The sequence below is a fragment of the Echiichthys vipera genome, assembly GCF_963691815.1.
Source record: "Echiichthys vipera genome assembly, chromosome: 5".
NCBI lineage: Eukaryota > Metazoa > Chordata > Actinopteri > Perciformes > Trachinidae > Echiichthys > Echiichthys vipera.
Genome location: NC_139830.1, coordinates 5,661,626 through 5,805,804, shown reverse-complemented (window position 1 = coordinate 5,805,804; position 144,179 = coordinate 5,661,626). Strand labels below are relative to the sequence as shown.

At 43.5% G+C, this 144,179-nt stretch overlaps 4 protein-coding genes across 4 annotated transcripts in view; 2 read left to right on the top strand and 2 right to left on the bottom strand.

The window, feature by feature from the left end:
* The window catches only part of LOC310947466 (calsyntenin-2-like), a gene marked incomplete at its 5' end in the record, with an annotated part of 259,328 nt that extends 255,116 nt beyond the window's left edge, over positions 1-4,212 (top strand). The window contains 2 exons of the mRNA XM_083914254.1: positions 3,529-3,713; positions 3,913-4,212. Coding sequence (XP_083770380.1) covers positions 3,529-3,713; positions 3,913-4,119 — 392 coding nt within the window. The 3' untranslated portion in view covers positions 4,120-4,212. The remainder of the gene's footprint in view (positions 1-3,528; positions 3,714-3,912) is intronic.
* Positions 4,213-25,775: 21,563 nt separating this feature from the next.
* Positions 25,776-71,221, bottom strand: LOC310946730 (SPRY domain-containing SOCS box protein 4-like). Its single transcript, XM_083913280.1, has 4 exons — positions 71,050-71,221; positions 58,724-58,816; positions 44,224-45,112; positions 25,776-26,920 (listed from the first exon to the last, which is right to left on the bottom strand). Exons 3-4 carry the CDS (start codon positions 44,930-44,932, stop codon positions 26,793-26,795), a joined length of 837 nt encoding a protein of 278 aa, XP_083769406.1. The 5' UTR covers positions 44,933-45,112; positions 58,724-58,816; positions 71,050-71,221; the 3' UTR covers positions 25,776-26,792.
* Positions 71,222-80,176: 8,955 nt separating this feature from the next.
* Positions 80,177-97,057, bottom strand: LOC310946984 (solute carrier family 25 member 36-A-like). Its single transcript, XM_083913597.1, has 7 exons — positions 96,633-97,057; positions 94,361-94,528; positions 90,514-90,591; positions 87,265-87,365; positions 85,148-85,214; positions 83,259-83,548; positions 80,177-83,168 (listed from the first exon to the last, which is right to left on the bottom strand). The coding sequence occupies exons 1-7, from the start codon at positions 96,671-96,673 to the stop codon at positions 82,975-82,977; spliced, it is 939 nt and encodes a 312-aa protein (XP_083769723.1). The 5' UTR covers positions 96,674-97,057; the 3' UTR covers positions 80,177-82,974.
* Positions 97,058-111,409: 14,352 nt separating this feature from the next.
* pxylp1 (2-phosphoxylose phosphatase 1) lies at positions 111,410-133,328 on the top strand. The gene is made up of 6 exons (XM_083913355.1): positions 111,410-111,462; positions 114,264-114,410; positions 123,098-123,286; positions 125,017-125,143; positions 131,456-131,595; positions 131,832-133,328. Exons 2-6 carry the CDS (start codon positions 114,329-114,331, stop codon positions 132,848-132,850), a joined length of 1,557 nt encoding a protein of 518 aa, XP_083769481.1. The 5' UTR covers positions 111,410-111,462; positions 114,264-114,328; the 3' UTR covers positions 132,851-133,328.
* Positions 133,329-144,179: the final 10,851 nt, after the last annotated feature.

The following is a 144,179-nucleotide window of genomic DNA, read 5'->3' as shown; positions in this document are numbered from 1 at the left end:
TTCACTGCAAAGAAGATCAAAGGCCATGGATTTAGTGTGAAAATCTGGGGAACTAGAGTGAATCAAATGATCATCTGAGGAGTCCTCTGTGAGTCTCACTCTTGTTAAACACTCACACACACACACACACACACACACACACACACACACACACACACACATACACACACACACACACACACAAACACACCAGCAGGGACCAGTGGGGAGAGAGAGGGCAGGCAAAGAGAAGTCGTGTTATTTCAGTAGATCAGAGCAGAAGAGAGAAACATTTTAGATCAAGAGAAATCCCTCAATGTGTGTTGTGGTTATGCTACTAAATAGGGCTTATGATACATCTTTGCGGCCGTGTACTGCACTGGGACCTTAATTAAATGTGTTAAACTTTATATTTATATATATATATATATATATATATATATATATAACCACTCTCTAGCTTCTACACGTCTGTCAGTTACATTTCTTTCATGTTTCAGGCCGATGATTAAATAAGTAAAAACTTTAGGATAAGAGATTAATTGTGTCAAGCATCCTTTTTGGATTCACGGCATGTTCGAGGGAAGGTTCTCATTGCCACTGTGTACTCATGGGTGAATTGTTGAGTCTATGTAAATCATAAATAAGCCATAGAGTGTGGTCTTTACCAACTCTGTAAAGTGTCTTGAGATAACTGTTGTTATGATTTGGCCCTGAAAGTAAAAGTGAATTGAATTGAATTGAAATGAATGTTACAAATATTTGAGGTAAAGCTGAGGTTGAAAGAACTACATTTAGTTGTGCAGGTGTCTCTCTCTCGCTCTCTCTCTCTCACACACACACACACACACACACACACACACACACACACACACACACACACACACACACACACACACACACACTTCTGTATCTTATAACAATGAGCGTAAGTTTTAGGCCTAGATACAGCTATAATTTGACAGTTACTATGATGAGACCTAGTTAAAAGAGGAAAATCAAAGAATTTGGTTGTCTTTAAACTCCTGAAAACAACAAGGGAATGCGTTAGAAGGAAACTCGGATGTATGCTTGAAAACACCTCAGCGAAGTTCACACGGTCTGTGCAACTCATAAAAGACCTGCCTAATGAAAACACATAATCCAACCAAAATGTCCAAAAAACAAAAATGGAACATATATATATATATATATATTTTAAAATGCAACAATACAAATCAGGAAAAAAAGCAGAGGATGCCAAAGGAAAAAACCCAAACGAATCAAACTCACCAGATGCACTGTAGTATTGTGAATTGGCCATGTCTTGATTTCTATCCGCGGATGTCCTTGTTCACTTTAGATTGATGTGGTTCAATTGTAAAAATGAGCTTAATGCTTTTTCCCCATTTTACTGAAGGCGGCACAGCTCCTATTACTCCTCCGTCTACCTCAAAAACACTTCCTATCTCCCCACCCCAAACATTTGTCTTCTCTGTGTTCCCCAGGCTATGCCCCCTCACACCTGGGTGAAATGGATATAGTGCAACCGAGGTCAACCATGTAAAGGGTTTTTAGTATCAAACCATCTCTGGTAGTGTCGCAGTCTTGCCCAAGGACACTTGGACATGTGGACAGGGAGCCGTGCAGATAGAAGCGCCAATCCTTAGATCAGTAGATGAAGAAGAAGAATAATTATTAATCCCGCAAGGGAAATTACTTTTTTTTTTACTCTGTTATTATTATTCATGTTACACACTCACAGGCCCGAAATACACACACATGCACAAACAGGACCTATATACATGCGAGGGAGCTGCCAATAGCTCATCGCCCAAGCAGTTGGGGGTTCTACAGCACCTCGGCAGTGCACATGAGATGAACTGGCACCTCTCCAGCCACCAGTCCACGCTCCAATCATGGTTCACACAGACTAAAACCGGCGACCCTCCGGTTCCAAGCCGAGTCACCTATAGACTGAGCTATTGCCGCCTCAAACTGACTCTCAAGTCAAAGTTTTGACCTGATAACAGTGAAACATAGAAAAGTTGGGGGGACACAGATGTCTGAACATTTCATGTCAATCACTAAGTTGTTGGAACCAAAGTGATGGACAGTCAGTCAGACTGACACTGTAATCCCTGTAACCACGGGACTATCCTGGCTAAAAAAGAAACAAAGCATAGCGTAAGCATAAAACACAGTGAAAACAGGCAATTATGTAACATTACAGTGTACTGTATATATATATGATAATAATTAAAGTTCACGAGGAAAAAGAGAAAATAATAAATAGGCTATCACAAAAGGAAATCAATATCTAAGCAGGCCAAACCGCTGAAAAGAGGCCCCGGGTCTAAGATGGAAAATTATACTGAGTTGCATTATGGGATGTGTAGGATCCAGTGATTTTGAGCTTGCTCCTTTTCAGGGGCTATATTTCAGGATAAAGCCTATCAGTTTAATGTTGTCTGTGTTGTGAAAGTTGAAGTTTTCTCGCCGGACTCCATTGTGCCATGACCCGAGATTCACGAGGAGACGAGTTGAAACTTGCAACTACTTGCGATGTGCAGGTCTGCAGCGTTCTGAAACCTGCCAGTTCACACCCATGTGACTATAGACATGACGATGTATCATCTGCATAGCAGCGACTCTCTGTCCTTCCCTTCTAACTGACTTTTCAGGGTTTTTTGTAGCTGGATTTCATTTGTAGCATCGTTAAATGAAGAATGAGGACAGAGACAGTGAGATACTTGTTGCAGCTGCATCTAGTAGCGATGAAACGGCGGAAATAACGTTTTATATCGCTGCTTTGTTCTCGATAGGTGCTCCCTCTCCTAGCTTGCTTTACCCTCTCTCTCTCTTTTTCTCTCTCTTGAACCTCTGTCCAAATCTGCCGTGTCAACAAGCTGACAGTTTGTAAGTGCCTTGACCAGTGGACTTTGCTCCGAGCTAATTGGCCGTGAAACAGGGGGCGTGCCTCAGTTCTAAAATCCGCTGCTGGCGACTTGACAAGCTGAGGCGCCGGTGACACCATCAGGCGGTCTTTAGTTGAGATGAGACTGCCGCAACTTTTATCTGCATCGTTCTAAAACGGTTTTGTGTCGAATCATGGGGTTGATCTTACCTCCAACTTCAGCTGGTCTCTACTTGATTCTATCTATTCCTACGTCATAGCAAATAACTGCACCTCCGTATAAACTCTCTTGTTTTGGATTAAACCTTCAGGACATTTTGAACTGAGCTCTGCGTCACTTTGTTCTCCAGGCCTGTAACGGCTTTCAAAATAAACTCATTATAATATCAAGCCACTAGAATGATCACATTCAAACCACAGAATCTAAAGTATCCGCCCATGGTTCAATTGCAAATTGAGAAGTATGCTTCCGACAATAGTGCGTGAGATTTCTGGCTCTTTCTCGGTTAACTTAAAGAAAGAAAAGCGTATACATGTTAGCATCTGGTGTGACATTGAGGCAATAACTGAATTGTTTTTTCCTAACAACACTTTCCAAATATCCCATTTCCATTTCTCTCATCTCTTGCTCTTCTCTTTTCTCTTGTTCACAGCCATGCCAAGTGCCGCCACCGTGGTAATTGTGATGTGCATCGCTGCTCTGGTGGTGGTCGTGGTGTTGGGCATCTATCGCATCCACCTGACCCACCAGCAGGAGGTCAAGCTGGCAGAGACGGCTAAAGAGGCAGACGTGACCTGGGACGACTCGGCTCTGACGATCACGGTCAATCCGATGGAGGTAGGAGAGCGGGGGATTGGAGGCGGGGTGAAGGATGCTGTGGGGAGAGGTATTAGGGAAACTAAGGTGAATGAAAATGTATAAGTGACCAGAATATGTAGAGAAGAGAAAAACGGGTACACCCATGCTCTGTTTCACATTCGGAATAAAAGGAGAAATCACTGCAATTTCTTGTTTTTCTGACTATTTCTTGCCACAGAACCTGGAGGAGCCCCAGGCTGCAGAGGAGGAGGCCAGCGAGGAGGAGGAGGAAGAAGAAGAAGAAGAGGAAGATGAAGAGGAGGAGGATGACATCACCAGCGCTGAGTCAGACGACAGCGAGGAGGAGGTGGACGTCCAGCTACCCAGGATGCAACGCCTGAGCAAGAAGGGCCAAAACTGGGACAAAACAACGATATCTTATTGAAACACACATTCACTGTCACTCACACACACTCTCTCTCTCTCTCACACACACGCACACACACACACACACACACATACACACACATTATGCAACACGTCCATACTGAACCTCAAATCAGATGGTTGAGACAAAAAGACTTTACATGATGTTGACGCTCTAAAAATGAGGTAATATCTCCCCCTACTGGAAGACACTGACACTGACACACACACAAACACACACACACACACACACACACACACACACACACACACACACACACACACAGTGTAACGGATTAACTTTAGCCTTGTCAGAAAATGTCCCCTTTTATACAGCTGATAAGAAATAATATGACACTAAAACCGCTCATCAATCAAATGACTTTCATCCTTCTTAAAAGGGCCAGCTCTCCAAATTTAGGTCATCCCCTGAGAGCCACCATCTCTCTCCCATTACAGTCTGCGCCATAGCTACGATCTTTAGTGAGATAAAGTTGTTTGAACCTCATGCCGTCAATGAAACCCCCACGCCACGCGTTCAGTTTGATGTGTCACACGTGTTTCCACAGTGAGATTTCCGATGTCCCATGAAAATGCAAAACAGTCTTTATTTAAGAAAAACTGAGTTGCAAAAGCAAAGAAACTGACTATTTTTTGGTTTGTATACTTCATGTTATTTATCAGTCCTTATTCTAGCCTACGTGGCGAAGTCAGGTGATTTTACAGAAATAGCATATTTTCAATGGTACTCAAAAAAACGAACAAAAAAAAGACGATCTGTGTGTAATCATGGTGAAATAGCCGAAGGTTCTGAGTTCTGGGGTTTTGGGAAAGTCAGAGGAGTCTCCTTGTACATTTTTATACGCTCCTTTCTTGTAAATATTGAGTATAGTAGGTGACCCCTACCCCCACCCCCCACCCTCCAATACCACTTTGTCCACCCAGGAACCCTCCTCTCCACCTGTATACAGCACACATGTCACCTCCTCATATGTGTGTACATGCCCTTAGCCTGCAGGAGTCTTCACCCACCTGACCCCCTCAGTCCTCCGTGTGTGTTTCGACCTCAGTGTTCAGGTCATTCCAGGTGACTGCGAGTTGGGTTTTGGTTAGGATGGATGTGCCACTGCCTTTGTAGTGACCGGGTCAGTTAACGCTGCTCTAGGCGAGATGTTCATGGAAGGAGACGCCGGTGTTGTTGAATCCCACAGCAGGGATGAAGAGAAGATCATTTTAGTCTCAGGTGTTCACAACAGTGAGGTCCTAAACGACGGGCACTCAGTGAAGGACATCATCATCCCACGCCTACCGCTCATTAATGCTGCATTGCAGAGATGGGGACAGTTAGACGTTTATAAACTTTCTAAAGGAAAAGTGCAATAAAACTTTGCCTTGACGTTGAAATTTCAACAAGGAAAGTCTGTAAATGCAAAATATCAACAGCTGAGCCGAACTGGCCGATACAAATAGTGTTATTGGACTTTTAAAAATCTGATAATTCAACGCATTTGTTTTGTTTTAACAAGATTACTTTAAAAAAAAATATATATAAAACAATCCATTAAATTGATCAAAGATAATGTATAATATGATATATTATATATACCAAGTGGTTTTACTGTTGAAAAATAAACACAAAACATGCAAAAAACGGAGGTTAGGAAAAGTTGAAATATGTGAAAATGCTGCTTGTATTTATATTCATTATTTATTTAATAAGCACTATGATTAAAAAATAAATATATATATACATATATACAACTTAAACCTGCACTAATACATATTTTTTTATTAACAGTGGATCAAACGACCAAGTTTGTTACAGAGACGCAATTCTCTGATGTGTGACGAACTGAACTTATTTTGGTTAGTTTAAAAAAAAAAAAGTCAACGTTGACTTTTGGTTTTGCGTGGGACACGGCCTCCAACCTGACTCTGGTGCTCTCTCTACAACATCGCCCGACTGACCTAACAACAAACTTAAATATGGGTCTTAATGAGTTTCTGCACCATCAATGGCCGTTTTTTTGTGGCGATGGAAACACAACACCATAGCATGCACTTTAAAACCCACACAGCATCACTTTTCTGTCCATAAGCTCCTAAATTACTTGTATCATTTCCATGATATGTCTATTCTGTAAGTTGCGAGCCAGTGCTGTCAAATATAATGGACACAAAACTAACGCTCCCATGGGGCAAAGAAACCTTTACTGTTATTTCTGACAAGAACGCTCAGACTACTTGTCTCGCAAGACCATCCTGATCTCTGGAGCTCCATTGTATTTTACTTGCAGATCAGTCTGGTAACGTGCGGCGGGGTAAATTGCCGATGTTTGACCAGCAACCGAACCAATCAGCGTCGTTTTTGGGGCGGGTCGAAGTGTGACGCAACAAATAGGGACTGTTCAGTGTAAACAACATGGTGGCTTCCGCGGATGAGATGAGCGCAGCTATCGAGCAAGCCGCTTGCTAACTTTTTTTCCCCTAGCATCCTTCTGTTGGAATACGGATCGGGCACCTGTAATTGTAATATATCCGTAAATTCACGTTACACAAACGGCAAATATCCTTTACCGACACGTTTACTTTCTGTGCTTTGCCCCAACGCTGCTTCGTTGATCTGATTAGTTGATTCGGCCCGTATGCTGTTGATAGACAGATGGTTTATCCAATCAGGGACCAGTATTTTCGCCCCTTCCCAAAAGATCTCCAAGCAAGAGTTCCCAGATAGATACGCTGAGCAAATGGGAATCAATCCATCTGGCGGAGTCAGGTTGTCAGACTACACCTTACCATCAAGAAACCTTTCCCACCTCTAACTTTAAATGTGATGCAGCATTAATGAACGAACTGTAGGTTTGAGCCATCGTGTGACGATAAACCCCTCTTCATTCGCCAAAACCGTCACCAGAAGGAAATGTTGGCATTGTACATTTCTGCAAACAACAGATACATCAGGCAGTTCTCATTTCACAGTTTGTATGATGTCATATGAAAACTAGTCGTGAACTAATCAACTGAAATTTGTGTGTATTCGACGTATTCACATAGGGAGAAAGGTTCGGGTGGTGGTAGGTTCCAAAAGACAGGTAGTTCACCCGGGGTGTCGGGTTCCTTTCCGAGGCTGTTCATGTCCCGGACTTAACCAGCCAAACCTTTTTTCTAATCCTAACCAAGTGGTTGTCATGCCTAACCCTTATCCACATCTAGTCGCCATTTCCGTCAAATTTCGTAAGAGTATTGTGCATTAATTGCGAACCTGTTCATAAGAATACATTGGATACATTGAATCTCAACGTTTTGAACTGCTGTAACCCGTTCTCATTCCCCTCTCATCACATACACACACACGTTTCGACGCTCCACAGTCGCAGTTTTAAACACATGGTTAAGGTTGTGAACTCAAACAAAAATGGGTCACATTACTTTGGTTTAGGCATCAAAACTACATGGTTAGGTCGGGAAAAGATTGTGGTTTGCATTCAAATAAGTTCGTCTGTTATGTGTCACTCTTGGACCCATGGGATGGAACACGAACAGAAAACGAACCGCGGTCTCTGGGTTAAAATCCGGTATGTTTTGTGTGATACAGACACTAGAGGGTACCAAGAATGTTTACCAACATTTTCTTCCGGCGGCTAGGCTACATAAGTAGCACTTGATGCCACCGGGTTGCAAAGTTGCCTGGTGCGACTTTAAGATAAAAGGCGACAGAGAGGTGAATGCATTTGGCAGTGTCACATCTGATGTAATCTGAAAACCCAGTCCAAGGTGTCTTCACCTTGAAGTGAAAGGGCATTATTCTCTGGCTGTGGCCGTCCCGATACAGCCCTTCTGTAACGTTTGATAGCGAAGAATCGACAAACAACAGAACGTTTAGTCACGTGTGACTGGTGTAGCGGCTCGATTCTGCCGCGGATAAAGCAAGGTCACGAACACCGGAGAGTTCCCTCCTTTACCCTAGTGAGCTTCTGACAGCCGTCCTGTGAGTGTAGCTGGGAGAACCTACTGTGTATACTGTAGCTCTATGTTCATGTAAAGATCCCATATGTTGTTTAAGAGTTTTCCTCATTTACTGTGACACCCGTTCTCGTGACGTCACCCGTCTCCCTGCATCCCCTCCCCCGACCCTGCTGGAACCTTTGGTGGATTTTGCATCAGCCCGACGCCCTAATGTTGTCCTGACGTTTGTTTTAGAAGAGGAGGACTGTGAAATTAACATGAAAAACCTTGTATAATGTGTAAAAGTTTGGATTTTTTTTTATTTTATTTCTCTGGACTCTTTGGTCTGTTTTTCTTTGGGATGGTCACTACAGCACTTTCTGTAAATTGGCCAATAAAAAGTTGTTTTGGAATCTAGCTTCGGGTCTCGTATTTGTGTGACGGCGGAAGGTCGAGGTGTTTCGAGCATTTCACGCGCTGCTTTCAGCCAGCGTTGCATTAATCATATAACTATGACAATTTCTTTTTCTAGTCCATGTTCTGATAATTCATTCATTCAATCATCTTCAACCGCTTGTCCCTGTAGGGGTCGCGGGGGGCTGACGTGAGGCGGGGTACACCCTGGACAGGACACCAGTCTATCACAGGGCACATAGAGACGAACAGAGACAGACAACCATTCACACCTACGGGCAATTTTAGAGTCATCAATGAACCTAACACGTGCATGTCTTTGGACTGTGGGAGGAAACCGGAGAACCCGGAGAAAACCCACGCAGACACGGGGAGAACATGCAGACCCAACACAGAAAGGCCCCAGCCAGGATGCGAACCTGGGACCTTCTTGCTGTGAGGCGACAGTGCTAAGCACAACACCACCTTGTAGCCCTGTTCTGAAAATACAAGATTAAAATGTTATTATAAAAGTGGGAATATTAGATCAGTGTGGGATAATTAAGTGCGTTATGTACGCAGAAACTGCAAAGTTGAAAACCACTATGGTGAGAATATTATGTCAGAAATGTTGTCTTAAAACGAAAATGTCAGTGCTGATATTCTGTTTTTACGAAAGCTGATTTAACTGAAAGCCGGGGGGCATTTCTGCAAGACAACAATTCCACTGAATTCAATCATCCACCCGCTCCTTACACTACTTATCCTCCTCGGGGGGAAGGTGCAGGCGGCACTGATCCCCACTGGATTACTTTGTATTCTTTTATAAAAGACTGAGCACTGTATGAAATCGGCTGAACAAGCGTGCGGAAAGTTGTACAAATATCCTTAAAAAGAATACTTGTTTTTTCCTTCCGCACCGAGATCCTACAGTCTCCCCAGTTTCAATCATCCGCGGTTGTGTCTGCAGTTAAATGACTAGTTATAATTCTGCTCATATAAATTGGACGTTTCACTGGTTGAGTCTGCTCAGTACTATCTTCTATATATGTCACAGTATAATAAAGGCGGAGGTAAGTGTAAAAGTATGATAAGACATGTTTTAGCTTTGCTTTTTTCTGTTCTGTGTTGGAAGGAAATGAATAAAGACCAAGCCTGCACTGTCATTAATATTTTACAGTGTGCTCTCCGTGGAGCTGAAATGCTGCTCAGCACCACGGACACCAACACGCAACATTGACTTTAGTTTATTTTGAACGTGTAAAAATAAAAGTAACAAACAAACAACAACAAATAATACGCCTGGGGACCCGTTCCTTACAGGACGCTGAGAAAAGCAGGGCTTGAAGTTCAAAACCCGGCTTGAATGAGCGTAACAAATCAGTCGGGGCTAAATCAGTTCCATAAAGGTCAATTCAAGCTCAAGAGGTAGAGCCCGGATCACATCCATACAACATGGTAAGTTGGAGTGGTGAAGAGAGAGCAGCGATGTTCACGGCCATCGAGCAGCGCTCACGAGCCTCTAATGTTTGTGGGTAGGTCTCTGCTGATGGTGGTGGTGCCTGCTGCCGTGGTCCTGTGTGTAGGTCTCTGCTGATGGTGGTGGTGCCTGCTGCCCTGGTCCTGTGTGCTGGTCCCTGCTGATGGTGGTGGTGCCTGCTGCCGTGGTCCTGTGTGCAGGTCTCTGCTGATGGTGGTGGTGGTGCCTGCTGCCGTGGTCCTGTGTGCAGGTCTCTGCTGATGGTGGTGGTGCCTGCTGCCGTGGTCCTGTGTGCAGGTCTCTGCTGATGGTGGTGGTGCCTGCTGCCGCGGTCCTGCATGACGCTTCCTGCTACTTCTATAACTATTAGTCATTTATACTGTCACTGGTCTTATAAACTATAAAATTTGAAGCCATAAAAACACCATCAGTGGTATGTTTTGCTGTATCGTAGCTGCTATTGCCGCTACTCATCATTGATCGTGTTTGTAATAATTATTATCATTTTCATGTTCTATCACCTTAGATATGCTTGTTTCTACCATTCTGCTGTATTAACTACCATAACATATGAGTCATATTCACATTACTATGGATATTATTATAGTTACTGTTACTCTTTGGTTGCTTGCATCTCTGGAAGTGTGTCTGTCCCTCTGTCTTTGTCTTTTCTCTCTTTCTCTCTCCTTTTCTACCTCCCCAACCGGTGCAGACAGATGTCCGTCCTCCACAGAGCTGGGTCTGTCTGACGTTCCTGCCTGTTATAGGGAAGGTTTTCATTGCCACCGTAGGTAGGGTAACGGTTGAGGTTAGGCGTGTGTTGGTTAAAGTTAAGGTTAGTCTAAAATATGCCGTCAAAAAAACAAAAGAACAGTTATTTTGTGCGGATTAAACTGAATAAAAGTGTCTCTTATGTTGCCAAACTGTGAGCCATAGACATGGAAGCGTAAACAACTGGAACAGTGTGAGTTTAGCAGGTCTGTTACACGTCTTCCCCTGTAGCTGTATACGCTCTTGGCTGAGACTGTTCATTACTACAAACCTGAATTCTCGACTCGACTGCTTCTGATACCAGTTCTCGTAAACAGGCACTACCCTTGGCACTTCCTGTACTGCAGCTCTTACGCTGAATAATACCAGAGAGACCTCTCAGGGGCTTTAGGGCTCAGCACAGTTGTTCATGGACCAGAGTCAGACTGTAAACCATGCTTTGTGTTGTTTTTTTTCAATTCAATTCAATTCAATTCAATTCAATTCAATTAAATTTTATTTATAGTGTCAAATCATAACAAAAGTTATCTCAGGACACTTTACAGAGTAGGTAAAGACCACACTCAATGACTTATTTATGATTTACATAGACCCAACAATTCCTCTGTAGAGTACAGTGGCAACGAAAACCTTCCCTAAAGGTTTTTTCTTTTTTTTAGAGCATTAGAACAATTAAATACAAACAATATGGAACGTAATCACATGTTTTGTCAGGTAAGCACATTATAGAAAATGTAACCGATTATTAATAGTGCTACAACAAGATAATGTAGTTTTTTTTACATCATTTTTAATCCGGCTCTTACGCTAATCTTCTTCTTATACATTACCATACCATCACCTTTGCATACATATTATCATGGACTTATTTTGCACCTGTCAGCAGCTAACATTCATTCATTCATTCATCTTCAACCGCTTATCCCGGGGTCGCGGGGGGGCTGGAGCTGATCCCAGCTAACATCGGGCGTGAGGCGGGTTACACTCTGGACAGGACGGCAGTCTATCATTATTTAATACTCTGGAATTAATAATGCATTTATACAATTCATATTCTTATTTAGTATACCCTTTCAAACACACTTAATCTAAGATCCCATTTATCTTTTTGCATTATTATTTAAACTGTTGGTGGAGCCACATACTAAAGATTGCTGAGCTTATGAGTCCATGATCATTATAGATAGATGTCTCCATCTAGTGGATTATGACTATACTGCACAACCACATGTCATCATTGTTAAGTCAGTGGTAAAAACTTTACACCTCAGCTCCGAGTCCTGCTCCGTGCTTTTTCCCACTTTTTGTCGTCACATGCCGTTAACCATCTAATTCATGACTCCCACCCTGAGCCAGTTGGCATGTTTTCTGAGAACCTAGCGTCATTACTCTTGAAACCTGATCTAAAATCAGTGTAAATGATGACCCCAGAGGCTCACTGCTCGCATAAACCGGCGGCAACGCACCACCTTAATATAAAACACTTAAAATATTCAGAAAACATTTCGTTTTCCAGTGCAGAGAGTCGAGCGGGGGAAGCCCCAGGCACTGTCACCTTCACTCCTGACTCACAAACCAAAATAGACTTTAGATTCTGCAGATACAAACATCCGTCCTTCGATACTCCAGTGTGCAGACCGCAGCATTACTATAAATATACACTCATTTAATTATCATTCTAATCCCATGTGTATTTGACTTACTTTACTTTACGAAGACATTCATTCATTCATTCATCTTCAACGGCTTGTCCCTGTCGGGGTCACGGGGGGGGGGGGGGGGGCAATTTTGTAGAGTCATCAATGAACCGAACACCTGCACGTCTTTGGACTGTGGGAGGAAACCGGAGAACCCGGAGAAAACCCACGCAGACACAGGGACAACACGCAAACTCCACACAGAAGGGCCCCAGCCGGGATGCGAACCAGGAACTTTACGAAGACAGATAATTCCCTGCTAATGGCAGTCGGTGTCAAGGTTATGGTGATTTTTGAAGAGGAAGTTGAGGAAGCAGTGTATAAATAATGTTCAACTTGCCTGAAAACTGTAATAGAATACACGTATTGCCATATGCATTATTTACCGTGTTTTCTTATACTCCAATACTTTGATTGTGACGTTAAATCCTTAATAGTAGCCTTGAAAAGCAACTGAGGGCATGTGAGGATTTTTGCACTGTGTGAGTTCTACACACACACACACACACACACACGTACACAGGCAGATCTGCTCCCTGAGAAAGCCAAAGCTTGTGGTAATTGATTTGGAAAAAGGTGAGCGTGAGAGGTGAGCAAGGGAGTCCAAACAGAGGTAGCGAAGTAGAGACGGAAGTGGAACTGCTTCCTCCGCAAGAAAACACGACCTCTCGTGTGATATTTGAAAGTAATAGCAGATGGTCACACAGCGGTGGCTGTTGCGCAAAAGGATTTGAAAAGTTCAACAAACGAGAACACGCCCCACTGAGGAGTCCCAAGCCGATGCAGCAAACCCTGGCCTTAAAGCCTGCCCGCGCCCTGAAGCGTGAGGCCGAGCAGAGGAGACTCTTTGATTGGTTTAGAACTGCTTATTAACATTTAACTAGAAAATAAAGAGTTTGAGTTTCAGTCGAACTTATCTGTGTGCATGTCAAGCAGAATTGTATATGTGTTTTTATATACTCCACACAAAGACAGTTCACATATGGAAGAGACGGGGCGAGACGGGGCGAGACGGGGTGAGACTCACCTTCAGGCCGTGGACGAACTGCAGCAGTACGGGAGAAGTGAACAAAGTCGGGCCACGGAGCGGTTCACTTAACGCTCTCCGTACATGTACGGCATCACATTGCTGGGGTGTTTTGAAGTAAATTTAGTGGAAAAGAGAAAACAAAAATCCCTACTTTCCCTAACTCTCAGTCAGTTTTACTCATCTGCCTCCTCTCAACATTTCTGCTCGTGCTTAAAAATGTCCTCACTGTAATTTCATACTCATCACAGGACTCCCTGATAAAGTAATGAACAAACAGGCAGTGGTAGACGACTCAGATCCTTTATGTAAAAGTACTAATGGGTTTTCTCTGGAGAGGGGCTGGAGTCTCCCTTAGAGAGAGGGGGAGAAGTTCAGCCATCCGTGAGAAACGCCGCTGCTCCTTTGCGTTGAAAGGAGCCAGTTGAGGTGGTTCAGGATCATCTAGTAAGGATGAACCCTGGGCGCCTCCCTAGGGAGGTGTTCCAGGCACGTCCAGCTGGGAGGAGGCCTCGGGGAAGACCCAGGACCAGGTGGAGAGATTAGATCTCCACACTGGCCTGGGAACGCCTCGGGATCCCCCAGTTAGAGCTGGTTAATGTGGCCTGGGAAAGGGAAGTTTGGGGTCCCCTGCTAAAGCTGCTGCCCCCACGACCCGACCCCGGATAAGCGGATGAAGATGAGATGAGTTTTATCAGGGAAGACACAACTTTAACAAATAGCTAACACCATGAAACACCCCCAGTTCATTCTCACATTAAGATAAATGTGTATTACAAGTTTTCTGAAATGTTGTATTTAAATATGCAAGTGAGGCATTATCTAATTAAATATGCGCTCCTTTGCTGCATTTCCAGAACAGAAATGTGAACATTGGAAAAAGCCAGGCTCAAAGTTCTTGTCTCATTGTGTTGATATATTACACTGAATTTTTCTTTTCTATGAAAATGTATACAAATAAGAGGGGGTTGGACCGGAAAAGTTTAACGTCTTTTTACCCCCTTTTTTCTTTCCATCTATCTGTCCATCCATCCATCCATCCATCCATCTATCTATATGTCCATCCATCCATCTATCCATCTATCCGTCCATCCATCCATCCATCTATCTATCTGTCCATCCATCCATCTATCCATCTATCCGTCCATCCATCCATCCATCTATCTATCTGTCCATCCATCCATCTATCCATCTATCTGTCCATCCATCCATCCATCCATCTATCTATCTGTCCATCCATCCATCTATCCATCTATCCGTCCATCCATCCATCTATCTATCTGTCCATCCATCCATCTATCTGTCCATCCATCCATCCATCTATCTATCTATATGTCCATCCATCCATCTATCCATCTATCCGTCCATCCATCCATCCATCTATCTATCTATATGTCCATCCATCCATCTATCCATCTATCTGTCCATCCATCCATCCATCTATCTGTCCATCCATACATCCATCTATCTATCTATATGTCCATCCATCCATCTATCCATCTATCCGTCCATCCATCCATCCATCTATCTATCTATATGTCCATCCATCCATCTATCCATCTATCCGTCCATCCATCCATCCAACTATCTATCTATCTGTCCATCCATCCATCCATCAAGTTGTTGCCTTTAGTCACAGAAACACATGGGGAAATAGGTTCCAAGCTGAAAAATACAGAAATCCCCTTTTAACACATGTACATCCTGTATCTCTGTAATCAAATCTGTATAAACTAAAAAGTATGTGATGTATCTACTCACTCACTTGAGTCCGTTCAGTATGTTTGTCACTTCCCCCAGAAACCCAAACAGGCTGAAACACTGGCTGATAGAAACCCTCTGGCATGAAACCTGCAGGAGGCAGCAGTGTGTGGTAAGCACAAAAATCAACAAGTGGTAAGTAACGTAAGGCCCTTATCTCACTCACCAAATATGCTTTCTGAAAACACCAGTCCTGTCAGCTGTCCAGGAAAACAGGAGGAAATGGAAAACCACTTTGGAGCAACACCATCATAGTTGGCCTGAGACGGACACTTCACACAAAAGCCAAAGTTAAGACTCTTCCAAGCAAATGCCCCACAGCTGAGTATAAACCTCCTAAATAACACTATTTATTGCCAAAGTCGCTTGTACTGCTGACTTGTTTGCGAAACGTTTTGGGCAAGGAAACGTCTCGTGGTCAGTGTAATCTTAATAATAATCCCCCTGCAAACTACGTACAGCGCATTCAAACTGGCCAGTCATGGTCAAACCTACAACGTGTCTGTCACAGTCGCATGTTGCACATAAAGCCGTGGAGGGTGAAGGCAGGGCGAGAAAATCTCATCTGACAGCACGGCCTGTTATGATGGATCTTAAAAGCCGAAACCACGGCGGCTTGGCAGGTTGACACTGTCATCACAACGACAAAAACAACAACCACCACCCACTGTTTCAGTGCACGCTCTTAGTCCCCCAGTGCACAGAGCCAAAGACATTACAGGCTGGACGACGTTTATGTGGAAACTCCAACTGTGCACACTTCTGAGCTGCAGCCCTTCACTGCTGCAGTCTTTTGAAACCACTGTTGCGTAATCATGGTAACATTGAAAAATATAAAGATACTGATTGTCTTTCCCCCCAAAAAACAACCCCATGTTTGTAGAAGAAGCTTATTAATTAATAAAATTAAAGATTATAGTGGCAGCAACCTGCAGTGGCTGTAGCAATTATGACGGGAGCAAAAGAGGAAGTCAGGTGACGTAAGAGCAAAGTCGCATAGGGAGGAGGTTCATGTTCATTTGTCATATGAAACAAACAAAAAAAATTAACATATTGGCTTATTTTAACCTATTTGTAAGCTCAGTCACGTCATGTTCTATGCCACGTACACAGGTTGTGTAACAAACGTACTTAATGTTACCTAATTTCGTTGTTTCGTGGCCTAAACCTTACCAAACCTTGACCGTTACATTTAGGTATGAGGCGCTAATTTAGGAAACCCTCCTCTAGGTCGTATAAGTGAGGTTTAGTAATGGCCGGCTGGTGCGTGGGAAATGATGTCATCACGTTGTTTGTGTCCAGTACGAAGTGTGTTGCAGCAAAGTGTTGTAACTAGACATGCACTGTGCTTCCCTCACCCTGCACGGTGTGAGATTGTTTCAAAGCTATGATGAGGGGGATGGCTGTCTGGTCCATTAAACATCGAGAGGTGGACAGCTATTCCAACTTGAAGATAAGAAACAATAATGTTAATAAGGAGTGTTGCCTACACAATTGCACAAGTGTAATGTTTGCCGATTCGTCGACGTTAACTACCGTCGCCAGGCAGCCTACTGTCCTTTACTTCTGCTCTCTTCTACTTCTTGCTTATTCACAGATTATTGATTGAGCATAAACCGTCTCGGTGCATGCTCGTGACACGGCCGTTGTCTCGCGTGACCAAAAACAAAGCTTTACAGGGTGGGAACAAAAGGCATAGGTTGGAGGACTTGTCCAGAAAAGGCTGGAAAACCCCAAATAATGATCGAAAAACGTGCTAAAGTGCTGAGCTGAGGGAAACCGATGAGTCAGGTGGTTCATTTCAATATGAGCCTTCACATCAAACAAAGTCTTTTGATGAAAAGTTCACATATAAAACATTAATGTAAACATTATAGGTATTTTAATAACGAAGTGGTTGAATAGACATGGGAAAGACCACATCTCCATGGCGACAAAGAGTGACGGTCAAGTTCCACAACAAGAAGTGCTACTTTAGGTAACAACCTCTCGTCTTTTCATCCCCCGCAGCACAATGTACACGTAAATTCCCAGCTTTCAAACAAACTAAATCCCTGTCATAATCACCTCATAAACAAACCCCTCTTAACGACGGGATTACACGTCTGTCAAACAATTACAGCCCCTCACACTCCAGTGGCCTGTAGCACCGGACCACTTCACTGTCGAGGACAAACTTAATCCACTTTATTCTAACTGGGAGGCCGCCGTAAGAGCAGTGTCTGGAAAATGAGTCTGTCACACGAAGAAATGAAGCAAATAAAGCCACGAAATAGCCACAGTACGTTTGGATAAAGGTTTACAACGAGTCGGTTAAAGGACGACTTCACCACTTTTACACTTTCACAACACACCGATACAATATTCAAGAAAGCACAACAACGTCTTCATGTGCTCAGGAAACTCAGGACATTTCAGGTCAGCAAGGACGTGCTAACTTTGGTCTACCGCTCCCTCATTGAATCAGTTCTCACTTTTAATATATCTTCCTGGTACAACCAACTCACCATCAAGCACAAAACAGGACTCCCGGATAGTAAACCATGCTGCCAAAATAACTGGTTCCCCCCATACCCCCCTATCTGAGCTGTACACGCGCTCAGTGATCAGGAAAGCCAACCTGATCGCAGAGGACCACTCCTTCCTGCTACTACCATCAGGCAGGCGTTTCAATGTACCACTGGCCAGGAGGAACATTTACAAGAAATCTTTCATCCCTTCTGCAACAGCCATACTGAACAACACAAAATGACTACCACAGCTCATACCTCAACACCCCATGTCTTGTCCTTATATGTCTGTGTGAATGTTTCTTGTGATTGGAGCCTTGTCTAAGAACATTTTCTGTAACCCTTGTGTAACAGACAATAAAGTATTATCTTATCTAGTCTTAACGTCAGTTTGGTCACCATGTGGAGCACTGTACGATGATGTCATAGTGATGTCACTGGAGGTATGTGGGCTTGGGCTTGAAAAGTACACATTTATGATTGTTAATGTTATAAACTGGCGCGTGGAGTCAGGTAGGGAGGGTCTAATAAGGATACAATATTGGTTGCATGATGGGAAAAGTAGGATCCAGAGATTTTGAAGCGTAACAGGGAGGAATTGTTAGGATGTCTCGGCCTCCGCTGCATCAATTTCTACTTGAGTGGAAACGATTAGTAAACACATAATGAGACAACTGACATAAAATTAGATAAATAAAAATTGATGACTAAAATCACCCGTAGGTGTGAATGGTTGTCTGTCTCTGTTCATCTCTATGTGCCCTGTGATAGACTGGTGTCCTGTCCAGGGTGGACCCCGCCTCACACCCGATGTCAGCTGGGATCGGCTCCAGCCCCCCGCGATCCTGACAGGGACAAGCGATTGAAGATGTATAAATGAATGAATGAATTTTGATTATTTACACACTTAAGTCAATTTTATAGTAAAAGCCACCAAACGCTCCCTGGTTCCAGCTTCTTCGATGTGAGGATGTGCTGCTTCCCTTTGTTCCCTTCATCTAAAGATGTCATCTTGGACTCTGGGAACATGAAATGGACATTTTCTTACCAGCATTATTTCTGTCTGCGGACGGATTTTGTCACAGTGCTACTCATGGACAGATTATGAGACAGTGGGCCCCTGGGCACAGACACGTGAGAGGCCCCCACCCTGAATCATACACCCAAACCCAAAGTCTACTTTCAGTCATTGCGTGGTTCTTTTGCATCTGTTTTTAGTCATTTCGCACTTCCTTGCTGTTGTTTTTATAGTTGTTTTGCGTCTGTGATTGTTAAGTAATTAGCATTTATTTGTAATTGCTTTGTGTTGAAACATTTTGTGACTAAGGGCCCATGACACTATGCACCCATGGGCCTGTTTACTTTACAGGTGTGTGGTTGAGAATAAAATGAAGGCCCAGTCGCCATTGCTCCACCATATTATGCCCAATTTGGCGTCACGGCTGGTGTGTTCTCATTGCAAGAAAATCTTTAGATTTCATGGATTATACCCTTAATTAATCATAAAAGTAATTTAACAAGCAACCTTCATTGTCAACTGTCTTTTGTGATTCTCCCAACTTAATTAAAGTGCAGTACTAAATCACCAGAACACCCCTTTAAAAATTCCCCTTCCATAGCTTTTCCTTTTTTTTGTTGCTTCACACACTGTTGAATGAAGCCATGGTGTTGTAATGAGCACTGGAGACCAAAAGGTGGCAGCAGTAGCAAATACTGAATCCATCCAGATCAGTGGACCTGCCTTGAGTCAAGGCAACATGTGGGGTCAAATAGGGAACAGACTGATTATGTATTTTATGCATATGTAATGCATTCAAACGTGTCACCACAAATATCCACCAGGAGCCAGTGAACTAGGGGCTCAAGAGGCAAACATCATGGAATGATAACGTTGAAGTAAAGAGACGTATTGTTCTTTTTTTATTGCATTACATCTATCAAGACAAGGATGATGGTATAAGTGGTCATGAACCCCAAAACCTGCCCATAATTGGCTGCTTATATGTTTACACTGTGCAGTGGGCACAATGCGAAGGAAACAGTTCAGACCATGGGGCCCAGAAGACATTGTAAACTGCACACTGACGTCACACACACACTGTATGTGCGTACATACGAAGAATTGAAAAAAAAGAACTTTTGGCACAGTAAGAAAAATAACTGTGTGTTACTCTGAGTGGATTTTAAGTTTGATCATAAAAATAATGAGTGGTCTGATCATAAAAACTGCCACTGTGCACTTACACAACACCACAACATCTGAATACACGACGAGAGACACACTGATGAGTCAGTTGTCTTACCTGTAGGCTGTGGCCAGTGATTAACCTAGGTGTGTGTAAGAGCGTGTACAAAAATATATATATTGTGCGGTGTGTGCACGCTTCCTTCCATTGGTTTGTTTTTGCCTAATAAGCACAGGGTGACATTTGGAAAGGTTGAGATGGCAGGCAGGAGGTCCGACTGGATCCCTCTGACACTACTAACAAGCACCCTCGACTGGGAACTTCACACCGGCGTGTTCTACTTCTCGCTCGCGCTTTTTAGGTTTAAAAAAAAGGAGTCAAAAAAGTGACAGCTCTCTAGCAAATTCCCTACTTTTGTTCAACAGAATAAACAGAAATAAAAACAGTTGAAGCGAATGTACGGAGGGAGACGGTGACGGTACAGGGGAAATAGACGGAAAAAGATGAAGGAGGGATAAGAGAGGGCACCATACTGTTATTATTGGGCCTCACACTGAGCTCCCTGCTGCGCGTGCACTGAGATACGACCATGACTCACGCATACCTTCACATAAACTTGTGGTACCCGGGTTACACTCAAAACTGGGGCTGCTGAAATTAGAAAGTCAGTGTTATTCTGACCTTTTACATGCTCATTAAAACCTAAAAAGCCCTCAAAACCTCTTTTTGCCTCTGTGTATTTTAGTCTTACACCCCTGAAGCTTTTCTTCAGCAGGAGAAAGTGCCTGTGTTATAACGTTATCTCCACTCAGATGCTGAGAAAGTACACACCGCAGCTGAATATAGCCCTCACTTGTTCCCCCTTCACCCTCTTGTACTTCCCTCTCCACGTTTTATTTCATTCTCCCCCCCCCCCCCCCCCCCCCCCCCCCGCCCCCCACTCTCTGCACCTCACAGCACCAGCCCTTCAAACTGCTCGCTCTCTTTTAATTCCCTAATCCCCTCTCTTCCCACTTCCTACTTTGTCTAAGGTCCTTTGTTCGTTTTCTTTACACATTACCTTTCAGTTATCATCCCTTTGTTCCAGGCAGGGGAACAAAGCGTTCAGGGTGTCTTGAGCTGACTTGGGAGAGCTGTCACTGAGGCGGAGCTGCCGTCACACATGAAACGCATAGTCAAGTAATAGATTTGATTACGGTCCTGCCGCCAGTTAAGAGGAGAGATATTGATACAAATATTGACATCTAAGTCAATTACTGTGTTGTGGGACTTTTCTTTTGCCCTGGGTCATGACTCTCAGGCTACAAACGGGCTGTCCTACCTGACTGCTGGACGTTGTTGGGGCGGTACGCAGTTGAGAGGCACACCTGCACCGCAAAAGAAAGGAAAAGTTAATATTGTCCTAAAAAGAGGCTTGAACTAAACATCAGCCAAAGACAGGACAGTTAAGCAAACCATTTAGTAAAGATGCAAATACAACATCATCTATTGGGTTACAAGTCAGAGGTTAGCATTTCTAGTGTTGTTATACTAAAACTTACGACAAGGAATGCATATTTTAATATTGTGAAAATTAGGAACATGTCTCCGAAAGATGCAGAAAAACTAGTCCATGCATTTGTTACTTCTAGGCTGGACTACTGCAACTCCTTATTATCAGGCTGCTCCAATAAGTCTGTTAAGAGTCTCCAGTTGGTCCAAAATGCTGCAGCTCGAGTACTAACTAAAACAAACCAAAGAGAACATATATCTCCTGTATTAGCTTCTTTCCTTACCTACAAAGCTCTTATTGGTCAGGCTCATAGTACCGTATCACCCGACTAGACCGCAGCGCTTTGAGGATGCAGGGCTACTTGTCATTTCTAGAGTCTCAAGAAGTAGAATAGGAGGCAGAGCATTCAGCTACCAAGCTCCTCTCCTATGGAACCGACTCTCAGGTGTTATTCGGCAGGCAGACACTGTCCCCATATTTAAGAGTAAACATAAAACATTCCTCTTTGATAAAGCTTACAGCTAGGACTTACGAACCCTCAGCTATGTTGTTATTTTTAAGCTGATTTTTTTCATGCTTAATGATGCTGCTATAGGCCTAGTCTGCCGGGGGAAAATCCTGTGGCTGATACTCTGAGCTCTGATCCAGTCTGTATCATTCATGTCTCATCAATGCATGTAAGTAATTCAACTCCATGTTTGCCATCATAATTATTATTATCATTGCCATGTTCTGTCACTCTAGCTGTGCCTGTTTCTTGCTGTTCTGCTGCAACATCTGCCATGACCTGAAAGTCACATTTACATTGCTTTAGCTATCACTGTAGTCACTGTTACTTTGTGGTGGCTTGCATCTCTGGAAGTGTTTCTGACTGTCTTTGTGTCTGCTTTGTCTCTCTCTGTACATCTGTCCGTCTTTTCTCTCTTTCTCTCTTCTTTTCTTCCTCCCCAAGCGGTGCAGACAGATGGCCGTCCTCCACAGAGCTGGGTCTGTCCGACGTCCTGTCTGTTATAGGGAAGGTTTTCGTTGTTGGGTCTATGTAAATCATAAATAAGTCATAGAGTGTGGTCTTTACCTACTCTGTAGTGTCCTGAGATAACCTTTGTTATGATTTGGCACTATAAATAAAATTGAATTGAAATCGAACACTACCATTATCAATCATCCAAATGTCACGTTCAGTCTATTTCTGAAAAGATGAGTCACAAACTAAAACCCAAAAGTCAACAAAACCGGAAAATAGGCCCCTTTGATGTTGCTGCTGAACATGGATTGAACATAAATGCATTAAAGCTAAACCCTTATCTGTGACTGTGCACAAAGTCCTCAAGTGGGTCAAAGTAACACCCTTTACTTTGAGGAATTTTGCCCTCTGAAGATATCACCCCCCGTCATCTGGAGGGGAAAACTGAGGGTGAGGAAAAATATTAAATGTAAGCTTTTACATGACTTACCAAGCAAAGCAGGCGCGGGACTTTCCCTCCATAAATTATGGATCTCAGCCCATCTCTGAAGCAGACAAGCGGCCTCCAACCATCCATCTCTTCCTCAGCTCGCTCCGCCACTCTCCATATATGCATATGTATAACCTGTGTGCATTAAAGGACGAGCAAGGCTAGAGAGAGAAGAGCTGAGGTATGATGGACAATCATTTCATCCAACGTTCTCCTCGTAGCTGAAACCCCTGTTTACCTCCCGTCAAAGGAGCCGAGGTGGAAGTTAAAGCTCTGTGATGGAAAATATGCTTTTGAGAAATAAAAACAGAGATGGGAGGATTTAAATAGCCCGAGCAGAGCTGTGTAAAAAGGGGGACAAGAGAAAGCCGGCCAGCCTGGTCTCACCAAAAGGCATGTGAATGACACGCTATTTCTCTCAAGCCATCTCGCGTATAATTACAACGCATTTCATGCCATGTAGTCTCAATTGACTTGTATAGTGCAGAGATGGCGTTGTCATTTGACGCACAAATGTCATTGAGGGAAAACCCACGTGTTCGTATTTCTCCGCAAGGTGGCGGAGAAATACGAAGTGGTGGAGCTTTCTGTCAGAGGGTTGTTTTTAAATCAATATTTCATGTGAAGGATGGCTGAAATAACGACCGTGAAATGCCCTAACCCTAACCCTTACCCTAACCCTAACCCTAACCCAGACCCTAACCCTAACCCTGGGGAACTACGGGCGTTAAATGACACGCGAAAAGCTTAATATGCGTAGACATGCACGCGAAAAGTCATGAAAGTCATGAAAAGTGGCGTGCTATTTATACGCCCTCCCATGAGACCACGTAGAGTCGGCAGTGTGGTGGAGGAGAGCAGAAAGAGGGAATTGACAGCGAGATGAATTGAAATGAAGCCTCGCTGTTGAGAGGCAGCTAAATATGGATCTTGCAAAGCCAAGTCACTGTTAACCCGATAAAAAAGTCATCAGCTTTAACTTTCAGGCTTGTTCGATAATCCTTTAAGAGGGTGGCTCCCTGTATTATTGAACGGCACTATATGCTGAGGCAGACATGCTACAGTCGGAGATCGATAACAGACTGGAGCTTGGAGCACATCTCAACTCTCTGTCTCTCTCTCCAGTGACTTGTATTTCAGTATCTTCCATCTTTCCTGTTCATCTGGATGTTAAAGCGTTAACAAACACGCGTACCGGAGCAGTGTTCAGGCAGTTGTCGTCATTAAAGCGTATCTTGTTCAATAGACACATCTTTCTCATCATTATTAAAGCTTTAAATGCCGATGTCGGCCAATTCCCCCCGCATTAGTGCTGGTCATGTCCCTCCAGAAGCACAGGGAGAGATGCCTCTCAGAGCGATTAGAATATCTACTCTGCTCTCTGCTGCACCACACTAATGGATTTTCTGTGGGTGATGCCAGGGATAGCCACGCCGAGCTGAACTTTGATCACGCAAGAGGCTTTGTTGTGTGTTCAAAAGTCTGCCCTTGGACTGGGGAATCGGGTTTAGGACTGGCTCATCTTGACTCTTACACCCAAACCCAGCATTCGTGGCTCTGACAGCAGCAAAGGGTTAACTGTCACAGCAGACCTGTGTACACTTGTTCCAAAAGCTCTGATGTCATTTGTGTCACGGACATTGTCAGTGGTAAAGAAACCTCCCTGACGAATGTTTGCGTCACTAAAATAAGACGGGAGTAAACTGACAGTTTGCTTCTCTTTGATTACTGTTGCTACATCTGTCAAGCTCGGCACTGGTAAATGAAGTTAAGGGCCATTTATGAAACAACAGGAATTCTTGTTCACAGAAATAAACAAAGCAGCTTCTCGTGTTCGGACAGATTTGATCTGCAGTAGCTGGGGGGGGGGGCTACCTATGTTCCCCGGGTTCTATGTTCCCCAATTTGTATGTGCCCGGGGAACAATCAGTGCCCAATTCCACAGCAAATAGTCTTGTAGACCCCAATACTACCCCCTAACCCTGACCCTCAGAAAATACTGAATTAAATCAGCAGGGACAAAGGCTTATGAACCCAGGGAACATAGGGATGACACCGTAGATAGCTAGCTACTAAGCTATCTATTTACCCTAGTTAGCTAGCTAGCATAAATCTCTTTTTTATGAGGACTCCATTTTTAGCTAACTTTTCAAATGTTTGCATCTGATTCGTTTTAAAGTGAAAATGCTGTTAAGTGTGTTAAACTAAACACAAGATGTTATATACATGACATCATGCTAAAAGATGCAGATACTATAGTCTAACCCATTCCTTATGCTTTTGTTTTTTTAAAACAAACATTAATTTATTGCCCAGACAGAACAGGTACCTGGGAATTGAACCCAGGACCTCCTTACTGTGAGTAGACAGTACTAGCGACTGAGCTACCATGCTGTTGTGTGTTTTTGGAAAGGTAATAAAGAAAACTCTTTAGAAACTCTTCTGGAGCCCCATGTACTGTGCTTCAACATGTGGAGAGATCCAAGGCTTCAAAAGACATGCCATGCCTAGTTACTGTTGCTAAGCCATTATTGGACAACACATGCTCAGGGACAGGGGGTTTAGTGAATGATCAATAAAGCTAGCACAACTTTGGATCAAATCATCCACGGTCTTGGACTTGATGACACTCAGATGACAACAGGAGAGGCAGTGGGAGTTTAGCAGAGTTTATTCTTATTCACATTTAAAAGAGTCTCATGGCAGCACATTTTCTACCTATACCTGCGAGACAACCTGTCCCGCAGACAAATCTCAAAATCCACGGCTTGGAGAAAAAAAAAAGAAAAAGAAAAAAACATTTTTAAAAATCTCATCTTAAGACCATCACTTTCAAGAGTAAATCAGATAAAAACCCCACGAGGGGAAGAAAAAAAGATGGAAAAGCAGCATTTAAAACTTGTTTTGGGGGGGGGGGGGGGGGGGGGGGTTTCTGATATGACACAAGTGTCGTGTGCTTACTTTGTGTGCGTTTCTGTCTACGCGCACACACACACACACCCAGGTACATCTCTATGAGCGTTGCAGGACTTAGAGAGTTGACAAAACAGCGCCCACGGCCCTTTGACTTCACCAAACATGACGGAGGCTTAAATCAGACTTCAGCGAGTGATGAAGAGCCATAGCAAGAAAGAGAGAGAGAGAGAGAGAGAGAGAGAAGCTGGCAGGAGAGCGAAGGGGGATTGAGACTGGAGTCGTGTTTTTTAGCCTGTAGGTGGTAACTGCCTGCTTGTCAGTGAGTCGTCTTTGACAGTTGACGCTTTGTTTCTGTCTCTCATCGACCTCCCGCGTACACAGACACACACATAAACGGTGTATGCATGTAATCCATGTGTGCTGCACTGTGTACACACCAACAAAAATAGAACGTGCAAGTAGTGTGTGGACTTTCTCTCCCTCTCTCTTGCTTGCTCACTCCTTCTCTCCTGTGGCTTGGAGGGATTGTTGTGTCTCCACAGAGCCTGCTGTGTTGTTGGGAATATAAATATAAATACCAACAAGGTTTTTTTTTCCGAGAAGGCTTGCGCAGAGTCTGTGCAGCAAAGATGTCGAGGTAAACTGTCACCCGGAAACCACAGCGTTTAAGGCCTTACAAACTGAGGGCTGTACGCGCGATTAGCAGGAAACTGGATCGCAAAATCCTCTTAATTTCATTCATCAACTCCTGGAATTATCTGTCCGGGGGGAAGACGACAAAAAAAGAAAAAAAAAAGCTAAAAACCAGAAGGTAAAAACATGACAAAACATAACAAAATAGAAAAACCCCCACATCTTGTAAACAAAAGCCTTTGCAGCACCGTCTTTCGCCACCTGTTTGTAGTCAATGTCACCGTCCGCATCCTCTGCAGGTGTCTGATGGTTATGGTTAAGTTCATGTTTGGAGGCTGGTTACCATAAGAACAAATGGACCTTGGTTTCTTCCCACATGTCTGTGTGTGTGTATGAGTGTATGGAGGGGGGGGGGGGGGGGGGGGGGTCACTGGTACTGGAGGTAGTTCTTGAGCGTCTGCGGCAGTGGGAGTGTGTCGATGTGATGGATGCGCTCTCTGCCCAGAGCCAGTCGAGCTACTCGTCTGCACAGGTCCATTAGGGGGAGGGGCTCCGCTGTAAGGGACAACGAGAGGGGAGAGACATGGTTACGGAGGGAATAGTAGACCACCTGATTACAATTTAGTTTGTTTACACGTAAAGCTGATTCATACACAAGTATGTGTTGTGGTACAGAGTATGTCTTGTGTTCCTGCTCCTTGCGGTTTTATTCAGATGTGACAGGAACATTTATAGAAAGAGCATCAGGGCTTGTGTAAGATCTGGCACCTGGAGCGCCAGAGGGAGTTTGAACACTGCTAGAAAACACAGCCGAATTGAAAATTTAATGAGGTGAGGGAAGAAGAGTGTTTTCCCTTTTCTCTCATACAAGCTGATTTTAAACTGGCGATTTTAGAGGTTCAAGCCTTTTTTACGATTGCTGTTCATCATCAACTTCATCATTTATCGTTATTATAGTAAGAGAATGATGTTGCCTATAAAGTCTGATAGCGTACAGACAGGTGCTGAATGACAGGATGTTAAGTTAGTTCCTCTTTGCTCACATACTGCGTGTAGAGCGTTTCACTGGATATTCATTAATTCATCCATGCACTCGGCATGAGAGACAAGTCCAAATAATTAAAGGAAGGAGCAGGTCTGATTATTGTTGTGCTTGTATGTATTATTGAGTAATTGTCGTGAAGGAAAACATGTGTTGACTCTCCGTCTGTAGTGAACTTTGTGCTGCTGCAGCCGATGTGAATCTGACAGCATTTAACTCAGGAGGGATACAGAAATGTTACCAGGTCCAAGACTGAAGTTGTGACCAGAGCCTCGTCAACTGATATTGGGCCATCACAGACACATTGGTATCGACGTATATGTGTTGGTATAAAAATGTATTTTTAAAGAACGTACAATGCTGAAAAAGATGCTTGCCAGGATTTAGAAACTGAGTCATTATGTGATTTTATGTCTCCCACAGTGCGGTCAGCAATTGACTGATACTCAACATACAGTACTGATCTTTATTTAGCTATCTATTTGATGTGTTCTTCATTTTCTCCATGTTCAGTCCTAGAACTTGTTGACAATGTCATACATTATGCTTATTTTTTTATATATATATATCAATAAAAGTATAATAACACTATTTCATTCTTTAAATATATCAAAGTTATTTTAGGTTAGTTTAGGAGAGCAGCCTTCTGAGTACCTTTGCACAGTCATACCTGCACAATCCACATAAAAAAGGATTATTTTTATTCCATTCAAAAATTCACTTTATCAGGTAATCGGTGACATTTTCCCTCCAAATCAGTATCAGTGTCAAAACTCCCATATCTGCCAGGCCCTAGGTGTGACTTATACATTAAAGTTGTAAATGGACTTGTACTTCTATAGCTCCTTTCTAGTCTTCTGACTACTCAAGGCGCTTTCACATTCACCCATTCACAGTGATGGCAGTGGACATCTACATACCATCTAATCTAACCATTCACACCACATTCACACACTGATGCGCACCACGGGGAGCAATGTGGGGTTCAATGTCTTGCCCAAGGACACTTTGTCATGCGGAGGAGCCGGGGATCGAACCGCCGATCTCTCCAATGGAGGACGACCCGCTCATCCTCTGAGTCACAGTTGCCCCGTGGCTGATAAGCATATCGAAACATGAGATTGATGTGTTAAATTGCCATCATATTTATGTAACAAGGTCTCTGAAAAGGGCCTCAAATGCAGAGACGGCACTGAGAATGCACCACACTGCCATCTAGTGTTAAAGCAGTGATATGTTGGTCAATGTGTAACTCACTGAAGCTTTCATACATACATCAATTCATACACTGTAGGCAAAATCTTGCATCAGTCACAAGGACCAACGGAAAACTGTTTCCCATTTCCTCAACAAAAAGAATCGGAGCAGGTCGTCTCCAGCGTGTATGTCCTTGAAAGCGAGCACACTTGTTCCATATCCATGTTTTTATTTTCCGTCCTGGTTTGCTTTAACCTTGGTGTAAACTTATAATAAGCAGAAAGAGAAGCAACTGCAAACAATATTAAAAGATTCATTCACAGACATGTCATCACTATTGTTAAGATATGTCACATAGTGCCGTCAATCTTCCTATATATTCCTATTTGATTCTAAGTCCTCATTCATTCATCTTCAACCGCTTGTCTCTGTCAGGGTCGCGGGGGGCTGGAGCCGATCCCAGCTGACATCGGGCGTGAGGCGGGGTACACCCTGGACAGGACGCCAGTCTATCACAGGGCACATAGAGACGAACAGAGACAGACAAACATTCACACCTACGGGTGATTTTTTTTTAGAGTCATCAATGAACCGAACACCTGCACGTCTTTGGACTGTGGGAGGAAACCGGAGAACCCGGAGAAAACCCACGCAGACACGGGGAAAACATGCAAACTCCACACAGAAGGGCCCCGGGATGCGAACCTGGAACCTTCTCGCTTCTCGCAAAACAATACCAATAGGATGAAAAATATGATGAGGGAGGCGGCAAATAAGAGGCAACATTAACTCTAAAACATTAGCCTGACTGGATGAAGTGCTCTCGTCAGGTGTTCTCTCAGGTTTTATCCGTATCCTTGAATATTCTGCAGATTGCTATTATGTGCTTTTTTCCATTTGTTGACCTTTATCCAAAAACTATCCACACAATGCTGAGCGGTCGGGCCAGGCGATCTCCGTGAAGATGCGTGAACAGCCATCCAGCGTCTGCAGCGGCTGCGTTGCTTTCTGCCATATCTGACAGTGAAGTTGTACGTCGTCTGATGAATTGCAATAATACGTCAGACGTGACAAAAGCATTTGGTTTTTCCACGTGGGTAATGTGGTGAGAAGGGTGAAATTCGATTAACGTTACCCAACACATTAATAAAAATACACGTTCGTCCTGACGTTAGTTTTACCAGCCCTATTGCCAGCAGAGCATGGCAACAACCCCCCCCCCCCAACCCCCCCAGGAATTTTGGAGGCAAGTGATGTCTGCGTATGTCAGACGGAGAAAGACTCTTAACTGCTGTCCCTTTACGGATGTCAAGCTGCTCCACCTGGAAGCGCCATCTGGTAGGGCCGGACTCCTGCTGTTCAGAGTCCACTCGCACACTGTGTGAAGGACGCGAGCAGGGGCATTTAACGCATGCTTGCATACAATCATAATACACACATACACACACACACACACACACACTCACTGACAGGCAAGGGGATGGGAAAGTTTGTTGCCGTTTCCACGAATTAGCTTGACCTGCGTGATCTGCAGGACTGTTTGCACAGATATTTAAAAGACACCAACCGTCACACACTTGCTTGTAGCCTTGATGCTTTGATATCCGTGCCTTGGTGTGAATTTAAAATGTTTCAAAATACTGAATATATTGTTCCTGTTATTACTATTTTTGACATTTCCCTGTGTTTATATTGCTCATATTTTTTCTACAATTTATTGTTTCTTAGTTTCTTAGTAATTCTTGGGGGCGGCAGTAGCTCAGTCCTTAGGTGACTTGGCTGGGAACAGTAGGCTGGGAACCGTAGGGTCGCTGGTTCAAGTCTCTGTGAGGACCATGTATGGAGCGTGGACTGGTGGCTGGAGAGGTGCCAGTTCATCTCCTGGGCACTGCCGAGGTGCTGTTGAGCAAGGCACCGAACCCCCAACTGCTCAGAGCGCCGGTCACCGGCAGCCCCCTCACATCTCTCATTAATTGCATGTATAGGTCCTGTTTGTGCACGTGTGTATTTCGGGCCTGTGTGTGTGACATGAAGAGTGAAAAAATTCAATTTCCCCGTTGCAGGATAAATAAAGTAATTCTTCTTCTTCTTCTTCTTCTTCTTCATGTTTGCTATCCACTTTGCTACTGTGAAATTTTGCTGCTAAAGAAGGAATTTCTTATCTTATATATTGATGGAGCCATCAATCTAACAAAAAGCTCTTCTTTTGGTAAACCCGCAGTATCAATAAATTGTAGCATCAAGGCTATAGGAGTGATTGTGAGTCCGTGTTCAGTCTGCAGTCTAATCCTGCACGACTTGTGTTGATTCAGTCTACGGTTTGCTCAATAAAAAAATACATTTGCTACCGCAGATGAAGGCCTCGCTTGAGTTTCTCCCTCAGTCTATTAAAAGTGCACCGCATTACCACAAACCGAGGCCCCCCACCAAACAAATAAAGGACTGTCCCGGTGGCTTCGTGACCACCGGATGGTAAACAACACACAGCTAAAAAGAAAACAAGAGCTCGGCTGAAGCGAGGATTAGACAAAAATCAAATAAACATCGACTCGGCTTGCGTCAAGATCCTTAATGAAAGCACATCAGCGGCCCAGAGATCTTTAATTAACGCCCTCTCTTAGAATCAATGATGAAGAAACGGTAAATCCTGTTTAGAAAATCCTCCTATCGTCATTTGCGGGCTGACGGTGAACTTTTTGCGAGAACCCCTCGCTGCATTCCTCTCGCTGCGGTCTGGTAAGTGACCTTTGAAACAGCAGTTGAGGGGAAATAATGAAATACAACAGTGAGGAGTAGCTGACAGAGTGTAAAGAAATGGAGTACAGCTATCCTAATTTATCCGACTGCCATGTGCCTAATGAAAAGCCTTTGTACGAGCACCTTGGGCACAAACGCCAGAGTGTGTGTTCATTTATAGCCACATCAACACGGCAGGTGCACAAATCAGAAAGACGTGTTGAATTAACTCGGACTGAATATAGACAATGCGCGGTGATGTGTGCCGTGAGATTGTACAGCTGATGATTCTACGCGGCAGCTAGAGAAGCACTTGACATGACAATCACACCCCTCCAACACCTCATTACACTACGTATGCAAAGGCCAGTCCACGCTTTAGCACATCAGCTTACAAGATTAGGAACTAAGACTCATGCAAGCAGCAGTACAACCGCGTCTCCATTCATCTAGCACCTTGTGACCGCCTGAACTCTGTTCTCATAGATAAAGGCACTCTGCGCTCACACACTCTTGGTGCATGCGGAGCCTCTGTGGAATGCAGGACCCCTGAGAGATGGATTTACTTTCCGTTAGGCCTAACAGCACCTATCAATCAGTATTACCCTTACCAGCACAGCCCCCGCATATAGGTAGTTTCCATAGTAACCAGCTCCTCACACCACCGACTTGTGACGTCACTGTACTGTAGTATTGGGGTGTAGTCAAAGATTCAACATCTATTGTTTGTGGTTAGATTTCAAAGTGCTGCCTCTATTATTGCCAATTTAAATGTTGAAGCAAATGTTGCTGTTCAATATGAAGCAGATAATATAATAAAAATTTGAGAGTGTTAAAGCTAAAAGAAAATAATGCCACAGCGTAGCTTACTGGGCGCACTGTAGCACGTGGCTAACATAACCTTACCAGTAGCCTACACATAGCGTAGCTTACTGGACGTACTGTAGCACGCGGCTAACATAACCTTACCAGTAGCCTACACATGGACTTTTATACATATAGCATGGCCACTGCCGGGTTGTAGAGTACCCTTCTGGCATCTGTTGCAACAGTGTGCAGGTCGTTAGTTATTGTGTGCATATGACTTTTTCCCTTTTGCCATGGTATAGAACAAGGTATCAAGTATCATATTTTTATACTTGTATCGTACTTTAGAAGTCTGATATTGTGACAACCTTACTTCCTAATAGATTTTACTCCTCCCAACATGTCAATTATGAAGTGTGTAAGCATCTTGTGTAAAATAGCTTTCTCAGAAGACATATACTCTTTGTTTTCTCCTCCAGTGTTCCACGGTCACGTTAAAATGCAACACTTTCATTAGAAAGTCAAAAGTACACCGTGTCTGCACTAAAAGATTGATGCTACCACAACAGCAGTATCATTACTCTATGACAGCACTCTCCTGAGGGAGGTGATGACATGATGAGGCTACAAAGTTGATGAAAACCAGCCAATCCCTGCTGACACGGACTGGTCTCCATGGTAAGGGTTGCCTGGGGCGACAACAGGTCCTGTCGCAGTTGTGACGAGCACAAACTGTAAGTGCACACTGTCCATCAACTGGTAAAAAGACAACACAAGCTGTGATTAAAAAGAAGTTTTAGACTTGTTTTGCTTGACTGAGAACACTGTGTAGTTAATAATTGACTGGATCTGTGATTATTCTGCATATATAATTATTCATAAATTACATTACACACACTCAAAATACAATAACACTTGGTTTCTATTACACAGAAACATCTGTCCACTCTGTTTTGGTGTGAGATGAGGTTTAAAATGTTTGCTGTACGCAAACATGGAGCCCAACATCTGCCAGTTATGGATATTATTTAAAAAACGCAGGACGACACAGTTATTACTCTAACAGCTTAAATGGAACACACTGACTCATATCACCGTTATAAATAACAATGGCATGCCAGAGTGAAATGTCTCTGACAAGGCCTCGTTTATCAGGTTTGACAGATGTCAGGGTATTCTTCTTTTCAAAGGGAGCTCTTACACTAGCTTAACATTATCATTTCATAACATTTACATTTGGTGTTATTTCCAGTCCATATAATGATTAACCTTGAACCCAGTCTGTGTGTGCCTATTTAAAGAAGCCTGCATGTCATCTGAACAGGTGTGTTTAATAATGAATCCTTGTTAATTGGCTGCAGTTAACTAGACGTGAACAGTGGAGCTCTCTTGAACGTCATATGCCCTCTGATCAGTCGTGTAGCGGTCTCTCTCTGCACTTTCCCTTTCCTCTCAAGCACTCAATACTTTTTTGTAATAGCCAGAGACTAGTGTCTGACAGATTCATGGCACACTAAAGAGGAGATGGAGTGTGGGAAAGTGTGGTCAAGGACGACTGAGCGCCCGATGCACAGTTGGACTAGAGAGGCCCGCGGGCTGGCAGGCGCACACATCTACCTAACACTTTATTGAGAACAAAGTGGAAGAAGGGGTGATGCGGTGGCGCGTCAGTTAGTCTGCCCTCATCGAGGTGAGACGGCCAATATGCAACCGGTGATAGTTCCCCCCCCCAGTTTCCTCCACTGTTGCCTACAGCCTGCAGCCCATATATCAGCCCACCATGAGACAACACGACCCGATTATGTCCTACTTAGAACTAAGGGGTAAAACGGGTCCATCTTTTTTGGCATGTGTTACAAATTACTGTTCATTTAACTCCAACCCCTTCCTACTGCATTCCCTTCATTGTGAGAGATTTACACATATATCAGGCAAAGGTGCAGACTTCCAGCCATGCTTATCTGATAGATTAGCATAAAACTGTAGGGGCTGTCTGACCCAGTTTGAAAATGACAGGTGTATGTGTCTTACACCCACCTTAGAAAGGTACAGACACATCCCAGCCCCTCTCACCAATGGGTCAAGGGGAGGAATATATTTAGGGTTGGACAGAATTAGATCAATGATGTATGAGATAAAGAAAATTGGAGCAGTGAGGCGAGCAGCAGGGGGAAACGCAATAGAGCAAACCATCGCTCTATAGGTGAGTGGAAACACAGGTGTCCAAATTGAATCATCCAGTCAGAGTGGAAACCAATTGCTCACTGAACTACTGATTCCTGACGATACCTGACTTCCTATTACAACGCAAGCCCCGAGCTACTGAGTTCCAGACAGAAAAATGGACTTGCCGTCAGTTTTGTCAATGCTCATCCCGCTGCTCTCTTACTCAAATGGAGGCTGAGCAGACAGGATTATAAAGAGTGACACTGCATTTGCATGCACTGAAGCTACACACAAAGCATCCCTCAGCAACCATGTGTACACACAAACACACTAAGTGCAACAATGCCGAAACACTTTTTCATGGAACTAGCAATTAACTAACCAACTGTCAACATCTTTCAATTTGGACATGTTCGCATAAAAACAAAATATATTTTATAATGTTTTCCCAAAGTCGTATGCTTGTGCTCCCAAACCAAATAATACCCCGCTACTTTATTTTGTTTTTCTTGGATAGTTGACGCACACCAGTTGTAATTTGGCTACATTTGGTTTGTTGTAAGAAAAGAGAACTTTAGGATTTCTGCTTATGGAGAAGTTTTGAAACATGAAGTAAAGCGAAAACATGCCAGGAAAGCTTTGTTTGCAACACAACAGACAAGAGAGAGCAATGCTGATATCGTCATCACCTTGTGAGTCTGTAGCCTTGTTACCATGAGCAGATTTAAAAGTGCATTTTGAAGATTTGCATTAGAAACATTTGAAGGAAATGTCAAAATTTCATCAAAATGTGCATAAACGTTTTTAAGTTTCCTTTTCAAAACAGGGTTGATGTGCTTAGTTGGATATTGTTCACCTTCAGTGAATTAGTTCTGACAAAGCAAACATTAAGCACAGGACTGCTCAGCTGTTTCGGCTCAAAACTTGCTCAAAAAAGCCTAGTGCGTTTGACCAGTGTGAGTTCACCCGCCTGAGAGAGGTGGGCTTTTGTAGAGCGCGTTTGCACATGTACGAGCACGATGCCTACGGCGGTTCTGGCGTCATTTATGTGCGCCTGTTCGGACATAGTAAATAGGAGGACGGACCATGCGCGGACATTTAACAACAACAACAATGGCGGTGAAAGGTTCACATTGGTGTGATGCGGAGGTGGAGTGTTTACTGCAGATTTGGTCGATGAAAAGATTCAAGAACAGTCGACAAGACGCACAAAAACTCTGAGGTCTGTGGAAAGATTTGTAAACAAAGCCACACATCGCGATGACGTCATCAATGCGTGTGACGTGTTACGGCGTGATGACGTATAGGCAGCAAGAAGCATTTGCGCAAGGCCCAGGCAGTGTGAATACAAACGGGCCTGGGGCGCGGGGGGAGAGGGAGGGGGGACAAGTACCCTAAAGCCCAGGGCGCGGTGCCGAAGAACAGTGTGGGTGCGCCCTTATTCATCATCCTGCAGTCCTATTCTTCAAAAAGGTAGATGGATAGTTGACTTTGCCTCATTTGATTGGCCTATGATAATAAAAAAAAAAAGATATGTTGGCAGGGTTTCATATCATAGGTTGATATTGTGGTTGGCAAGAATTCCCAATTATGAAAAAACCAGGCAGAGAGCAAAGATGAGGTTATTACTTGCTGTAGGTTTACAGCTGCAGTAGGGAGAACCCCAGAAGCAATGCACACAACCATGCTTATAATCACCAAGAAGGATGAAAGACATTGCATTGCTCCGGTGCATGCTGGGAGGCTTTTCTACAAACCTTTTAATGTCACAAGTGCAATCCGCTCTCAACGTGGTGTCTTCTCTGTATTTGGCTTCATTTTAAAATCAAAAAGCTTAATTTCATTTCAAAGTTTGTAATGTCACTCAAGATAACGTCATATAAGAAGACTGAGAAGATATGTATCTTGGTGAAAGACAGAGGACAGGGAGAGAAAGAACTCTAGTAAGTTTTCTAAACATGATAGCAAGGAAGAAGAGCGTCCTTTTCTCTCACAGCGTGCATCACTGAAGGATTTTTGAAGCTATTTTGCTGATGAAACTGGACCGTTGTGAGCGTGATGGATGCCTGCCACCGCTTCTCACAGTGAATCCACTGTTACATTATCACATCGTTTATCATTTAACCTTAGAGGGTGAATTCTGCTGCCTGTTTTATAATATCTAACAGTGCACGGGCATTAAATGACAGGATGTTCATTTGGGACTCATTAAGTTCCTCATTGCTCATCAGATGTCCGTTAAGTTTGCCAGATATTTCATCCACGCAGTTGGCTTGAATGGAGATTGAGAATGTAGAGAGACTAGTCTGTTTCCAAACTTCTTTTGATCCACAGGGGGAGAGTAGTTTTTATATTGACCTGATCTAAGAAGATAGGTCTCCTCAACACGAGTCCCATATGAGATCACGATTGAGGCAATACATTACTTAGCTTGATCTTAGAAGGCAGCACAAGACGTATAATACTTCATGTTTGATCTAAAAGCATATACACGTCATTGCCATTGCTAAGAAATGGAATCATTGGTATCGGAAAAGTCATACATGCCATTAACCCTGAAATATGGTCATGATGAAGCCTGTGCTTATTCAGTAATTTTGCAAGTTTGGATCAAATCAGGCTAACTCACTTATCCACATACAAACAGGTTCCCTTGGGCAAAATGAAAGGGTTGCACTTTATTGACTGATGTTGAATAAAATGTTACCAACCACTGCATCATGCTGTTTATAACAACCCAAGCAGCACTGACTGGCTGATATTTGGTCCAAAGTAGCCTTATATAAGGCAGAGCACACGTTCAAAATTCATGCAAGGCTTAGCTCAAATTACAGCTTGAATCTGTTCTTTGAATATTGCAAACAGCTCTGAACCTGCAGACAGTGAGAAGGAAGACATCTAATTTGCATAGGGCAAGCCCTTAGACAACAAACTAGTGAGCAAGCTGCCGGTCAAACATTAACAACCCACTAGGGGTAGGCCGGAGTATTAAAATCCAAGATCAGGGATCACATCAGTTCCTCAATGGCCAATTGAGTACTTTGAGTACTTTTTCCAAATCTATTTTTTAGAACTCAATGCATCTTCCTGCAGGAATAATGAAGCACAGCAATACAGTCTACCTAACACCTCATGCTTAATCTCAATCTAACAGTCACAGGTACCCTTTAAGGATTTATTTTTCACAACCACAACTTCAACAACATTGTTTCCTTACAGAAACGTAATTGAATCTGTGTTTGCATTCTGTGAATAATCAGTCCCGCTGTGGAGAACAGGCGCTCCACTGGCACAGAGGTGGGAGGTATCAGCAGGTGCTGCTCTGCCAGAATACTGTTTTTTTGTCCCGGTACCTGTTGGACTTCCACCAATGGGTTTATCTGAGTGTGAATGCATGACTCACTGAAATAAGCTTCTAGCCTGTTGACACCTATAATTTAAGTCCTTCTTGAAGAGGGTGTCCAGTGCCTCTGTGCTTGCGATGTTGCGGCCCCAAGCGTCACGGCTTACCCCCTCCATGTCCTCTGGGCCTTGCACAGTAACCCCGTCATATAGGTCACACGACAACTCTCGGATGGTGAGGCGAAGCGTCGGTTCCAAATATCAAGATGCTCGTGTCTTGGGTCAAGTACAGAAGCAAGAGGTGCAGCGCGCGGGCGCAAAAACAAATGAGTAATCGATCACTCACGCCCATCCCTACCACCCATTTGCCAGAAAGTCAGTTTAACCGTTTCCGCAGCAACCTGCCACCACAATTGGGTGTGTAAACAGTGAAAGGAAGGATTAGTGTTGAATAGGATGAACAGGATGAACAGGAAAAAAAGGGGACACAGTAGAAAAGGAGAGCAGGAGGGAGGGGATGAAACACAATGGCAGTTGGAGTCAAATAAGATTCATTTGCAAAAAGGGAGCGCAGGTATGTCAGTAGCAGGCCTGCAGTCAACCAAATAAATGATTGGTCGACAGAAATTCTACCTACTCTTCAACCGATCGATTGATCAATGGTAACAAAATAACAATAAAAGAATCTGCATCATGTCTAGATTAGTGTATTTATGCACTGCAACAAACACCAGCAGTGACGAGATACTGGGTGCTCAGTTTCTTTTTCTGGTCGCCAACAGTTGAAAATGAACAACTGTGCGCACACAGTGCATCCTTACAGTGGAGGACGGGCGGGAGACAGACTACCACAAAGACAAACTGTCACTGTTTACATGCACAAGTGTTAAACAGCAATGGAGGAATTAATCCTACTGGGCTGTATATGTGTTTACTTTTCCGTCTCGTTCCTCATGTGATTCAGCCGCCGTCACCCAGAGCAGGAACTCTACTGTGTCAACATCCGTGGATGTTCCACAGCACAGCCGCGGGACGTAATCTGGTGAGATTTGCACGATCAAGGTATCTCAGCTGGAATAAAAAGCGCTAGGTCGCCTTTCCACGCGCTCTGGCAGTCTCTGCTGGCCGTTTTCAGAAGTGTGCCTGCCATTTTTAGCTAGGATAAAATGCTTTAGTGGACACACGGCCCTATGAAAGTAACACCAGCTATCGTCCGACTAATGAGAATGTGGTCGGACAAGAAAATATCGATCAGCTAACCAGAAGATGTCAGCCCTAGTCAGTAGCATGTGTGAATTGCTTCCTCTTCTCTTGCTGTAGTTGTATACAAGTTTGGACAAGTCTGTGGTGTCATGATACTTATTGTGTCGGAGAGAAAACTATTGCTTTCCAGGAATAGGAGAACAGAAAGATCCAGCACCCCTCTTGTTTTGTTTTTTTACCTTTGAGACACGAGCAAGTCGGAGGGATGAAAAATCGTGGCTTCCAAGTATCTCTGGGACTGAGAGCCAAAGGACTAAACTGTTCACTGAAATGCAGGATGGATACGAAAACTGCATTTATGCAGGTTATTAAGGGATGATACAGACAGGATGGAAAAGTATGAGGATACTTGTCTCTTCTCGCTTCCAGGGGAGTGTGTGATGGAGAATAAAAGTCTAAGCAGGAGCAAGACGGAGGAAAAAGAACGTGAATAGACTACAAGACAAGTGAAAGACCAAGAACCCAGAGAGTGAACAAAAAGTGAGTCCTCTGAGTTGCTATAGGAGAATGCAAAAAAGCAAGATCTGGGAATAGGGGAGCAGCGCCATCTCCAAACATACATATTGATGCTTCCATCATTCTCTATTACAACGTGGCGATGTGCCGTACGCCTTACATCATACACGCTCATGTGCTTTCTGTCAGAACACAAGCTCTTTGAACACTCGTGGCTTCCAAACTCAACTGCTCTCATCTACATTGTACAAGGCAGCCGTGAATGTACAGCGTAAAGAGAATAGTGAATATATCGTGTTGATTGATGCATCAGTAGCCCATCATCTCTGATGTCTATAATGAAGCAAAAGGAAAATAAACAAAAAGAGAAGTCAATGCTGGAAGTGATTGATGTGAGTTCGGGCTCATGAGTTGGCATCATTAGGCGTTTGAATTAGCAAACACTTTTCTGCCATCTCTGCACATCATGAGTCTGAAGAAAAACACTGATTTAAGTATTAATGCACTTCTCAGGCATCAACTGCCATATGAGAATCACTATCAATGCTCTGACTGCACAGAGACTCTACAGGAAGCTAAGTGGATAAAATGTATGGGACTTAACTTACGTTTGGCCTCTCTCCATATATTAATATAACATGTGGTGGTATCTAGTGGGACAGTCTTTCTCTTTGTCAAAACCTGTCACCTAAATTACCCACAATGCAGCTCTTTGGCAGTTTGGTCAAAAAATGTTGGCCTTAGAGTAATAGCTCCTAGTACCTTCAAAGATAAGGAGCAGGCATCAGACGACTGGCAAGCTCACGTCTTTCTAGCTTTACACCCAGAGATGGCAAGTGACATCACTCGAGGTCCCTGGCACCTACCTCCCGAGGAAGCAGTGGACGACGCTGAATAGATTCAGGACGGGCCATGGCCCCTGCTTGGCCAGCCTTCACAAAATGGGGCAGTAGCCCAACCCCACGGTGTGCTTGCGGAGAGCAGCAAACAATGTAACACATCATTGAAGTATGCCCTCTACAAAGACTCAAAGGAGGACTTGTCACCCTTCATACAGCAGATCAAGAGGCAACTGCTTTGATAGAGGACTTTGTATTCGCAAAGTAAATCAAATCACTTGGGGCAATACAGCTCCCTTTGGAAGCACAAAAGGCTTTACACAACTTTTCTTTGCTGACCAGCTGCTGTAAGACCAAGTAAACCCAGTATTCACTGACATTTAAGTATCTGTTGAGTCCAGCAACTCATGAGGAAAATGTGACATTTTCTTTTCTTCGCCAGCAACGCATCTTCTTTGACTCTCCCGGATTTTGCACTGGGCAGGTAGCATACAGCAGATTTGATTTAAATCCTCACTGGAGCCACGCAACCAAAACAATGAGCTAGATGCATAAAAAAAAAACGAAAGAAAGATGGTCTGGAGTTTCTCTTTAACAAATGCAGCACACAAAAGGGGATTCTCAGTATCGCATGCATTCTCACTTACTGGAAACACTTAGTTTGGTGAAGCGCCTGCAAAGCTTGAAGGGGGGAGGACATGACACGGATTACATGGCTCCCATGGAGCCAGTTCATAATTTGGTCATAAACATCAGAGTCTCTTGCCATTCACGGAATGAAAACTATTTCAGTGTTTGCCCTTAATGCCCCCAATCTCATGTCCTCAGACATTTTTATTGTCTCTGGGTAAACACCCTTCTTCCTCACTGTCACAGGTTTGTTTTCTTCCATTTCGGCCGCAGCGTCATAGAAACGTCAGAGATTAAAGGGCCTTTGTAATAGGAAGCTGGCCGGGTAAACCCCCTTTTGATGCCCGGTCCGATTGGTGAAGTCATGTGTATTAATTGCAGACGCCTCCTAAATGTTGGCGTTTCAAGAATATCATATTCGCTTCATTCTTCAACTATAACTTAATAAAACAATAAACCACCGGTGACAATGATGATCTTCCAAATGCAATATATTTTGTACTGAACCATATTTCCATCAAGTATGGGCCATCCTACAGTATGTGCACATAAGCTGCTTAACAGATATAACAGATATATATACACACACCTAACCGGACCTTTCCCACTATGCAAGGCCAGACTGAGCTCCGAGGCACACTGGGCCATCTTCCAGAATTCCTCCTTTACTGGCTGCTGTCCGCCCAGCACACAAACACACACACAGACATGGCACGCAGCCACGGACATGGTGTCCGTGCCTCACTGTCGGCAACGCCCCCGGCCTGGTTTGGCTCTTTGTGCAACATGCAGGATGGAGCTCTAGGGAGGACTGAGGTCTATTACATAATCTAAGGGACAGACTCGATTAAGATGACTACTAGTTTGAACACTGACCTTTAACAGAAAAGAGGGGCAGGGTACAGAGAAACAAGAGGTCAGTGGTAAACAGATATTCCCATTACATCAGAGAGATGGGTACAGTTTTCTGAGTCTGTTAAAGTTTGAGGAAGACTTTCAGAGGACTTGAGAGTGCTACAAAGCGATAGAGGGGGGCAGACTAGAAATAGTACCCACAGAGGATGTTTAAGCTGCTTCCTGTTGGTAAACAAAGCAGCAGTCTCTTTCATTGAGAGCTTTTTATAGAGCAGTGCATACAGTGTATCATCCAGCCTCTCTGAAGAAAAAAAGACAAATCTGCAAGTAAAGCCTTCCCAGTCTTGCCTTAGCCCCTAAATCCTTTTGATTTCTGGAGAGCCAAGACCAGGTGTAAGTACTCTGTGAGGATAGTTTTTAGAAAAACCTTCAAAATCGTACACAGCAAAGCTGCCATTCCAGTCACAGTGACTCCTCTAGAGGGTTATGCATCTAGTGAAGGCTGTCAAGATGACTCAGTCGCCTGACTCAGTCTCCTCTCTCTGTCCATCTTCAAAGCACTTTGTCTTGACTAGACCAAACATAACTGCCCATAGCCCATAACTGATGACTGAATAAATGTCTTTCCTAGAATCGTGTTTCTTGCAGCTCCTCCTCTCCCCTCTGTTCCTACCCTGGGTTTTATCGCTGCACTCCCAAGTTGTTATAGCACAAATCTCACCCTGAGCCTACAGCCTTGATGCGCAAATCTAAATATAAGCCTATCCAGAGTTTCATACATAAACAAAGTCTCTGCAGTGACCCACCGCATCCACCTCTCCAAATTCCCGCAGTGACACAAATGCAAACAGCAGTACTAAAACAGGCACTACTTTTCATACTTGGAAAGTGACTGGGCAAATAGAGTTACTGGCATTTGGTGCAATATGAGTTATTACATATAACGCTCAACCCTGAGTGTGCACATATACTGAAAACAAATTTGAATTAGGCATCTACACAGAGCAATGCATGAAAGTATCTTAAAAAAAGCTGCATCAAAGAGAACATATATTTCCTGTATTAGCTTCTTTGCACTGGCTACCTGTAAAATCTAGAATAAAATTTAAAGTCCTTCTCCTTACCTACAAAGCTCTTATTGGTCAGGTCTAGAGTCTCCAAAAGTAGAATAGGAGGCAGAGCCTTCAGCTACCAAGCTCCTCTCCTATGGAACCGACTCCCAAGTGTTACTCGGGAGGCAGACACTGTCCCCTTATTTAAGAGTAGACTTAAAACATTCCTCTTCGATAAAGCTTACAGCTAGGGCTTACACGCTTTGCTTAATGATGCTGCTATAGGCCTAGTCTGCCGGGGGATAATCCTGTTCCAGATACTCTGAGCTTTTATCCTGTCTGTCTGTATCATTCATGTCTCATCAATGCATGTAAGTAATTCAACTCCATGTTTGCTACCATAATTATTATCATCATTGTCATTTTCTGTCAGTCTAGCTGTGTCTGTTCTGCTGTATTATCTGCCATAACTTGTAAGTCACATTTACGTTGCTTTAGCTATCACTACAGTCACTGTTACGTTGAAGTGGATAAGGAGCGGGATTCAAAGTGTGTCAACCGGTGCAGACAGATATCCGTCCTCCACAGAGCTGGGTCTGTCCCATGTTCCTTCCTGTTATAGGGAAGGTTTTTGTTGCCACCGTACTCTATGGGGGAATTGTTGGGTCTATGTAAATCATAAATAAGTCAGAATTTGGTCTATACGTACTCTGTAAAGTGTCCTGAGATAACTTTTGTTATGATTTGGCACTCTAAATAAAATTAAGTGGAATTGAATTGTTCGACAGGTTCTAATGAATGAAGGAGTATGTTGAACTCAAACAGGGATTAAGCTGAAAAGCTTCATACGTTTTACGAACTGTACTAAATGTTGTCATTTAACAAGTTTTGAAAGTTAACTGGGAGAATGCTGGCAGCACCAGACTAATAACCAATCAGTCTGAGCCCTCTCAGTTCATTTTTTAATTTCCAACGGGCAATATTAACAGTGAAAGCCAAGTCAAGTTATTCACAGATTTAAAATTAATTAGTGAGAGCTCATATGACCTGCTACCACAGACGGTTGTCATTTAAACCCGTGAAAATTGTTCCATCTGAAAGTTAGGTGTTGAATGTTTTGTGCACTGTTCTTTGCTAATAAGGGAGAGGACGGACAGCAGATTCATTATCGTCTGAGGTATTTTCTCAACACACAGAGCCAATCACCGGTGCAACCAAATCATTTTTATATTCACAAGCCAATTTCCACTTGCATATATTGTAGAGTGAAACACTACACTGTAGAGCCCGCCTGTCATTATGGAGAGCAGCGCTGCAACACTATCAGGTTGAGGTGAACAAAACACAGTAGAGTACTGTAAAGGAAGGATCAGATTTGGATGTGCTTTAAATTAGCCAATGCCAATCCATTAAAACAATCCCTATTCCCTATTGACTTTTTCCAAGTGTGTGTGTCAGTGTAGTGCCACTTACGATCTAGTCCGTTGACGTAGCGAATAGATACTTCACAGTGCCCCCACACAGCACTGACGATTGGATACAGTCTCTTGCCTTTCAACCCTCTAAAAGCTACTCCCAGATACTGTCCGTCTACCATGAAGCTGAGTGTTCCTTCGTCCATATCTAGTATTACCGTCAGAGAGTCTGGAAGCACAAATGACTCATCTGGCTCCAGGAAACAGGGATATGTGGGTGCTGATGTGGAACCAGGCCGGTTCTTTCCATCATGGTAGAGTCTATTCCGACCCAGGTCCCAGCCCCAGGAGTCAGAGTCTGAGCCCACCAGGGCTGTGTAGCCCACCGAGTGTAAAGATGCTTCAGCAGTGGCCACGCCCACGACAGCGTGGGTGCCTCTCTGTCTGGCTGGCCAGTGAATCCTCCAAACATGGAGGCCCCTGGTGTAGCCCACCCTCCCACGTATACAGTCTGTGCTCTGTGCCACTGGATGCCGGTGAAACGTCAGTTTGTCATCCTCCTTAACAAAGACATTGAGTGACCGGTCATCAGGGTTCCAACCATGACGAAGCTGGGTCTCAGAGCTGGCCGCAGGCATGTCCAGCAATAAGTCCAGCCTGGGGGGACGGCAGAAATCTGGGCCTCGCAGTTCGCGGCGTACTGGCCGATACGAGGGCTCCCCGCGTACATCCACTGACTTGATACTGCCAGAAATCTTCTGGCCCATGGCTGGGTGGGTCCAAGGGAAGGAGGGACAGAGGGGAGGGAAATGGATGGACCAAGGGTGGTAATGAGGGGGCGCTAGGTCGTGACGTTACCTCATGGGCGCAATGGCAACACAGTGGGACCTGGATGAAAAGGTGCAGTCAGACACACACGCTGTCTTCAACCCGGGGGAACCACACTCCTGAAACAGACACAATGAACACATTAGGTATCTTAAGCACAGTCTTAAACAGACACAACAATCTTGAATGACAAATGTGATGGTACTCCTGTATAAGGAAACTTTATGATGCGAAAATTTGAAATTTATGCAGACTAAATATAATAGTCGAATAATAATATATATTTTTTCTTGTATTACAAAGACAATACTTATTACGTCTGTAGTCAACCAAAGAAAATCTTGGTCGACCGAAATTCGAATTAATCTTCAGTTCCATGGGGGAAAAAAATTCTGCATGTTTTTTACAACATTTTTACATCCGCGGATATTCCACAGCATGGCGGCGGGATTCTCACAAGATCAGGTGGGATCCAGGGATATCAGCCATCTCAGCTAGAGAAACACTGCGTCTCCTAAACTATCTAGTAGTCTCTGTTGGGACATTTTCAGCAGTACGCCTGGCATTTTCAGCTGGAAAAAAATGCTTTTATGGACACACAGCCTTATGAAAGTATCACCAGCGATTGATGAATAAGAATTTGGTTGGACAGGAGCACATCAACCAAATAATCGACCAACCAGCCAGAAGACCAGCACTATTACTCATGAAAGTCTAACAACTTTTGCCGATAACTGAACCTTTTCTACTGATAATACCAAACTTACTTTGACAAATTAAACAGAAAACCATTGGACTGTTGCTTGACCAAAACAGGACATTTGAAATTGTTACCTTGGACTTGGGGAAAGTGGTGATTATGTACTGTTTTCTGATGTTTTATGGGCAAAACCATTAATAAATAGAATTGTGAAAACATCTGAAAATATTCATGAGCTTCAGCCCTAGGTTTACAAAACTTGATAAACAAAAGACCCGTTTCTTATTTATGCGCATCAAACACAGGAGCTGACATCACCTGTTTTCAGTTACCAGTCTGAAGTGTGGTCACACATTTTAGTTTCTGTGTGCAAATATATCCGTTTTTCTAACTTGATACCATGACAGTTGTTTCACTGAACAAAGAGCTCGAAAGCTACGGGCATGCAAGTTGGCTCTCTACTGCACATTTACACGGGCTGAGAACCTACCAATAACAGCCACGGTAATTACTAAAATGTTGTCTCCTTCATAGACCACCACTTTAAACCCCCACCCTGTGTTTTCTTGCAGACATACCAACTACTAAGGTTATCACAATACCAGAATTTTACAATACTAGTATAAAAAGGTTACTCTTTCGATGCCACAGCAAAAAGAAACAAATTCCTTCGCACACCAAATAGGATCATTTTCCACCCATTCTTTTTAAATGAAAGACCTGCACATATTTCTAGTTCATAAGGAGACAAACCTACACAGAGTTGTTTCATGGTTTCATCCGTGCAGTGTTGGGTGGAAAATCTGCTTCTTTTTATAGCTTTGATCCCTTCGATGCTATCAAATTTGGACATTGTATCGTTTTGAAACACTTTTTGAATAGTACAGATACGTTGATACTTTTGACAACCTTACCAACTACATTCATTAATATCTCAAGATCTTGCAACTTGTATTGAACAAAACTTTTTAGGTCTCAGTGACTTTTGAGAGATGCAAATTCTATGAGCAACGCTCAAACAATAGAACGGGCACAGGGAAGATTTACAGGGACTTTGTGCTGACTCTCCGATTATAGTCATGCAGTTTGCACTAAGCCCTTCAACAAGCAAATAAATGTGATGCAATCCATAAGTTTTAAGTCCGTATAAGAAATTGTAACACGTACATGCTGAGCTTTCAAAGCAAGCTATAGAAAGCCCTAAGCTGCTTCCAAACATATTTCCATATGACCAAGTCAAGAGAAGCCGTTTTCCCAAATGCGTTGTACTGACATAACTCATTGTCCTCTAAAGCTCTCTCCTATGCACTCCCATCAAATGTTTTCCATACTCCCCTATAGTTTCTCAGGAAAGGACTCCACATGACTCTTCCAGGGAAAGTAGAGCACAGTGACTGGTAAAGGCCCACCAGGGGAGGCTTGAATCACACAGAGCTGCAGGTGTGTGTACTGTAGGATTCACTGGAAAGAATGAATGGACCTCTAAACAAGATATGGTTTATGTATTTAAACATCTACTCAAAGTAAAAGGCCACATATGGAAACAACTTTTTAACCTGCCGCAGCCATGATCAAAGCACACAGGAAAGTCTGCACAACATGAAACAATGTCGCCTGCATTTTAAAAAAAGCTGAGCGTTACATTATCGGTATCTCATCTGCCATATTTTCTTAACTGACCAAAAGGCATGCATTCATTATTTTGGCTTCTGATAACAGAGGAGAGCATCTTCTTCACACGTCACGGTTGTGTGTTTCCAGTGTGTGTTTTAATGCCACAAAGTGAATAGATCATGAATTGTAAAGGGGATGTGATAAACGGACAACAGCGCTCAACACACAAGACCGATGACTCAAAATGCACCATCTTGAGACCATGACTCATAAAAAGTGACACACTCTACACTTCCATAATCATTTATTTATACCAGCCATGACACAAAGTTATTTTGGGACAAATGGGGAGTATTCATCACACGGTAATTTTGTCAAAATATTGTAATCGCAGTGGTTATCGAGCCCTCAGTTACATTTGTGCGACATAATAAAAAAACCCTTATGCAATTCACGTCAATGGGGAAACACTGGGCCAAACAATTAGATGATTTACGAGAATCAGAGGGGGGAGAGGGAAAATGTGATGAGAAAAAAAGAGGATGAATCAGTTATGTTATAGATAGACTTCCAGATTCAGTGACCAATAAATCTCCAAAATGACATACTGAGATGTCTGCAATTTAACCACAGTAGCCAAGCCTGGACCACACACACACATTTCTGAATGTGTAGTCAATCTGTTATCGTTTATTCAATGTACATCGGGGCTCGACGGCAACAGTTGCCAGCTTGCCATTGGCAACCATTTTGAGAAATTGGCAACCAATTATTCACCCCAAAATAAATGATATATATCAAATGTGTCATTAGTGATATATAAATGTTCCTGTTACAGTCAGAACCTGAACCAGACAACTGCACATGACGGTGGTGAACATGCGTTTTCTCACGTGCATTTAAGCGTTAAGACCAAGTCCGTATCTATCATCTATAGTGTGCTCGTCGCTGTGTAAATCAGACGTTTCCCATCGTTCATATCAAGAATCCTGCAGAGTTAAAATATCACAACAGTGCCTTAACAGAAATAACTGGGTTTAACCAGGGAAGAAAGTTTTATCATTGTAATCTACTTGTCTGTCCTGCACAGCATATAAAAAAAATTCCTGCTGTATGCTGGCTGCATCAGCAATTAGGGATTCCAGCCAGAGGGTATTCTGGAGAGCAAGACAGAGAGGCAGAGAGGTGCTGCTGTCAACCTCTCTATAAAAAAAAAACCCTTTGGGAATATTTGATGCCATCCACATCGAGCTGCTGACATCAAAAACGCACCTCCAGCTGGTGAGGAAATTAAAGACACGGCTAGAGTTAGGAAGGATCGTTATATCAGGTAAGACTTTTTCATCCATTGAGCTCTTTAGCAGAAACTGTTGAATTGTGTCATTGTTACCTCGTGCACGCTAAATATAATTTAATTAATTTGTTCTTCTTCCGTCGTGTTGTTAATGTGTCAACTGTCTAACTAGTGTCTTGAGCCATCCTAACGGTCAACTGGTTTCCTTTTTTGAATGACGGATACCTGCTGGTATGGAGTTATTTCCACTCACGCAGGCGCAGAACATATGTGCTAGTTGGCCTTTGGCTGGAATCTCTGTGGTGAGTTTGAGTGCAACTTTTTTGGCAAGACCTACTGTAGGTGACACAAAAGTCGGCCTTTTTCACAATTAGTTCTTCGATGTCAGCTTGGTGTGTACCTGCCTTTAGACTACAGAGACTTGATTCATAAAGATCAATGGATCATGGGTTTTATGACCTGACGACTATCATTTACATTTTCAAATAGTTCCTTCAGAAGGTAGGCTGTGGTATCAAATGTGAAATACCTGGCATAATTGTATTTTAATGTACCACAATAAGGCCAAATGGTCAAACGGACAAATATAAATGAATGAATTCCTGCTTTTGATTTCTATATTGAAAGTGAAAGCTCATTTTGATAGCACGGGGATTTGGGGATTAGGAGATGCGTTAGAAGCTGGTTTAATACTAAGAAGGCTAGTGAAAGGACAGAATTGAATGCTGGCTGTAAAAAAAAAGGACGAGAGTTGATGGTAAAAGAGATTAGGTAACAGAGAAATACAAACGAGGGGAGAGATGAGGGAGAAGACAGCAGAGAATCACGGATAGGGCTAGGTGAGTGACGAGCGATGGTGGGGGGAAAAGAAGTGGAAGAAAGACAGAATGAGATGTGCCGTGCTGTCTAACCCGACCCCTCTTCAGATTAAGGGAGCTGAATTTAGAGGAAGGGATTATCCGGTTCCACATACATTGAGTACGAACCCATAAACATCTCTGCTGCTTCATCTCTTCCACTTATTTAAAAAAAAGTCCAGTGATTTTCTTCCACTCTCGAAGTCGGAGAGATGGGAAGCGAAGGAGGAGCCGGGACTGTTTAAGAAGCAATCTGCGACACAAACTTGTTATCTTGAGCAAGTGAGGCAGTGACCTGAAGAGGGCCGCTGGTAGTGCGACAGCCATTGTTAGCATATCAAACATGTGCAGCCAGTTTTAACACAAGCAACCTCCACACGCAGACACATGCATGGCTTTAAGGCACACAAATGCAAGGACTTTGAAGAATCACCCACTCAAATACACACCCACCAGCTCTGGAACATCGGGGCAGTGACGACTTGTGTATGCACGCAAACTGTCACGTGGTCAATGACAAACTGATTGCTAGGTTATTATCTGTTACAGGGATGACTGAATGGAAGCACAGTTGACAACTTGTGTGTATGCGAACCACACACACACACACACACACACACACACACACACACACACACACACACACACACACACACACACACACACACACACACACACACACACACACACACACACACACACACACACACACACACACACACACACACACACACACACACACACACACACACACACACACACACACACCCACACCCACACCCACACCCACACCCACACCCACACCCACACCCCCGAGTGGGAGGAATTGTAAAGGTCACGCTTACTGTCCAGAGTCCAGTTATATTTTCCTTAGTTTGAAGATGGCATTAAAAGATTAAACTTTTCTGCTGGGGGCATTACTTATCTGTGATATGTATTCATTAAGATAAAAAAAACACAACCAAGAGGCAGGAGGATAAGTATCGAGGGGTTGTTGGAAAGCAGACAGTTCAACAATGGTTGAACTCTACATTTAAATGTATTTATAGCTTAATGTCAAACTCTGGATTCTGCATGTTCCCTCTCTTTTCCTCTACGAGCAAAAAAACAACACCACACTGGAGGAAAGCGAAGCTAAACAATACAGCTGCAACTGTTAACAGACACACTGCTAATTCATATTCCGAGCATACAACAAGACTATTTTGCCTTTTTAGTTTCACACTGTGTGGGAAAGGTTTGTTTTTTCTGCAACGTTGGGTCTTCGAGGTCTCTTTTGTGAGAAAAACACAGGCTGCTCATTAGTCCTTTCATCTTGCACAAGCACAGGCTGTACGTGCTCGCCAGTGGTCAGCTGGCCGAAGCTTAACTGTGTTCAAGTGCAACTTTTATTAGCAGCTCATGTGAGGACACGCACAGCACATGTCAGGCAGTCATCGTCCGCATTTGTTCGTCAAGGTGGACTTATGGTCCCCTCCGAAGTGTCATTTTGGACAAAACTATGATCCAGCTGTTACACAAGTCATCCAACGGCTGATGGGTGACGCAGGTTAATAACATGTCTCTGCTCGCATCATGACAAAAGGTATGATGCACCGGGCTTTCATCACACTATCTGACATGCCTCAAAGTTTATATGGTATATTCTGTCTCAGAAGGCCACCAAGATTTTGTCAGATCCATCTCACAGTGGGACATGCTGTGAAGATTGTTTTCAGTGTATTGTTGAAAGTTCAAACCCCAAAGCAGAAAGATATAAGCTACAGATGGATACCATTTATGTTTAGCTGCATTATATTCACCATGAAGACCGACCGGAGCCTGATTTGTTTTCTGACATTTGGTATTTGTAAGCTATCCCAACCTTTGGACAAATCTGATCCAAGCTAAGTAGCATATTGCAGTCTATTATATATATATTGCATCAGCAAGGGACTAAAACTCTTAAATGAGCAGGTTTAAATACAACAGCCCAAAATACATGACTATGACAGTGCTTATTAGAGTCATTTTTATTAAATCACTCATATTAGACTTCCTTCTACTCAGCTCAGACTCCCAGGTGATACCAAGTGCTATTATGAGTCAGGACTGAACTGGCATTGTGTAGCAGCAGCGCGACGGAATCCAGAAAGTCTTCAATCATGTATCGCTCCCCCACCTCTCAGTCACACACGTGTGTGAAACGCTACACTGACGGTCCCAGGCTAGCAGCTATAGCCATGATGGGAAACACAGGGCGAGCGGATGGAACAGCCATTAAACACAGTTCTTTCTTTTTTACACGTGAACACAAACGCAGAAAATTTAACTAGTTAAGATGCGTGCGCTGCGGTCCGTCTTGGCCAGGACACTCTTGAGAGAGAGACTTGTTAAACTTCATTAACCTTCCTTTTCCTGGTTAAAAAATATGAAATCAAAATGTAACAAGTGGAAATTAAAGTGAACTTCAGCTGAATTAAGCAGCAACCCTTGTTTACTATCAATAATGGGGTACAACCAATATGGCATTTGAGACATATTGATTTTTAGAGTGGAGTTAGAGATATGGCGGTAGATATCGTCAATCTTGAGCTGGAATGAACAGATCTTTCCATGTAGATACCACGTGAATTTTGCACTGATATGACCATGCAAAGGTACTCAGAGGGCTGCTTTCTTAAATAACTATTAGAGAATATTTAACATTCATTCATCTTCAACCGCTTGTCCCTGTCAGGGTCGCGGGGGGCTGGAGCCGATCCCAGCTGACATCGGGCGTGAGGTGGGGTACACTCTGGACAGGACGCCAGTCTATCGCAGGGCACATAGAGACGAACAGAGACAGACAACCATTCACACCTAAGGGCAATTTTTTTTTAGAGTCATCAATGAACCGAACATGTGCATGTTTTTGGATGGTGGGAGGAAACCGGAGAACCCGGAGAAAACCCACGCAGACACGGGGAGAACATGCAAACTCCACACAGAAGGGCCCCAGTCAGGATGCGAACCTGGAACCTTCTCGCTGTGAGGCGACATTGCTAACCAAAACACCACCGTGTATAATGCATACAAATTACTAACTAATAAAAATGAATTATTCATGTTCTGTATCAGTCAATTGCTCACTATTTAAATAAAGAATAAAAAGTAGCTGTGTAGTTTTCTGCATTAAATGTTCTGTGGAAAACAAAAAGTGATAACCCAATATCATCTGGCTGATGAATTGGTCAAGCTTTTATCAATACGCATGAAGGGCCATCTCAGACTTTAAATAAATAACGTTACACTAAGAACTCAATCAGAAGCCTAAACTCTTTAAAACACACCTCTAAAGAAATGACCACCGCATTGAATTACATTTCAGACACGCTGCAGCTTCGATTTTTTCATTCATTCCAAGATTTTTCAGGGACACTCCGAGAATGCTGTAGCACACAGTCAGTGAAGCTTTTTAAAACTGTCCTCGTGGGATACGTCCAGCAACTTCGAGAAGCGGGAAACCCGAGAAAAATCCGAAAGAAGCACCAAGCAACAAGAGGTTAAGCGACTTAAGTGACCCGTGAGAAGAGAAGAGGCATCTTACCATGAAAGCATTTCTCCAAACACTCAGGCGGCTCTCGCACGGATACGTTAACACGCAGTCACAGCTGCCAAGTAGAAGAGGGAGAATACTTGCTCCTCAGTCTGAAGTCCAAAAATGAGGTCAGTACACAGTCAACAGCCAGACGAGTGTGGGACAGGGCTGAGACAGACAAAAAGAGTGCGTGTTTGTGTGAGCGTGTGTGTGTGTGTGTCGGTAAGTTCCTGCTTGTGACGCAAGGATGGGGAAAAACAGCCTGGCTCCAGTTCCCAGCTATGGCAGGAAAACAGCTGCTGGAGGGAGGAGGGAAGAGAGGGAAAGATAGAGGGAGGGTGAACGGGGAGGGCTTAGTGTGGAGCACGCTTAAAGTGTTTCCCAAGCAGCGCAAAACCACCCACTCTCTCACAGATGCACTGACTGGACGCTTCCAGCAGACAGTGGAAAGTGATGCGGACAAACGCACGCACAGTTCGCCCACATTTGCGGATTATCGGCTCCTTTCCACTTTGCTCTGCTGAACAGGACAGCGGCGGAGTTGAGACGCCCTTTGGAAATCTGTCTTTGTTGCATTCAAACATTAAACAAATCCAAAGTCTAGCGTGTCATTTTTAGTGACTAAGGGATTTAGGATCAAGGTTTAAAGTTTCACTTTTTCATACCTCTACGCTCATCTCACCCAGTCACTTCTAAATTATGTAAATTTCCCAAACGTTGGTGAGAGGAGCTAGGCCTTTTTGTTTTTAATAATGTATCATATCAAAAATATTTCACAAGATCAACTCGCTCAAGCTGTGAAGGGACTTCATCACGTTAAATGGTCTGTGTTGTCTTTCACTCCAGGACAGCGATTCAGAGGCAGCTGCACTCAGACACTAGACAGAGTGTATTTCTCATTTCGATCTCTGGGAGTTGTTTTGCAGCCATGGATTTCTCCCCGACTGACTCTATAGATGTTTAATTTGACAAACAGTAGACTCTGTGTGACAGCTCAGACAGACTGATTTCTACATTTACCGGGAACTCATGTTCCACCCATTTTCTTCTACAGACACACCCGGTCTGCTTCTTACACTGCACGTAGAGTGATATAACCTGTGATAACAGGAAATGTTTAAACCCGAGTAGGATATACCTTTGGACATTTGCTATTCCTTTTAATGAGCACATCCAAATCAATGCATGCTTCTTTAATTTAATGAAAAAAAAAATTCAAATTAAAAAAGAGTACGTATTTATATGACAGCAAAGTTGGTAAACCCCTAGGCTCGCTAAAAGACTAACTTGTTGTATGAACACACAGTAGTGAAGCACGTGTTGACCCAAAGGTAGGTCAAAAATGTGACAAAACAGCATTCAGAGTGGTTTTTAATTCAACCTTGCGTGCCGTGGTCCACTGTCTCTTCCCCTCTCTTAAAAACACACACAGCACGCGCTGTGGGGAACTGCGGGCTGTCTCTGACCTTCTCTCTACTTGCAGTCATGCTACTTTTATGCATGAAGTTGGCAGTAGGAGAAGTCTTTTGCTTCCAGAATGCCATTCTGTGTAAAAAAGTGTTATTGAAATGAGCTGGGTTTGCACGTGGTGCCAAATTCGGTCAAAAACATGGCCTTATCCCCCCATAGGGCAAAAAAAGGGGGGATTGGCCTGAGGGTGGAAGCAGAGGACTGGCCGTGTCACCTGTTTTTTGCCTTTAAAACGCATTTTGGTTACATTTCAAGCCATGAAATTTGTCCCAGCAGAAAAAAATCAACGTGGCTTTTGATATTATGAGAGTGTACGGTAAGCTCATTCGTGACAAGGTACCCCACCCAAGTCTTCTCTCTCTTTGGCTCCGACACCATCCCCCACTCTCTACCTATGTATCAATGCTTTCCTCCCTCTCATCTTTCTCCCCTGGGAGACAAGAAAGCCCTCCTCTCACTTGTTACCCCCTTCGGCTAATGCACAGCAGCGTTCCTCTGCATGCTTGCACTCTTCCGTCTATAGAGTCTTTTATGCTGATTTCTGCATACATTAATGCAATATGACTGGGTTCAAGTAAACTCAAGAAAAAAACCACACTGGAGATTTTGCTGTACAAAAAAAAATGCGCACTCACCACATTCATAACAGATTCAACTACACAAACACCCACGCTGAAGGTTGCTGCTGCTTGCTACAGGAATATCCTGTTTTGAAGTGGTGTATTGATATGAGAGCGGCAAGAAGCTGAATGACCCCGAGTAGGGATCAGGAAGAGTGGGCCAGAACTGCACTCGTGTCTGTTGGTTTGTAAAGTCATTTAGGGGCACAAACGTACGAGAAGGGAGGAAAGAATTGTTTTTAGTTGTGTCCTCAGCCCACATGTACTGCAAACCTGAAATTATTTAGGCATTATGGGGCCGAGCTGTATGTGGGAACGCAATAAAGCTGGATTGGTCATTAAACCGTGTTTACCGTCCCGGCTACCTCGTACAAATCACGTCATCTGCGAGTGAGCCCATGTGTGAACACAGCTGCTCATTATGCAGAGGATTCACGGGGAGTGAGACTATACCCCTTGTCCAATCCAAACGAGTGTTTCCAATAATGATGAGTGAGAATGCATTTGGTGCGGACGAACTCCCGTTGTGTGCCACATGTGAAAGTGTAGCTCTGGACTTTGCCCAGACCTGATTCTCCTGACATTGTCTGGAGTGAAAAAGGCTGTTGATTGTGACGCAAATAACTAGGAAGGCAGTTGTTGCAGAGATGGACTACGGATTGGGAAAACTCAGCGACAGGGTGATGAAGGTAAGTCAAGTGAATAATGAATATATAGATAGAAAGACACTGTAAAGTAAAACATATAGCACAGTGCTCTTAAACCCAGATGGGAAAGACAGCATACACCGTATAAACTGCACTATGATTAAAACAATAAAAAGCATTCTCCTTTCATCCTCCATGATGTAGATGGATGACTACAACAGCAGATCGAAGAGTCTAGTCAGCCAACACAGTGGGCCAGTCAATAATAGACCAATTTGTCCAAATGACTTCCTGCACCTCAGACAAAGACACGCCCAACAGCTGAGGATAAGTAGCACTTTGCCGTCTCCGTGTCTCCGTTCGCCCGGGAGAAGAATCTGTTGGCAACCACGTGTTGGAAGTAGGAGCCAAAGCTAACCCTCTCTGAGTGTCCCGTTTTTCCTTCTGTCCACAAACACAAGACTGCAATCCAAACACTGAAGTCATAAAAGGTAAACCTGCCTCCGTGGTAATGTCTCCCAAGAGGTGCTGAAAAAACAGAATTTTTTCTCACGGCAAAGCTGTGATCCGCGCGTAAACTAAATCTTTTTTTTCACCTCGCAAACACAGAATGCACACATTAGAGCTTCTTGCCGATATACATTTATATATTCTTTATTCGACACCTCAACGCTGGAGTGGCTGCATTGCTAAGCACTTTCAAGCATACCACACATTAAGACCACTTCTGCATGGCTTTTCTCAGACTACTCAGGTTTTCTCATACAGTCCAGCAACGAGCAGGTAAGTTGAATAGGAAAACTCAGATAGGTGTTTGCTTGTCTATGTGTTGGCCTTATTGTTCTTTGGTGACTGGGATGCCACAGCCTCTGATGACCCTGAACAGGAGTAGGCAAGTAAACTGTACGGATGGATATCACACAGAGTGTCCATATTGTAATCTAAACTATGTGTAGGCGATTAAGTCTGAGAAAAAAGATTATTAGTGTGACCATGATGGCCAAGTAGGAGGAGAGATTCATTTCTCATGTCACAGCTTGAACAGCGTCACCTTCATAAACCGGCTGTGCTGGGTGAAAGAAAGATAATCATGCATAGATATCTTTTAAATATAGATTATGATGCATAGTTGATCAATCAGACCAGATTTATGTGCAACTATGTCGATACTAAGTTTAAACAATTTTCAAGCAAAACTGTCAAATATCTTCAGGTTCCTGCCTCTCAAATATTTTTTTTTGTCTCACATTAAAGTCCCAGTCAGCAACAGTCAGTTTAGATCATAGTCACTGAAGCCAACACTTTACTCAGATGAAACAACATAAATCATCCCGTTTTTTCAAAAACCCAAAGCGCCCGTGTCATCCTGTCCACTCAACGCAGTTCGTTCACACGCCACAGATCCCCCCTCCCCGCTCGCGCATGTTACAATATCACAGGCACACGCCTCAAGCTAGGCATACGCTATGTGACGTTAGCAGTTGCTATCTATAAGTAAGTTAGCCAGCCTACCTCCATGTAGCATGTACTCCATGCCATTTATCATGCATTCAAAATGTGACAGAGTGCCCTCGATCTGCTGGATTTGCCGACTGCAGCTTTATACAGTGCATGGTATATACACAGTATATTGCCATACATGCAGCCATAGCCACATGTTGCAAGCTGCTTTAATGTTATTCACAATATAAACAATGGGATCTTCCTTTGTCTAACACATAAAACATCTTTGTCATCCTGGTGTCGGGACTCATGTGCCAAAGTCAGAACTACCTACGGTGTTCTTTTAAGTTATCTGATGTTTTCTGTAACGTCAGGTGCTTCACCTAAATTTGCTTTTACTTAAACCTTGATCCTGTAGATGTAGTGCTTATACGAATACAAAGACTTGGGACATGCTGCATTGTATTTCTGAAGTGTACGATAGCAATTAGGTTAGTGACATAGAGAGTTTTGGCTAGGGTTTCATCCTGCAAAAGCCTAAGCCTGTGGCGCACATCAGCTGCTTTTGGGTTAGGACCCGTTTCAATATTTAACAGCCGCCTTGGATCAATTTCACTGTGCCTACAGGTAAGCCCAATCCAGTCTGATCAGGTTTCCAGAGCTGGATGAATTATAAAACGCGAGGAAGGATCTGTCTTCACATCAACCACTTCCCATCCCCAGTTGGATACGTTGTCATTCTCAAATAAAAGCAATATCGATCGCCAGCGTCTTTTACTTAAATAAAATCACCAATACATGAATGTAAACGTAGTCCATTACAAGGAAAAGTCCTGCATTCACAATCCTACTGAAGTAGAAGTTCAAAAGTATTATCAGTAAAAGTACGAATAGATTACAAATTGCATTATAAGATTGTTAATACTGCTGCATCAGTGTGTAGCATTTTACTGTTGTGGTTGTTGGAGGTGGAGTAAGTGCTTTATATAAAGTTAGGTAGTTTAGGTGGTTCCAACCGAGTCATGAGATGATAATAAGTAATATGAAAAAACAAAGCTCCGCTTTAAAATCTGTACTAATTTTTGTGACATTTCTCTGGTCTTTGTTTATGTGAAATCTTTTAAATCATTTAAAAAGGGACAAGGTCTCCTTGGTCAACTAGCTTCATAAGGTACACCAAATAGACCCTTTTCTTGCAAGCAGTCAGAAGCCCAGAAAGTCTGGAAACACTGGGTTCATCTCGAATAATATATCTGCTGCTTATGTAAAAATCTTTACTTGAAAAGTAACCAGTAAGTTAAGCTGTCTGATAAACATAGTGGAATAAAGTATTTGCAATATTTGGCTGTGAATTGTAGTGGAGTAGAAGTATAGAGTGGCAAAAACATGGAAATACCCAAGTACAACGTTTGGGATACTTGTACTTTACTTAAGCAGAGTATAGAAAACCAGCTAAAAAGACAATGAATGCTGAAGTATGTCATGGCAGTGGACAGACAGACTTGTTTGTGCGATTGGAAACTAACCTCTTAATCCATCCGAATGCAGGCGTCCTGAGAAAAGTGCATCTCTGCCAAGTCAACGGGGCACAGGTCACACCATCAAGCTCTGGTTATTTCCTGTTGAGAGACGACATGAAAGGCTTGGTTAGGGTGACGCAACCGAAACATGAGCGTTTCACCCGTTCATGGGTAACGAAGGGTCTTGTTTTGCAAATCAAATAGCATACGTGTTTGTGTTGTGGGTCACTGCCTAGAAAAAGGTGCTGCTTATTTATAAGCAGTAGGTGACAAGAGCATCTTAATGAGCTCAACAGCACGATTAGAGGCAATGGTCTGAACTAATGTGTTGCATTATAGATACTAAGTGCCACTGGATCTTCTGTGAAAACCTGTGTTGGTCTGGGTCCAGTTCACGTTCAAGCCAGGACAAAGCAATTAAAAATAACAAGGACATGACAAAGATAAGAAAGGAAGGAAGGGGGGGGGGGTCTGTTTTGAATATTCATGAACCTGTGCAATCTTAATGTTCATCAAATTTTAAGACCACTCTTCTTCAAACATTAAAGAGACGGGGGCTGATGTCCCCTGTCTGCCATTGGAACTTGAAAACAAAAGGGTGTAGTAGAAGTTAATGTTAATCAGAGCAGCCCAGAGAGCCGCGTGACAAGATGGATGGCAGACTACTGCAGCTTGAGTGCCAACATTACTCCGTGTAGCAAAGCACTACGTGACTCCTCCAAGGCTGCATCTACACTTGAAGCTACAAATTGCAATACCTCGCAAAAAATGGCGTGTAAGACTTTTAATACTCTACTATATATACACACATACATTTTTAATGCTTTTGAAAGCATTAAAAACAGACAGGTTTTCATTCTAATATGACATTTCAAGAACAAATAAAGAAAAGATCTTTGTTTAGCTCAGAAATCAGAAATATCTCCTTACATTTTAACACATCTGTAAGCACATATCGCATGACCATTCGTGTACACTGGGTATGCTGGTGTAAACTGGAAACAGACTGTCTAACGTTATGTAATACAGAAAACATTGGCAAAAAAGTAGGAGATAAATGTGCTTGGGCCAACGATGAGGTGGAACTGTTCCTGAAAGTAACACATGAGTATAAGGCGGTAGCGGGCAGAAATTACAGATTGGGAGTAAATGCAAAGAAAATATGGCAGAGGAAAAGGGAAAGGAGCAACCTCACGAGGATGAAAGCACATAACGTATGTCAGCCTACCTGACTGATAAGACTAGGGTGTCTACGGCAATTGTTTCCACAAGACTCAGTTCCTGCCCATTAAAAATAAAATACGACCTCTGAGTTCTCAAACTGACACTGGCTCTAAAGCGTTCCCAAATGTGTCTAAAAAGGCATAAATGTATCAAAAGATATGCATTTTTAAACAAAACTAAGTAGTGTGAATGTAGCCCAAAACTCCATCTGTTAAGTACAGTACAAGCAGCCAAAGTGCTGACTTGGGCCAAACTCAGGTCCTTAAATGCATTTAGGAAATTTAAAAAATTTAAGCCAGGCTAAACTTTTATTTTATCAGGTTTTGTGAATACGAGAAACCCAGGTGACATCAATAGATGCATCTCTGTAACCTGGTTTCTTGTGTGCGTGTGAATGAAGGGAATAAGACGTCACTGCTTACTGAATAAAACTGAACTACCAGTGTCAATTTCCTCCCTTCACTCCGTTTTATACGCAAACACACAACACGGCAAGGGGTGTGATCTTATGCATTCAAATGAGCAAAGGAAGGGAATGGTTGGCAACGGAAAGAGTGCTGGATCGGTGCAGATTGGATATGGATAGCACCAAAGTTGTGAATGTGCCGTCACTGAGAGCTTGTTGATTCTCACATTGACTAAATGAACTACCGAGCAGCAAGCAACCCTCTTAAGACAAGCCATCAAGATGGCCTAAGGTATGAAGTGAGTGGTGTATACTTAACCTAGTAAAAAAGATGTTACAGTTATCTACTTTACAGGTGATGAATGAGAAAAAAAACACTATCTCAACCTTTACTTTTAGACATTTGTCTATAATCCATAGTACACCCATGACGCTATCACCAATGAAGATTGCCATGGAAACAAACTATAGTGCAAACTGCATCTTTTGGAGCTAAACTGCTGTTATAATGGCTTCAGAAATGACCCACTGGCTCAATATGTTGGCAGCGGGGTGCACCTGCAACTAAATTATGTTAGAGAGAAAAACAAGTAAACACACGCACACATCCAACCAACTGCTCCGGGTCCTGATAGTGTGTGGTCTGACTAGACAGCAGGGTGGCTTACGCCTTATCTCCCATGCCCCTCACCGCGCGTTTCCTCCCACTCTGCCCCCATACAGCTCCGGAGACAACAAGTGAGCTTTTGTAGTGAGCGGGTGTGGGAAAGAAAAGCAAGGTGATCTGAATGACGTTGAACGTTCGTCAGCATAGAAACAGATAACCTCAGAGGAAGCAGCCAGTGAAGCTTTCTTAACACGGAACAACAGAAAAAATGCACTCTTTAAAAGGGGGTTCTTCTCTGGTCAAACACCACTCATCCATGTCTCAGTCTTTACTTATACTGGGTAGTTTAACTTGGCACTGCTCTCTTTTTCTAATGAACATATGGCCAATCGTTCATGACCCTTTACACCCAACTGCTCCAGGGCTCTTCTGGTAAAGAACAAGGGGTTTTATTCTTCAGGCCATTTCACCATGCCCCATACTGGTATGTTAATAGTGTAATTAAAAAGTATTTCACAAGTGCTTTTTAATTGGTGCACAGGTATTTTGTGAGTGTCATATCGACTGCTATTTTACCATCCACTGATAATTAAAGAGGTCAATCAGTGCACAGTAACTGAGGCATAAATCCAAATTAGCTCACAAACACTGGGGAGTGCTATTTAACATGCTGCACAAGAGGAAAGAAGAGGCCGGCTGAGCTGGCAGAAGATGTCTCCCGTCAGTGTCGGAGGGGCGGGAGGGATTATGGAGAACTACAGCTTTTAATGATTTGACAGTTTTAATGATGGTTAGAGGGAAGAGGGGGTGAGCCATTTATCAGCAGGAGGCCCCTGGGAGACTACAGCCCTCAATCGTTTCTGCCTCATCTACCTTCTCTTCTTCCAGTGTGTTTCAATCCAAAACATTCTCAAGCGACCGATCCCATCTACTGTCTAAGTCAGAGTTTTATATGAGCCTAGGCTGAAACAGTGGCCCTCAGAGAGATGCTATTAAATTATACAATAAAGATGTGTGCAGTGTGCCAATGTGGGGTGAAGATGGTCAACCTTGTTGGGAGCCCACAGACGCTTCATAATCCCCTCCTGGTAATATTGACTACAACTGACTGGTGAAGAAACCACAAATAAATCCCCAAATACTTCACACCACACGCATCCACACTTCAGCCTGAAGATTGCTATAATTGTGAAACCAAAAACTCCTAGAACATGATGTGCATCCCTTTGTTGAACTGACAGCTAGTAAAAGAAGGCTGCAAATAAAAAAAAAGAGAGAAAAATTATTCGTTTATATCCCTGTTGAAAAAAACTGATTTACTGTTTTCTGGTCGGATTCTTTTCTGAGAACTTTGGGAGCGCTGTTGCAGCTCCAACTTTTCATTTATCATTTCTCTGTGAAGGAACAGCACGTCAGCCGGGCACAGCAGGGATTTGCATTTTGAATACAACAGGGCTACGCATGAAGGTGTGTCTTAAGTGGCGTGCCTTTTCAGGCTAAATACACAGAGAGTGAATCTTGTGGTTTGGATTATCATAATGTCTGTGATGTGTCAGCGTTTTTGTTTCAGAGCTCCGCACTGCGGCGCCTAACAAAAGGCAACGGCGCGGACAATCACCTTATTTTTAGTATCAGAAGATGTAGCCAAATCCACAAATATGGATATTACTATGGACTTTCCTGTTTATGGCGTCAAAATGTCTGCTGTTGCTAATCAGAAGCCAGTGAGACTGAAGAGTGGCTGTAAACGGCGGATTAACACATTGCATTGCCTATAACATCTTTATAATGAAAGTCCCCCGTTATTGTGTTATTTAAAAGCTTTTATTGTGAAGCAGAAAAATCAGAAACTGGTCTTTTTCTTCTCTCTGGTCTTGAATCTTGCAACACATGCTTAACTCCACCTTAATCCAATACAAGTTAGGCTACAACTACACTGCTGTTTTGGTTTCATACTACCTGACTGACCAGTGACAGGGGTCAACACACAATTAGCTACCAATTCATCCTAACTTGTCACAGGCCAACTGCCATTTTGTCAAAACCCTAGGCTGTGTTAAACAAGGGGAACACATGCCTAACGTTGTGAATTTAAACAAAACTGGAGCACTTGCTGTCGATGGGGGAATTTGAAACCAGTCTTGTGTGTGGGTATCAAACGCAGAGGGCCTTGACAACAGACCCTGCAGCGGTGGCCAGAAGCTGTGCTTCACCTCGCTGCCTCACGTGCCCCCGGGGCAGCAGGACTGTCCGTAGCTGCACATACAGTGAAGTTCCTGTTGTTACAAGCACACCTTCCCCTGGTTTCCCCCTCAGCCCATGCAATCTAATTGGTTCTTGGAGTCCCCAAAAGCTCCAGATATTTATTTTGATAGATATCTGGCTTGTGTCTGGGAGTCCTTTTTGAACACTTCCCACTTTGCGCTAGAGTGCCGAGAAAACCCTGACTTGGCTCCGATCTGGCGCTTTTGTCTGGGAGCTGCAATATTTGTAAGTGGGTGAAAAATCAGAGCTAGTTGTGTAGTGGGCACTTGCCATTAGCATCGAGTCCGCTTGCTTGGAACCTCGATCAAGCTAGTACTAAAAAAAAAAACAGTTCTAGGTTCCAGGTGCATACACAACTTTAATTGAAAACCAAAAGAGAGCATCTTTAGCCGTGACATGCAGTAGAAAAACACCATAAGCACTTGTTATTATGATGACAGCCTAATCCTTGCTGCCAATTCTCAAATAAACACATGCAAATTCTCTCTCTCCTTGTTAAGAGGAAAAGCAAATTTGCAAGGAGCACTGGTTACACATTTCTGTCATCAAAAAATCCAAAAAAAAGCAAGTAGAGGATCACAGTCTGGAGCTCTGTCTCTGAAATAGATGCACACAAAATGCCTCCTTCCTTCAAATACTTCCTCTGTTGCAGCAGTCAATTAGCAGCATATTTTAAAAGTGTAATCGGCCATGCTCAAAAAGGACTTGACACACTCTGCATGTAGGCCACAGGATGGTGCTGATGACATGGAGCTTAGCTGAAAGGCATGTTAGTAGATCAAAAGTGCCATGTCACTTTGGCAGATAAATTAGCCCATTGTGCCTTTGTTGAGCTTGTGGCTTCATCTACCCCTAAGAAAATAAGTCATTAGCTGCAGTCAAACCCGGTGTGCATCAACTTGGATGGCTTAATGGGTTGCTGTGCTCGAGCACTTGATGGATTTCTAATTAAAAATGCTAAACAAAATTTGGAAAAGAGCAGGAAAAAAAATTGACACGTGTGAAAAGTGTCTGTTCCATTTTCGCGTTGCTTTGATCTTACCTCCTCCTTTCCCAAATGACCCAGAAACACTCGCCTCAAACACATATTAGTGTTCCCCTAACCTCAGGAGAAATCTGCAACAGAGCAATGGGCAACGGTTGGTGAAGTGTACCTCGGCACAGTAACTTATCTGAACAACTAGGTCATTGATGGTGCAATAAATATCCCAGTCAAAGTACAGAAATACAGATATTTCTGTAGTATCTCCTACTTTGTATGCAAACCTTCAGGACAATATATGACCTACATAACCCTTAAACTGCTTATTCACAATAGCAGGAAAGATTACAAGAGCTCTTCAGATGGAACCCAGTGCCGTGAACAAAGATCCTGACATCTTGCAGAGGGACCCGGCAGGCAACAAAGCTGTTGTACGTCAGTGGAGCAACAGGATTCCAGTGGCGCACATCCATGAGCGCATAGGACAACTCAATTATTCATGTCAGTGTAGTGTGGCAAAACAATGGCTAGCTTCATGGGCTGGTTGTAACTAGAGTGAGCCTACACCAGCACGCTCTGGGTGAAAGGCTACGGAAACACTGGAAAGACCACAAGTCTTTGCCCTACACTAAATTAAAAAAAAAGTACTATTCTTAACTTTGAAAAAAAACAGCCAGAGACTGTTACAACAATTCACTACTATCACAAAGTACAGCATTGCACCCATGGCTTATGAAAACACTCCTTTAGTTTCACCACAGTAGCAGCAGCAAGCAGCCATGCATGACTGCATTCATGCACACACATTGAAAGCACTGCACAAAAGGTCACCTGAGATGAGATGATTCACAGTAGTTGTGTGTGTATGTGGACTCTGCCCTCACAATGACCCAGTGGTTTGGGCACACTGCTTTGCATATTTGCATAGTGGATTGTTATGGCAGGAAAAAAGATTTAACGTTTTAGGCCATGTTGGATACAAAGATGAGCGGTCAAATTAAGGTCCGGGTGCAGACATTATGCATCCACGTCATGCATAATCTCACATTTGCTGTCAGAAGTTGCACTACAGTGTTTTGTTTTGTTTTTTCAATTTAGGAGCATTCAATTTTAAGATCCAACAAAGTTGTACACCCCACAAACAGCAAAACTCTGGTGACTCACAAAAACATGCAAGCACAACATAAGTAGGCTCTATTGAAACCATCTCAACGGTGGCTCTAAATCACTGCTTTCACACACGGCATACTGCTATTGAGGTTGGAAATTCTAGTATCATCAACTGCTATGGTAAGTACAAAGGGGATTTAGTGAACACATGGTGTGCATAACCACTGTCAAGAGTAGTTTTCATTCACAGGAGTTCGTGGCTCAATGCAGCACATAATGCAGAGCTCCGGTGTACCAGTATAGAAACATGTGGGTGGAGGAAGCTTCTTCCAGGAGGAGCGCTTTACACCACATCCTTCTCATATGTGAAAGATAAACATCCCTAGTAACGCCGGCACATCATTGCTCTCACTTCCCTCCCTAGGGAGGAACATCCATCATTTGCCTAAAGAGCTGGGTGAGAATCCAATCCTCAGCGTGCATCACTAACCCAGCAGTGACAGGCAACACTGTCCCGCGTGTGCAATAGCTTTTCTGTTAAGGCACATAATGACTAAAGGAAGAAAACAATGAGTGGGATTTACTTAAAATGGGTGAGCATATTATAGAAACTCAAATAAATGTCCCCTGTCCTATCGAATCAATATTGACCGTCTGAAGCTAGTGGCAACGTGCTACAATCAAAAACATCGGTGACAGGGTGGGCACTTGGAGCTTAACACTGTCTTATCCCTTCCAGTCAAAAAAAGCCCACAAAATGGCCACTCTAAGGGTACGTCCGCAGGATCGACAACCTTTTCTTTCTCTGTCATTCTTAAAAAGTTTTCCCTCAACACAGCCTCGACTCGAGAAATATCCGTGTCCACACGAAACCAGTGAAACCGACTATAAACGCTGTAATACACATGCCAGTAACTGCCACATACACCAACAACAGAGAAGAAGAGACGGGGACCCGCTGGGCATAATACAAACACCAGCGAGTTTCTGCCGACTTCCCAAATCTCCATCCATCCTAGAGAGAAATCTAGCGACGGTTTCTGGTGTTACTGGAGACTTGTGTGGTGTTTTGGACACTCTGATGCACGAATCACTCTGTAGTTACAGTCCTCAACAAGCCGCGGGTGCTGCTGTGAGGCTCTTCCCAGGCATGTTGCGCAGAGTACAGTTCAGTATACAGTCTATGGGCGCACTCACACTGTCCATCTGTACCGTGCCCAAGCATGTTTCACGGCTAAAGTCTAGGTCACGGCCCGTTTGGGAGAGGTGGGCTTTTGTAAAGCACGTTTGCAAATGCACAAGTGTGCGCATGTGTACGAGCACGAACACGAGGTCTACAGCGGTTCTGACGTCATTTTATGTGCGCCATGTACAACCATGCCATGGGGGCGTTTTCAAATCTTACCACTCTGGGAGTTACAAAAGATACTGTTTTCAGGCTCCGATAACCCCAGCTGCGTGTGGATGTTCAGCCAAAACGATACAAAAGTTGTGCGGTTACAGGAAAGCGCGTCTCCGTGTGGACTACGGGCTGGCACTCACAAGACAACCAAATGTTGCTACTTACTTTGCATGTAGTACCTGCTGTTCAAGCAACCTAATCATCAGGACAGGGCAATGAAAACAGTTGATGGGTGTTTCTTTGCTTTGTGTCTCCCAACACAACAGTGACAGAAGCAATCAGGAAAATAACCACATAGTACGTTCCCCCAAGTACCAGAGTGCAGCTGCGGCTCTAAGAACAATTATTCTCAACCGGCAACACTCCAAAATAACTTAAATGGCCTTCGACGGCAGATAAACTTAAGTGACAGCGATTTAAAAAGAGCAATTCAATTTAGTGTGAGACACTCAAGTGATTAGATTCTATTACATGGTGCAAACACAAGGGCACTGCTGGCCTTTTAAAATGACCCGCTGTCCCGTAAAGCCCAGGCGTGCCCCTGCTCTGTACCCGATTGCTCTTAATGGGATTTCACAACATTAACATTCTACTGAGTCAGCAACAGGCACACTGGCTACAGTGCCACTCTGCTGAAACAGCCTCGTCTCTAAATATGTATGCGTGTGCCAGCGTGGTTGTGTGTGTGTGTGCAAGCGTGTGTGTGCATGGATGACAGGGAGAATGAGGTGGGGGAGTGTCTGGGTACACGGTGTGGTAGGGCTGCAAAATGATCAGAATCGTCGCTGTGGACGATTCTCTGCGTGCTGCTCTCTCGTTATAAAAATGCTGAATTCAGTAAAAAGGGTGGTCATTTTAAGACATCTGAGGGTCGGCTCTTTGTCATCAGTCTACCGCTGCATTCATGTCACATGAAACAGACCACAAATGGGAGCAGCCAAGTGGGAGAGACCTTTCATGTGAACCTCTTAGTAGGTGACATGCATGATGGAGCTCAAGCAATTATTCAATTGATTGCTTAGTCGATGAAAATGAACGACTACTTCAATAAATGATTAAGCAAAGATTAGAAGATGTGTGCTGCCATAATGAGGGGGTAACGTCATATGAGCCAGGTGAGATTGGGTGCAGCTTCTGAAACCTAATTTTCATGTCAGGGCCGGGTCGTTAGAACGGATTTGCTTCTTGACACAGAAGGTATGACGGAGCTACACTCCAATCCTTTCCCACCTCGTTTGTCAACATGATCTCACCAAATATCCCGACAGAGATGTTGCAAGCCTAACAGTTGCATCACCCGAGAGCCATCGACAGTGTATGGCTAACTTTCAGGTTATTGCATGGCTACTGTCAGACTATTGCAGCTGCGCGCTGGTGGGAGATGTTGAATGTTAATGGGCCGTTTTTATACCTTGTGTTAGTTACAAGTGTGCTCACCGTAAGCAACGCACGATCATTCTCAAATTTCATACAGTTGAGTCTCATGAGGTGACAACTTTGACTTAGGTGGGAGAGACCTGTTACGGTAATTCAACAGACATTTAAATTAAAGAGTTCTTTCTGAAAGATATCTCTCTACTCACATGTAATTGTGTGCTTTGCTAAAAATTAAGTAGCAAACATGGGTTTCCACCTATACAGTGTCCAGTAGCAATGCAGGGCAAAGGAAAAGCAATTTGTTTTAGCTTATATTGGCGCCTTTTCCACTGCACAGTACTCTATCAATGTCTACCCGCTCCCTTTTTTCACCATTAGCAATAGTTGTGGATAGTTCCTGGTCGCTGTAGTGCACTACAAGATAAAAACATTGCTTTGCTATATTCATTAGAGATATTTATTTAAATATTGCTGTGACAGTCAGAACCAGGTCCAGAAAAGGCTGCACGTGCACACAGGCATTTGTTTTTATAGAAAACGATGACGCAAATTAAGTTATTTGACTGTTGAAACAACTTAAGAAAATAATTTTGCTAAGCTTACTGCAACAAAGCTTTTATTTTACGTCCCATGTCCCTTATTACGCTGACTTATAACTGCATAGTACCTTAATTGGGGTGGCTTTGGTCTAGATGTAGAGTGGGTTGTCCCCAAATTGAGAGAACGGTGGTTCCATCCCTGGTCTGCATGTCGAAGTGTCCTTGACACAAGACACTGAACCCTGTGCTGCGCATGGGTGTGTGAATGTGTTCTGAATGGTTAGATTAGATGGTATGTAGATGTCCACTGCCATCGCTGTGAATGTCTGTGTGAATGGGTGAATGTGACTAGTGTGAAAGCACCTGACTAGAAAGGCACTATAAAAAGGTACAAGTCCATTTACTATTTAATTATAGTTACCCTAATTACAAATAGCCAGCCTGGCAACCACTTTAAAAAGGTAGTATTGAGCTCTGGGAAATGAGAGAAAGGCATTTTTAAAAGTGTTACTGCTGATGAAAACAAAACATTACCTGATCACTGACTGAATCTCTTACCACACACACATGAACAGGATTCATGTAGAAAAACAGACTTATGATTGGGTTGCAATCAAATCCACTGTAATCTGTGTTCGGTTCAGTTAAAGTGAAAACACTGGTCCAACCATTTACTTTGAAGTGAACACCCTTTTATTTGCTTTCTGGTAAACTCAAATTAAACAGTGCGACGTCACTGTTGACCTCTGAATAGTGAGGACCTACGCACGTTCATGCCACCCACCCTCGCGCTAACAGAGGGGTCAACCGATGTCAGCGGTCACGGGGGTCAACCCGCAGATGGTGGGAGATAGAGTGCAGCAATCAATGGTTGCTCTATGATGGGAGTATATGACCTGGCTTTCAACAGTATAGGGGAACCAATCAACATCCAGACATTTGCAGCGCAGACTATGGTGGGGAAAAAGAAGGTTTGGGTTTTTGTTTACTGCACCAATCACAACTGAAAACGAGACCAACAAATACGACAGTGAGCCGAGATACCAAAACCGGCCAGTTCTCCATCTCACCATCTGCTGCGGTCTACCCACACAAATCTCTCATAACACTATCTGGACACTGGCCTGCCAATGCCCAGGAGGGCAAAGCAGATGGTGTGGTAACAAGCGATGCATTTAGCCTCGGACTAGCAAGCCCCCCCCCCCCCCCCCCCCCCCCCGCTTTAAAATCAAATGGACACTGAATGAACTCAAACAGTCAACTCTGCATTGCTTCTAGGGCATCGGGGTGCCTTGCTCACTCACCTGGAATAATGAGAGGGAGATAAAAGGCTGTGTGCGCGCTCCAGATTAATTTGAAAACTCCACAGAAATGTATAAAGGAACTTTAAAATGCTGGCAACAGAATCAGGTCTCTTTGTCACTTCCCCAGCCCACAGATAAGCGAGTGAATGAATGAATTAATGCGAGGGGAAACTGCCATTTGATTTATTCATGAATAAGGAAGGCATAAATAAAAGTTGGGAGGAGGCATCGGGGAAGACCCAGGACTAGGTGGAGAGATTAGATCTCCACGCTGGCCTGGGAACGCCTCTGGATCCCCCAGTTAGAGCTGGTTAATGTGGCCCGGGAAAGGGAAGTTTGGGGTCCCCTGCTAAAGCTGCTGCCCCCGCGACCCGACCCCGGATAAGAGACTGAAGATGAGATGAGATGAATAAAAGTGTGTCTCAGAGGCAGCAAGCAGAACTGGTTTGCCACTGCAGACGGTGCCTCGTGTGAACAGCTCTCCATTGAACCATCTCCATCTCCATTGAAAGTCGGGCACTTTGGTGTGGACTGCAACGTCAGGCTACATAGGTTCAAATGTCTTTGTATAGTTGCACTGTCGTTATGTGCTGCTCTGTGTGCCCTGAATTGCCCCCCCGGGGACAAATAAAGTTTTTTTGAATTGAATTGAACCATTAAAACACAACTTTGCAAATGAAGCAACTCAGAGCAGCATCAAAACGCTTCACTTGCTTTACTGACTGGAGTCTTAGCTGAGCTGTTGGTTCAGTGCGTGTGAAACCAAAGCAATTCAACAAGTTAAAGTGCTTTAAATAGATAAAATAAGCCACTGGTTTTAAAGCCGAATTCACGTGTGGACGCTAAATAGACAACGTAACCCATGTTTGGTTGCTTTTGTGTGTGTTTGCCAGCCGAGGAGGAGTGCAGCACTAAATTAGCAGAATATTTCACAGAGTTTGGTTGAAGCTCCAGGGAGAGTGCGGAGGGAATGTATCAAATTAACACAAGGGGAAAGTTTGAAATGTGAGTTTACAACAAAGTAACAACACAGTCACGGTTTGTGTTTAGTGTTGTTTTCGGTACTATGTTAATGTGTCGGTCTTGCGGAAGAGGAAAAAAAAAACAACAACTTACCAACCGGTGCGTAACCGAGGCGAGGAGGGTTTGGAGAATCCGCCAAAAAACCCTCTCACGACGCCAAGTTTCCTCAGTAAAACCGACCCGTCGCGCTTACGACGCACGGTGACATTTCACACTTACGGGACACGGTTCAAAGTAAAGCAAAAAAAAAACAAACCCCGCTTCTGCTCGGTGGATAAGTGTCCGCGGTGACGAAGAGAAAAAAAGGGACGTTTTGCACGCAACGGGCGGCTTTCTTTGTTCCTCCTGCCCGCAGCCTGCTCCGTGGATGTTATCACCGTCCGTGTGTCTCTGACAGCCGCTGATTGGCTGCAGGGTCGGGATCAAGGAAAGGTGACTGCCGTCAAGTGAGCCGGAGTAACACCGCGTTTCCCGCTCACGGCGTGCGTAAAGCGACACTATTTGGAGAAAATGCTATTTTTGTATCCAGTGTTTTTGTATCTAGTGTGTGTGAAGCTGCGTCATTCATTATTTAGTGTTTTAACAGAGCGCGCTCGTTTAAAGGTACCCCCCTTTTCCCCAAACGTGGCTAATGCCGTGCTTTTATTTTGTATGTTTCGTTTACTGAGCTTCCGGTTGAATTGTCGCTGTTAAAACCCTTGACGCAGGGTGGAGGCCACTTCATGCCTTACATAGTTTTATCCCGAGTACACTCACGATCTCACTGTTTATTTCCTTGGGCTTGGAGCATGGGTGTGTTATGGCTGTACTCACGTAATAAACTGAACACACACCGATTTTATTTTTCATGTAATAATAAAGTATATGAAAAAATATATACTCAAGCATATTCAAGATTCAAGAAGCTTTATTTATCCCGAGGGAAATTATTTTGCAACAGTTTCAATACAAAGGTGGAAAAGGATCAGAGTGACAATAAGCATAAAAACATAAACAAATCAAAATAAAGCCAACATCAGATAAATCAAGCAATGAACTAAGTGTGACAGAGTGCAACAGACATCGTGGTTAAGTGTAGGTTTGTACAATATACAACAATACGCACTAATGTATTTCCCATGGCCTTGATTAATGTGAATACTTTATTTTGATCTATTAAAATGGTTAAAGTGTAATGGGCGGCAGTAGCTCAGTCCATAGGTGACTTGGCTGGGAACTGTAGGGTTGCTGGTTCAAGTCCCTGTGTGGACCATGTATGGAGTGTGGACTGGTGGCTGGAGAGGTGCCAGTTCATCACTTGGGCGCTGTTGAGCAAGGCACCTAACCTCCAACTGCTCGGGGCACCGGTCACTGGCAGCCCCCTCGCTCTAACATCTCTCCTTAATTGCATGTATAGGTCCTGTCTGTGCATGTGTGTGTATTTCAGACCTGTGTGTGTGTGACATGATTAATAATAATAGTGAAAAAATTCAATTTCCCCGTTGCGGGATAAATAAAGTAATTCTTCTTCTAATTCCTTTTTCCACACTTACACACATCAAATAAGCCATCGAGACGTTTTTTTTTTTTCATGCATGAACTGGTCCGCACCAAAGAGAAGGTCTTCCTCTGCAGCCAGTGTGGAAAGACCTGCACTGACCAGTCCTCCCTCAAGAAGCAGCTGAAGATGCACGCAGCCAAGGAGCAGAAGGCTCAGAGCGAGGAAGGCCCCAGCGAGGCTGACACAAACCGCCCTTCAGCCTCTGAGACACTTTCAGAAACGGATAGAAATTAGAACCGAATTCTTAGACGATGAGTAACGTAAAAGCTAATGCTGTGTGTGATGTTACAACGGAGAAAATCCTGGGGAGTCGCTAACAGCCGGACTTGGCTAACACAGATTAGCTCGGGGCAGCGCGGTGAACGCATTAAAACGTCTTGTTTAACCACTAATACTGCTCAAAATAACACCAAACATCTGCAGTAGCACGATAAGAGTCCCTACACTTAAAACAAAGCACCAATGGGCTCCTTCCTTTTGGATTGACTTTGATAATGACTTGAATGGACTTTACTATGAGAGGAGCTGGTACAGGGGCCAGTTGGTAAGTCTTTAAAACACTCTTTTAATAAAATCGCTTCACTAGCTACGTTGTTGGCGCCTCGTTTTATGTGTATCATGCTACTGCACAGGTTTGCTGTTATTTTGAGCAGTATTAGTGGTTAAAAAAGACGTTTTAATGCCTTTACCTCACTGCCCCGAGCTTATCAGTGATAGCCACGTCCGCTGTTAGCAACTCCCGGGGATTTCTCCTCTAATAGTTGTTACACTAAAAAAACAGTCTCGATTGCTTATTTGATGTGTGTAAGTGTCGAAAAAGACCCTGGGATGATTTTGTGCCGGATTTACTCTTTAAGTAGACACTAGCTGCCAGTGGAAGCAGCTGGAAGTATGGATTAAAGTTATACTAATAGGTGAGCAAGCTTATTTCCCCACATCTGAGGCCAGTTGTCACAAAAACATCGAAACCAGCTCTTGACTTTGATCAACACTGGGGTGTGTTTGTGGATTGTGCTCAGAGGTTTAGCCACACAGTGACCCCACCCACAATGCAATGCACACAATTGTGCAATTGTACGCCAAATCTTATCTCACGGAGCGGTGGATCTGATGAAAATCTGCAAGTATTTTAAGGTTTTCAATATTCATTGCCTTACCTTTGTCCCAGTCCATTCACAAGACATTTATCTATTTGTCTATTTATATCAGCCCTGTAACAGTATCAGATTTAGGCAAGCGGGCTCATTCAGTAATAAAGGCCTGAATGAAATTACGCTCATTGTGAAAAGTAGACCATCGACTCCCTGAGAAGCTGGCCTCAAATCAATTCCTTAGAGAACGGGAGAATTGAAGTTGATGGGTTTTACCGCAGCAGGGATCACTTGTCTGTCAGCGTAAAACACTCAAGTGGATTTTTCCTTCTCTCCTTCGCAGTGAGTCATAAAGGGAATAGTTCAACATTTCTGCCTAATGTGCTTATTCATTTTCCCACCGGAAGTTTGATGAGTAGATCAATGCCCGCTCTAATGTCTGTCCATTAAATATGAAGCTGGAGCCCGGGGCCAGTTAGCCTAGCTTAGCATAAAGACTGGAACCGGGGGGGCAACAGTTAGCCTGGCTCTGCCAATAGGTGAAAACATTGCATACCCTTGCATAACCCATGCATAAAACATTTTATGTATGTATACCGTATATATCTATGTATCTATCCATGTGTCTGACCGTCTATTCAACTAGCTTTCACTTCAGACAGTGAAATATATGTTACTCATAAAGTCTGAACGTTGATCTCAGTGAGCAGAGACAGTTGCAGCTGAGCATGACTCAGAGCTCCCATGCTGTGTGTGTGCATGCATGCAGTAGATTCGGTGTTGTGTAAGAGCGACTTACTGTGCACTGTGCATATCTATTGTTTGTGCACAGTGCATGTTTAGGAGTCAGCCCTTTCTTCCTGCTTTTCAGTGCCTGACTTCGGAGAAAGCTCATCACAAAGTCCCCCGACTGACACTTAATTGCTACCCCCTGCACATAACCTTCTTTTCCCCCCACTTCTTTTTCCTCCTTCCATTTCCCCGGCTGTCTGTCTCCATACAGTCCTCACGTGTCACGTCTTCATCCCGTGGGTCCTGTGGAGCCGGTCTTAACTAAGTGGTGTACTGACAGTCAAACAATGTCACTGAATCACCGTGAGGATTTCTGCTTGTTAGGAAATAAAGGCGAGTACTTTGTCTCGACTTGGCTGAACTTCCGTTCACTTTGCCTCCCATATGTATGTGATTTGTGTATGTGTGTGTGTTCCGCTGAGAAATGTCCCCGAATTCACCCGCTTCTCAGAGCCCAGCGCAGCGGTCGGAGGGTTCAAACAAATCCAAAGTTGAATGGGATTTGCGTACGCATTTGAATCCCAATTTAAGTTCAAAGTCACAAGACTGACTTACGAGTTTTCATACTGTACAATCTGTGACTGCTTGTGCTCAGTATTGCACTGTGTATATAGAATGAACAATCTATCCTCATATCTTTGGTCCTTCTCCACCTGCAGTTTATGACCACATACCTCGAACAATCTCACCAACCTCAGCTGTTTGCTCAAGATCAATGTGTTAGCTTTATCACTGTTTGTCTGCATGCTGACGTAAGCAACCCCAAAGTACTACTATGATGCACTCGTGGGCAGAACTGGAAAAACACGAAAACCTTGTTATTCCGACTTGTGAGTGTTCATGGTTAGCCTGATAACTCGGCTGCTAGTCACACCAGATAAGTAGCCTCATTTCGCTCTTTATGTGGCGGCAGATCGAACGCATCTTTTTGTCAATCCATGCACGCAATGTGGTGCGCATGATGATTTGTGCATGCCTGCCACATGTTGTAGTTGCTGTTTTCCATTTGACAGTGTGGGCCATAACAGCTGCAGCAAGAAGAGCGGGGATCGTTCGTCTGAGTCTGGAGCCGAGCTGCTCACGAATTCAAGCGACCGGCTGTGTCACCCTCGGCCGTAGCGGCAGCAGACACACAGCCATGCGCTGCACAAACTGCTCCCGCTCAGTCTAAAGTTCATGTGTTCAGCTAGCCGGTGAATCACCTGCAGGAAGCTGTCTCTAGACACCAGGGTGAGACTCCCAATTACTGGTTGGGGTTAGAGTGAAGCAGTGCAAGAAACAATGTGGACACAGAGTCTCCAAGGGTGTGTAAGGACAGAGATTTCATACAGAAAATGGATGAACTATCAAGGGGTTCATTGGTTGAGTTTTTGGTTCTAATTGTAGCCTAGAACCATGTAACTGAAAGTTCCCATTGTAAGAGATAAATGATTGAAATAGACAAAGAACCATTTTCTTTTACAATGAAAAAAAAACAGCAACTGGGCGTAAAAGGGCATTCTTAATAACTCAGTTGTATAGTTTCTTTTGTGGCTCTGAAGGGAGTTTTTGAAAGCAAGACTATGTAGTGTTTAAAAGAAGAATAACGCAGCTTACAGATAGAAAGTCAACTTCATCAGCAATGAATCACACCCTTGTTTAATTCAATACAGTCCGGCTTGTTGTTGCTACAGCCTCAGGCCTACTTGGACCACTAGCTTGTGGTGGCTAATGTTAGCAAACGTTTATTGCTGCGGACAGAGGCGGATTAATGCAGAGGCTGCTCTAGGCTGCTGCCTAGGGGCCCAAGGTGTGCAGGAGCCTCAGATTGGCCAGAAAATTTTAAGTTTCTTTAATTTAACCAGGGTTCGTACGGGTGCTTGAAATCCTTGAAGATTCTTCAATTTAATTTCTTGTCCTTCTAATAAAAAAGTTGTTTATAGTATAATACCATCTCTTTTTGAAGTGGTAAAAAAGTAATAATTTTCAAATTGTATGTATTTGTAGAAGTCTATAATTTACCACAGCTATAAGGTGCTGGAAAAGCTTGAGAATAGACCTAGAACGCGCAAATTTGATCTTGCAAAAGGTGTTCGAACCCTGTTTAGCTCATTATTGAGGCCCTCAGAAACATTCAAAAAAATGACGTCACTGATTGGACAGACATGAGACACGTTTACCCAATCAGCTGCCATCATGTGGCCGGGTTCATAAGGTCAGTTTTGGTTGCCAAATGATACGTCACTCACTGTTACTACACAGTACAGCAGCGAAATGTCATAGAGGAACTGTGATAGTGGAGCGCGGAAAAGAAAAGCACAATGACTAAAAGAACAACGGAGCCAAGATCTCCTAAAAGAAATGTCTAAATTGACAGGATTTTTCAAGGTTGTAGACTCTTCTTCTGTGCGAGCGGGGATTTTTTCTGATAAAGCATGATTAATAAGGGGGGGGGGGGGGGGGGGGGGGGGGCTAGGGGGGCAAGCAAACAGTAGCCTAAAGGGGCCCATGGCCGCCTTAATCCGCCACTGGCTGTGGCCCTGATCTGTCACTTGCGGACACAGAGGCCAGTGAAGTTATAGCAGAATTGCAGCGTCTTCAACTTTCATAACTGAACATATGGTTTGGGAAGTTCAACTGAGAGCCATACACACTCACCCAACAAAGCTAGCTATCACTCTGCTAGCTATGCCCCTTGAGCTAATTTGTTAGCTTAAGTGTGGTTAATTGGGGTCATCCCTATGTTCCCGGGTCCTATGTTGTAACATAGAACCCGGGGAACATAGGTATCAAATCAAAGGGAGCCTTTGATTTGATAGGACAAGCTAGCTGTTTGTTTGAAAATGCATTTGTTTCAGTTTTGAAAAATAACCCTGCTGATTCCATTACACAACTTTGGTTTGAGACTCCCAACTTCTAACAACAAGCATAACCTATATGAACTTTGACAGATGTGGGGATTCACCCTGCTGGGAGGTTCTAACGGAAGACGCTACTAAGTTCTTTGATGGCGATCTGGTGTTTTTGAAGCTTGATCCATGTAGGGATTAAAAGTCAGGATGTCTCGACCTCTGCTGCTCCAGTTTTGACCACTCTTTTAATCTGTCTCTGGTCTGTCCCAATGAAAGTTCATTGCTACAGTTGGAGTTCCCCTTTATGACCAGCCGCACGCTGCCTCCCTCTGCAGGACCTCAGAAATGAGAAATCGCTTCAGTGGAAGTGGAAATTGAAAAGTGTGTGTGCCAAAGCAATAGGCTACAGAGAATTGGCCTAAAGCAGGAAGATCAAACGCTTTATGTAGCCTATATGTGTAAAGACTGAAAAAAAAAAAGACTTTAATCTTTCCACATAACCCAAATACAGATTAGTGCCCAGATTCCCTTCATGCAGGATTAAACCAGACAGCAGAGACACCACAACACAGAGTCAAAAGCCTATTAGAACGAATGGAAAACAGCATTTTTCGGTCTCTTCCTCTGCCTCCTTTCCCTTCCACTCCAGTTCAGAGGTAAACAAGATGCCAGTCATACCCCTCCACTGGCTCCATCGGTTCTTATGCTGTCATTTCACAGTGTGCTCCCAATGCTCACAACCAACACTGGCACTTTGTATCATTCTAAGAACACTGGTGCTGCTGTCAGACTGTGGCTCATGTTTCGGGAACATACTCCTCCCATTCAGTCTGACAAAACAAATACGTGTCGTGTCTGACTCACGCTGGAGTTAATGAGATGATGTGATGCTGATGCTCATGCCAGGAAATAAGCTGTCAATTAGGCAAGTGTGTTTTCCAACCGAGGCTATGCCATTATTCATCTGGCACCTGTTAGTCATTTCTTTCTTTTGCAATCAAATTCATGTTCTGCTTTAATTGGCACATTTTACACGTATTGCCTGCCTCATGACATGTCACAGCTATGTCTGAGGTGCAGAATACAGTTCAATATTAAGTGCCAGGTCCTTTTTTCCTACTCTGTCCCATCTTTAGGCTCGAGGAATGAGGCAGCAGCAGGCTGTCATCTTTCAGCATCTGCTCCATCGAGCTGATGGTGCGCCAAACGCGAGCAAAGCAGGCCAACGCTGCCGTCTGGTGGTTGGAAATCTACTAGCAGCTGTACATCCAATGCATTATTGAATTGCCCAAGCACATGGTTCCAAGTGCACACGTAAAAAAACATTCTAACTTATGTGTCAAAAGCAATTAACTTTATCACTGACAGACACAAATGACATATACCTTTATCACTGCTGAATCCTGGAAGGCAGTCACACGTGTGAGGAGCTGTGTCCAGGCGGCCACGGGCTTTAGGCTACTCTGTCCGTCTCTTACTCATCATGCATTACCAGAAAAAAAAGTAATTAAGTGCCATGCTCGCATGCGAGGAATATTACATCGGGCACACACTTGACGTTCACTGGCGTACACACACATTGAGATACACAGTAATGCTACTTTCTCATTTCACAGTAGTACATTTAAGTAATTAAAAACAGTCTTGAGCCCTTGCATACTCCTATCTCGGGCTGTAAAACTTTCTTAATGTCATTTCTCATTGAGACTTACAGTCTGAACATAGCGTCCAATGTCTTCTCCAGGTGACCAAATCAACTCATGTCATGCAAATGACAATTTCAGCAGTTTTCATTGTCAGTGTTAATCTGGTTTTAACCTCTATTAACAGAAACGAAGTATGGTAAACAAGTAATGTTTCATTTAAAAATGCTTTACAACTATTTGGAAATGTAACAAAATCATGCTCGACAACCCCACTTCAACCTTTTCATTCATTTGCCTTTATATAGTTAGCAAAATCTCATCTCTCATCTCATCTTCAGCCTCTTATCCGGGGTCGGGTCGCGGGGGCAGCAGCTTTAGCAGGGGACCCCAAACTTCCCTTTCCCGGGCCACATTAACCAGCTCTAACTGGGGGATCTCGAGGCGTTCCCAGGTCAGTGTGGAGATCTAATCTCTCCACCTGGTCCTGGGTCTTCCCTGATGCGGAAAAAAAAAATTGGCACGATGCAACCCTCCACTTTCAAGTTTTCGTCTTCTCTCTGTATCCACTTCACAAACTGAACACTTTTACATTTCCCCTCTGTGTGACCAGGCCGCTGTCTTTCTTTGGGGCATGGTCCGTGTAAGTGAAGCCCCTAGTTAAGTGTGTGGGTTGCACCTGTAGACTATAAGCGCCTCTAAAAAGTGAGGATAAACATGCTACTAGGTGACTTGAAAGCACCTTTATTATTGGATCATCAGTGGTTCACTCAAAGTGATGAACCCGCAGAGAATTATCAGAACCACTTTCAGCTCATGGTATTGGTTTTAGTCCCATAACGTTACTGCCAGGGCTCTAATCAGCAGGTTAAAGACTCACCTATTATCCGTTCTTTTTACCGACTTACCCAAAATAATGAAATAAATATATTTTTTGCAATGTTAAGTTAGCCTCGGGGAAGACCCAGGACCAGGTGGAGAGATTATGTCTCCACACTGGTCTGGGAACGCCTCAGGATCCCCCAGTTAGAGCTGGTTAATGTGGCCCGGGAAAGGGAAGTTTGGGGTCCCCAGCTAAAGCTGCTGCCCTCGAGACCCGACCCCGGATAAGAGACTGAAGATGAGATGAGATGAAGATTTATGCGATGACGTGTTGATGGACACATCTGAGAGTTGCACAGTTCAAAAGAAAAAGCAGCGTGACCCATTTGTTTCTCAACCATACTTACTCGACGCATTCCTGCTGTCAGTCGAAAGTGTCCGTGTGAGAGCAATAATGTGAGACAATGAGTTATGAAGTTAAGTAAGAGTCCCGACACCGAATCATACTTGCACTCTTTCCATTTTATTGGCTTTTTGTTTTACAAAAACAGGTATGAGAGAATGCATAGGCCGAGCCGCGCTCACAGCGGGCTCATCGACAACGACATGGAAGAAAACAAAAGGGCGTCAGGAAAAAGGCAACGATTTATTTAAAAAGATAAAAACAACACTGTTTGCAGCCGTTCTTCTGAGTAAATACATATTCCTATGGTCTCTTGCACACGCGGGACACAACCGAATGACATTCGATCGTCATTTTTAGCAAGCACACGACACGCATACATACACACACACGCACACACACTTACTGGCACACGATGCAAACATGTGGGTGCAAAAAGAATAACCGTGGGATGCAGGGAATAACGCATCGTATAACAGACACTGAGACAAGTGAAAGAGATGCATAGAACCAGACAGTGAAAGGATCATTTCCCCCAAATACAAAGATGTGAGTTTGAGCGAACTGACCCTTTAAACCCGATGAGTACAATCAACTCACACTGCAGAAACCGTCTATCCATCCTGTTTTAAAAAACCATGGTAGCCAGCACCGGTCACTACACGCAGAACCAACGGACCGCCAAGTGTGCGTTGATGGTACCGAGTGTGAGATTTGCACAGTGAAGTCGATCTAATGCCTCCGTGTGTGCGCAGTGTTCACATTGAGGATCACATCGATAACTACAGTGAAGTAAAAGCATCCGAGGCCAAACACCGCAGCCGTGTCTGCAATCTCACATACAATGGCGTCTGAGGAGAAAGCGGGCGTAACTGAGCCGCATGTTTCGCTCATAACCCGCCCTTCCTTTCCACAGGAGCCAGTCACGCTCACTGCTGCACACCAGCACTCTGACCCATTACTGTAAGCAGCAAAGGTGTTACAGGTGGATAGGTCACCGGTGGAAGTTCGAACACACCGCAGGAGAACGTGCAGCGATCGTTTGTTGTTAGCACTGTGGGCTCAGCCATGTGAGTTAAGTTTGCAGCCCGTGGTGAACATGTACGCCATCAGCGGGCGAGGTTCTCGGGCCATGTGATTACGGAGGGGGAAGTTACGTCTGCGGTTAATTGGATAAATGAGTTGACGGCAAAATTGTTTGTTTTTTTTGTCTTTTGTACCGTTTTAAACATGAAAGAAAAATAAAAAAATGTATCTGAAGCAGAGAGCAAGTACATTTTCATTCCGTGACAAAGACATCCAACAGTACATAAACACTGACGTCATGTTTTTCCAAAACAACTGAATAAAGAAGAGAAGGGAATCAACCAAAGAAAAAAAAGAGTTGATTTTCTTTTTTTCATACTGGTCTGCATTGAATTATTGTGCGCTTATGAAGAGCATATTTCTGGCCGCTCCCTCCGCACGCTTGCTAAAACTGCACAAGGAGTTTCCAGAGTAAACTCGGGAGGATTGTCCTCGCCTGTGAAAGTAGCCTGGATTCTCCGACTGAGGGGGGGGGGGAGAGACAACCGTGAGATGAGAACACTAGAGAGAGACGAGGAAAAGTGCTAGGAGAACAACGTCGTCGTTCGAGCAAACGACTAGCAAACGAACCCCCTTCTCTTGAAACAGTAAAACGTTTGCGCTTCGCCTTTTCCGGGAAACAAATTCATCACGATCGTTAGGCATTTTAGATCTCTACCAACAAAACTTGTTAATGATGTGTTAATTTGATGTGTTTTTAGTTCACAGCGGGGGTCAGTGTTTTACTTCCTTGCCTTCAGTGAAGTTATTCCTCGAGGTTTATTTACATTCCAGTAGTGGCGACTATGTTCTGGTTTGGTTTGGGGACTTTCGTTTTACCCTCCGTCTGACATTAGTGATACCCTTCTTCCACGCGCGGTGAACACAAACGGGATCAGAGGTCCTTTCCGGGTCATTTTTGTAGACTCCGCTTGTAACACGAGCGAGCAGATATGAACCTTGAAAGTATTTAGTGTAAAACGCTGTGAATGTGAGCTGTATTTGGGACGCTAACAGTCTTTAGGTGCGTGTCTACGTTCACAGTAGGGTAAAAGGTTCACTAACATCAGCTGTAATACCAAAACACCAGTGTACGACTCTACATCTCTATAACCTTTGTTGTGAGCGGCTAACCAGAGCTCCGCCTCCACCTGCAGCCATTGCGTCTACGTCACATTTTCACACAAGGCACGTCTCCCACTCACCATCTCCGCCTTTTTTTCTCTGTTTACCCTACCTCAACAAGTCTCTCACACCCACTCCTTCTTTGCTTACTTTAGAGCCCGCCCTGTCAGATACTTCAGCTCACTATGGAATCGGGCATCTACGTATTCTGGTCCTCTGGTGATATTCTGAAGGATGCAGCAGGGGGAATACTGCGGGATCCTAATAAAGTGTTTGATAAATAGCTAGTAAGTATTGGAATTATTGTACTTTTCTTTCCTTATTAGTATTTTTTAGAGGCAGAATATAGTGTATTATATCTTTCTTCAACACTCGGAGCTGTCAGAAGCAACGTATATAACCCAAAGGAGAAAGGGTGGAATAAAAATTAAAATAGGACAACCATTTCTTTGCCACTGCTTAACCCGGATCCCTACACCAACATGAGGAACTTCTGGATTCCTGTGCCAGACCCTTTGGTTATAAAACAAAACCCGACATATTTTTAACAACCACTCGCGTCACCGAGACATAGGTCACGGTGCCGTTTCTGTCCTTTTCTGGCGAGTTGGCTTGTTGTGCTGGCCGGTGTGCAGTTGGCTCTCCTTCTCCGAAGATGGGGGCAGGGTTACACATACTGTCTGCGTGCAGGGGGGGTGGGAAGACTTTAACGGTTCAGTAGGTAGACCACGAGCTCGTAGGTGCACATCATGATGGCGGTGTTGGGGATCTGCCGCACGAGGTGGGTGGTGAGGCCGCGGTACAGGGCGCGGTAGCCCTCCTCTTTGGGCACTGTTGTTAGAGTCTGGAAGAAGGAAGTATACTTGGTGCCCTCCTCGCGTAGCCTGGTGCGGATTACTTCTGCAGGGTTAAGAAAAAAGAGGGACGGGTTAAAGCAAACAAATAAATAAATCGGCCGATATCAGTAGAAGAAGCACTTAAGTCTCTTACCATGAGGATAAGCAATAGATGTGGCACAGGTCTTGGAAGTGGCCGCAGCGAGCATCATCCCGATAAAGTCTGAAGCGTCCTTGGACGTCTCCTCTTCCTCGTCCATGTTCTGCGGTGCCTTGGCCTCCATGAGGCGCCGTTTGATGTTTTCATAGATCACAAAGTGGATCACAGTCTCTGAGATACCGGCGTAGGACGCCGACATCCCTCTATAGAAGCCCCGCAGGCCATCTGTCTGGTACACCCGCCGCACACACTCAAACGCACTCATCCTTCGCTCACCTCGATTCCTGAGGAAAAGACAGCGAGTCAAGGAAAATAACTAACTTTGACCATTTGAAAACGTCCACATCGATGGAACAGCTGAACACAAAAACACATCAATGTCCACACAGACTCCTGGCTTACATTAGAGCCCCAGGTCAGGAAAAGCGGAGCTCTAGTAGGAGAAGGGCAAAAACCGAGGACAGAGCAGCAGCAGCATGCCTTACACGGGTGATCATCTAAAGTCAATACATTGATCATATGACCAGAGGGACGTGCGGTCTTCATGTCAGTGTTATCAGGTCTCTGTTTTCTTTGTGTGGTAACGTTGTTCTGACAGAGTACAGTAAGCCCAGAGGGACAAAATTACAAAACGCAAAAAAAAAAAAAACAGTAATCTGTCAACTGTAATTTTTATGCGATTAGAGCATCTTACACATAATTCTACTTTATAGAAATTCAACTTTTTTCTCCGATGGAGTCTGTAAGGCCATGGATATTTAAATCACATAAATAGAGGTTTTATAAAGATGCAGAACATGTAAAATAAGAAGAGAAGCATAGAACGAGATTAGGATAGAAGAGACATTGAGCAGTTTGCCGTTGTGATTTGAATAGTACAAAACAAAATGACGATTGTTGATAGTTATCACGGTGACGTGTGTGTAGCAGTGCATGCAGTCTCTACTGCATATACTGCAGGTAAGAGAATAGCACGGGGGAGCAATGCAAACTATTGTCATTTTAATGAAGAAGCAATAATTGGCCTTTTTTTTTTACATCTTTCTGTGAGCAACCCGGTTCTGATCTCATGACAGTTAAACTAATTGGTTACCTCGCTGTGCAGCCTGTCACCTGCAGCTCTTCATCTAACAGCTCATGGTGGTGGTGCTCCTGACTGTGTCTTTATTCCCTTCAATATTTAAAACTGATGCACTGTCATAAGATGCTCAAAATGATTGTTGTCTTGCTTTATATTCACATTTTTGATGAAAAATCGCAGTCAGAGTCAAGCTCACCTACAAACACAGTGCTTTCCCTGTAATTACTTCATAATAAAAGTCCACTCGTGATTCAGCAGTTAAATTCTCTTAATGTGAAAGTGCAGCAGTAGGAAATGTTCGTGTGTATTTGCAGTAACTTAATCCAAACTAATATAACTAATATATATACTAATATATAATATATATGGAACTGAGGTCTGACGACGTTTGGTAACCCCCTGAGTTCAGCCTCCTGCCGCAAAACGGTTTAGACGGAAGTAGCCCGCTAGTTCAATACACATAAAGATGGCGGCCGCTCTGACCAGCCTGCTGTGTTGATTTGAATGGTGAAATGATAAAAGTGAATTATTTCTATCAAATAACATTTTTATGAGAAGTCTGGAAGTGCAGATTCCACAGCAATTGTTTTGGACGGATGATTTTGTTTTTATTTAAAGGGGAATATCGGCGCAGAATCGAGGCGTGTCCCTTTAAAGCTACTTAATGAGAGTTTGTTCCCCGTGCTCTGTGCTCATGAGCATTTACATGAGTGAAAAACATATCAAAGGACTTATAACAAGTGTTCGTTCTGCTCTTGGTGAGTGAACGTCTATAGAGCTCACACCCCGGCGTCATATTTACCTAGCATCCAGCTGGAGACGGGTCTTTATGAGCCATATTGGATTGGTGGCTGTGATGGCTGTAAAACCTGTGGAGGATGGAAAAACCACAATTACATTTTGTTCAAAATTTAAAAATGATATTGTCAATGTAAGTGTCAAGCCGTCATTTGAACAACAACTGTGTAACATATATATATATATATATATATATATATATATATATATATATGGCAGTGGTGAGAGCAAGCCCTCGACAGACTACAGAGCAACTGAACGCCATAAAAATTCATTTTTACAAAAACATCATGCTTCTTATCTAGTGACCTAGATGTAACGGAGTAATAAATGCAGGAATAAAATCAAGAACCACATAGAAATAGAAGCCCTGATCTGCAGCGAGTACTCACGCAGACCCTCCTCACAACTCCTCAGGGATGCAGCTAGAGACCCCTGGTGGGGCGGGGGTCTCGTGCCCTACAGTAAGAGGTAAAGCCGAAAAACAGACACAGGCTTGTGTGCAGCTAAATGCTTTTAGTTCGTATTCCAACATTATCCCGCTGGATTTAACACAGAATATTCCTTGTGAAGGAAACGCTTCACATAAAACATTTTTATTCACATTTATACTACTTTTTACTTCTACTCCATATTTTCTATTTATATATTTCATTTTTTATATTTTATATTCATTTGACAGCAATACCTACTTGTTGATTTTATATTACAATATTATGATTTGACATAAACACGTGATAAACTTATAAAATCCAACAGATTAAGAGTAATAATAATCTATGAGTAGTCAGCAGCTCCACAAAAGAGGGTTTCCTCCTTTTTCTCAAGTTTCATTTAAATTACTGAAGATTCCAAGAGCTGAAAACAGATTTACATATCAGTTACTTCTTTCCTCTCATTAATCATCCCACCACCGTCGTTTAGGATTTTGAATTCAGGACATTGTAACGGACAGGGCTCCAGACTAACTTTCTTCACTAGGAGCACTGTGGCTACCAACTGAAGATTTTAGGGACGCAACCTAGAATTTGAGGGGCACACACGGTAAATCAATAATCAATAATGGATACAGAAAGTACAATGTGCTGCTTCAAATGCAGTGTCACATTTCTATGTGCACTTTTGAAGATGCAACATAGCAGATAAACCGACAGCACCTGCACTGTCATGACAGTACAATATTTAAAAAGTATACCAAGGATTCAGAATAAGGGGTGTGACAAGACGATACACAATATTGAGTCCACAAGCACGAGACGAGACCTTAACACTATTAAAATTTCAGTATTTTCTTTACCGGGGGGGTGATTTTAGCAGAGAGCTGTGGTGCTGCTGCAGGTGTCTTTGCATAGTACTCGTGTTAGCCGTGGTGTAGCCTACGGTACTCAGAGTGGTAAAGTATAACCCTCCAGTGGACCGGGACCCGGGTGCAAGCCTGTCTGTCAAATTTTGGGCGCAGTCTGAAGCCCTGAATGGAGTATTTCTACATAATTGCATTATGCAAATGTAGTCATTTAAGAGCTCTGAGAAAATGATTTTTGAATATATTGGTATAGCTCTAAACCTAAAGAAGAAAACAAATAAAAACTAAAATAAACAAACGTCCCTGTTTCAGTTTGGGGGTCACCTTCCTAACAAGTGGACGTGCACCACGGCAGGAGCCAGCTCTAACCTCTGCTGTAGGTATATGCATCATTGCACGGATAAGAAGAAAAGCGCTGCACTGTCAGCTCCTTGTCACCTGTCGGTTCAGCTCAGTCTCGTCTGCATAATATGTGGTGTACCGCCGCAGAAGTATGTACTGACAAAGCTGACCTTGACCGGGTTGTTGTCTGAATCATGGTGTGCTAAAAGTGGCACCACGAACCTGCCAGATTCCCCCGCATACACACAAATACGCACAGTAACTGTAGCTGGCTGACCCACATCGTAATGGCTTGTCATTCCCAGCTGGGTCACAGTGACATGAAAGCAGATAGCCTACCCTTGACATACAAAGCGTCAGAGAATAATAAAGCTATATTTAAATGTGGCCTTTTGACATGCTCCTTGTTTAATTAGACCGTTTACGGTCGCTGCGCGGCGGCGAGCCTCGACCCGTCACCTCGCATGTGTAGTTACCTGCCATTCCAGCCGACACCATGTGTACCTGCGTGGAGTCGGGCTCCAACACACCGTTCAGTTTCTCTTTGGCAGTGGAGTAAGCAGCGAAGTAGATTGCTCTGTCGGAAACAAAAGACAAAAAGGTTCACACATGTCACCCCGGGTGCAAAGCGAAACAAGTAATACGTGTTATTGCGTGAATATAATTAGTTCCAGCCAACTATGAGCCTCTGGTAGCAACGCAGCTTATTAATTACACAACATCAACATGTAAAACTGTCCTCCCATCAGCTTAATGAGCTTTAAAAAATGTGTAAGTGTAAAGCCGAGAGCAGAACTAACAATCTCAGCCTAGTTAGACAAAGAGGGCCGTTCAGCATTAAAGCACGGGTCTTTATTTGCACTAATTGTCTTGTTTTCACTAATTAAAAAAGGTCAGAATGTTAACGCTCATCTTTAAATACAACTGCTTGTTTCCCTTCTGTGCAGCCATTGGTCGATTGTGCTCAGACTGTTAATGATGCTCAAAGCTCATCGGTCACACTGTAAGAGTGTGTGTGTATGCATTTATCTTTAAATCTGCATCACAGCTCAGGGGGCCGTGTTACCTTCGCCTCCATTGCATCAGCATTCATTCATGTAGGACGCTAACAAAACACTCTACGAGTGCTTAGCACTGGCACCTGCCTGCTGCAGCATTAGCGGCTGCCCACTGCCATTAGGCCCCACTTTGCTCCTATCATTACCTCTGATGATAATTAATGATCGTGACTCATGTGTTATTGCCTAACTGCAGTCAATTACAGTATTTCCGAGACACAGGCCACGTACTGTTTTCAAAATGCTGTTGCTGCCGTCGACATGTTCCAGTGCAGAAACTGCTGAGGGCGCTATGAAGATGAATGAGACCTAAATGACCATGTATCCCTAATGTGTCTTTGTCACCAAGTAACCACAAGGAGCCCTGTGGTAGTTACATAATAAGCACTGTTTCACAGAAAAACAGCCCATGTGTCCACAACTCACCTTGAAATAGCCCTGAGCCATGTGTGTGCACATCAAATGTGACTGAATCAGTTACCGTAGGATAAGAACAGCTGGTATCAAAGCAGTGTATGAAAATGATAAGAAGACAGAGGTGTCTGTTTATTATAACATTATGTCCCTTGTGCTGAGATAAATCTATGTATATATAAATAGATTTGAACATTTAAAGAGCACTGACAGTCCAGAACGTAATGTAGTTCACTGGGCATTACAATGGTTTTGACTTTATCTCAGATATGTGTTCGTTTCCCTCCCAGTATCACAGCTCTGCCAGTAGACCTGTTTTCACAGCAGACATTTTGACTTGTCAAAGCAGAATAAGCACAGGAGTAATTGATACCATTTACTATGGCGGAGTATGCCACACTAAGGCCATGTTCACATTACAGGGGCCTAATGCTCAACTTTGATTTTCCCCAGATTGGATCTTTCTTCCTAGTCTGTGTACATTCATGTTTGAAGTGCATCAGACTCCAGCTTGTGCACACAGTCCTGTCACCTGCAGAAGGTTTCTGACGACTCTGCTATCGTGGGCTGCATCCAGGAGAGGCCAGGAGGCTAAGTACAGAGGTGTGGTGGACAGGTTTGTGGAGTGGTGTGGACTAAGGGCCCATCCACACAGAGACGCGTTTTCTGTAACAGCACAACTTAGTATAATTTTGGCTGACCATCCACACACAGCCGCCGTTATCGGAGCCTGAAAGCGGGTCCCAGAGTGGGAAGATTTGAAAACGCTCCCCAATGGCGTTTTAGTCTGGACGCCGAATCTGCATACTTTGTTAAACGGCGCCGCCATCGCCCCACCTCTGACCTCTAACCCCACGGTGTCACATAACAACAACAGCGTGTGAAAGGGAGAGAGACACAGACCCACAGACTGTTTACTGAACTGTTCTCTGAGCAACCTGGATGGGAATGAAAATGGCCAACCGTATATATCACCCTTTTCCCTGATTGTCTGAATAAGTCGCTATATTGGTCGCTAGTCTTATCTCATCCCATCTTCAACCGCTTATCCAGGGTCGGTTCGCAGGGGGCAGCAGCTTAAGCAGGGAACCCCAAACTACTCCACCTAGTCCTGGGTCTTCCCCGAGGCCTCCTCCCAACCGGACGTGCCTGGAACACCTCCCTAGGGAGGCGCCCAGGGAGCATCCTTACGAGATGCCCGAACCACCTCAACTGGCTCCTTTCAACGCAAAGGAGCAGCGGCTCTACTCTGAGTTTCTCACAGATGCTGAACTACTCCTGAGAAAACCCGCTATTCGCTTTTTATAAATAAAATTGAAGAAGAATGTCTGAAAATCTAGCGAGAAAGTGACTGCCTGTGAGTGCTTTGGGACAGGGAAGAGCCTCATAGCAGCACCCGCTGCTTGTTGAGGACACTAACTAAAGAGTGATCTGTGCATCACCGCGAATGAGTTGGTGGTTGACTTTAGGACACAGAGGACCTGTCTGAACCACGTCTCCATCAATGGAACAGAGGTGGACGACTACAAGTACCTGGGAGTCCACACTGACAATAAACTGGACTGGACTGGAAAACCCTGACTCAGTTTTCAAAAAAAGGTCAGAACCGCCTGTATTTCCTCAGGAGACTCAGATTCTTCAACGTCTGCAGAACCATGCTGCAGATGTTTTATCACTTGGTGGTGTCCAGTGTCATCTTCTACGCTGTAGTGTGCTGGGGCAGCAGGCTAACAGACTCAGTAAACTCACCAGGAAGGCTAGGTCTGTCCTGGGAGTGGAACTCGAGGTTCAGTGGTGTCAGAGAGGAGGATGCTGAGGGAAACTGCTCAGCAAATAGAGTGCAGCCATGTTATCAATTACACCTGTGCTTTTCCTGCTCTATTGAAAAAAGGTCTGCTTTCAGGGTCTCTTCACAGCAGCCACCAGTAGATTTGTTTGGATACTCTGTGGTCGTAGTGAGGCAGGGTGTTGCTTGAAAAACGTCACATTGCATTATCATTTGTATTGCCTTATTTTCCTTTAACTGTCAAGCACTTTGCATTGCAATTTGACACGAAAGGCGCAATATGAATAAAGTTTAATTTGACATGTCAACGTGCTGGTGTTCAAAAGTAAACATGCACGTCGACACGGTGATTGTTGACATGTTAAAATAACGTGAGTTTCATAGTCCTTTAAGTCATACTCAAAGGAGGTACACATAGCTGTAAATAGGATGAAGATGACGACGGCGGGTGACGGGAGAAAGCTTACCTCGAAGGTGCCACACCCACCAAGTTTGGCCCCAAGCCCCTGAAGAGAGAGCGAGGTCCCTCTTTCTCCAATATCAACCTGAAATCACACAGAAGATTGGATTTATGGATTTGGAGATGGAGATTGGATTTATGTCTCTACCACTGAGATAACATTCATGCTTCAGGGTTCAGTGTTTGTTAATCTAATGTCCAGTTGAAATTCAAATGAAATCAGGTCACAATTCAAGATCTCTTTTCATGTATTTGGCCAAAGGGGATAGAGATGTCCTATTTAACACTTAGCTTAAGAGGTCTTGAAGATTTGTATGTATAGAGTTTCCTGTGGAGTTTTTGACTACCACTAACACTGTGGAGGGGACGTGTGGATGCACACAGGTGACGCAATACACATTCCAGCCATGGTTTCACACTTTTCCACTGATCTAAAGTTGGTGGTAAAGTGTAAAGAAACACACCAATGCGTTAACAATGCAGGTTTCACATGACAACAATGACTATCTAAAGAACAGATCCGTTGAACAGGATGAATCCTCAGATTAAACACACCGCACGGCCTTCGCTGTCCTTCCATTCTCAGAAGGAACTTTAACCTACATTCAAAGCCCCAAAACTAGTTTGGACCTAAGAATAGAAAATGACTCTGTTGTTTGCCCCTTCCAACACTTTTGTGCTGTGGGGTGTAACGTTGAGCGCTAAAAGATGTCACATTTTAGATTTGAATATTAAGACTGTGTTGGATAAAAAATACTTTGAAGAAGTTTGTGAACCGATTAAAACTAGATACAACCTTCTGTGGCATAGACGAGCCTGGCATAACAACAGACTATCAAAAGGAAATTATGAACAAACACCCCCGAGGAAAAGGGAGTAGATGTTTGTGGTGTTTGTGTACAGTTCTTAGCTAAAAATGTGTCATGTTGTTATGCAGGTCTGGTATCAGCGTGCCTCCTGTCGCTGTCTCTTGGCCAGGTCATCATCTAAATTGAGAATTGGTTCTCAATTGACTAATATGGTAAAATAAAAAAGTAAGTAAGTCGTAACACTGGTGTGCAACATTAGGCTTGGATGGCTGTAGCTTGCAGAGAATGGCCGAATGAACGTGTTGAAACAGTCCCGCAGACTCGCTGACCGCACCCTATCCACGGATGCCTGCAACAGGGCAACAATGTAGTGTGATTGGTTGTGGCCTCGAGTATAACCATAGAAAAAGAATGAGAGTAGAACAGACAGCGAACTGTTTGCTGTGGACAGCTGACTATAGTTCAAAAGGCCTGTGAATGTTCTCATTCGTCCAGGTCATAGTTATCCTCAAAGCACTGTCAGTCAAAAGCAACTGGACGTGGTTGTTTGTCTAGGAAGACGTTTCACCTCTCATCCAAGAGGCTTCATCAGTTCATGTACGCATCTGACCAGGCTGGGACTGGACCAGGACCAGGCCCAGGCCCAGGCTGGGACTGGTCCAACTAACTGGTGTGGAGATCCAGGTATTTAACCTCTCACAAGGCTCCCCTAGTTCAAAAGAAAATGGCGCTCAGCATTGTGCACTGACCACAGAAATCGAAAGAGTTAGCCCGTTACAACGGTCAGTTCATTGCAATTGCAGGGGTACTCGTAAAAAGGCCGCCGCGCTGACCATCCTGCTCGGTTGATTTGAGTGGGAATGTCTGTTCTACAACACTACTACCTTCTGGTTTGAGAAAAACACAAGATATGTCTGCTGCCTTTTCTGAAATTGTCCGTAGGTTTTCTGGCATTTGGTTGCAGCACTGTATTCAACAGTGGTCTGAAAATATGCCAACATTTATTTAGTTAGGATAATACTGCCAGCATGCAGAACAAAGCGTCTACTGCTACAGTGACATTCGCTTCATTTAAATGTAACTTAGTTCAGGGATGTGCCGTGTTGCCATCAAACACAGTTTTTCCAGAGGCTCAGAGCAGCAAGGACGTGACCTCTGTAGAAGAGAGCGAGCCATTGTCTTTGTAATGGAGCATATCTAATTTCCTTACACATCACAACTATCCAAATCAAAGACATGCTTGACAAAGCGAAGATAAAACAGGAATGGCCTGTCATAACAGACACAAAGGAGTCTTGAGGAAATCGAATATGTAGGAAAATCCCACAAGATTGAGAAGCAATAATAGTTGGATTTGTAATAACATATCCTGCATGGCTGAAGCGACTGATGTGTGCTCTGTGTATAGATTTTCCCAAAGGGTGAGGAGTTGGGTTTCAGGGGTTGGTTAGCCTCGCCAGTGGGACACAAGCCAGACCAAACAACAACAGCAACAGCACAGAGTCCGTGTCCGCTGAAGAAGGAGCCGTGTTTCTGCAGGCTAACATCTCTCAGAGAGCAGGGGATGTCCCACTCATTCTGGTTCAAACTCAAATAATCACCAGAAGCTTTCCATGTTTACGGAGATGTTAGTTTACGCAACAGTGTGTATAAAAACTGGATGTAAGTGGGATGGCCAACCAGAATCTAGTTAGCACATTAACAACGTGGTGATGACAGAACAAATGATATATACTGTGCATCCGTGAACAATATTACAAATGACTACAAACCAATTCTGCTCAAGAGTTCAATGGATTAAAAAAATACTCTTACCTGATCAAACAAACACTTTCCTCACTTCCGTTTCTCTTCTCTTGCACTGATCCGAACCGCTAATCAGGCTCCGATGCCAATTCAACATGCTGAAGCGGCCAAACGAGCCGTTGAAGGCTGGCGGTGTGGGACACACACACACCACAAAAACTAGGGTGTCCCTGCCTTAACTGTTTGTCCTAATTGGCCGTGTAAAATTGAACCAAACCGTGCACACTTTCTGGCTGAGGTGGCAGCCCCTCACCCCTCATCAGTAGTACTTGCCAAGTAGTGAATCAGCAGTAAGAAGGAGGATGAATAATAGTGACTGATTTCTATGTACTTCATCCCTTTAAAACTTCACCCAGCACGGCTGTAGAGTGCAACATATACGTCGCACGTGCTACATCAAAACACACCCGTGCTGAGAATTTATCTGCCCTGTAGCCATAAGTGCTACGGGCAGATTTAGCCACAAACATGAAGAGATTTTTCCAACCTGTCCGCGTTGAGAACACACAACGAACTAAATAGACCCCAGGCACCCTGAACAACACAGACAATAACATATATGAAGATACCGAGGAAGATACCGTGTGTGTGTGTGTGTGTGTGTGTGTGTGTGTGTGTGTGTGTGTGTGTGTGTGTGTGTGTGTGCATGCGTGCGTGATCCATTCATACAAAGATGTAACATTCATTCTTAGACATGCAGTGTTTTATGTGTAAATACGTCACGCCTGTAAAAATGAGTTGTTTAAAGTGTAATAAAGATGCTCCCTCTGTATCTGAAAACATTTCGAGTTATTATTCTACACTTGTATTACATTATGTATAAATGAATTACACTTGATGATGTTACTGTGTAGGTGATGAGCTGCATTAACTGTCCTCTTTAGAGGCGACAGGCATTTTAAGGGTGTGCTACAACTCTCTGGTCCTGTGCTAAAATACTGTCAACCTCTGTAGCACTTTGCTATGGGATCCAAAAGTTAATGTACAGCCCTGCCCAGTGTTTTGATGTAAGCTATATTATTTGTTTTATTTAGATTTGTTTCCAGGGGGATATTATTTAACCGTTGATGCTCAAGAGACAGCCTTTTAATTATAATCCTATTCTGAGTTGAATAACTTTAAAAAACAATTAATCAACTATTAATAAGAGCATCAACAGTGCCAGACTGATAAGGAATTGATTAGATTAGTAGTGTTCACATGGCCGTCTGAAAGTGATAAATGTTGTCGAGTACTCACTTGAGGCAGTGCAGGGGACCTGGCGGGGGCAGGCGGGCCACGCTGGCCCCATTGACGGTGCTGAGCTGAACCTCAGGCACGTGGTACAGGGTGATGGAGGACGACTGCAGACGGGTCTTCACGACTTCCAGTGGACAAGTCAATATGGCTCCTACCGTGCCCCCACATCTGGCAGAAAGACAAGAGATGGAAGAGGTGGAGGTGACATAACAAACCATTGTGTTGGCGTTGTCGGCAGCCACGATGGCCGCGCGTGCATCCTGACTGTGTAAACAGTTGTTGTCGGTGTGTTGATTTTGATGAATGGGACAGCAAATGAGAAATACACCATTCTCTACAAACATGTATTTCTCTAATGGTATGCCCTACTAAGTTGTTATGTTATGTTATTCCTTCGTTTGTTTACAAAAAAATACATACATCTGTGATTTTGGAATGTGGCGTGACTGAACAGAAGATCGTTGTCATTCCCCAAAAAGCACAAAGAGTTCCTGCGCGGCTCTCTGTTCCCACACTTTGACATTTTCTGCATGCCAGGGGATCTTTAGAAATCCACCGTCAACACCATTGGCTAATTTATTTATGCAAGAACATATTTTTACATCTATAAATTCACATAATTCTGAAGACAAGCATACTTAACACCATGTACTAACCATGTGTTACATCCTCAGGTATTTGAGTTCAAAATTGGGTCAGTTAACAAATATAAAAGAAGACTGACAAAGAGGGGAACACAAAAACAATATCTACGTGGACTACAAGAATAAACTGAACCTGACAGGACTGTACTGGGCAGGGCAGGGCCAGACTAGAGGATATCAAAAGTAAAGTAAAGAGTGCCAGCTGTTATCTTAAGTTAGGGTTAATTTTCAATCAGCACAAAAGCTGAAATACAAAGTCCTGTCAACACAAGTTTTTGGCAGAGGCGGGCCGATCCGTGTCAGGAAGCTACAGTACAGCAGGAAGTGGACACAGGATTAGTACACATCGATGAGGAGTCACATTGGCTCTAACTCTGGAGCCAGCTTTAAAAGCTACAGCCTGACATGCAAACAATGTCTATTTCTATATGGTATATGAACGTAACACTTTTAAGGTTTTAAAACTAGAATCATACGTTATTTCGCAAGAGTTCTTCATCCAAATGCATTGTAGTTAGTGTCAGTTAAGAACCGCAACAGACTTCAGGGTTCTGTTAGAGTGTGCCGTAAAATTATCGGTACTCCACTCACGGACATTACCATCTTGTACAAAACCAGAGCCCTGAACAAAGCGCGACCTGTCCTGTCTGACCCGAGCCGTCCCTCAGCACCTGAATTTAAACTGCTTCCATCAAGACGCAGATTTAATGTGCCCAGATGCAGGAGTGACGGATTTAGAAAAATCCTGTGGCTGTTGGCCTTCTTAACAATTGATAGCACTGTGGTCACTCCTTATTTTATCCAGTGAGGCACTGTTGCACTTTGTTGATTGACGATTGTTAATTGTTGTCCCACGTCACTGTGCATTCCATCTCTTTTAATTATTAGCTCTTTGTCATCATGTGCGTGTCATTATTGTGCATTTTACTGTTGTTTTTGCTGCTGTCTGTACTGCAAATTGCCCTCGGGGGACAATAAAGATCACTTGACTTGACAGTGCAGCCATAAGTAAAGTACTCATTTGCTTCTGCTGGAAGCGAGAAGGAATTCTGCAAGATCATATTTGGGTAATAATGATAATAATGATTGTGGATGTTGTTTGCAACTGTGCAATCACGTTTACTTTTTTTTACAAGATTGCGATTATTACAGATTTGACAGATAATCCTCCCTGTATCCTGAGTGACCTTTAGTGACAGTCTGTCCACGTTTGTTTTGATTCACTAACTAACTGACTCACCGCTGACACTGAGTAGGGTCACTTGTATCCTAATGAAACTTATGTACACTAATATGTGATTTTAATTTAATATTGCGTATAAAATGTCCCGTTCAGGTACGAGGACTCGCAGCAGAGAGCACGCTCCCACACACCAGCCATTTCATTCATACGCTATCATGTCATTGTAACTTGTGACATTGAGCGCAAACTCCTGCAGATGCACACGGGTGGCAGGATTACGGCTACACCGGACACTCCGGTGATGCAAACACACTAATCTCCAGGTTAACGTTGTGCCATATCACACCGAGAAGCCCACAGCATGTCAGTAAAGCTATTAGTGGTTAGCAAAGGCAGGTAGTTAGCCCACATGAGCGTGGAGCTAGCTAGCTCTCGTAACACTCACCCTCCAGCAAACAGATGAACCAATGTATCTCTTTGACTCATTATGGATCATATTCGGGAACCGTCCACGGGGCACCACACGGAGACAACGGGTGGGGGGGTTCGGTGAAGACACGGGAAGAAAAGTGACCCCCAACCGAGCACGCAAATGAGACTCAGTACGCCTGTGTTGTGGTGGAGGTCAGTTGCTTGGGGAAGAAAAAAAAACCGAGGGTACGTAACAGCTAACTGAGCTAGCTTACGTTAGCTTCCAAAGCTAACGGGTTTTTCCGATGGACTATATCGATGTCAGAGCCCCAGGTTTGCGTCTCCTCCTTTAGAAACAGGGTATTAATTCACCATAGTGTGCCTGTCTAATGTTGGTGAGTAATTCCGATGTTGCTAATTAATAACAGCGACTGTTAGAAGCGATTCGGCCTCACAGTCACGTTGACGTGCCTTGCCTCTCTGAGAGCCCTGGAGGGTCAGGTCGCAATGTTTATCGTCGAATGGGAAGCCGCACAACAGAGGCGGTGATTGGCTGAGGCGTCGCTTAAGCCCGCCCCTCCCGTCACTACTCTGTCACGTGATCACAACCTACTCAATGGTCTTATTAAATACCGTTAAAGTAATTCAATTTAAAATTAAATTAAAAAAGAAAAAAGGTACAAATAAATAAATTAGAAAAATAAATAAATTTAAATTAGCTTCACTGTGGCATGGGAACAGGATATTGCCAAAGCAAGTCGGAAGAAAACCTCGAAAAAAATGTAAAATGCAATAAATAAAGATTAAGAATCCATAGCTGTGCACTAGTTTAGTCAAATATATAAATGAAAATAGGTCCAATTTAATTAAGAAAAATTAGGAAAGTGGACTTTGCTGTTAAAAGTACAAATAAATAAATTAGAAAAATAAATACATTTAGATTAGCTTCACTGTGACATGGGAATCGGACATTGCCAAAGCAAGTGGGAAGAAAACCCCGAAAAAAATGTAAAATGCAATAAATAAAGATCTTTTTGAATTATAAACCAGAGATGTGCAACATTGTTGTCACATATATAAATTAAAATAGGTCAAATTCAATTTAAAAAAGAATAGGAAAGTGGACTTTGCTGTTAAAAGTACAAATAAATAGATTAGAAAAATAAATAAATTTTAATTAGCTTCACCGTGACACGGGAACCGAACATTGCCAAAGCAAGTGGGAAGAAAACCCCGAAAAAAATGTAAAATGCAATAAATAAAGATCTTGATTTAAGAAACCAGGGCTGTGCAACATTGTGGTCACATATATAAATGAAAATAGGTCAAATTTAATAAAAAAAAAAATAGGAAAGTGGACTTTGCTGTTAAAAGTACAAATAAATAAATTAGAAAAATAAATACATTCAAATTAGCTTCACTGTGACACGGGAACCGGACATTGCCAAAGCAAGTGAGAAGAAAACCCCGAAAAAAATGTAAAATACAATAAATAAAGATCTTCTTGAATTTTAAACCAGAGATGTGCAACATTGTTGTCACATATATAAATTAAAATAGGTCAAATTCAATTAAAAAAGAATAGGAAGGTGGACTTTGCTGTTAAAAGTACAAATAAGTGTGTATATATTTGCTGTATTTGAATATATTCAGGCCTATCATAACTGCCCAAGACAGAGCAGAGACGGCCGAACGACATGCCTGTAGATTCAATGCTGGATAAAGGGAGGAAGCTCTTCAAAAATCACATCACCTGAATAAGGGACTTAAAGCCTTGACACTAAGATTAAAAAAAAAGTCTGATGCTCTACCAACTGAGCTACCTGGACCCGGAGCACAGTAAAAAGTACAGTCACTTCTTAACCTACTATACTGTACGACTTATTATTATCGTGACTGGTCCGTTGAAGGGAAAACCAACATTTTTTACAAAGCGTTTTCAGGCCTAAGGCTGCGTGCTAATTCACCAGTATAATTATTAGTATTAGTACAGTATTGGTTAACCAAGACGTGTCAATGAATTGCTTTAAGATGGACCCCAAGGTTCCCAAACCTTAGTTTTGTTTACCATGGTCCATAAGTCACCAGATCCTACTTAAAGCATCATAAAGCTCTACAACAGGTGAAAAATGTGGTGGCTAGGGAATTCCATTATGAGGCTGAACCTTACCAAACAGCATTCCAGGACATAGGCCTACCAGGTTAAGTATGCGCCATGGCCCATTTGCAGAAATACTCTCAAATTTACTTGAGTTTAATGGTCAAGGTGGTGCAATCATCTATGCACTAGCCTCCCCCACGGAATTATGTTGCGTAACACTACGGGAGTTGGAAGCGACCGCAAGGTTTTTGAAAGAGAGGGCCGATTGTTGCAGCCTTTAAACAGCTCCCAGCTTACGTTTGACACGCATGATATGACGAATTTAGACGCTGTGGAAAATGTTTGCTATACCCACAGACTGATTTGACCTCAATCCATATCCATTTTGGTATATGTGTCCCAAATATTTCATACAGAGGTTCTTTGTGCATTTATTACGGTGTGTGTGTGTGTGTGTGTGTGTGTTTGTGGGTGTGTGTGTGAAGAGAAAGAGGGAGGTGAACTGAGACTTGAGACTCAAACATGCACAGAAAATGAGGTTTTCCAATTTGGGCAGCCGAATAAAATCCACATGCCACTTAATTTTCGTAATTACAGATGCAATGTAACCAGGCCAGATCATGTGCCGTAGTTTCTCATGTAATCACGTTACTGTCTGACCGTATGACAGACAGAGAAGACACTAGAGTGCGTCTGCCAGACCTTTTTCTTTTAGGGAACAATCTCATTATAAATGCAGTCGTACTATCACATCATCTTCCTCATAGATCAACATAAATACACACGTGACATGTGCATTCATCATTATGAAGCAGCTGTAAAAAGCCAAACTGAGCAATTAGGGAAACTCACAACAATGACTTTATAGCCCATCCGCTCCCTGAAACAGACTTGTGTATGGAGAAAGCCATTTTCTTTTTGTAGCACATGCCTTTCATGGACAAAATCTAACCCCAATGGTTACATTAAAAGAAAAAACTGCTGCTTGCATTTGAATGCAATATACAGGGGCTTCAAAAATTCTGAAATGTGATGTTTTTTGCACATTTACCTGCTTTACAAATGACACGCATATTTGTAACTTTAAGTGTAACGACTAAGAGACTACAGCCATGTGGTTAGAATGGTGCCTTGAGCTAAATGCTAACAACGAGATGCTATCACACTGAAAGCAACAATGCTAACATCCTGGGGTTGAGACGGTTATACTTGCTGTGCTCAGTTTAGCATGTTAGCACACAAACATTTGCAAATCAGTGCCCAACAAAAAGTGCAGCTGGGGTTGATGGGAATGGGAATTAGTTGGGCGTGTATTTTGTCATAAACCAAAGTAGTGGACTCATTATCCGGGCCCCATGGACATTTGAACCAAATGTCATGGCAATCCATCCAATTATTGTCGAGACATTTCACTAGTAGTGCTGCTAAAAGAAAAGTTGGGATCATAAAGTTAATTGGATACATCCATGATAATCTATGTAATAGTTGTTGAGATATTTCCATCTGGACCGAAGTGGTGGGCTGATGGATCAACGGTCCAATACACATTTCCATCCCTGAAGCATTGCTCCTAAAGAACCTCTTGGTTCTGGTGTTAGCCTGTTCTGGTTTTCCCTGGATAATAAAACTGATCGTGAGTCAGTCCAGCCAATATTCTCCTAAATCCACTCTACAACCGCTGCTCTAATGCTCCATTACACAGTAAGTTAGTTAAACTGATTCCTTCTGTGTGGGAGCCTATTACTACTTTACGTAACCAACCCTGCTCTCAAAGTTCTTTATTGGGAAACTTTTGCAAAGCGCTCTTGAGCATTTGAAACAAGGGAAAATGTTTGTTGTTATCTACAAACCGAACAAAAGCTGGCAGTTCAACCCTTCCCAGGGTGCTGGGTTAAGGCTGATGACTGTGTAATGTTTCTGCAGGTCTTTGCTTTCTTAGATATAGGCAAGGCAAGGCAGCTTTATTTGTATAGCACTTTTCATACACAAGGCAGACTCAAAGTGCTTCACAGCACAACATGTCATGAATTAAAATGCATTACAGAAAGACAAAGAGAATAAAAACATAGACAATAATAAAAACATGAACCCCAGGTCTGTTTGCAAAGGAAGTGGACGTTAAAAGTGCAAAGATTTAGCAGAAAGCTGAGGTGAACATACAAGTTTTCAGTCTAGTTTTAAAAGTGGTCAGAGTGGGTGAAAGGAAGTTGATTCCAGCTGTTTGTTGCATAATGACTGAAAGATGCTTCCCCTTGATTTGAGTTTACTCTGCGAACCACTCATAGATTGGCCTCAGAGGATCTTAGTGATCTAGAAGGCTTACGTAGTGGGAGCATATCAGTGATATACCTCGGCCCTAGACCATGTAGTGATTTATACGTGAGCAGGAGGATTTTGAAATCAATCCTCTGACGTACAGGAAGCCAGTGTAATGATTTAGGCAGTATGATTCACGCCAAGGATGTTGGGAGTGTTGCATTGGGCATCTGCTGACAGCAACATTTTACCGCGTCCATCACTGTGTACCGTAGCAAATGGAATTTGCTGTGTCATTGCTACCATTTCTTTTGACCGGGTAGGGAGTTCAGGTTTCCAAGTGCAACATTTGCAATACTGGGAAAATGAGTTGTTGTTTATGAGACTGAAGGCGACATGAACTCCAGGTCTGTTTGCAAAGGAAGTGTATTTTTGGTACAGTCGCTCGCTGTTTGCTTTGGCTTTTGAGGCAGACGCTAACATCTTGGTGTCTTCCACGCAGGTCTGTCTGGAAATAGTCAAATAAAGATGTTTGTCTGAACTTTGAGAGCAAACATTCTTTCTGGGGCTTTTGGTTGACCTCTGAGCACAAACAGAACGGCAGCTCAAATTTAGCAGCAAAAGCATGTTTTGGACAATTTGGACATGCTGTAATTATCAGGATTGGGTTGTTATTTATATAGAAAGTAACACTGAACATGCTCAAGGGTTAACATGCTTAAAGCAACACTTCCCCTTGCAGATGGACATTTTTCAGTTAATAAGAAGTAAACCACATTTAAAACAATACTGCTTTTATTACTGCTTCATTCTTTACTTGGTCCAGTATGAACAGTGTAGTGGCTAATGCTAGCAAGCTTTACCTTTAAATGTTTCTTTTTTTGTTATTGTTGAACGCCATTTTGAACGGTTTCTTTGTGACACCTTCAAACCACATACGCATCCAGTAGAATGCACAGCCACTCAAAGCTGTTGGAAACATAATCATGTATTTGAATTAAAATGGTATTGATACGCCATTATATTTGTATATCTAAGTTTAGGGATACAAATGGTGTTGGCTTTAAAACAAACAAGTCAGCAGCACTGTTCTTGTAAACTTGCAAACACAGCTGGCCCTCTGAGTCAAGCACGGAGGTTCCAGTCCCCTCTATATTAGGGAGAGACGGTGAAGGTGAGGCTGTGTGGCGACCATATTAGGGTGCTCCCTTATAAAGGGAATTGATTTGGGGAATCCCTCGCTGTTAAGTAACCCCTGGCAAGTTCCACAGTATGTGTCACAGTCACCTTATTAGGAGACTAGTTTATATACTCTACAGTATATCCACTAAAAATGTTTTAGTAAGTCATATAAGTCACATTACTACAGATATTATTATAATTACTGGAAGTGTGTCTGTCTCTGTCCATCTGTCCGTCTTTTCTCTCTCTCTCTCTCCTTCTCTTCCTCTCTCCGGTGCAGACAGATGTGCGTCCTCCACAGAGCTGGGTCTGTCTGACGTTCCTGTCTGTTATAGGGAAGGTTTTCGTTGCCACCGTACTCTACGGGGGAATTGTTGGGTCTCTGTAAATCATAAATAAGTCATAGACTGTGGTCTTTACCTACTCTGTAAAGTGACCTGAGGTAACTTTTGTTATGGTTTGGCACTATAAACAAAATTTAACTGAATTGAATTGAATTAAATCACATATTTGGCTCAATGTACATTTTTCTGAGGACTGTGTGAATGTTATTGTTATATTTGCTCTAATGGCCGATGCTTAATGTGGCCTTTATGGTAAGAAATGCAGACAAAAGAAAAAAATAATAAAAACTTTCTACACCATGACTCTTTTTAAAGGATTTTCTGGAACATGTCGTATGTCAACACTTCATTAATGATCAACAGTTGTTCGACCATGTGGGCTACTGAACTTTGTTGATAAAACAAAAACATTTTTCCTCACTAAGCTCATTAACTGCAGTCCATGAGCTTAGTAAGGAAGATGGTTGAGTGTTCACATGCAGGTTTATTTTAAGGTATGCATGTAAAAGTTATTGAACTGCATTGCACTCATGAACTAGATCTGTGCTTCTTTGTGTATACACGTGAAATCTGTTTTGAAAATAGCTGTTAAACTTTAACCACTTTCAGGGTACTGGGTTTGTGTGTGGCGCATGTGACAGTGGAGCCGTCAGTCATTACACAGACATCCATGCTCTGCTCACGTGTGCCCTGGCAGCCTTACTGTACCCATCCGGGTCCAATTTCCACTCGCTTGGTTCTCTCCTCAGATTCAACTTGACCTTCTTTGGTGTGTAACACATTACATTTACACCACACATTTTAATGAACAGCACAAACTCACTTGCAGATCTTTTTTTAACTGTGACCTGTGCAGCGTTTCAAACCAGTGAGCCGAGAGGAAAGAAGGTTAATGATACTAAAAACTGACACTGATAAAAAATGAAGGGTAATACGGTATAACACATAGATGATCCACATGACTCTGTTTTTATAGGTTTTTGTGGTAATGCCATCATTTTACTTCGTGGGAGTGGCACCCGAGGGCATTCTCTGTTGCAGTCGCAAAAACAAACAGAGAGTAAATGATAGGATAATAACAAATATTGTGTTATCACCTCCATTCATATACTGTGAGATGGGACTTGTGATTACGAGGCACGTATGCACTCACTGCAAGATGATAGAATTGATGCAAATCACGCACACACACATCCACAACCACCAACATTTTCCCATGAATAGGTTCTACACAAAAAATGATATGATATCTTATGAAACGGTGAACGGAAGTGGACCGCCAGATGGCAATGGATCATAATTGGACCCCAATGGTTGCTTTTGGTGTCGGTTTGGTTTAGGCACCAAAATTACTGTTACGTCACCAGTTGTAGCCCACAAAAGTCATTGGTTAGGGTTAGGGATGAAAATTAGTTGGTGAGGATTAGGAAAAAGGCGGCACGGTGGTATCGTGGTTAGCTCTTTTGCCTCACAGCAAGAGGGTTACTGTTTTGAATCCCGGCTGGGGCCCTTCTTTGTGGAGTTTGCATGTTCTCCCCGTGTCTGCGTGGGTTTTCTCCGGACTCTCCAGCTTCCTCCCTCAGTCCAAAGAAATGCACGTGTTTGGTTTATTGATGACTCTAAATTGCCCGTAGGTGTGAATGGTCGGCTGTTTCTGTTCGTCTCTATGTGTCCTGTGATAGACTGGCGTCCTGTCCAGGGTGTACCCCGCCTCACGCCCGATGTCAGCTGGGATCGGCTCCAGCGCCCCTGAGACCCCGATAGTGAAAAGTGGTTGAAGATGAATGGATGGATTAGGAAAAAGATTGTGGTCTGGTTTAGTCTGTCCAGAATACGAACGGCAACGGGAAACATCCACCACCCCAACCAACCTCCTTAAACCGACATTTGCCATTTTATACTGCGTCTCCTGCTTTCAATATGTTGATTACACACTAAATAAACATGTGGAATACGCACAAATTACAGTGCATTACTGTCTTCGGGTACAAAAACGTAGAATACACACAAAATAAATACAGCTAAACTACAGGATCATTTCTAACTGGAATCCCTCATCAGCGTGGACCATTTAAAAAGCAGGATTAAGGACTTTTTGAATACAATTTGCACATGTACTGTCTCTGAGCACTGATCTCCTCCTTTTGGATTTTTAATGCTGTTTTATTTTGTTGATTTATCGTGTTGAGTTGTGTTATTTTTGTTTTAAATGTGAAACTTGTATGTTTATGCTGCTGTCTTGGCCAGGATTTTAAATCTCAATGGGAATATTCCTGGTTAAATAAAAGGTAATACAAATACGTGGAAAATGCACAAATTAATGTGCATTAATTTACGTTGTAATATAAAAAATGCATGGTAACAGCCTGCACACACACACACACACACACTCTTTTCAGTTAAAGTCTTGGACACATGGCAACATACACGCCCACATGCAAAGACATGCCATTCCCAATCACCCACAGCATCCCTGTCATCCCCGTCCCATGACTTCTATTGGTGGCAGAGTGGAGCTGAAGGAAAAAGGTCAAGTTAAGTGGTTGCACGTTCAGCAGCCCGGCTCATATGACTGCCGTACCTTCAGATATTACTGCAGCAAAAGAGGGAGGGAGACAAAGATCCACTGAAAGCCTGAGAGCTTCTCTGCCTGATTCAATCACCAATAGTCACGGAGCCAAGTTTATTCCGGGACCCTTCTGCAGATGCACAAGCCTCAGCGAATGGGGATGAATCAGGGGAAATGTCGTTCCTGCAAAGGAAGAATCACGCTACAGCACTGGAATGCAGTCCTTATGTTGGTATATGAGAAAATGTGGGGCTCGTCACCTGCAATTAAAACATAAAGCTCTCAATGCTGAGAGTTGTTTAAAGCTCCTACAAGAGCTCCTTTATTATGTGCAGGTGTCCATGGAGCACATTTAAATACACATGGTGTTGGGAATGAAGTTGCAGAATAACATGGAGGCAACAAAATGGTGTAGAATTCGAGAAATCGGTTTATAACCTTATTCACTTCCTTGCAGAGATTGAGACGAAAAGATTGATACCGCTCACTGAATTGTGTCTGTTCGTTCAATGTGATGCTAGAGCAGCTAGCTTAGCTTACTGGAAACAAAGAAGAACAGCAAGCTTATGGTATCGAGATCAGCTTACTAACACCTCTAAAGCTCACTAATCAAAGCATTATATCTCATTTGTTTAATCAGAACAAAAAACAGAATCATTAGTTTGTAGTTTTTGCCCAGCTAGCTGTTTAGCACTGTTTTTTTGTCTTTATGCTAATTTAAAATAACCGGCTCCTAGCTATAGCTTTATATTTACTGGACTGATATGAGATTGGTATCAATGTTCTCATCAGAGTGTATTTCCCAAAATATCAAACTATTCCTTTAAAGCGGCTTTAATATATTATATTATTTATAATAACGATGTCTCATCTCTCATCTTCAACCTCTTATTCGGGGTCAGGTCGCGGGGGCAGCAGCTTTAGCAGGGGACCCCAAACTTCCCTTTCCCGGGCCACATTCACCAGATAAACCAGCTCTGTAACAACCATGTATAAAATGAAAATGAGAAAACGATGTAAAAGGGAGAATTTAGGGGCTGAATTTGCAGCTCCTTTGCTTTGCAGAGCTTTAGTTTCAGCTCATTTGCTTAAGGCGACAAAACAACCAGGTTAGGTATAGGAAAAGATCTTGGTTTGGGGTGGAAATACTTACGTTTGTGGCATCATTACATGGGCAATGTTACGCACAAAATTCAATTTCAACTTCCGGTTTCACACAGGACATAAACACCAGTCATCTTAAAGCCCAGCTGTGGAGCTCTGAGCATCTAATATTAATGCGGGTGATCCAGCTTACCCATAGATGATAACAGTGCTGTGAGCCAACTTGGAGGTAGAGTCAGGTCATACCGCCTCTTATGTATATGGTAGTGATAACAACTGATATCGACATTCAGTTGGCTGATAACATTCGCATCGGGTGCATTTGTTTGTGTAGCTTTATGGCTTTGATTCACTCTCACTACTCTCATGTAAGTTTCGACTGTACAAGAGCTGTTCTCAAAGCCCTGTACACTGTATCTGCTCACGCCAAACAGCAGAAAGAAAAGGTTAGCTGGTGAACACTGTGGAGCATGAGCAGCTAAAGAGTCAAACGTTTCCTTTAGGAGTTGGTGGCGACCAAAATCAGAGCTTAACGAGGGTGAATATTCATTAGGTGGACAGGAACACAACTTCAAATGAATAGTATTGTTGCTCTGTAACCACTGGATGTGTAAAGAAGCAACTGTTTGATAAAAAGTACACCAACGTAAAAGGTGTTAATATGCCAGTGTCGTGGCTCAAAAGGCCACATCTGTGACCGATTAAAGAGTAGAGAACATTGGCGGACAACCGCTCAGATAAGTTTGTCTTGCATGATCCATCGGTGTCTGGGCTGTCCGCTGTTCTGCATCAGTAACATTCAGACAACAAACTGTGGTAATGAAAAGCTTTTTGTTGACCAGGAGTGTTCATTCATTCATTCACCTTCAACTGCTTGTCCCTGTCGGGGTCGCGCGGGGGGCTGGAGCCGATCACAGCTGACATCGGGCGTGTGACCAGGAGTGTGTTTTGGGCAAATCAGTAGAACTGAAGTGGTGAATTCAGTGTCTTTTCAGAGTAAAAGTTGTGAGAAAATCGGATTTTGAGCAACGTCAGAATTAGTCTATGCAAGATAACTGAACTGAAATTAATTTACTGATGAGTACATATTGTTGTAATGAGGTGAGCTAAACATGCATTGTGTGAGTTGTTCTGTCTGTAACCGAGCACCGTTGGGAGCTTGTCTCAGAGCCACGTCTCAGTGTCAGTTGCTCTGACTGAGGCTGAAAGTGAGTAAATTCAATGCCTCTTTGCTAACCACATGAGCAGAGAGTGGTGTGCTGCAGGCAGGATGACACTGATTAGCAACCAGATGGCAGTGCTGCAGGACTGTCAGCTGTAGTCTAGAGAGGGTCGGGCGCTTTACTTTGTACCACCCATCTCAGTTTTCCACCCAGAATCACAACTTTAAAGCTGCAAATGTGTAAATGCAAAAGGAATCAATACCACTCTGCAAAAACACCACATTACATATAAAAATACTACATTCAAAACTTTACATAAGAGTATGTCAGTATTATCAAGACAAGTACTTAAAGTATGACAGTTATAAAATGAATGATTATGCAACCTAAATCGCTCTGTGGTGGTTATATAATTAATAATAATAATACATATTATACCATTGGACAATTACTACTGATGCTTTAATATGTCAGGGTTCAGTGTCTTGCCCGAGGACACTTTATGTAAACGATATTTTAATGTTGCAGTTGGCCGGGATGTAGATGATTCTAATCTGTATAACGGGCGGCTGTGACTCAGTGGTAGAGTGGGTCGTCCTCCATTTGAGAGATCAGCGGTTTGATCCCCATATCCCCCGGTCCACATGTCGAAGTGTCCTTGGGCAAGACACTGAACCCTGACTTGCTACCCGTGCTGCTCATGGGTGTGTAAATGTGGTGTGAATGGTTAGATTAGATGGTATGATGTCCACCGCCATCTGTGTACAAGTCCATTTACCAATACACTATCCGGTGGTTCGATTTACTGTATAGTAATGAATCACATTTCCTATCGCTTACTCAGACAGTAAATATGTCCTATTCTGTCTTTGCATGAATGTCCTGTCGGTCTGTAAATTTGTGACATATTGCTGCTGTATCTGAGAAGATGAGACCCAATGAGATTACCTGTATAAATAAAGGTTTGATAAAAATAAAACAGCTGTTGAATAAATATAGTGGAGAAAAAATAAGGTATTTCCCTCTGAAATGCAGTGTAGTAGAAGTAGAAAGTAGAATAAAATGAGATTATTAATACTTAAGTCGCAGAACTGCACTTAAGTACAGTACTCCAGTAAATGTACTGACTTTCCACCGCTGATATTACCTGGAAATATGAGATATAACTTCGGTGTCCTGGATGTTCATCTGGAATTTTGTGCTGAAACACAAAAGCAATTGTAAAATAAAGACTTGAAGTATGTTGGTGCCCCTCTGTGACTGAATACCAAACCAATATTTGGGATGCAATGTTTGGTTAAAAGTGAAAGTGACTCATGACTTACGTCTGTAGCTCTCAGCGATTTTGCACTTGTAACTTTTACTCATAACTGATACTGAATAAAAGGAAAAGTGTCTTGAGAAATCACAATTTAAGACAAACCTATAGTAAATGGCATGCAGGATACCTTACTTCCCCCTTTTTACCAGCTTCCCCTTCTTTACTCTGTGCAGAGTCAGCAGTTTATTATTGTTTATATGAATCCTTCCTCCTCCAACAGCAATATTGCTTTTTAAAAATTCACATCATGTACGAACATATTTCTCGTGTTTATTGTTTCATGTCATACTTTTGTGTTATCGGCCGACAAAACCGACAAACTCTCTGGGAGATATCCTCATCCCTCGGGTGTTTCCTGACATTAAAGATGTCTGAGTATTTTATTTAGGTTATCCGTCAGCGGCAAAGTGCAGAGCCAATACATTTCCAAACTGACAAAAAACATTTCTTTTCCCCAGAAGTGCCAATAATCAATGGCTAATGTGGTCGCTGAGGTCATGTCAGCGATGTACAGCTATACCATCATGACAGGATAATGTACATAAGACATTATCGCCCAAGTTATAACCTACAACTAAACACACACTCAACAAAGACAGTGCGGACGGTAACAGTGTTAAATAAATGTTCAATTAATTTCAGCAATTTTGTGTTTCATTTGTTCATTCATTCATTCATCTTCAACCGCTTGTCCCTATCGGGGTCACGGGGGGGGCAGGAGCCGATCCCAGCTGACAGACGCCAGCCTATCGCAGGGCACATTGAGACTAACAGAGACAGACAACCATTCACACCTACGGGCAATTTATGGTCATCAATTAACCCAACACATAAATGTCTTTAGAAGAAGGAAGCCGGAGAACCCGGAGAAAACCCACGCAAACACAGGGAGAACATGCAAACTCCACACAGAAGGGCCCCAGCCGGGATTTGAACCAGAATCCCTCTCACTGTGAGGCGACAGTGCTAACAACCACACCACCTTGTCACCATATATCATTTGTTATTACTATAAAGTTGTTGTATTTTATCTGATTTTCAGCCATCCGTGAGGAACTCCGAGTAGAGCCGCTGCTCCTTTGTGTTGAAAGGAGCCAGTTGAGGTGGTTCAGGATCATCTAGTAAGGATGAACCCTGGGCGCCTCCCTAGGGAGGTGTTCCAGGCACGTCCAGCTGGGAGGAGGCCTCGGGGAAGACCCAGGACCAGGTGGAGAGATTAGATCTCCACACTGGCCTGGGAACGCCTCAGGATCCCCCAGTTAGAGCTGGTTAATGTGGCCCGGGAAAGGGAAGTTTGGGGTCCCCTGCTAAAGCTGCTGCCCCCGAGACCCGACCCTGGATGAGAGGATGAAGATGAGATGAGATGAGATAAAAAAAGCAAAACAACAACATGATATTGACGTTATATTTGGCTGTCTCTAAATATCGACGTCAGCCATGGAAAAACCATATCGGTCCACCACCTGTCCCTAAAGCATTGCATCTGTTTATTTGTCACAATAAACTCCATTCACAAAAAAATGTTATTTCTACAGAATATGTTTTGATCTCATTTACAACCAAGAGCATTTGAATACACCACATGCATGTATGACAGTTCCAGCTAGAAGGCAGTGAAGGCAACATGTGCATCCCCGCCGCTGGTCCAGCAGAGGGGGCAGTAAGGTTAGGATTGTGGCTGGTGCTCGCTGTCAGCCCTCCAGACCGGCTTTGACACAACTGTCAAGTTAGAAAAAGAAAGCTAAAGTGAAACCAGAATATATAGTTTGCTTTCAAAATAAGAGCACATTCCATTCATGTGTTATTGTTCTTAGCCGGGCATATAAAGAGATTAAACAGGTCTGTTTCTCAGCACAACACCTGAAATAATCTGTGTCAGTTTGTAACATGCAGTTATAATTTCTAAATCTTAGAATCACCTTCAATTGGCTCAGTGCTTGGTGATTGATATGTTCGCCACTTGGGTTCCTATTATTTGTTATTTAGCGTTACTCTCAGACTACATGTTTACGAGGTCAAAAGTATGGAAGCCAGTGTTTTCTGCAAGTGTTAATTAAAAAAGACAGATCCTGTTAGTCATAACTCAGATCTAAGATAGTATTCTCAAAGTACTGACTTAATATCTCAAAGTATTGAGTTAGTATCTCAAAAATATTGACCTTATATCTCAAAATAATAAGATTTTGTCTAAAATTTTGACTTTGAATCTCAAAATAATGATTTAGTGTCTCAAAAATAATGACTTAGTATCTCAAAATAATGATTAAGTGTCTCAAAAATAATGACTTAGTATCTCAAAATAATGATTTAGTATCTCAAAATAAAGATTTAGTATCTCAAAATATTGACTTAGTATCTCGGAAATAATGTCTTAGTATCTTCAAATAATGAGAAAGTGTCTTAAAAAATTGACATTGTTTCTCAAAATTCTAATTTTGTAACTCTAAATAGTGAGATAGAGTCTCAAAATAAAGAGATAGTGTCTCAAAATAAAGAGATAGAGTCTCAAAATAATGAGATAGTATCTCAAAATAATGACTTAGTATCTCAAAATAATGAGATGGTTTATCAAAATAGTGACTTAGTATCTCAAAATAATGAGACAAATGCAGTATTTTGAGATTCTTTCATTACTTTGATAGTCTGTATCTTTCCCCTGCAGCTCTTTTATTCTGAAAGTGTTCACAGGAAGTGCTGGTGTGCGCTGTGACTGGACGCCGGTGCTCGTCTCCGCTCTGTCGGCTGGAGTAAACCGTACCAGAGAAGCCGAAGCGCTGGATTCAAGTGCCCGGTTGTCTGACTCTGAGACGCTCGCTTCTTTCAGGTAGGGAAACAAATATAATATATTCTTTTTAATGGAGCATTTTTAGCCGAGACACACATTTATTGTTTGTCTGCAGTGATAGCACGACTGTTGGAAGTGTCAGTTTAATGTCTTTACTCGGTTGCTCGCTCGGTGAACCCGAAGCTACTGACACATCAGCACGGGGACACGACTCCGGAGCAACAAGTAGCGAGCCACAAAGTTAGGAAGAGTCCGAAATAACACGCACGACACCGGCTATAACTTAGCTCCATGTGCGGTGTCCTCCGTGGGCCGGTCAGTGGTGTTGTTTAGCTAACGTGCAAAGATTAACGCACGTAAGTAGCTAGCTCACTGTTAGCCAACTAGTTATAATAGCGGCGTCGTAACCACATTTGTTTCCAGCTGAAGAAAACCTCACAATTGAGTTTACTTTTTTAGTAACCAAACTCATGCAACATGTTTCTTTTAACATGTTAGAATCCATTATTGTATTCGGCATATGAAAAATTAATTGAAACCATATGCAAAAGTATCATGCCATTAAATGAAACATGAGACCCAACGGTGCTCTCTCACCGTATCGTGTGACAGATGTTGATTTAAGTTGATATTTCGCCAATACGTGTCTTTTTTGGGGTATTTTTATGCCGAACGCACTGGTTAATCACAGAAGTTATATATGATATTTGACTGGTTTATACTTATACTGATAAATAACTAATATATGAAATTGTCATTTTTTTGACTGGGGTTTGGCGTGACGCGTCTTGACGCTACAGGTTAATGCGCGCAGAGGGCATGTTTGTTGGCCCGGTTCCGCCCTGAAGCATCCTTCACTGTACCCTGGTTAGACGGAGGCTTGGAGACTCCGGGCTGGGACTATTTTTAGTCCGCCCCTAATGGTAGGGTTTACTGTGCAGGGCTACATTTACTGCGGGTTTTAGTGTGTTCCTCCCTCATGTTTCTGCTTGGTTTTCCAACCCTCTGCCCTCGCACTGACTATTCATGAGCATGCATAACTGGAATGCAGCCTAAGTGGTTAGTGCTATGTTGGAAAATGGTACAAGCTGTCTGTGACACTAGAAGATATTTTACATTCATCAAGATGGCCGCAGACAGGAGGAGACTTGATAAACTTATCAAGAAGGCAGGCTCCATCCTGGGATGCCCTGTGGACCAAACATCTTTATGGAGGTGGCCGCCTCCTAATCGACCCTTCGTTCCCTACCCAATCCTATGTTTGCAACTGCAACGAGGCATGTTAGGTCTGCCTGGAGTTAGACTCTGGGTTATCTTTCCCTCATCCTGGTGATCGGCACATTGGCTGATGCTGTTGAATGTCGACTTCCATGTTGAATGGGTTTTCAGTCACGTCTCAACAGTGGAGCAATGCCTACACACCTCCCTTGTCTTCTAATGTTACAAGCTCTCCTAAAAACGATGTCCCCATATAACCAGGTGGTGGGAGAGAGCAGGATGCTGGACAAGCTGTCATCCCTGCTGGTGCAGGAGTCCCACCCCCCTGCAGGTCACTCTCACAGCACTGGGCAGCTCCTTCAGCAACAGACTGATACACCCTAAGTGTGCGAAGGAGAGGTACCGCAGGTCCTTCAGCAACAGACTGATACACCCTAAGTGTGCGAAGGAGAGGTACCGCAGGTCCTTCAGCAACACACTGATGCACCCTAAGTGTGCGAAGGAGAGGTAGCGCAGGTCCTTCCTTCCTGCTGCTGTCAGACTTTACAATCAGCACTGCTCCCAACAGACTTTTGACCTCATCCTCTACCCTGCACTGTGCAACATGCCTGTCACTTCTGTTTATTTGGTCACATTTACTCATATTTACTCTTATTTATTCACTCCATATTATATTATTACAAAAAAACTAAACAAGAACAACTGCACTATATCATGTGAATATGTGTATATGTCTATTTCTATTTCTTCCCTTTTTAAATTTAACTTTATTGCTTATTTTTCCTATTTTTTACCTTATTTTGGAATATTCTGTTGCTGCTTTGACAAAAGAATTTCCTGGTCTGCGGGACATTAAAGGTTTTCTGATTCTGATTCTGATGGTCATGATATGTGGTTATTATATATTAAATTAATTTAGCCTCTAAGCGGTTGACTTGATGTACCCACTATAAGAATCCCTTTTATCTGCCCACTTCAACTTACCTGCAAGCACTTGGACTCATAATCTCAGCACAGCAACATAGGCTACAGAGACTAGTTCATCTCCTCTCATAATCCAAAACAAATCTGAACACACAGACACAATACACACATTTCTAGATTCATATTAACTTATGGATCCTGGTGTTATTGTAATCCTATGAATAAACATCATAAACCCACGCCTTTTAACTCTACAATTGCCTCAGAATCATGATGTTTCAAAGTCAAAGTGATCCAGTGATAGTTGTCTTTACATCCATTGGCACATTACAAACAGTTAATTTGGTATACTTTTAATGGTGCCTAATTGGCAAAATGTAAATAAAAACAAGCCAATGTAGTGGCCCAAAGCATAAGTATGTGTTGTGTAATGGGGTGCCCACAGTGTCAGACCTTTGTTAGAGGGCTGCACCTCAGGAGTATTTTCATAATTGATAGTTTAGTCAAATTTTTCAATGAATCATTTATTTTAAAATGGGGGTGTGGCGGGGTGCAGCTGCTCATAAGCACAATATCTCAAACATTGCTTACTTATTCATACCAAGAAAACAACCCAATGTAATTTAATTTTCTAGTGATATGAAATTGTGAAAAAGTGTTACCACATTGTCGTAAGATCACTCACTCTTTGTCTCCAGACTGCAGCGATGGGCCGTGGGCTGGATGGCTGACGGACAGGGACAAGGACCAATCACGTGATAAGATGCTGGCTCGTAACCGCTTCCTCCTCCTGGTGGTGGTGGGCGGGGCGGTGCTGGCCATCATCAGTATGAGCCTCCAGTTCTGTAAGTGCACTGCTTATGTTTGTGCTTAAGGGCGCACTCACACTGTCCATTCGTACCGTGCCCCGTGCTTTAGGATGATTACCCCCCCCGGCCCAGGCCCATTTGTGCTCCCATTACTTGAAATGATCGGGGCTGCGACTCCAATGCGTATTGCTTGAATGTCATCACTCCTCCGAGATTTAGTTTTGTCTGACGGTTTTTGAACATTTCATGTGACCAAAACTGCAGCAAACACTCACCTTCGCATCAAACCACCACGAACCGTTCGGCGCCATCTTTTTAAATGTCCGTCGAGAGGAACAGACGTTTATAAATAGACATCAGGACCGCCATCAATGCTCGCGCTCATGCCGGTACACATGCGTATGCTACTGCCCATACATGTGCATCTATGCTTTTCAAAAGCCCACCTCTCTCAACCGGGCCGCAACCGGCAAGCGTGCTATGCCTGGGCGCGGTACAGTTGTACCCACACTGGTCAAACAAACTAGACTTTAGCCGCAAAGCGAATACGGCTAAAGCGAGTACGAATGGACAGTGTGAGTGCGCCCTAACTTAACTGCTTTACATTTCGATCCGCTATTTAAAGCCCCTGGTATGTGAAAAAAACCTATTTTGATCAAAAGGGAAGTCGCTCAGCTCTTGTGTTTGCGTGTAAGCGCGTGTCCATACATGCATATCCTTTATTTGCTTTCCCATTCGAGAGACCCCATTCATGGCAAAACAAAGCACAATCCTCTAAAGGCTCCCTATAAATATCCAGCACCAGCAGTGGGACTCTCCTCTAAACCCTTGGGGAGACTGTTGTAACAAACTCACATCTGCTGTGGAAAACCTAGGTGTACAAGATTGTGTCTTTCCTCTATTCTGGCATTGTTCAGCATCCCCTGTAGGTATTGTCTAGACTGTATCCCTGCCAGCCACAGTGAATTCAAGGAAACCACCGCTCAGTAAATGGAGACTGTCTCTCCTGCGATGGAAGTGATTTACAAGCCTCACAGGCATGATTGGAAAAAAAATAACTGGGTGATCAAGCCAGCGGGGCGTGGAGTACAAATGGAAATTTATATTCGGATGTAAAAAATGTGTCTGATTAAGCTATTTTGTGCTGGATTCCTCAGGCAGTGGGAGTGTTTGCGGTGATTTTAAGCTTGTGCCTGGTGTGGACAAGGATTAGACGCGCATAAATCATGCTCTCTCGCACACATGGGATTATAGTGGAATCCAGTGTGAGAGCTGGTATTTTGGACCGCATGCATGCCAGAATTTCATGAGCTGTCCTTCATCAGCTTTTTAAAAAAATACCATCCCCTCATTTAAACTCAAATGTGTAAGCCTTGTATACTGAAGGCTTAGCTGCCTGGACCCTATTTCCCCATGTATTTCTTTGTAAGTGACTAATGGCAACAACTTTTATTGAAATTGGTCCAATATTGAGCTTGAGCTCGAGCTATGCACTCTGGCTGCCATGAACCTGGCTGTTATGTAATCGAACTAGTTGTTTCTGCCACTGACAAGCTCAGATTGTTATTATAATTGCCGTTCAGGCACTTATGTGGAGGGAAATAGAGCCGCTGTTGCAGCAGTGTTTATAAATTGCAGCTGGTGATATAAACCTATGATACAGCTCCACCACATCCACAATAATGCTGCAATTTCTGTTACATATGACAGGGATCCACTAAGTGCAACGCTTATTAGAAAACAGTGTTTTCCACCATGAAGACACCTGTTGCAATTTTGTCAAGAGGTGGAGGTGGACCAAACATTTTTACGGAGGTGGCCGCCTCCTAATCGACTTTTCGTCCCCTACCCAATCCTATGTTTGCACCTGTAACTAGGCATGTTAGGTCTGCCCGGAGTTAGACTCTGGGTTCTCTTTCCCTTGTCCTGGTGATCGGCACATTGGGTGATGCTCTTGAATGTCGGCTTGCATGTTGAATGTGTTTTCAGTCACATCTCATACAACGGTGGAGCAATGCCGACACACCTCCCTTGTCTTCTAATGTGACAAGCTCTCCTAAAAATGATGTTCCCATACAACCAAACTGCGTTGTCAACTACATTACGCAGGAAACATATTCTCCCCTGGAACCTGCAAGCGGGTTTTTCAGCACCGCCGTTTAATTTGCGCTCCCCGTAGTGTGACTTACTGGTAAACTAGCTTACAGCTAATGGCTAGAAGTTTCCGATGGAGTTATAGCTAAACGCTTAAAATAATACTGTTGCTGTACAAGAACATAACATTACATCAGAATATCTCTCACTTAATGCCATATTGACATGCAGCGAGACCAAAGCGGACAGGACATAGCAAAGGGTTAATGTCTCTGTAGTGACAGCTAGTGTTTGTGTAGGTGCGAGTGTGTGTCTGTGTGTCAGCTTGGCTGTGTGTGTATGTGTGAATGTGTGTATGAACGTATATATATTTGTGTGTGTCTCTGTGCATGACTGTGGGGGTGGGAGGGTTGGGGTCTTTTAACTTTCTTCTCCTGATTTTATTTGATGTTTCTGTACATCTCTGTGAGGCACTCTGCGATACTTAAATAAATGTTGATTTGATTTGAATTCTCAGTGCAGGAAAAACCCTACCACTGCAGCAGCCTAAACACACAATTTAGCCAATGCCTGATTTGGTGTGAATGAAACCCTACTCATACTGACAACCCCAAATACACACTTCCCTGGGCCATTGCTCCCCCCCTCCGCTGGATAATAATGTGTGCTTGACTGCCTAAGAGGAGATTGCGGCGTAAGTTATTATTAATACCTCACTCTTATCTGCTGCCCTGTAATCTTCTCCCTTTAAAACTCTCAGAGGCAGAGAACGATGCTGAGAAGAACTGGAAGTGTTGAGGTGTTTGCACACGTGTCTGTCTTCCAGGGTTGATTCTGTCCCCTGTTTTTATTTTCTTCAAAGTGGAAAATTCAACCGATTATGTGTTTTTTCCTCCGCAGGTTTATTTTTTGATTAGTAGCACTGCTGGAAAAAAAAGTCGCTATCATCATTTATTCATCACACATTCTGTAGAGAAGGATTTGAGCCGTTATCCAGGAGAAACATGGGATGAAAGCGTATGGGATTTATCCTCATGTTTAATGGATGGTTTGCTTCTGTTCATTTTTAAAAATCATCTTCGCTTCCTGCATTTCAGTCTGTTTCTCTGCACTACCTTCTGTCTAATCCCCTTTGCTTTTAGCAGAAGCCCATTCATGTATTTATTATTGTTTCTTGACCATTACCACGAGAGACTGAGCGACGGATGATGATCGATGGTAGAGAAAATGCGTCTCCCTGGCTCCAGGCTACCTCAAATTAAAACCTAGAACACAGCAGCGAAGGGCGCGATCGCCACGCTGATTGACATGTGAGGGACTCCCAGAGGAAAGTGCTGACAGAGCTCAGAGACACTCCAGAGAGGAGGACTCTAGGAGAAGTGCCTGCACAGAACAGAAACGGGGAACTATTTTCAGATGTTAGCAGCAGTGAGGGGAAAGGTAAGGCGGAGCTCGATGGGAGTTAAGTGCTTCAGGAGTGCTGGTGGATCCACAGTGAGAGGGGAATGTCATGGGAGGATATAAAAGGAGACATAGAAAGATAGGTTGCCTCTGAGCAATGAGAGGTTTAACCGCAGTTATACAAAGAGCTGGAATGAAATAAATGCATGTTTGAGGGAGAAACCAGACAAAAGTTAACACTTAAGGCCCAAACAAAATGCGGCCCAGACAGTACATTTCTTTTCACCAACTTTTGTAACTATTCCAAAACAAAAAAAACACCAACAAGCATTGTTAAATGTTTAATAGGCAGAGCTCCAAGCACTTAGCATTTTTTTCCCTGCACATTCCTCACATTCTTACTTTCTACAGTGTCTCCACTCACGGATGAATCAGAGCAATTGTCTCTTTACTGACAGAGACTGTGCCTTCAGAGAAGAGACGGGAGTGCTGAGATCTGGACCAAAGGCCCGTCTTAATCTCGCTCTAAGATAAGTCTAAAGCAATCTAGACAGCTCCACGGAAATAAAGGCTTATTTAAGACATTAGGGCGCACTCACACTGTCCTTCCGCACCGCGCCCCGGGCTTTAGGGTACTTGTCCCCCCTCCCTCTCCCCCCGCTTGCCAGCCCGTTTGTACTCACACTGCCTGGGCCAACGTCACACGCATTGATGACGTCATCGCAATGCGTCGCATTGTTTACAAATTTCACCATAGACCTCAGAGTTTTTGTGTGTCTTGTCGACTGTTTTTGAATATTTTCATCGACCAAATCTGCAGTAAACACTCCACCTCCGCATCACACCAACGTGAACCTTTCGCCGCCATTGCTGTTGTTGTTAAATGTATGCGCATGGTCCGTCCTTCTATTTTCTATGTCCGAACAGGCGCACAGGAAATGACCTCAGAACCGTCATAGGCCTCGTGCTCGTACATTTGCAAACGCGCACCTCTCTCAGACGGGCCGTGGACAGCCAGCTGGCCGCAGTTATGCGCGGAGCGGTTGCACTCACACTGGTCAAACGCACTAGGCTTCAGCCGAAAAAACGGTTTTGGCCCGGTGCGGAAGGACAGTGTGAGTGCGCCCTTAGTCACTTTAACCCAGGCTGACTTTGGACTATGAGCCCTGTTTCTAGAGTAACAAATGACATTCATGGTTCCCAAATGATGAATTATAATAATTTGTCTTGTCATCTAGTGCCATCATCAGTTAGAAAAAGTGATTGGTCCAATTCTTTGGATTATGATCACATACCTGGAAATCTTCTGTAATCCCCTACACCCTCAGCTGTACTTTGTACTAATGGACATAGTAAACATTAGCATTATCATCACACACACGCTGGTATGTATACAAGCATTTAGCTCAAGTACAGCCTCACAGCTGCTAGCATGGCTATAGACATTATCTGAGCCAACTAAACTAAACTATAGGTCTGAAAGGGAAGTGACACTCAAATGTAAGCTGCCACTGAACCATTGTACCACTTTAAATAGATATAGACTAAAACTGAATATCAGATTGCACACGCTTTGATGAGATACTCCATACTAAAGGATTTGGATCAGCAGGGGGGCAATCTGGGGTCTTATCAGTACACCCCTAGCTTTGGCTGTATTGCCAGGCGTAATGATTAATTAAATGTGCTGAGGAGAATGTTAATCTGCGCTCAGTTACGGTTTGTATTCTTGGCGCTTGTTTATAAACCTGCATAGATCTGCCTCTTCCAGTTGTGAATAGTTTTTGATTAGTTCCCTGAGAGCAAGAGATAATTAGAGTGATGTGTAAAATATGCCCCTTGATTATGATGGGCAGCTGCAGGTTTCCATTAACACACAAACACACACACACACACACACACGCGCGCGCACACACACGCACACGCACACGCACACGCACACGCACACTCACACGCACAAAGTTCGGAGCCCGTGTCAATATTTGTCGCTGAGTTTTGGTTACCGCACTTTGGAGTCAGGTAGGTAACTGAACGGGGGGCAAACCATATTCCGTGAGTGCGTGTTCACCTCGTAATTACTGCGGTGCAGTAGCTGACACAAATTTGTGTGTGCGCATTATTGAGGCAGAGCACCCTCTTTGCTCAGGCCTTCAAGGTAGAAGTCAAGCTGTGTCTGCATAACGATGAGCTCCACAACACGGAGGTGGAAGACTTAACAGGGCGGACTATGTTTAGCTCTGGATTTGTGAGCAAGGATGCATGCGTATTTGTACGTGTGTAAGTGTAAAGATATGCCATTATATAATTCAAGAGAAGTGTGACAACATATATAAGTGTCAAACTGAGTTGTCGGCTTTGTCGAAAAAACCCTCTCAGGCCGCCTTCTTTTTCTTTTTTTAAGATGAATGTAGGTGGATGGAAAGTTGGAGACACATAAGGCCTAAATGCTTATTACACACTTATTACAGTGCGTGTGCGTGCGCGTGTGCGTGTGTGTGTGTGTGTGTGTGTTACAGTGAGCTCTGTGTGCCATTGCTGTCAATGCACTTGGTAGTGTTGTGCACTGAGCTACAAAAGCCCCATTGTGTAGGTGACTGTGGCTGAGTTGGCCTCCAAAAGTTTGGTTAGTCCAGGCAAGCGTGTGTGTGTGGATGGGTAGGTGGGGGTGGGGGTGGCAGTGTATGGGCACGGGGCGTAGAGGTTGTGGTAATGAATGAGCTCCAGTGTGTGTGTGGCTGGACCTCAAGCTACCGAGCAGTCGTCAAAATGGTCTCCGCTGTCGCCGCACACCTTCTCCTCTTCCTCGTCAGCGGTAAGTTTATGCAGAAATCTTCTTATAGTAAATCAACTCTTTAAATGATGAGTCACCATCTAGAAGTAAGGATGTCCACATGGATTTCACCACTTATTTAACTTTAGTTAGTTGTTGCTCAGCCATTTCAGCAGCTTGTTGAGATGAAGTGATTCAGTAATGTCTGGCTGTTGAAGAGAGAGAGGTCCGATATAGCTGTAGAAGTGGACACTTTACAGTTTTCACTCTCGGTTGATTCTTTTTAATGTTTGTGATTCTCAATAATTTCCTTCATATTTTTTCCCATGGCGATGTGGTACATTTCGTTCAACAGTTTTGTATAATATTTTGTGGTGCTCCATGTTTGTTGATTAGGTGATGCAATCACAGTTTGTCTGACCAACAGGCCGAAGCCTAAATGTATTTCATTTGCTAAAATAATAGACAAAGAAAGCAGCGTAAAGCACTTTTCACACTGGAAAAGGTGGATCTGTAACCATCCAACATTGTCAGAAAATAATGAAAAATACCTGTATTAGCTTCCCAGAGCCAAAGCTGACGTCTTTAGATTGTTTGTTTTGTCAGACCGAAAGTCCAAAGCCCAACAATATTACATTTACAATTAAAGAATGAAAAAACAAGTACTGTTGAGGCTGCCTCTTACCCTCAGGGTTTTGGAAAACTTTGTTGAGAGCTGTATCTGAGATACGTGATCCTGGGAGCTGATTTCCAAAGCAAACGGTGGATACTGGCACAAAATGTCTCGTCTGCAACTCTGAACTTTATGAGCTCAGCTGGAGAGAAGGGGAAATGGAAAACTGTATGTGTGACTGTGTGAATGCAAGAGAGAGAGAGAGACAGTGTGACGGTTAACCCTTTAATTACTACACCCTGCATCTATACACCTATAAGGGTTGTTATAGCGATGAGAAACCATTAGCTCTTTGTGCCTTATGATGGGCCTCTCTTCTTTCTCCTTTCTCTGCAGCAGGATGTAATATTTGCACAGTTGACTTGTCAGCTTGGATTTCTAATGTGTGTGTGTGTGTGTGTGTGTGAGAGAGAGAGTGAGAGATGGTGGGAGACGTAAGTAGGATTTGGATATCCCTAAACGTCTTTATTCTTCAGAGTTGGATCTTTGTGAATGGGCCTTCCAGTTCCCACATCAACATCTCAGCTCTTTCTGGAGCATTTCTGCCAGGGGTCACAGGTCATTGGTGTCCAGGCAACATACTGGTAGCAGTGAGGGGTTTTGGGGCACAGAGCTATTGACATGGAGATGAACTACAGTTGAATTGGTTTTCTTCATTTTAGGCACCCTGGCACTGCTCCGCCTGTCGGCCTGGCTACTTTTTTCTGGTCCCATTTATGAATAACTGCCCTAAATATTTCTAGGTTTTTGATCCTTTTTTTAAGAGTTGCCAAATGACTCTCCCTCTTCCTGTGCTAGCGGTACAACTCTATGGATGCCGATGTTGGTTTGTCAGTCGGTTTACCACTAAAGTAGCTCAACAACAATGGGATGAATGGCCATGAAATTTCATCATCAGGTTAAAACTTGAATTTGTCTAGTTACTGGTTTATGACGACATACCTTGAATACTCCCATCAGACTCGTTTAGTGCTAATTGGCAAATGTTAGCATGCTAAAATACTAAAAAAAAATTGTGAACATGGTAGACCTCTGAGGTTGTTAGCATGCTGACATTAGCATTAAACCTGTGAGCATGTTAGCATGCTTACATCAGCATTGATTTCAAAGCAACCCTGTGCATAAGTACAGCCGCATAGAGCTGCTAGCATGGCTGTAGATTCCTGAGGTTCTAGCAGGGTCTCCTGTGTGGATGATGCGCACTGTCCACAACACGCACACCTGTTGATGAAGAGAGCCACGTAAAGTTTCTTCGACTGGCACGCAGGGGTGTAAATCTAGACAGTTGAGGCAGTGTGGTTACACTCGGGGCCCATGGGGTGGTGGCGCCCATAGAGGATTGGGTCCTCAAACAATGTGTTGGGCACAGAATGCACCCTTGTGCGTGCGTGCGTGCGTGCGTGCGTGCGTGCGTGTGTGTGTGTGTGTGTGTGTGCGCATTCAAGTATGAACTGAATAGATTTTGAAGTCAAAGGTCAAGCTTACTGTGACCTCACAGAATGCATTTTTGGCCACGACTCAAGAATTCTGACAACATTTCACACAAAAGGGGTCAAAGGTCAACTTAACTTTGACATCAAAATGTTACTGTCAGTCATTCGACGCCATAACTGAGGAACGAAAGGGGAGACATTTGGTTGGATACTGAACTGTTGACACTATACTTCAACTGTACTGTTTAGATCTTCTGTGCTACCGGTTAAATATGTGGGAAGCATCCACGTTTCACCAAAAAATACACTTAATACCCTTTATTACCATAACTTCCATTCTCTTGTTCTACAGTGAACCTGATCCCCACCACTCCCGTACTGGAGGAGCGACCCTTCCAAGCTGCAGATGGAGGTGCTTGGGTGGCTCTGGGGAAGAGCAGAAAAAGAGTGTTCCCCGTGCCTCACACCCAGGAGCCCAATCCCATATCTGAAGCTTACAGCTATTGCAACACTCCCAACCGCACCGAACAGGCCTGGGAGGGTGAGACCAACACACACTGACAAATAAAATCTAATCCGAGTCACTGCAAACCTGTGTAATATGTGATTTTAAACTCGGTTACATCTACGAAAGATGAGAGCAATTATAGGCCATAAACTTGAGCAGTTAATCATTTCGAATTTGCCAGCAGCAAGTTTCAGAGCATCACTATTTCAGAGCATTAAAAACTAATTTAGATCAGTACTCCCACTGTTAGAATCACCCAATTTGATGGACAGCGTATAAATACTTAATATAGTAATAATGTCAGATTTAGTGTGTCAGGACACGGGGGATGTGGTAATTGTGCGAAAGTCATTTCCACTAGATTGCGTCATCCATAATGCTGCAGTGCTCTCTCTCTCTCTCCGTACAGCACAGCAGCTGCTTTGAGGAGCATTGAGAAGTCAGCACAGCCCGAGGCAAACACATAAATATCCTTCACCACCTAAGACAAGTTCTACCACCCACCATTAGTTTTAGTCTATGTTTATTTCTGGATGTTACTTTTGTCTCTGAAGAAGAAGAAACACACCATTACGTCTTTTATATTTAGATCATAAGTTATTTTAAAATCAGGAAGAAGTTCTTTGTTTTTCTCCGGTGCTGTTATTATCCCTGTGACGTGATCCTTTTCAAAGTCTCCTGGTTTTTCCCCAAATCTTCTTAATTTACTATAAAACACACACACACACTCACAGCCCCCAGAACATTCATTGCACTCACGGACAATGTTGTTGTCTTCCACGTGGCCACGACATTTGTTCAGTTAACATTTGCCTTTTGTACGACGTAACATGCATTAACTCTCCTACCCTTGGTTGATCTCCTGAGTTGAGCAATGTCCTTTAATTTAAATGATTTAGTTGTTATATTTGATTTAGAGTCGAAGCCTTTGGAATATTTTTAAACCCACAGGTGATTTTTTGGACGACTGACATGCTATCAGGTTTGTTTAGGGCAGGGGTGTCAAAGTGATCCAGTAAAGGGCCGTGTGGCTGCAAGTTTTCATTCCAACCAAGCAAGAACTCACCTGACTCGACTTACTCAATCACCTGAACTGTCTTCACACAGTTGATTTGTTGGACCAGGTGTGTTTTTGATTGGTTGGAATGAAAACCCGCAGCCACACGGCCCTTTACTGGATCACTTTGACACCCTTGGTTTAGGGAATGAGTTTGCAAACTTTTGCTCATTTGCACATTAAGCAGATGCAGAAAAAACACAAGCATTAGAGTATTGGGAGTTGTGTTTCTGTCCACCTGATGAATCTAAGTCCAATATTTACTTGCTTTTCGTTTTTTCCTCCGACTCCTGAGAATACTCTTGGCTCTTGGCTAATCGCTAACTGTGTCACAGATCATTCTACCAATTTGTGCTGGGCAGGTAGTATACAGTGGGTTTATTAGAGCTTTAAAATTAAATGAGCTGCCTACTTCGTCTTAAAATGACTGACGAGAGTGATTATAAAACCAAAACAGTAAAGTTAGGTCATAAAACCAAAACAATGGACATTAAAAAGCTTTGTGGAGCCGAGGGAACCTGCAGAGTCTCTGTCTACATTTATTCCCTTTTGAAGCAGCATAGAGTCCTTGAATAATCTAACTGCAGTGTTAACGTCCATTCATTTTTAACAAAAGTGAAACTGTTTTTCAGAAGTAATGATGAAAACATCACTGACATTACACTCGCAGTTTCAAGGGTGAATGCTGATGAGTCTCCTCTGACAGGTCACAGTCCTGCTGACTACAAGCTGCTGTCTGTCCAGGTGTTGGTTCGCCATGGCGACCGCTACCCACTCTACTACATCCCCAAGACCAAACGGCCCGCCATCGACTGCACCTTGTCCATCAGCAGGTACACACACACGCACCCGCACACACACACACACGCACGCGCTTCCTACCAAAAGTATAATACTAGTAAAACAAGTATATTGTTTATAGTTTCTCGGTATATTACTGTAGAAGTATGTGTTCATCCCTGTAGTGTCCCTCCCATTTGATGTAAATGTTTGATCTGGAATGGAGAAACATTCAACAACACAGTGGACCGAGAGAGCACTACGACTTGAAAACATGTGCAAAAGGGACAAAACAAACCTCTTCTGTACTTAAACAACACATTTATTGCGTTTGAGAGAAAAAAACAACCTACCTGTCATAAAGAAACTCAAAAAACAAAAAAAAAGCAGTGCGACACAGGAAGTTCATGAATGTATCATGAAGACCTTTAAGTATAATCCAATACAATCGACCTTCAATAAACACTATCTTTGGAAAGGCTGGCAGTGTGTTCGTGTGGTATGATGTCAGAAACTAGTTGATACAACTCTCTTTTTTTTTAAATTGCATCTATTAATTTATTTCTCAGGTTGAAGGTTCGCCTCTACGCTAATTTGAATCAGTATTCCCTGAGGTCTGCAGGGCACCAGATGATATAGCGTAACATTACATTTGCTCCAAAGTGTGGAAATGCATATACAGCATGCATGAGGAGCAACAAGCAAGACAATATCACATCAGGCTGTAAAAACACAGGAATTTGCTATAAGGTGTTATATAAGACAGTGGATGGAAGAGAGGGGATTAAAACAAACAATATCTAGTGGTATTGTTACATTTAATTGCATTATATTGCACGGTGTTCATGTTGTTTTGCCTCATTATGTTCCAATTAAATAACACTATGGGAACGACCAACGGAAATAAAATGAGAAGCTTAACGAGGTGCAGTCTTCATTTGTTTGCGAGACTGAAGATAAAGGCTTAATTCCCGCAGTTTCAATTAATCCAGGTCAGAGTTAAGGGCACAAAATGCCACGGGGATTTAAGCCGGCTTCCCGAGCAGAGCCCCGACTACAGCTTTGTAATGCCTAACAAGGAGACTCGCTGGAAAAGGGGAGAGTGAGACAGCAGTTACAACAGCTTCCCACATCCCCCCGACTTGACAGCAGCAGTCAGGAGATGAGCTCAGTGTGTACAACAGGAGGTACTTATACATTTAATTATTTTGAGGTATTTGGGAGGCTTACAAGAAATGGCAATTTGTTTAACTATTTAAAATTTCAGGATGTGAAAAGGCACTTAACTCAAGAATTCAACAGTTCTCTCAGTTGTCCCTGTGTTATTGCATGTGTCAGCGGCAGCGGGTGGGTTTGCTTTGCTACATCTGTTCTGCCGTGCTTCGGTGCAGACGGGTACACGCTTCTAAACGCGTCTTCACGGGGAATCAGACTCGTTGACTTCTTGTCTCGCTTGATTCGAGCAACACGCTCGCCGAGCAGCTCTGGTTGGGCAGAACTGTCGCCTCTGCACAAAGCGTCTGCAGACATGTGGGTGGAAAGTACACACGAGCTCAAACTGATACGGTTATCTTCTTTAATTCATTACGCTCCATTTCTCTCATCTGTATCATTTCCTCTCGTTCTTGCCTTTGACGTTGGCACTCTGGCTCTGCTCACGTTGCTGCTCTTTTAAGAGGGCTTCGATGCCAGCTCCCGATAGGGAGTTATTAAAAGCCAGCACGCCTCTGTACTTCAGCTTCAGAAGAAAGTCTGAAATCAGCACTTTCACACCCGGCTCCTGTGTGTATACATTAACTGAAATGTATGCAAACGCTTCATATTCTGGATTCAAAAATAGCAGGTTGTTATCACAGCTTGTTTTTGGCTAGCTTTGGGCGGCAGTAGCCCAGTCCATAGGTGACTTGGATGGGAACCGTAGGGTCGCTGGTTCAAGTCCCTGTGTGGACCATGTATGGAGCGTGGACTGGTGGCTGGAGAGGTGCCAGTTCATCTCCTGGGCACTGCCGAGGTGCTGTTGAGCAAGGCACCGAACCCCCAACTGCTCAGGGCACTGGTCACTGGCAGCCCCCTCGCTCTAACATCTCTCCTTAATTGCATGTATAGGTCCTGTTTGTGCATGTGTGTATTTCGGGCCTGTGTGTGTGTAACATGAATAACAATAATAGAGTGAAAAAATTCAATTTCCCCGTGCGGGATAAATAAAGTAATTCTTCTTTTGCGCACACACTGTCTTGGTTGATTTATTTAGACCATACGGTCAATAAATTCCCTGTGACCTATCCCCTGTTTTGGGTCCGTGTACCTGAGTTCAGATTTAGCCAATGACTTAATTTTGCACAGAGCTTTCACTGCAGCCACATCAGCTTTGCACATCTGGACGGAGCTTGCAAGCTGTAATCTTTAGAGCTGGCACAGTGACACACCGTTGCATTTCAGATTGATGCAAATGATCTGCACATCTAATTGTTATTGTTTTTAAATATCCTTGATCTTTGAACTCGAGCTGAACGTCGGTAATCCAGCACACAAGCCTCTTATGACGGAGGTTGGGTCAATTCACAAATGGACAGAAATGGAATTGACTCTCGTCCATGAGCTAACATCCCCCCCCCTTTGCTCAGGGAGCTGCTCTGTGACAAACAGTCGTATCCTCTGGCTGTAGCACTCGGGCAAATTGAACATGCAAATAAAACTGTTGGATTAAAATACACTTTCTGCTAGCACGTTAGCACGCTGACATTAGCATTTACTGTAGCTCAAAGCGGACGCGTCGCTGCAGACTCACTGTCACAAAGAGATCGACAATATACTATTAAACAAGGCTGAGTTGAGTTTGAAGGATTATGAAGGTACGAAGTCTTTATAGAGTAAAAGCTCAGAAAGGTTGATTTAACTGAGCCACCGCATTGAGGCTGAATGAGTCCATCTGTTTGGGGTTTGAATGCCCTTGTATTGCAGGGAGATTGATTATTAGAAGCTTATCAAATACGCCTGTGTTCTGGTACTAATGTTGGGTAGTTCTGTTTTTATTTAGAGCAGGGTGTAATTACAGGGATCTGAACAAGCATATGCCCAGGGCTGGATCCTTAGAGAGAGCTCAGTCGTCTGTGTGTGTGTGTCTGTGTGTCTGTGTGTGTGTGAGAGAGTGTGTGTGAGTGTGTGTGCTGGCACCAGCTTGCCGACCCACTGTCTCCGTCTGCGGTTAACTGAGCTCTCTTCAGTAGGGAATGTCTCTCTCGCTGTCTCTCTCTCTCTCTCTCTCTCTCTCGCTCTCTCTCTCTCTCTCTTTCCTCTTCATCTTCCACCAGTACAGTCTTTGTCAAGGGTTTTTGTCTATCTGCATCCCATTTACTTCCATTTCTGTCGTACACTCTCCCCCGAGTTTGGACCACAACATCTCATTTCCTTTTCTGTGTATTCCTCCCCCTCATTTATACTACTCCCCCCCCCCCCTCATCTCTCTCCATCCTTTCCTCCCTCCTCACTAATCTCTTTCCCTTTCCTATCCAGTGATAATAATCCCCGCTTAATGTAATTGGGCTCTGTAATCTTCGGTTAGCAACAATCATCCTAATAGACAGCCTGGCCGGCTCTTTGTCCACACCAGTGTCCCCATCCGCTGACGTCTAGCCTCCCAGTGTAGCCAATTAGATCTAGATTGGCCCAAAACTCCCCTCAGCAAACTGATGTACTGATGATTGAGCAGAATGGACCACTGGCTGGCACGATGTCTCACTCGTTTCACCACTCCCGTGTGTCCGTGTGCCTCGTGGTGCATATATTACCGTGCGAGTGGGTATTAAAGTGCAGAGAGAGGCAAGTAGATAGATGGTGACAACAGCTGCTGATGCAACTTGACAATAAAAGGAAATAATGCCCCCAAAGACCGAAAATGTAGGCTAGTGTATTCAAAAGAGATCTTAAACCAGAGTCGTGCTTTGAAGCTTTTCATTCAGACAAAAAAAGGGGAATTATGGAGGAAACAATAAAGCCAGGATTGTCTTTGTAGCTAGTGGCTGTAAATGCCAGATTATTGTGTACTGTGGCCACAACCATCACAGGCATGATTTAAGGGTAATGACTGAAGGTCATTTTTTTATGCTGTTCATGAACCAGTCACTATGGAAACTGTGTGTGCGTGCGTGTGTGCGCGCGCGTCTGTGTGTGTGTGTGTGCGTGTCTGTGTGTGTGTGTGTTTGTGCGTGCGTGTGTGTGCCTTTAATCTGAGCGAGTCGAGCTGCAGCGCCCACAGATTTGTTATATTAAACTGTAATCTTCAATCACCTCTAATCTATCAGAACACCGACTGCTCCTCTCGCCGCCCTCATCCCTGTGTGTGTGTCGGTGTGTGTTTGTGATCACATGTGTGCATGCATGTGAGTGTGTGTCCCAAGGCAACACATCTTTCATCTTTTCCTATCTCCCATCTCCCATATTCCCTCCCACACATATTGAAGTGTGCAGTGGTCCAGCAGTGTTGTGTTAGAGAGACACCTGGTGGGAGATGTAGGAAGTGTCCCTGCAATAATAAATAATAATTCCCAGGATGATGTTTTGTTGGTTGATTGAATGATTGTTGTAAACACAATTTTCCAGACTGACATCAAATGATTTACATTTTTGTTATGATGTACGTTTGAGGTAAAACCTAAAGATAGTCAAATACTTGGGAGTGAAGATCAACAACAGACTGGGCTGGAAATCTAACACCGAGGCTGTGCACAATAAGGGGATGAGCAGACTCTATTTCCTGAGGAAGCTGAGATCCTTCAACGTGTGCAGCAAGATGTTGGAGATCTTCTACCAGTCGCTTGTTGCCAGCGCCATTTTCTTTGCTGCTGTGTGTTGGGGCGGCAGCATCAATGCCAGTGACACAGACAGACTTGATAAAATCATCAAGAAGGCTGGCTCTGTACTCGGTCTCAGGCTGGAGTCTTTGGAGTCCGCGGTGAAGAGAACGCCTAATAATAAATAATTATAAACTGTTAGCCATCATAGACAATGATCAGCACCCTCTCCATCACACAGTGATGGCCACATGCCATCACACTGTACAATAACAGCTAAACTTTGCAGAGCAATACAATCAGACGCACCAGGTGTTTTCCCACAATCTGTCCACTGCGCCGTAGATTATTATATGTTTACATTTGCACTACAATTAGTCCGCTTATTTATACATTTTATTTTTAGGTATCTTTTATATTGTATTTTTAGATTACTGCTTTGATGCGTCTGTGTGTAATGCTGCTGTTACACTGCAATTTCCCAGCTTGGGATCCATTAAGTATTTCTATTCTATTGTATTTACAGTGATAATAAACAGAGAACAACAAGGAATCACCTCACAGGGACTAGAATTATAATAATAATTGATTCGGTTCTGTCGGTGTGGAACAAATTCACGACCCTGACAAGTGTAATTGTATGTAATGTAGCGCTGTTTGATGACTGTATGTAAAGTGCTGCAACTAACAATTATTATCATTATGTGGTCCGACGTGGAAAATGTTTGTTTTGTCGCACCGATGGTTCATAACTCAAAGACATTCAGTTTCAATTCAGTAATTCCAATGAGACAAAAGCAACATTTGAAATGCTGGAGCCAGTAAAAGTGGATTAACGCTCTAACATCTCTCCTTAATTGCATGTATAGGTCCTGTCTGTGCATGTGTGTATTTCAGGCCTGTGTGTGTGTGAGATGATTCATAATAAGAGTGAAAAAATTAAATTTCCACGTTGCGGGATAAATAAAGTAATTCTTCTTCTTCTTCTTCTTCCTCTTCTCTAGTGACCTTTAAAACTGACGCACTGTTCCAACTGGGACATGGCAAAAATGTCCGCTGTGAAAAAAGGCGTATTTCTTAACCTAAGGAAATAAGTGTGGGCCGTTCATACAAAGTACACACCTTAAAATGTGGAGGCTCTGTGTGATCAAAGTCACATTTGTTGATGTGAAGTGACGGAAGTGTTTCTTTTCTGGATCATGACAGTATTTGAAACCCAATTATTTCCTAAAATGCATCATTCCCTGCTTGCTGCAAGAAGTGAGGCTTTAAAATAGGGACGATGAGACAGCTGCTGTAACTGTTTGTCAGAGGCCAACAGTAAAAGATGTGGTTTTAACAGGAAGCCCCCTAGTGTGCGGAATGTGAATGTGTGCTTGGGTATACTGCACTGCCCTGTATTGGTTGAAGTAGATTATTCTGCTTATACCATAGCAACACAGCATAACTATTTTTAAAGTGGCACCGCGTTTGTCTGCCTTGGAGAGGTACGCTGGTGAAGCCGTGTGGTCATCTGAAAATAATGCTCACCCGCGGATCCGTCTCTTACTGTGTGTCATCCCTCACCACCCTCAGGAAGCCTTCCCACCCCCTGCTGAACTCCTTCATCCGTCACATGGGCCAGGGAGCTCGCGGCCATTGGGAGTCACCACTGGGCTCTATTCCCCGTCTGCCCAACCACAGTGCCTGTGAGATGGGAGAACTCACGCAGACAGGTAGGCAAGGAACGAGATGTTTTCTTTTCATCATCAACCTCCTCGGAACTTTCCCAGACCAGTAGTACATGTTTATTTATACACATGTTCAATCGGCTTCAAATGCTACTTTAGAGTTTGCAGTTTTGAGTAATCCTACAAGTAAATCAATGTTAATCTACAAGGTAATGTCTTATTTCGTGCATTCAAGCCTTTCATCAAGTACAAGTGTCGAACAAGCCTTCATTTGTTTCCAGGTGTGGTGCAGCACCTGCGCAACGGGCAGCTCCTTCATCAAGCCTACAAGCATCACAATTTCCTCCCCTCTGACTGGTCGCCCCGCCAGGTGTGGGTCGAGACCACGGGTAAGAGCCGCACTCTCCAGAGCGGACTGGCCTTCCTCTACGGCTTCCTCCCGGACTTTGATTGGACGAGGCTGACCGCGCGGCACCAGTGGAGCACGTTGTTCTGCGGCTCGGCGTGCGACTGCCCCGCAAGGAACAGGTACCTAGAGGAAGAGCAGAGGAGGCAGTATCGGCTCAGAGTGAGTGACACAGAACTCGAGAGGACTTACGCCGACATGGCGCGGACTTTGGGTCTGCTCACCCGCCAGCTCCGAGCGGCAAACCCTATAGACTCCCTGCTGTGCCACCTGTGTCACGGCATTTCTTTCCCATGCGTTCCCATGGGAGACGGCACCACTGGATGTCTGACAATGGCACAGTTTGCTGTGATTCGTCGACAGCAGCTAGATGATGAGGTGGATCGGAGAAGAGTGGGTCTGTACCGTAAATATGCCGTCCTGGCCATGTACCCCTACCTCAACCGGACTGCCGCCAAGATGGAGCGAGTTGCCAAGGACAACGAGGCTGGCAGACAGCGTCGTGCCGGGGGCGAGGAGGTCTTCACCCTGTCTTCTGCCCACGACGTTACCATGGCCCCGTTGCTAAGCGCCCTAGGACTGGAGGAGGCACGCTTCCCACGTTTTGCAGCAAGGGTAGTGTTTGAACTGTGGAAGAGTCCTCCAGCCACGCAAGGACAGCTGAAGAAGAAGGCTGGCAAAGGTGAGAAGGCGAAAGACGGGGAGCTGTTCATCAGAGTGCTCTACAACGGCGAGGACGTGACATTTCACACCACCTTCTGTCGCTCCCACGACCGCAGCGCCAGCCAGCCCCTCTGCCCTCTGAAGAACTTCCTGTCTTTTGTCAGGAGAGACATGTTCAGTGTTGTCAACGCTACTTCCTACCAGGAGGCGTGCTACAGGCGCCCCGGTTGACAGATGGACAGGAGGGTGACTGAGTAAGGATGCACAGTTGGCAGATGGTTTTACTTTTTTTGTTGTTTTCCACTTTTAAAGATGGTGCACTTTTATGCTGTTCACAGTGTCCTAAAATTCCAGTGAGTGGCAAACACACACAGTACTGTACGTCGTATCTTCGTTAGATCAGTTTCTAACCTTTTTATAAACTTTTTGAATACTGTACAGTATGTTTTCTGAAGCGTATCTGTAAGAGATGATAATTGAAGGGAGGTGGTACGGCACTTAGCCACTTTATTCCTACATTCCTACATTCCATAATTCAATCGAGTTGTACATTTCCAGTATTCCCAAATGCTTGCAAGAAAATGGGATATCGAAGCTGGAATCACTATGCTGAATTAATCATTTTATGGGAAGTATTTTGTGTATCAGCCTGTGAATGTTCTCATTTGTCCAGGTCATCGTTATCCCCAAAGCACTTTCAGTCAAAAGCAACTGGACTTTTTGGATTTGTCTGGGAGGACGTTTCACCTCTCATCCAAGAGGCTTCATCAGTTCAATACTGGTCGGACCAGTCCCAGTCTGGACCAGGACCAGTCCCAGTCTGGTCCAGTCCCAGCCTGGTCCAGTCCCAGCCTGGTCCTTGTCCTGGTCCTTGTCCTGGTCCTGGTCCAGTCCCAGCCTGGTCAGATGCGTACATGAACTGATGAAGCCTCTTGGATGAGAGGTGAAACGTCCTCCCAGACAAATAACCAAGTCCAGTTGCTTTTGACTGAATTTGCTTTGGTATTTTGTGCATCATAAATCTTTTCAATGAAAATTACACTTTGGGGCTAGTTTTGGCCACATTACTCATTCTGACTCATTTGTCTTAGCATTGCCTTTGGTTTTAATGCTAATTCATTGCAGTAGGCTGTTTGTTTAATGATGAGGGTTATTTTGACTTTGACACATTGATGTGGGTCGTTTTTTTGTATTTGTTTTAGCTAAATTGACTGCGGTACTTTGCAAGTTACAACTGATGCGTGTTTTCTTTCCTTGCGTTCATTTACAACTTCATCTGTATTTATACTAATTGGTAATAAAACCAGTCACATCTCACCTTTTGTCTTTGTTTGTGGAAAAACTGAATCAAATAAAGGTTCGTTCTGAGCAGAAATGTCATATCAGCTGTTGAGTAATGGTTTCCTGGTGGTATTTTGGTATAAAACAAAAACAAGTGACCTAAAAAATCCATATATATATGCTTATAATATGCTATGTATGTATATGTATGACTAAATCTTTTTCAAAAGGCATCTCTTCTCTTAATCCTCCACAAGATGGCGTATTAGCTCCACATACCTCATTCAAACCGAGTGTAACCCATCTGCTACCATCAGTGATCCACTTTGTCAACATCGCTGCAGGAGCACAGAGCACAGTCAATACATTTATATAAATGTAAAAACCTTGAGTGCCTATTCCCCCGCCACTAGACAAGTCGTGTGTCATCATCATTAGGAACATAATACAACGCTGACAAGATATCAATTGTACAGCTCATTTTCAAAAGTGCCTCGCCGTGCCTTTTTTTCTTCCCCCTTTCAGAATCCTCAGAATCAGGAGAGTATTGACTGGAAAAATGCAATAACAAGAACGAGTCGGGGAAAATTACATTTGCAGTATATAGATGTGATATTTGTCCTGGCAGTAGACGGCTATTTTCTACTGAATAAACGGCTACGCAATTGATGCCGTGGACGGATTACAAATGTCATCTGCTGATTTATCATTTTGTTACAGTATAAAGGCCGGTGTGCTGGATTGTTTACGAAGTTGTTGTTTGTAATGGAGATTTTCTTAGTCTAGTTTTAATGTTTGACAGGAATGACACTAAAACCGTGCCTGAAAATATTTGAACTCCCAAAACCGGTGGATTTTGTTACATCCCACACCCCTAAACGTCAGTTCTCATCTCAATCGCAGACGTTGAGCCAAAGCGCGTTAGTCAATGCAAATTTATTCCCAAACTTTCCCCGGTCACATCCAAACCTTCTCCCCCGGCCATTTCCCATGTTATGCCATGACGTCAGGGTTGTTAATGATAGGAGCTAACCTTCTCCGTCCGACCCGATTCCTCCCCCTCTTGTCCTGTCCTCTCCCCCAACAACGCCTTGCGCTGCAGGCCCTGAGACCCCTTTGCCACCCACGCCTCTGATGTCATCCTGCCAGACCGAGGTGGAGCAGCAATTTCCTCCCACCGCAACTTGCTCAATCTTTGATGTTGTTACGCTGCCTCCGGCTCTGGCTTATACACCAGTGTGTCTGAGTGTGTGTGTGTGTGTAAGGAGAAGGGTAAAGACAGATCAAGGTGAATGTATAGGGGTTGTGTGCGTGCGTGTTTTCTCTTTGCTCACACTGCGTCATCTTGTTTGTTTGGCCCCCAGAACAAGGTCCACTTGACCCGTTCTGGGTACAAAATCCAGCATATAGATACCCAGACACAACCAGGTCGTCGAGCTTCAATAGCAACACCGTGTCTGTGTCTGTGTGTGTTATTTGGAGGGATGATGCGAAGACAGATGACTGACAGCTCAGAGAGAGTAGGAGAGAAGCACTGTGGTCAACGCTGAGAAGAAGCAAAGATGGAAGAGAGGTAGAGGTTGTGGTTACGGTTCCACATTGACCTCATGGAATCAACCCCGGACTCGGCTCTCTCCAAAACCACAGTTACAGCCACAGGTCGGACGAATTAGAGAGAGAGATTAGATTACATGTTGTGAAGAGATTTCGAAGCAGGAATAACAGCTACCAGACTTGGGTCGAGTGTTGGCCAGAGGGAGCAGCCTGGGTTCAGGCTAATGCCGCCACTAAAATGACTGAAGCTTCCCACGGTGGGTTCTCCTAAATCCATTCCACTATAATTCATAAGAAATGAGCCGGTTCGAGTGTGTGTGAGAGTGACATATTACATCTGTCACGGCTAGTATCCTCATATACACAGTGCAGATGGCTAGGCTACATCAAGTACCAGAAACATTGGGATTCTGATGCCACTTTCATACAAACCTTTCAAAGAACTATTTCCATATTTTGGGAAATGCGGTCGCTTTCTGAGATTTAGATGAGGAGATTGACAATCTCACATCTGTAGTACGGTATATAAGAAGCTAGGAGCGTCTTAGCAAGGAGCTGCAAAGCTTAGCTTAGCTTAGCTTAGGCTAGCTAAGCACAGAGAGTGGAAACAGGTGGCCTGGCTCTGTCCAGTAGCAAAATCCACCCAGGACCACATCTAAAGCTCATCAGCTAACACATTAGCCGCTATGTTGATGCATTGCTAACCCATAAACCAAGCTATAACTTTAGCACATAGAGCCAGAACCTTTTCACTTTAACATTTCAGTTTTTGTACAGATTAAACAAACAGGATATAACATACAGGTATTGATTATTAAGCTTTAGGGGTGCTGGTAGGTGGATTTGTTATTTTTGGACAGAGTTAGGCTAATTATTTGGCCCCGTTTCCAATCTTAAAGCTAAGCTAAGGTAAGCGCCTGCTGACAAGCTTCTTTATTAGTGTGCAGACATGAGAATAGTATTTGTTTTCTCAGTCTCTTGGAAATAAAGTGAAAAGGTGTATTTCCTGAAATGTCAAAAAAAAAAAAAAAAGGCTACAGTATTTTACCAAGTTTGAAAACTATAGCCAAACACCCAAAACCTGCCGAGCTGAGTAAAGTGATATTCTTTGCACATGAACCATTTTTGGGCGATGAGGAAACAGATGTGTGTGAGAGAAAGAGACCAAAAAGAGTGTGTGTGTGTTAAGTTTAGGGTCAACTAATTGGGGTCTGCAGAATGCGTGTGTCCTGTCTGTCAGTGTCGAGACTGTGCCACCGGTGGTTTTCTCAGATGTGAAGCTTTATTAACTTTTGCTTGAGAAAACAACCTGGCTGCCGATGCATGTATACGTGTCTCGGTGCGAGTGTGCGTACACTGCCCGTCCAGTTTGAATGCGGCTGTTTGATTATCTTTGGATGCACTTACCTGTGATTTATTGAGATGAGCGCGAGTTCTCGTTAGCTAAAATAATCAGGATTTATGAGTCTCTCTGTGCTGTAAGTGACGGGCCAGAGGCTTCGCCCCACACAGACGCACACAGCAGGGCTAATTGAGTTTGGGTATTACTGTCTCGTTTCTCTATCAAGGGCTGGCTTCAGTCAGTCATCCATCACAACACACAAACGCACACACTCACTAAAAGAACAGTTTGTGCATTTTTGTCTTTCTGCACACAGTCTTTAAACACTTTTTGTTAAGGTGTGTCTGCCCCACACACACACACACACACACACACACACGCACACACACACACACACACACGCACACACACACACACAGACACACACCCTGATGTCCACCATGACGTCTCTTGCCCGGTGATGTTTGCATCTTTCTTATCCTCACTCGTCTGTCTTCGTCTTCTATCTTTAGATGCTGCACACACTGAATGTCTGAGTGTGTCTCTAGCAGGGGCTAGGAGTGTGTTTACGTGTGAGTGTGGCATCCTGTAAAACACCCCTCAAATGCAAATAGCTAAGCCCCGCATCATTCTAGGGGGAAAAAAACACAGGGAAAATGAGACGGATGGACTTATGGGACATACATACCAAACAGCCGAGTGATAGAGATGCATACAAATGCACGGCGAGTCAACGACGGGTAGTGAGAGATGGAGTGAAGAAGGAGGGGGAGAAAAGCGTTTGGTAAGTGGGTCAGGCCTGTCTGCCATCCCAGGCATATATACACAGTGTGCAGCCCCCAGAGAGAGACCCAGACTGTACAACATGCTGCTGAGAGAAGAGACGAGAGGAGGAGAGGAGAGGAGAGGAGAGGAGAGGAGAGGAGAGATGAGGAAACGGTGATGAAGTAGATGGTTGCAGATGGATTGCAGGAAAAAGGGGGGGTGGAAAACAAGAGGGACAGATGTGTTGGCTCTGATTTAAAAGGGTCGCTTCAGTTAAATCGCACAAAAACACATGTTCTCGCTGACATCTGGTGGTATGTAGCTATGGTTTTGGTTTGGGGTTATCTGCCACCAAGCCAATACAGTGTGCAGTTTTCTTTGGAACTTCTTTTTTACCAGAAATAACACATTTGAGGTTTTCAGTGTATTTTGTTTGAGCGATTTCGACAAATAAGACTCCCATTCACCCCCACTCAAGGTCCAGAGATGATATGGCTAGATACGACTGCAGTTAATGAAATAATGTGCTTGTGTGTTTTGGGTGAACTGACCATTAAAGTTCCAAGTGTTTTGAGAAGAGAATCAGTTTAATGTTCCCGACATCGCTGAAGAGAATCAAAGTTAACAGTTGCCTCGTTGTACTTTTCAATATGTTATGACATCATTTACTGAGTCTTCTTACTCAGTAGTGTTTACAATCAGTCCGCTCAGTCACAAAAATTAGACTTGAGTTGGACCCGAGTCCTGTGAGACTCGCTCCTACTTATTTTACTCTCTCTGCTTTGAACCGGCTGCAAATGACTCCAAATCTGCCACGAAGGCTTAGGACTCAAAACTTGCTTTTACAGGACTAAAGACCCGACTTTGACTTCTCTCAAATTACTTGAGAGCTCTGCTGTATTAAAGGTTGAATATGTGAAATCTTTATTGAAAGCTATATTTAAAAAAAAAAAAAAGAGTAAACCCACCGGGCGCTTTGAGCCTTGTACAGAATGAAAGTTTTTTTTTTTGACGGGTTTAACAATGACTTTCCGTCACGTTCTGTGTACATTGTACCAGTAAATAGCGGCCGGCATTGCTGGTTGCCAGGGTTGTCTGTTGTTGGGTGCAGCTACTGTAGGCTGGCACTGGGTGAAATGGAGTTTGCCAATCCTGCAGCTGCTCTGGACCCTCAGTGAACGTGGCGTTATTTGTCCCAACAGCTGATCAACTGGAGACGGGCAAAAAGAGTGTTAATGTAGCCAAGCATTCACTCCATGGACTGAGATAAAGGAGTTCAACGGCATTAAAACTCACGCAAAATGGCTACATTTCTCCTTGATCAGTAAGCTAACTTTCATGTTTACTTAGCTGTAACAGCTAACGCTTACGGCTAACGGTTACTAGTGAGTCAAACTTCTCTGCAATACTTGTTTTTATGGTGCATTTTGCCTGAGGGGAAGGGTTCAAACAGGCTCAAACAGACTCCGGTCTCCTGTCTCCTCACTTGACACAATTGGCAACAAACCTGGCAACCCAACTGCTCAAATTATTTTGTTGTTGTTGCGACCACGATCTTGAGACACTAGATGGCGGTGTTCCACTCATTCTCCATATTCATCCTTTAAAAACAGAAAACCCAATGATATGCAAGACGCATAAGAGTTAGAGGGGAAACTCATTGTTGCAGTTCCAAGCTTTCATTTTGTTACTTTGATACCATCATCTGCAGCAGCTGATAAATACCAGGTGTTATGTTCTATTTTACGAGTATTATGGGCCTGTGACATTATCAAGTCTAATTAATGCAATCGAGTATGCAGCTGGCACACCTGTGCATTGCCCAAAATCACTCACATATTATCAATCATCATCATTTTGAATCACCACTGACTGACAGCTGTAGTGGCACACACCGTCATTTTTGTCATCTATAAAATGTGACTCGTTGCATTGAGGAATTGTCAGCCATGAACACTATTCATCTTCATACTCTTGTTGACTTTTGGAGGGCACCACACAACGCATAAATTTCCCACTTTGGAGACTCAAATAAAAATGACTGTAAATGTAGTGCACGCACTATACTCTCAATAGGAAGTGATTTAACAGCCCTGGTATTTATTAGCTTCTGACACCTTTACCTGCTCCTGGGTTAGAGCTAATGTGGGGGTTTTCAAATAAAACCAGCATAGAAACCGCAGCAGAGCCTCAGTCCTTCATTCATTCACTGTTGCATCATATTATTCGTTGAATCTTATAAGTGAGGTATTTTGTTTTGATTGTACGTATGTTATTTGGAAAGCTGTAAGAGGTGCTGTGGTGCTGTAAGCTTTATTTGTTGTTACATTGCGTCTCTTCTAGTCACTGTATCTTTTTATTTAATTAGTGTGAACAGCATGAGCTATACTTTAATATTCCACAATATTACAATACAGTGTCCCATAAGTACAGGGACATGATTTAATCAGCCTCTCCGGGGTGAACTGAACACTGAAGTTCAAATGCAGTTTCGACCGATAGCAGCACTTTAGAAGAGTTTTGCAGTGTTGAATGGATCCCATACGGCTCTGTTGAGCTGATACATTTTGCATTCAGTTATGTGATATTAATAATCTATTTTGAAGGGAGTGGCTGATGTGTACGTGCTACACCTACAGCGTAAATACCATATCGCCATAGCAACTTACAGTAAGCATCCACGTGAACTTTTTGTTTTGTGAGTATAATTACCTCCAGCCTGGGGATGCACTGGCTGAAATGCTCGTATATTCATTCATTCATTCATCTTCAACCACAACCCAGAGTGCTGGAGCCGATCCCAGCTGACATCGGGGTGAGGCGGGGTCCACCCTGGACAGGACGCCAGTCTATCGCAGGGCACATAGAGACGAACAGAGACAGACAACCATTCACACCTACGGGCAATTTTAGAGTCATCAATTAACCTAACACGTGCATGTGGGAGGAAACCGGAGTACCCGGAGAAAACCCACGCAGACACGGGGAGAACATACAAACTACAAAGGCCCAGGCGGGGATGCGAACCTGGAACCTTCTCGCTGTGAGGCGACAGTGCTAACCACTACAGCACCGTGTAGCTATGCTTATATATGAACTGACTTATTACATTTTTGTATTGTACTTAAAGATAAATTAAGATTTCATATCGTATAATAACTCCTTTTCATTTCAGTGCATTGCTGAGTGACACGTCTTTTGCAGAAGGTTGGTCGGCTTTGACCTGTGACAAAGGTCCTGCCTCTGACTCTGACTCATGATGCTGAATGTGCTCCGGCCTGTTTCTGTGCAGGTTGCTCCAGTCATTGTTTATGGTATACGCCTCTGCCTGATGAAAGGACATGGTGAGCTTGTATTTGCTGGACTGGAACTGCATCAAAGAAAAAAAAGAGAGAAGAAAGGAGAACGAGCCGGGCTGTCACCGAAGTGAGAACTTGCTCCGTGGCTGCTTGGCTTGAACAGATGAAAGGGTTAATCTCATTTGACAACATACAACAATGAGTAATGACTCCAAAGGCTTTCACTACCTCCTTTAACTTTTTTTTTTTTCCTGAAGCTTGGCCTTATTTGCTGTGTAGCCTCTGTTACTCTTTGCCTTGTTTGCCTCCATTGTATGCGCGGCTGCCTGCTGCTTGCCGTCTGTGTGCGCCTAGGTAAACACGTTTTAGGAATAGCAGCTAATCCATCACTGGGCGTCACGCTGAAATGTTTCTCCCCCGGGGCTCTGCAGCGCTGCGGTATCAGGTGGAAGGGTTCCACTTCCTGTCTTTGTGGGCAGGTTCCTGGCTGAGGGGGACAATCTCCCAATTGGCCCCCGGTGGTTTGAGCGTACAACCCATGGGCGACACTACCTGTTCCACCACAGCCCCGGACGGCGCCACTCTGGGCACTTTGGAAGGGTGTGTGTGTGTGTGTGTGTGTGTGTGTGTGTGTGTGTGTGTGTGTGCGTGTGTGTTTATGAGTAACAAGGATGCTGATTTCTGCAGCAGAGAATAGGACTCCAAGAGTTTCACAAACAACATTTGCAGTCATGCTAGCAAGATTGCAGAAATGTATCAAAGATGTGGTGTCAAATTATGATTAGAGGAGATTGTACTGGATGACTGTGAGCCACAGAGAAGGGTGAATGTCAGTAACACACACACACACACACACACACACACGCACACACACACACAGAGTTACTCGTTGAGCTGTACAGATTTTAAATTGAATCTCTCTTGTCCACGCTGTGGGTGACCTTCCCATTCGGAGCTGAGGAGTGTTCCAGAAAGCCAATACAGCCGCCGTGATTTCTCTCTCACAGAGCCAGACAGTGACAAGACGGGAGAGAAATCTAAAGAGACAGAAGGAGTGAAACGCCTAACTCAGATTCTTTGCACATTACTTGTTTCCCTTTCTGACCTCGTGTGTGATTCCAAAGGTGGCGCAGAAGAGATGGGGTCAAAATCTTAATAGGTTATTAGTCATGCATTGCATGGAAATGACATATTTCAGGTTTAATCTTCACAGGGAATACAATTTTGTGTTTTTGTGTGTATGTCTGAAAACTTGAAGGAAAAGGAATGTCTGTGAATAATTAACGTGTCAGTATGCTTTCAAACAGAATGCGTGTCTGATCGTTAACATCAGCGTTGGCCCGAGTTGTGTTTTCGTCAACTCTTGTAACTTTCCGAAAATCAACAATCGGATAACCACGCCGACTTCCTGCAGCGAAAGCCAGGTCCGTTGATCCACTTTGGTCCGCTTTTTAGTTTGTCCAACTGAATACAACACTATGGATGTGTTTTAAAGAAAGCCCATGTTTATGACAAAAGGCTTTCCACCTTTTTGTGTGGCCGTTCTGACACTTTGACACTTTGGACAAACTAGTTATCCTCAAAGCAATTTCAGTCAAAAGCCACTCTAACGACGGTCGTTGGCACTTGGAGCACAAAGGGTTCCAGTGACATCATCGGCCTTGTGAGAGGTTAAATACCAGGATCTCCACACCAGATAGTTTCTCCAGTCCCAGCCTGGTCCTGGTCCTGGTCCTGGTCCAGTCCCAGCCTGGTCCTGGTCCTTGTCCAGTCCCAGCCTGGTCAGATGCGTACATGAACTGATGAAGCCTCTTGGATGAGAGGTGAAACGTCTTCCTAGACAAACAACCAGTCCAGTTGCTTTTGACTGTAATTGCTTTGAGGATAACGACGACCTGGACAAATGAGAATATTCACAGGCTGACAAACTAGTTAGTTTCATTTAAAGCACAATGCAGAGAGTCTCTGACACAAAAGGTGTTTTCAGCACATTCGCACCAACGTGGCTCTAGAAAAACATGTCAGACGAACTCCCACCTCTGCGAGGAACAGCCTCACTACAGATGGCTTTCTCAGCAGCAGACGAAAGTTCACGACTACCACTGTGTGGGGGGAGTGAGGTGGATGAATAAATCAGCATCAAAACAAAGACCGTCAAAGCAGTGCTACAGTACATAAAGGGCAAAGGAGAGTCTGGTGTAAATGGAGCGCTGTTCTGAAGACAAAAGGGTCGATTTCGATGTCTACATTTTTACAACATCTTTACTCCTGTTACTTACGTTTCCTTGAGTAATAAATAAACATGTGAATAAATAAGTATTTATACTAAATCCATTGATGGACAAGTAAAAAAGAGAATGAAGTGAGAACTCTTAAAAGCAATAATCTCCCATCAAACCAGCAGGCTAATGGGGCCCGAACTAAATATACTTCTGGTCTCCTAAATGGGCACAGCCTCATTTAAAAGTGTAGTGAACGTCATGTGGATGGATGAAAAGTTATATAGTTCTATGTGCATATTTTATATTTTCTTATGCTAACAAATTTACACATCGCGAACATCCTGATTTTTCCATCTGAAAAATGCCATTTAGTGCGATGTGGTGGTTGGCACTGTCACCTCACAGTGAGAGGGTTCCAGGTTCGCATCCCGGCTGGGGCCTTTCTGTGTGGAGTTTGCATGTTCTCCCCGTGTCTGCGTGGTTTTTCTCCGGGTTCTCCGGTTTCCTCCCACAGTCCAAAGACGTGCAGGTGTTCGGTTCATTGATGACTCTAAAATTGCCCGTAGGTGTGAATGGTTGTCTGTCTCTGTTTGTCTCTATGTGTCCTGTGATAGACTGGCGTCCTGTCCAGGGTGTACCCCGCCTCACGCCCATTGTCAGCTTGGATCGGCTCCAGCCCCCCGCGACCCCTACAGGGACAAGCGGTTGAAGATGAATGAATGAATGAATGAAGTTTGGGAGATATGTGGCTTGTGAAAAACGGGTCCAATATTTACTTCAGTGGCTGTCGTCTAAGGGGCTGGTTATAATCGGTGTTCATGTTCACTCCCATTGGAATCAGTACACTCAGGACACGCTATAAGTCCTCTTAAGAGGCGGGGGAAGTGACACAGATACAGGAAATGACTGAGTATTACCGTCTCGCTTCTAAGACGTCTCTTCCTTTCCGTTCCTGCAAGGCTTGCTATTGGTCCATCGTATATTTGGGGGTCCAGTTTCAATTTTTCATGCAGATGTTCTTTGCACTCGCAAGGGAAACTTTGCTTATTTAAATACCGGTGTGGCCCTTCAGTGTGGAGCATTCAACTATATTCCAA

Coding starts and splice junctions, on each gene's coding strand:
- pxylp1 (XM_083913355.1), top strand. CDS start 114,329: ATGCTGGCTCGTAACCGCTTCCTCCTCCTGGTGGTGGTGGGCGGGGCG. Junction 114,411..123,097: donor CAGTATGAGCCTCCAGTTCT/GTAAGTGCACTG, acceptor CTTGTTCTACAG/TGAACCTGATCCCCACCACT. Junction 123,287..125,016: donor CACCGAACAGGCCTGGGAGG/GTGAGACCAACA, acceptor CTCCTCTGACAG/GTCACAGTCCTGCTGACTAC.
- LOC310946984 (XM_083913597.1), bottom strand. CDS start 96,673: ATGAGTCAAAGAGATACATTGGTTCATCTGTTTGCTGGAGG. Junction 94,529..96,632: donor GTTCATCTGTTTGCTGGAGG/GTGAGTGTTACG, acceptor TCTTTCTGCCAG/ATGTGGGGGCACGGTAGGAG. Junction 83,169..83,258: donor ATCTATTGCTTATCCTCATG/GTAAGAGACTTA, acceptor TTAACCCTGCAG/AAGTAATCCGCACCAGGCTA.
- LOC310946730 (XM_083913280.1), bottom strand. CDS start 44,932: ATGGGCCAGAAGATTTCTGGCAGTATCAAGTCAGTGGATGTACGCGGG. Junction 26,921..44,223: donor CTACGTCAACGGACTAGATC/GTAAGTGGCACT, acceptor TGTCCCTTACAG/CGGAGCCCCTCCCCCTAATG.